General features: G+C 42.6%; 6 protein-coding genes across 11 annotated transcripts in view; all 6 read left to right on the top strand.

Annotated features, from left to right (window-relative positions):
* Positions 1-5,517: 5,517 nt before the first annotated feature.
* Positions 5,518-15,170, top strand: msl1.S (male-specific lethal 1 homolog S homeolog). The gene is made up of 8 exons (XM_018237966.2): positions 5,518-6,270; positions 10,447-10,661; positions 11,002-11,375; positions 12,414-12,478; positions 12,577-12,644; positions 12,726-12,850; positions 13,350-13,422; positions 13,511-15,170. The coding sequence occupies exons 1-8, from the start codon at positions 5,815-5,817 to the stop codon at positions 13,599-13,601; spliced, it is 1,467 nt and encodes a 488-aa protein (XP_018093455.1). The 5' UTR covers positions 5,518-5,814; the 3' UTR covers positions 13,602-15,170.
* Positions 15,171-19,755: 4,585 nt separating this feature from the next.
* casc3.S (CASC3, exon junction complex subunit S homeolog) lies at positions 19,756-37,596 on the top strand. Of its 3 annotated transcripts, NM_001089089.2 has the most exons (14): positions 19,843-20,154; positions 21,102-21,129; positions 22,240-22,277; positions 23,830-23,976; positions 24,667-24,818; positions 24,925-25,104; positions 25,187-25,848; positions 26,067-26,128; positions 26,459-26,567; positions 26,712-26,810; positions 27,364-27,578; positions 27,728-27,862; positions 35,940-35,981; positions 37,042-37,596. In NM_001089089.2, exons 1-13 carry the CDS (start codon positions 19,939-19,941, stop codon positions 35,970-35,972), a joined length of 2,076 nt encoding a protein of 691 aa, NP_001082558.2. In that variant the 5' UTR covers positions 19,843-19,938; the 3' UTR covers positions 35,973-35,981; positions 37,042-37,596. The 3 variants fall into 3 exon arrangements, with proteins under 3 accessions (XP_041433644.1, XP_041433643.1, NP_001082558.2); XM_041577710.1 differs by lacking the exons at positions 35,940-35,981; positions 37,042-37,596 and adding an exon at positions 31,239-31,549 and having other exon boundaries at positions 19,756-20,154; positions 22,243-22,277; XM_041577709.1 differs by lacking the exons at positions 35,940-35,981; positions 37,042-37,596 and adding an exon at positions 31,239-31,549 and having other exon boundaries at positions 19,756-20,154.
* A 9,028-nt stretch (positions 37,597-46,624) lies between these two features.
* On the top strand, positions 46,625-72,843 carry rapgefl1.S (Rap guanine nucleotide exchange factor like 1 S homeolog). Of its 2 annotated transcripts, XM_018237965.2 has the most exons (15): positions 46,633-47,959; positions 57,269-57,347; positions 57,621-57,771; positions 58,226-58,323; positions 58,823-58,938; positions 59,163-59,330; positions 60,966-61,063; positions 62,492-62,614; positions 67,179-67,357; positions 67,458-67,548; positions 68,124-68,174; positions 68,712-68,799; positions 69,134-69,198; positions 69,344-69,398; positions 70,839-72,843. In XM_018237965.2, exons 1-15 carry the CDS (start codon positions 47,560-47,562, stop codon positions 70,961-70,963), a joined length of 1,887 nt encoding a protein of 628 aa, XP_018093454.1. In that variant the 5' UTR covers positions 46,633-47,559; the 3' UTR covers positions 70,964-72,843. The 2 variants fall into 2 exon arrangements, 1 of the variants encoding a protein (XP_018093454.1); XR_005964557.1 differs by lacking the exons at positions 69,344-69,398; positions 70,839-72,843 and adding an exon at positions 67,650-67,686 and having other exon boundaries at positions 46,625-47,959; positions 69,134-69,176.
* A 4,049-nt stretch (positions 72,844-76,892) lies between these two features.
* Positions 76,893-87,474, top strand: wipf2.S (WAS/WASL interacting protein family member 2 S homeolog). 2 transcript variants are annotated; one of them, XM_041578206.1, is made up of 8 exons: positions 76,893-77,127; positions 81,449-81,591; positions 83,193-83,325; positions 83,566-83,706; positions 84,429-85,037; positions 85,132-85,329; positions 85,721-85,822; positions 85,930-87,474. In XM_041578206.1, exons 2-8 carry the CDS (start codon positions 81,529-81,531, stop codon positions 85,968-85,970), a joined length of 1,287 nt encoding a protein of 428 aa, XP_041434140.1. In that variant the 5' UTR covers positions 76,893-77,127; positions 81,449-81,528; the 3' UTR covers positions 85,971-87,474. The 2 variants fall into 2 exon arrangements, with proteins under 2 accessions (XP_041434140.1, XP_018092805.1); XM_018237316.2 differs by having other exon boundaries at positions 76,915-77,127; positions 84,426-85,037.
* Positions 87,475-90,644: 3,170 nt separating this feature from the next.
* cdc6.S (cell division cycle 6 S homeolog) lies at positions 90,645-98,282 on the top strand. Its single transcript, NM_001088375.1, is given in 12 exon segments — positions 90,645-90,766; positions 92,404-92,583; positions 92,674-92,937; positions 93,477-93,676; positions 93,962-94,131; positions 94,223-94,329; positions 94,619-94,758; positions 95,726-95,826; positions 96,122-96,186; positions 96,633-96,844; positions 96,964-97,104; positions 97,666-98,282. Coding segments are annotated over 11 exon segments (1,665 nt in total). The 5' UTR covers positions 90,645-90,766; positions 92,404-92,405; the 3' UTR covers positions 97,753-98,282.
* A 15,272-nt stretch (positions 98,283-113,554) lies between these two features.
* Positions 113,555-124,341, top strand: part of rara.S (retinoic acid receptor alpha S homeolog) — a 49,675-nt gene continuing 38,888 nt past the window's right edge. Inside the window, exons 1-3 of one of the 2 annotated variants that reach the window (XM_018237961.2) lie at positions 113,555-113,710; positions 118,376-118,495; positions 123,702-123,783. The gene's annotated coding sequence lies outside the window, so the exon portion shown is untranslated. The remainder of the gene's footprint in view (positions 113,711-118,375; positions 118,496-123,701; positions 123,784-124,341) is intronic. The other variant, XM_018237962.2, reaches the window with a different exon arrangement.

Genomic DNA, 124,341 nt, shown 5'->3' with positions numbered 1-124,341 from the left:
TTGTGGTCCCACCTATATATTATACACAATACATTTCCCTCATGTTACATTGTTGTTTTGTGGTCCCACCTATATATTATACACAATACATTTCCCTCACGTTACATTGTTGTTTGTGGTCCCACCTATATATTATACACAATACATTTCCCTCATGTTACATTGTTGTTTTGTGGTCCCACCTATATATTATACACAATACATTTCCCTCATGTTACATTGTTGTTTGTGGTCCCACCTATATATTATACACAATACATTTCCCTCATGTTACATTGTTGTTTGTGGTCCCACCTATATATTATACACAATACATTTCCCTCATGTTACATTGTTGTTTTGTGGTCCCACCTATATATTATACACAATACATTTCCCTCATGTTACATTGTTGTTTTGTGGTCCCACCTATCTATTATACACAATACATTTCCCTCATGTTACATTGTTTGTTTGTGGTCCCACCTATATATTATACACAATACATTTCCCTCATGTTACATTGTTGTTTGTGGTCCCACCTATATATTACACACAATACATTTCCCTCATGTTACATTGTTGTTTTGTGGTCCCACCTATATATTATACACAATACATTTCCCTCATGTTACATTGTTGTTTGTGGTCCCACCTATATATTATACACAACACATTTCCCTCATGTTACATTGTTGTTTTGTGGTCCCACCTATATATTACACACAATACATTTCCCTCATGTTACATTGTTGTTTGTGGTCCCACCTATATATTATACACAATACATTTCCCTCATGTTACATTGTTGTTTTGTGGTCCCACCTATATATTATACACAATACATTTCCCTCATGTTACATTGTTGTTTTGTGGTCCCACCTATATATTATACACAATACATTTCCCTCATGTTACATTGTTGTTTTGTGGTCCCACCTATATATTATACACAATACATTTCCCTCATGTTACATTGTTGTTTTGTGGTCCCACCTATATATTATACACAATACATTTCCCTCATGTTACATTGTTGTTTTGTGGTCCCACCTATATATTATACACAATACATTTCCCTCATGTTACATTGTTGTTTTGTGGTCCCACCTATATATTATACACAATACATTTCCCTCACGTTACATTGTTGTTTTGTGGTCCCACCTATATATTATACACAACACATTTCCCTCATGATACATTGTTGTTTTGTGGTCCCACCTATATATTATACACAATACATTTCCCTCATGTTACATTGTTGTTTGTGGTCCCACCTATATATTATACACAACACATTTCCCTCATGATACATTGTTGTTTGTGGTCCCACCTATATATTATACACAATACATTTCCCTCATGTTACATTGTTGTTTGTGGTCCCACCTATATATTATACACAACACATTTCCCTCATGATACATTGTTGTTTTGTGGTCCCACCTATATATTATACACAATACATTTCCCTCATGTTACATTGTTGTTTTGTGGTCCCACCTATATATTATACACAATACATTTCCCAGTAGTTGTCACATGTAGTTGTGCTACACAAGATGTAGGAATAGAAAAGCAGTGAGCGCACAATGAAGTCATTCCCAGGCCAGTAATAAACTCACGTTCCAGCTCAACCCAGTGACACAATTGCACACGAGACACAATAGTAACACAACTGTCTCCCTGTATCTCTGTCTCTCCCACGTGCCACTAAGCTGACACACGATCTGCACAATGAGACTTAATAATGTGGGTGGAAGTCAGACAGCAGCCTCTGGCACAAGCCACGTGACTCAGTAGTCCCAGGATGGGCGGCTTTTAGCCCAGACAAAATGACTGCGTGACACCGGCCTGCTTTTATTTAACCCCCTCCTTGCCATCGTCATTTGGCAGCAATGAAAGTCCAGTCAGACAAAATTGGGGCTGTAGGCAGGGGTAGTGTCCCAGGCCTAGTGGGGCCCTTTAATGGGATAACAGCCTCGCTACAGACGTGTGTTTGGTTGAGATCCCGGAGCAATCCCACCCCTGCATCTTGCCTCTTGCTCTGTGTAACGATGTAGGTCACCAGACTGCGGCTCCATCTACTTACCTGCTATATTTAGCACAAGGGTTTCCATTGGACAAGTCTGTTTTCCCATCTCTGCTTCCACTAGGGGGGGGGGGTTTATTTACTCACTGTCAATGTTAGACTGGGGGTCTGGGGCCCACCAGGGCTGTTATTTCAGGGGCCCCCCAGCTACAGTGACTGTAATCACCCAATACCCTCGGCTGGTTCCCCTGTTCTCTGTTTCTCGGATTGTCTTCAGCTTCTTCATACTCCAGTGACCCTGGGCCAATGCTGAACGGGGAAAAGCCGCCTTTTTGCTTCACATTCAGCCCTTGCCTTTACTAACCCTTGCCTTTACTAACCCTAACCCATGCCTTTACTAACCCTTGTCTTTACTAACCCTAACCCATGTCTTTACTAAACCTTGCCTTTACTAACCCTAACCCATGCCTTTACTAACCCTTGCCTTTACTAACCCTAACCCATGCCTTTACTAACCCTTGCCTTTACTAACCCTAACCCATGTCTTTACTAAACCTTGCCTTTACTAACCCTAACCCATGCCTTTACTAACCCTTGCCTTTACTAACCCTAACCCATGTCTTTACTAACCCTTGCCTTTACTAACCCTAACCCATGCCTTTACTAACCCTAACCCATGCCTTTACTAATCCTAACCCTTGCCTTTCCTAACCCATGCCTTTACCAACCCTAACCTTTACTAACCCTAACCCTTGCCTTTACCAACCGTAACCCTTGCCTTTACCAACCCTAACCCTTGCCTTTACCAACCCTAACCCTTGCCTTTACTAACCCTAACCCTTGCCTTTACTAACCCTAACCCTTGCCTTTACTAACCCTTGCCTTTACTAACCCTAACCCTTGCCTTTACTAACCCTACCCTTGGCTTTACCAACCCTAACCCTTGGCTTTACTGCACAAATAGGGAAAAAGCAGGCGGGGGAGGAAAGCTCGGTGAAGTACCCCAAGCCGGGGCAGTTTTGTGCTGACATAACTGATTATACTGAGTCCCATTTGCTCCTTTCCTTCTCCTCAGAGATAGAAATGCAGAGAATATTGGGGGGTACAGGTGACTGTGCTGCGGGGGTCCATTTCTGTATTGCCTCTGTACAAGGCCGAGGTCATGCAGTTGCCCCACAGCTGAGATGTTCTGGGCCCAGACTGGCAGTGAGTGGCTTGTGGTGCCAGAGGGGCAGTTGTAAGATGCCACAGACATTGTTTATTGGGTGGAATGTCAGGGTCTGTATTGACTCCAGACTTATTGTACACAATACCGGCAAGGGATCGATTATCTGGAAACCTGTTATCCAGAACCAGGGGCTCCACTGCCATGAATGTTGGCGCAGCAGGTGGCAAATAGCCGGTAAGTGGAAGAGCCAAGAGAAAGAGACGGGAATTTCTGCAGATCCCTTTCCTGGCACAGAGGTCAGGGCCGTCCCCGGGAGGAGGAACGAGACTCACAGTGAGGCGAGTGAGACACATGTGAGCCCAGAGGAAAACAATCTCCTCACAGGAGGGAGGCGGCTGAGGAGGAGGAGTCACATGGCCGGGACATGTGACAGCGCCAGACACTTCTCCATCCTCACACAGCTCTGCCTGCTGCACCGACATGTGCCGGGGAGACTCACGAGGAGCGAATGGGCGGGGAAATGAGCTCCCTCCTCCTCCTCCTCATCATCATCATCATCATTGTGACAGGGAGATAAAGAGGCTCCAGTCAGGGAGGGGCAAGTGATTTCGGTGCCACACGCTGGGGGGATCCAACTTCCCTCACACAGAAAAGGGAATTTTTGGCTGCAAGTTTTGTGTTAGAGCCTCAAGTCTGAGTGAAAGAAACACCCAGTGTCACAACTGCCACCTCTGCACCCAGTGCCACCATCAGCCTTTCTGCTGCCGCCCCTCCCCCTCCTCCATATTAGGGATCCAAGTCTGGATTACAGGGCACTAAGCAAAGCCGGTCCTTTATTTATACAATGGCTGCCCTCCCTGTGTTTGACAAGAAAGGAAAATTGGCCCAATTGGCTGAGCCCAACACGGGTCCCGTTCAGCCATTTTGTATTGGCACTTTTGTACACTGGGCTCCAGTAACTGCCGGGGTTGCCGTGACAACTCCCAGAAGCAACCGCTGGATCTGGCACTTTTTCTCGTGTCAATCGTCTCCCCCGGTGCTACGGAGACAGAGGAGGAGGAAGCTGTAGGGAAGGGGTGCCAGGGTGGTTTCTGGGGTGCTGATATAATTGAATACATTGAAGAAGTGAGGGTATAGGGCCCCTGAGCTGGGTGCTGGAAGTGACATCATGTGCAGCCGTGCGTGTGATGTCACTCCTGTAAGGTGGGGGTGGGTGCTGGGTGTCACCAGACCTAAGTGCAGCGCTGGCGGGTCATACACAACGTTGGCAGCAGGTCCGGACTGAGAATTAACATAGGCCCTGGCATTTCAGGGACACAGAGGCCCAATCAGCACAGTAAATAGTGATTTTCTCCGGCACCTTATAGCAGCCCATTTGCCAGAACCCACAGATTGGGCCTGACTGCCAATATCCCACATAGAAAAATCACATTTATTTGGTGCATAAAGAACAAACCAAAACCTCACAACTCACCAAGCAGTTATCCCTCTGATACTCGAGTAGGGTTTCCACCTTTTCCAGAAAAAAATACCGGCCTTCCTATATATTTATCATTTTTCCCTATTAATAACATTGGGATCAACCTTCATTTTTACCAGCCTTTAAAGGAGAAGGAAAGCTACGGAGGCATTTTATTGCCAATAGATTAGCTGCAATGCTATATTTATTCTGTAGAATGCTTTACCATACCCGAGTAAACAGCTCTAGAAGCTCTCTGTTTGTTTAGGATACAAGCTGCCATATTAGCTTGGTGTGACATCACTTCCTGCCTGAGTCTCTCCCTGCTCACTCATAGCTCTGGGCTCAGATTACAGCAGGGAGGGAGAGAGGAGCAAACTGAGCATGCTCAAGCCCTAGCCCTGGAGGTTTAAGCTGAAAACAGTTAGTCTGATACAGAAGCCCATGAGTACACAATAGAAGGAAAGAAATGTGCTGTTTGACAGAGGACTCAGAGCAGCATTACTTTGAGGGGTTACTGGTGTATTTATATAGACCTTTCTGATAAAGCTGACTTACTTTTAGCCTTTCCTTCTCCCAGATGAGAACCTTATACAGGAGACACAGGCACCATATTATACCTATTACTGAAGCCACTGCACCACCAGCTGCCAAACTGCCACCTTATTAACTGTATTCACCTGTATGATGTCACCTGTATGATGTCACTTGTATGATGTCACTTGTATGATGTCACTTGTATGATGATGTCACCTGTATGATGATGTCACCTGATGATTAGAGTAGAGACACTGGGGCAGGTAGTGAGTCTGAGATGGAGTAAATAGAATGAGTAGACAGGGGGGAGAGTGAGGCTTTATTTGATGTGATTGAGATGTCGCTGCTACACTGACACCCGGGGACTGAGCCGCAGAGCTGACACTTATAATTTGCCGTTGGTAGAAGTGAGTCCGGTGTGAGAGAATAAAGTGAATAATAGAAATAATAAAGAACAAGAGCCGCTGCTCCCCCTCCCTCGCGCCTGTGGAACACAATTTGCAGCCTCCCCCCCCGCCATTTTGTAGCGGCGCCTCCTCCCCTCAGTGTCTGATGTAGCGCGGCCTCCTGTTTCCCTCAGTCGAGGCTTGAGGAGAAGGAGGAGGAGAATAATGCCGCCGGGCCCGAGGAGAAGTCATGAGCATGAGATCCAGCGTGTGTCGCCCGCGGCCCGACGAGCCCTCGCTGGGAGAAGAGCCGCAGGAAAGGCCGGGGCTCACGGGCCGGAGTAGGCCGCAGCCGGACGGCCGGGCTGGAGAAGGCGGGAGAGGACAGAGCGGCCCGGGCGAGTCCTGCGGGAGGTTGGGCTGCGAGGCGGGGGCCCTGGCGGACAAAGGAGCCGGAGGAGCGGCCGGGGCGGCGGTGACAGGAGCCGGAGCTGCAACTACAGCGGCCACTGGGCACGGACAGGCCCCGGCTTCTACTTCCACGGCCCCGGGAGCTCGCTGGAGAAGTCCGCTCAGAGGAGGCGCTGGACCCGGCTCGTGCTTGAAGCAAATCGTCCTCCTCCAGTTGGACCTCATTGAGCAGCAGCAGCAGCGCCTCCAGGAGCGAGAGCGGGAGATCGGGGAACTCAGGGCCGACAAGGACACGGTAAGGGGGGGGGAAGCTTCAAATCGAGCCCGGGGATTGGGCCTGACGCACGGGAAGCGCTTCTTGTCCGACGTTCTGTGAGGAAAAACGGACTGAGACACAACCACAGCCCCCCATGCCATTCTCTTTACTCTCTTTATTTTTCTTTTTATCCTTCTCTTTATCCCCCAACAACAACAACTGTAAGTCCTGAGTGGGACCCACTATCCGCAAGTCTCCCTTATACCGGCCCAGTCCCTCCTACTCACCCCTGTTCTACAGTCTCTCCCTCTCTAAACAGCTTTTCCATTGCTCTTTAGCATTTATTTTCTTATGTTTTTTAGTTATTTCCCTTCTTCTTCTTCTGACCGCTTTCAAATGGGGGTCGCTGACCCCTCTAAAAACCAATGCTCCGTAAAGGTGGCCATAGACGTAGAGATACAAACGAGCCGATCTCTCCCCGATATGCTCAGACGGGTGACATGGGGCTGGTGGGGTCGTGGGCCGAGGGATCAGAATGGATCTAATACGGGCGGTCGGGTCGCGGGACCTCATAGACGCACAGATGCCACGGGATTATTTAACCTGCCCCATGTGATGGAACCGGGAAACCCATGGGATGTTCCGACTCAAGTCCGCTCCTCACTGGCTCTGTCACGGCTTTTATTGACCCCTCTATGGGGTCTTTATTGTCAGAAAAAGAAGAAATAGAAGCACTTGTTTTATTATAGCAGGTGGGCTGGCACTCGGGTTGTCTCGCGAGGAAATTTCGGGCGACTTTGGAAAAACAAATCACTCTGAGTGCCATCCCGCCGGTGATTTATAGTTTAGCCAGTGGGGAGAAAGTTGGAGGAGATAAATCCCCCTGAAGAAGAGGAGATTTGTCACCGGGGAACTAATCTCCCTGAATGTGAGTGAGTGTCCGACCCTTACACCTCACATTTATCATCATCTTTTATTTCTATAGCGTTGACGGGTCACTCAGAACTTTAATCTAGTTTATAACAAACAGAGAATAAATGGCGAATAGTTACAGATACAATAGGATTAGAGGGACCTAAATAGATTTATTGTTACTTTTTATTCCTCATCTTTCTATTCAGGCCTCTCCTATTCATAGCCAATGCATGGTTGCTAGGGGAATTTGGGCCCTAGCAACCAGATACCTGCTGAAATCTTTCTATTCAGGCCTCTTCTATTCATATTCCAGTCTCTAATTCAAATCGATGCATGGTTGCTAGGGGATTTTGGGCCCTAGCAACCAGATGGCTGAAATTACAAACTGGAGAGCCGGTGAATAAAAAGCTAAATAACGAAAAATAATAAAAAATGAAGACCAATTGCAAATTGTCTCAGAATATCCCTCTCTACAGCAGTTAATTTAAAGGGGAACAACCCCTTCAAGGTTAGTTGGTGTTAGTTAATTGGTCAAATAAGGCAGAAATGTGAAGCTGATTTTCCTTTTCCTCTGTAATAACTAGAATTGGCAGCTTTTCTGGAAAAAAATACCGGCCTTCTTATATATTTAGAATTTTTTCCTATCAATAACATTGGGATCAACCAATATTTTTACCGGCCAGGTGGCAACCCTAGTAATAACCAGAACTTGATCCCAACTAAGAGACAATTATTGGAGACAAAACCTGCCTGTTGGGTTTATTTCATGTTTCACTGATTCTTTGTATCAGATTTAAGGCCTAGGGATCCAAATGACAGGAAAACCAGGAGACCCCGGGTACTGAGTATTCTGGATAACGGGTCCTATACATTTACATGAGCCTCATCTCTTTAAAGGACCAGTAACATCAAATTTTGTTTTGTTTTTTAAATTCTTCGTATACAACGAAAAAAAAAACACAACGACAAATTAAACGTTGAAATCACTAAGTGTTTATCAAGAAATAACTTACCGGAACTCTCCTCTTCAGAAAATGCGATCGATCATGCGGTGGACAATTTCCCCTCCCTGTCGCCCTTATAGGAGATAGCCAGGGAGGAGAAATCGAGCGCCGCACAATGGATTGTCGCCTTTTCTGAAGAGGAGTTTGGGTAAGTTATTTCTTAATAAAGACTTAGTGATTCAAATGTTTCATTTGTCTTTTTTTTTTTTCTTTTTTTGTTGTATACTAACAAATTTGATGTTACTGGTCCTTTAAGTCTACTAGAAAATCATATAAACATGAAATAAACCCAATAGGCTGGTTTTGCTTCCAATAAGGATTAATTATATCTTAGTTGGGATCAAGTACAAGGTACAGGTATGGGACCTGTTATCCAGAATGCTCAGCACCTGGGGTTTTCTGGATAACAGATCTTTCCATAATTTGGATCTTCATACTTGAATCTACTAGAAAATCATATAAACATGAAATAAAGCCAATAGGCTGGTTTTGCCTCCAATAAGGATTAATTATATCTTAGTTGGGATCAAGTACAAGCTACTGTTTTATTATTACACAGAAAAAGGAAATGGATTATTTGGATAAAATGGAGTCTATGGGAGACGGCCTTTCTGTAGTTCAAATCTTCCTGGATATCGGGTTTCTGGATAACAGATCCCATAGCTGTATATAGAGAATGAGTGGAGCTGTTGTGCATCCGTAGCTGCTGATTAAAGGGTTAATACTGAGACATGAGCAGAATTCTCATTGGATCGGCACCACCAGGACTCACCCGACACTCTCTGCCTTTTGTTCTGGAAGTGACAGTCTGGGGGGTCGTGGAGGGGGGGAGCAAATTGCCACAGTTCTACCCACACGACTACAAAATGCCCCAAACCCCCCCCATGTCTGTCGTTACTGCCCCGTCACCTGCATGAGGGACCCCTTATATCTCAGCACATCAGATTGTCAGCTCTGTGGGGTTAAAAAGAGCTGGAGGGGTTATTAGAGGAATATTGTCACATTGTCTGTAGCCCAAATAGGAGGGGGGAGGAGAGGGATGTGAGTGTCGGTGAGGAGGAGCAGGAGGAAAAATGGAGTTTGGGGGCTCGGGGGCAATCCCTCTGTAGGACTGAGGTAATGCCCCCTCCCTCCCCCTTCTCTCTTGCCCCCCCCACCCCTACATTTATGAGAATCTCGCAGAACTATCATGGGGGGGTGTTAAATGGGTTTCTATGGCAACCTGTAAATGGGGGCTGGTGTGGAGGAATGTGAGCGGCTTTTATTTAACCCTCCCACTGCCTCCCAGAGGGGGGGGTCCCTTTTAACCCCTTGTAGGAAAACGATCAGCTGTTGCCCAACTCTCCCTCCTCTCCTTTATGTTCTATCTGCCTCCTTTTGTGTCTCTCCCACTTTTCATATAGTGACTCCCCCCCACCCGACCCCATTTCCTTCCATGACGGCAGCTTTTCCTGTGTTACACTCACTCACTCGCTCTCATACTCACTCGCTCACTCACTCACACTTCTCCCCACACTGGTTTGGTGCAATGCAGCCCAGCACTTTGTCTCCTTCTCCTCCTCCTCCCTCTCGCTGCTCCTTCTATTTCTTCATTGCTCCTCTGCCCCCTTACAGCCCCCCAGTGGGCACGGCCATAGAACACCTGCCATTCATCCCTTCATTGAGTCACCCCCCCCCATATAATGGAGTGCAGCAAAGGGGAATGGCCCTGTGGCGGTTGCAGCTGATTGGGCCGTTGCTACAAACACTTTCAGTCTCCAAAGTGGAGATCGTTGGTTCGTGGTTTGAATGTTAAAGGACCATTTTTTTTAAAAAACATTAACATTTTTTTAAAAAAAATGAGTTTGTATACTACGAAAAAAACCCACCAACGCAAATTAAACTTTAAAATCGCAAAGTCTTTATTAAGAAATAACTTGCAGAGTCTCCGCTTGCGCTCCTCTTCAGAAAAGGCGATCGGGTGATCCTTTGTGCGGCGCTCAATTTCTTCTCCCTGCCTTCCTTATAGGAGATAGCCAGGGAGGAGAAATCGAGTGCAGCGCGATGGATCGGCGCCTTTTCTGAAGAGGAGCGCGAGCGGAGATTCGGTAAGTTATTTCTAAATACAAACAATTTTTTAAAATGTTTTTGATGTTACTGGTCCTTTAAGATACGTGTCTGTCAGTGCAGCAGCCATGATTACAATGCCCCCCGTGTTTATATTACCCAGAAGCCTCCCTGCGGTTATAAATAAGTTCTGAACAATTCTGCCCCATTCTCACCCACCCATTAACCTCCTGCAATTTCTTGTCTCCAGCTCTTGGCCCGCATTGAGCGCATGGAAAGACGCATGCAGTTGGTCAGAAAGGACAGTGAAAAGGACAGACAGCGCTCGTCTCAGACCAGAGATCAGCCGGCAGAGATGCCAGAGGGGCCCCTACCTGAGAGCGCCCGAGGGGGCAAGTTTCCTCCAGTGACCAGTCTCACTCCCAAACCCTATGGCTACGGGCGCAGTGCAAAAGGACACAAAAGGTCGGTACAACAAACATCTGGGCAAAATGAAATTCAAATGAAATCTAGCGTTGCCCACCCACAAGGAACTGTTCAAATTGCTCCGGGCAGAAATGTGGGGCCCTGAGGTCCGAGAGCAATAGTTTTAATGGTTTGGGTTGACCATCCTGTAATTGGGACACAGAGAAGTTCCATAGCCGTCTGATCAGTTGGGCAGATGTAATTGCGGGGAAACTCTCTTGCTAAATTGCACACAATCTGACCAATCTGCTCTGCTGCCTGATTGATTGGATGTCCTGAGAAAGCTTCTTGTGACCTCTCATTACAAAGAACTTACACTTTGCTTTCCCTCCCAATACAGGAGATCCACTTTCGGCAGGACAGATCACAGGAGCCCAGTGAAGAGACTGACGTCTGATCTGGCCAAGATAAAGGGCAAACTCAGCCAGTCGCTGGCAGAAATGGAGGACACTGAAACAGGGGCGTCTCTTTCTGGGACCCCCTGCCAACGCGCATTGCGCAACAAAGAGACCCCAGAAAAGCTGCACTCTCCATTGGACACTCCCCTGAGATCCACATACAGCTCCTCCATTCCCCTTTCACTAAAGGACAGCACTTCTGCTGAGTCAGACTTTCCCTATCTCACAACCACGGACATGTATCTTAGTCGCTGGCATCAGCCTCCACCCTCTCCATTAAGAGAGCCCTCCCCAAAGAAAGAAGAGAGTGTGGCAAGTAAGAGTCCCTCTATAAGCGTCTCTCCTAATGGGCCCAATAAAGACATTTCTTTCCCCTACATTCCTCCTTAGGTCTTGCACTTACATTATTGTAGTATGTTATAGAAGGGTTCATTCTAAGACACTTTTCAATTGGCCTTCATTTTTTTTTTAATGCATTTCCCTTCTGGCTCTTTTCAGCTTTCAAATGGGGGTCACTGACCCCATCTAAAAAACAAATGTTCTGTAAGGCTGCAAATAAATTATTGCTTCTTTTCATTCCTCATCTTTCTATTCCGTTTAAATCAATTCATGGTTGCTAGGGGAATTTCGAAATTGCAAACCAGAGAGCTGCTGAATAAAATGCCAAATCAATCAAAAGCCACAAATAAAAAATGAAGACTAATTGCAAATTGTCTACATCATCATGAACAGTCAGTTTAAAGGGAAACAACCCCTTTTAAATGTTTTTAAAGAACCATATTCTAAGTATAAATTCTTATTTAGAATAGAATGAAATCAAGTTTTATTTATATCCTATCATTATTCATTAGATACATTTGCTTCATTTTTATAATTTTATTTTCTCTTCTGCTACTGCCGCGTGTGCTGGTTTGATGATGATCCATGAATTGTCTCTATTTATGATTGGTATCTTAGAATTAAGCATATTGTACATAAATAAAAGGTCCCTTTTTAGTGTTTTTTGTCCCCCCTATTTTTTTGGCTTTAGGGTTGTGGCTCTTTTGCCTTTACATTCTCCAGAATAGACCAATTTCAATGTGTTGGGAATCCTAAGCTTTGACTTTATCCCATCACATAGTCAGGGACTTTAGCAAAAAGATTAAATGACAGTTGCTGCTGGTATCTTGGTTGAATGGAGACTTGGGCAAAGCAGAACCTGCAAGCTGAGTTAGTAAGACCTGTGTGGAATCTAGAGACATTGAAAGGTGGACATAAATATACATTACAATTAAGATGAGCATGTTCTTTGATCATATAAATATAAATGTTACACAAATGCAATAAGGCACATTATATTTTACTCTTTTCCCAGTTCCGTCATGGAGAGAACACAGGATTGAGCCGCTGCAGGTGACAGAGCTGTCTGATATCCCAGAGGTAAGAGCTGGAGGTCCCTATCACAGCAGTGCAGTGGAACGATACACATGGCAGACAATTGGGGTGTTTTGATTTAACCCTTTAATGCTTTTTTGCAGAACCTGGAGGATGCAGTGTTTGCGAAGAGACATGCAAAATTAGAGCTGGATGAAAAAAGAAGGAAAAGGTAAACCCCCAAGCCTTGCATAATCTCGTATAGTCGCATCTGATTCACAGTGAGGCCAATGCTCTTGTTTTTATGTTTCAGGTGGGACATACAGAGAATCCGTGAGCAGAGACTCTTGCAGCGATTGCAACTGCGCATGTGCAAAAAGAAGGGGAACCAGGAGAGTGAGCCCGAGGTCTCCTCATTCTTCCCTGATGTGGATGACGGTGAGATTTTACTGCGGCTGCTGCTGCTGGGCACTTTTGTGTAGTTCCCCCCCAGCGCATTCACTGTAACTGTTCAAGTCACATTATTTCTGATAATGGATTTGGGCAGTTTGGAGTTTACATGATATTTGTCTCTAAAGTACAAGCAATTTGTATTCCTTGAATCTTAGATACAAATGACTACACTGGCTCAGGCCTTTTCCAAAGGACAGAGGACTGTAGTGTTAAAACAAATGACTAGATTAATACTATATTTTATATACTGAGTCAGTCCATAAGCTCATTTTTTTCTTTACTTGGGGCACCTGCTGAGGCACAGATCTTCCCTGCTGCCCAAAACACAATATGAAGCATTCCTAGCTTCTTGATTTCTCCTTTAATAGAAATTGATCACACACCTCGTAGTCCTGCAATTGTATATGCTCTCAGTATTTCCCTTCCCCTGTTGCCTATCCTACAAATCCCTTATACTGATGATCTTTCTCATCTGTTGCACCAGTTGAATCTGTGATGATCACCCCGAGTCTTCCTGTCGTGGTGTTTGGTCGTCCACTGCCTAAAATAACCCCACAGTAAGTAGCAATTGATTTGTCCAATCGGCTCTCTCCTCTTTATCCGCACATTTCTCACCTATAATCTTTTTCTCCTCCCACCCTACAGGAATTTTGAGCTGCCTTGGCTTGATGACCGGAGCCGTTGCCGACTGGAAATGCAGAAAAAACAGACCCCACACCGGACCCCTCGCAAATAGGCCGGGCGGCCAGTCATGTAATAAACTTTTAATGTTAATTGAGTGCAAGTTGCCCTTATCAAGCCTCATGGAAAGTGCTGCCTGTCATCTATAAACCCTGTGCTGCTAGGCCTTTCAGAGCAATGTCCTGCAACCCCCACAGACAATCCCAAAGGAGTTTTTGTTCTTCCAGACAGACTTTTATTTGACCAAATAATAAAAGCGCATTCCCACTTGCCTCAAATCTGTAACAGAGTTGGGAGCTTGCGGCTGTAACTCGTGAGTCTCGCAAACTCCATGTTGTTGTGGAGTTTCGGGTTTGTCATACTGTCTAACACCCTTACTCACCCCCCACTCTTTACCCAAATACCCTCTCAGAATATACTATAGTTTCCACCCCCTTATTGGTTCCTCTAATGAATTGGAAATTGTTGTCGAATACACAGGTCCCACAGGAGACTTTATAAAGAAGGTGTAGAGTAGATTTGAAATGAAAAGGGTAAACACATAGTTAATCTGCTGTAACCCTTCCCATTGTCCCTGCTTCACATAGGGGTGAGTAATAAGCAGGTTTATAGCCGAGCCCATCTGTGGGTACATAGTCCAGCAGTGAGAGCTCAATCTCATAGCGACAAACACAAGCGTCTCCTCATCTCCCGATTTAACAACTTGTTTTATTTCTTTTCTATTTGCTTATCTTTTTAACTATTAACTAGTACTACTCAGATTTGTCTATGAACAATGAGCTTCACGTATTGTTTGTCTCATAACAACAGAGAAGCACTTGGCTTCCCAGCAAACCTACTAAAATGTAAACCACTCGATTGTCCTGCCAAAAACTTAATTGGCCTAGTCCCGAATAGAAGATTTCAGGCAAATGGTTACTGACAGGGGTTAATATCTGAGCCTACCTGCAAGTGCTTGGAGGGCTTTAACCTTTTCATTGCTTGGCAAAAGCAATGCTATTAACTAGTAGGCACTAGTCCAGTTTTGTAAGTCTAAGCGCTCTCCGTTCCAAGCTCAAATCACCGAACTCTATTCTTCAGAGCAGACAAATCCATCCCCAAACCTCCCTTAAAACCAGAAACCGCTAAAAACATTTCCATCCTCCCTTTATGCTGAAATGCTGATTTATTTTAAAACTTGATATATGGGTGCTTGGAGAGCAGAGCAGAATGTTTACTTCTCCTTTAATCACCCAACAGCATCTTGCTGGTCCTTGAAACAACAATCTCCTTTAACCCTTTGTGTGTAACCTGCTGTCGAATCCATAGATCTCGTTTCAATGTTTCTTTTTTCATTGCTCCTGTCACAGAGGCCGACATAGAAAGTGTTAAATAGACAGGGACCCCCCAATGTGTGGGAAGGGGCTGCAACACATTGCTCTGCAGAGAACCCGGTGACTGGCACCATTTTTAGGCTCTAAAGCAGAAGTTTACATTTCCCCCCAACTCTTCTCACCCCTGCTTCCGGTTTTGCTTTCTCTTTCTTTTTTTTTTTTTTACTATCAATTGTAATATAACGCTCATGTAAATATTTTAAAAAGTTTGTGTTTTTTCGTTTGTAAATAAATGACTAAATGAATGAGAAGTGCGGGTGGGGATTGAATGGACGTCGCACGGGGGGTTTGGCAGAAGCACTGGAACACGTCCGATGGGAAAATATAATATATATAATAAAGACCAGAAAGGGCGACCATCCTCCTCCCGCCATAGTCATTTAGCTCTTGTATTTGGAACTGTAACCGATTTGATACAAGTATAAAGGTGCCGATTAATTGGGCATCTTATCCATGTATGGGGCCCTCGAATAGGCCACCCCGATTGATAATCTGGCCATAAATCAGGCAGACTTGAGTTTTTTGTTGGATCCAGAAGCTCATAGCCTCATCCTGACTTTTCATATCCCCTTCATTGTAATGTGATAGTTTGGCCCACTGCTGGGGTCAGTGACCCCCATATGAAAGCTGAAAGACCAGTTGAAATGTTGCTAATAAGTAGCCATTCTGCAACATACTAACAGTTAACTTAAAGGAGACATTTTGTGTAAAAAATTAGAATGTATTAGTGCATTATACTCATTTAGATTGAAGAATTGTGCTTATAACAAGTAGTGTTTCAGGCTGATTTATTAAATATTTCTGCAAAACCCCTAATAATCCCTCCCTTCTCTTCCACTTGCTGCTCCCTGAATTCCCAGGCTGTGCCCTCAGCTCACTGCACTGTAGGACAGGAACCAATCAGCAGCTAGCAGGACCTGATAGGGAACTGAAGCCTGTCTGTGCTTGTGTGACTGCAGGGCTGTGATTGGCTGTCCCCTCCTAGACACGCCCACCCCTCATTTGAAACAGGGACCAGAGAACATCTATAGGGAGCTCCAATAAAGGGGCTATTTTTAAAGATAATATTAATGTTTATGTAAAAGCGACACCATATATAAACCAAGGAAAATGGAATCTGCCCAAGACTGGAGGACGGTAACAAGTCACTCGTTCTCTTTAACGATTCAAAAAAAATAGTTGTTTTTGGGTACATTTCCCCTTTAAAAGTGTGCAAGGAAAAGGCATGTAGATTCCATGGAAATAAGTGTGTGCATTTGTGCAGAGCCGTTGCAGTTGGTAAGTGCCCCCCGTGACAAGGTGAGCTGCAGTGTAAGGACTCGAGGCAAAGCATGCTGGGAGTTTGATTTGGCTGCTTGTCCAACTGATCTCTGAATGCGGTGGTGGTTCTGCAAATGAGGACACCCAGTAGCAGCAGCGCCTCTGCAGAGATGACAGTTGGACTGCACAGGCAGTTGAGCCTCAGAGTGTGACATGTTGCTGCAATGGGGCTTTCTTGCTGCTCCCTGGTGCATGCTGGGGGATTATTCCCTAATGCCTTGGACATTGCAGAGGGCTGCCCAGAATATCAATGAGCTGCTCAGTTACTATTGTGGGCATGCGGGTGCTGCGGCTGTGCATTATTATTACTGTGCATGATTCATTGCATGGCTGGAATTTACAGCCTTTCTGATAAATACGTGGACCTGATGCAGCCAGACGTGAAAAGAAAATGTTTGATCCTGGGGGGAGCCATCACTACTGGTCTAGGGGGCAGCTCAGGGCTGAAAGGGACCCCACATGGGGCTCTAGGGCAACTCATGCCAATAAGGGGCAATAAGCTCAAATGTAAAGGAAAAACACTGACCTACCTGATTCCACCCACTGAAACCAAACCTTGTTATTATAACTGTTTCCCAAGCCCCCCTTAGGCTCACAGTGTCGCACAACCCCGCCCCCACCTCCTTCCATTGTCATGAATTGTGCAATTGTGTGTGTGTCACAGTAACGCATATGAACTATAACCCTCAACAAATATCCTTGGCTATTGCACCTCCTGCACCAAATGAGTCAGATGTAACTGCCATAACTGTAACCTCCCCCTCTGGCTGCCACTAGCCTTGTGTTTCTGCTTATTATATATATATATATATTCTAGGAAATAACTTGTGCTTTGCCCTTGTCTTGTACTGACACCTCCTGGTTGGCCGGGATAATGGAAAAGTTTGGCAATACAGCAGGGCTCCGGTATAACCGCTGCATATTAATGGGTTTCTTCCCCTTTAAATTAACTGTTAGTCTGATGTACAGAGGGATATTCTGAGACAGTTTGCAATTGGTTTTTATTATTTGTAGTTTTGACTTATTTAGCTTTTTATTCAGCAGCTCTCCAGTTTGTAATTTCAGCCATCTGGTTGCTAATGTCCACATCCCCCTAGCAACCATGCACTGATGTGAATAAGAGACTGGAATATGAATAGGAGAGGCCTGAATAGAAAGATGAAAGATTTCAGCAGGTATCTGGTTGTTAAGGCCCAAATTCCCCTAGCAACCATGCACTAATTTGAATAAGAGACTGGAATATGAATAGGAGAGGCCTGAATAGAAAGATTTCAGCAGGTAACTGGTTGCTAGGGTCCAAATTCCCCTAGCAACCATGCACTGATGTGAATAAGAGACTGGAATATGAATAGGAGAGGCCTGAATAGAAAGATTCATGATTTCAGCAGGTATGTGGTTGCTAAGGTCCAAATTCCCCTAGCAACCATGCACTGATTTGAATAAGAGACCGGAATATGAATAGGAGAGGCCTGAATAGAAAGATTTCAGCAGGTAGCTGGTTGCTAGGGTCCAAATTCCCCTAGCAACCATGCACTGATGTGAATAAGAGACTGGAATATGAATAGGAGAGGCCTGAATAGAAAGATTTCAGCAGGTAGCTGGTTGCTAGGGTCCAAATTCCCCTAGCAACCATGCACTGATGTGAATAAGAGACTGGAATATGAATAGGAGAGGCCTGAATAGAAAGATTTCAGCAGGTAGCTGGTTGCTAGGGTCCAAATTCCCCTAGCAACCATGCACTGATATGAATAAGAGACCGGAATATGAATAGGAGAGGCCTGAATAGAAAGATTTCAGCAGGTATCTGGTTGCTAGGGTCCAAAATCCCCTAGCAACCATGCACTGATGTGAATAAGAGACTGGAATATGAATAGGAGAGGCCTGAATAGAAAGATGAAAGATTTCAGCAGGTATCTGATTGCTAAGGCCCAAATTCCCCTAGCAACCATGCACTAATTTGAATAAGAGACTGGAATATGAATAGGAGAGGCCTGAATAGAAAGATTTCAGCAGGTAACTGGTTGCTAGGGTCCATATTCCCCTAGCAACCATGCACTGATGTGAATAAGAGACTGGAATATGAATAGGAGAGGCCTGAATAGAAAGATTCATGATTTCAGCAGGTATGTGGTTGCTAAGGTCCAAATTCCCCTAGCAACCATGCACTGATGTGAATAAGAGACTGGAATATGAATAGGAGAGGCCTGAATAGAAAGATTTCAGCAGGTAGCTGGTTGCTAGGGTCCAAATTCCCCTAGCAACCATGCACTGATATGAATAAGAGACTGGAATATGAATAGGAGAGGCCTGAATAGAAAGATTTCAGCAGGTATCTGGTTGCTAGGGTCCAAAATCCCCTAGCAACCATGCACTGATGTGAATAAGAGACTGGAATATGAATGGGAGAGGCCTGAATAGAAAGATTTCAGCAGGTATCTGGTTGCTAAGGTCCAAATTCTCCTAGCAACCATACACTGATGTGAATAAGAGACTGGAATATGAATAGGAGAGGCCTGAATAGAAAGATGAAAGATTTCAGCAGGTATCTGATTGCTAAGGCCCAAATTCCCCTAGCAACCATGCACTAATTTGAATAAGAGACTGGAATATGAATAGGAGAGGCCTGAATAGAAAGATTTCAGCAGGTAACTGGTTGCTAGGGTCCATATTCCCCTAGCAACCATGCACTGATGTGAATAAGAGACTGGAATATGAATAGGAGAGGCCTGAATAGAAAGATTCATGATTTCAGCAGGTATGTGGTTGCTAAGGTCCAAATTCCCCTAGCAACCATGCACTGATTTGAATAAGAGACTGGAATATGAATAGGAGAGGCCTGAATAGAAAGATTTCAGCAGGTAGCTGGTTGCTAGGGTCCAAATTCCCCTAGCAACCATGCACTGATATGAATAAGAGACCGGAATATGAATAGGAGAGGCCTGAATAGAAAGATTTCAGCAGGTATCTGGTTGCTAGGGTCCAAAATCCCCTAGCAACCATGCACTGATGTGAATAAGAGACTGGAATATGAATGGGAGAGGCCTGAATAGAAAGATTTCAGCAGGTATCTGGTTGCTAAGGTCCAAATTCTCCTAGCAACCATGCACTGATGTGAATAAGAGACTGGAATATGAATAGGAGAGGCCTGCCAGGCAAGTAAAATACCGGCCAGGTGGCAACTCTAGTCACGGCCACAACTACTTTATTTCATGTGAATGGTCAGTGGCGATGTACAAGGGTAAAATCTGCATGTCTACAGCTGACTTTATAGAGATGGGGTCGGCGACTCCCATGTGAAAGCTGGAGACCTCCACAGGAGCCTTTACTTACACACGAGGGTGTATGGGACAAGGGAAGAATTCAGAACATTTTACATAAAACCCCAATGAACAAGTTACACTTGACTAATCGCGATGGTTGGGCGTTGACTTGAGGAATCCTCCCCCGCCCCTCAGCCAAGTTGGTACATCCCGCTGTGTGACGTTGCAAGTCCAGTCAAGACAAGTCCTTAGGCCGGGCGCGCTGCATTCTGGGGGTGTAGCATAGCCATTGGCGTACTTTAGCTTCCGGCCCCCACCGAGCGCGTTGCACGACGGGAATCGTAGTTTCTACACATTTCCCTCCTAAGGGAAGGGCGCGGTGCGTTGTGGGAGCTGTAGTTGTCCGGAAGTGTCGCTGAATATTTCCCCGCTAGCTGACATGGCGGATAGGAGACGGCGGAGGAGACGAGCGTCCCAAGACAGCGAGGAGTTGGGAGAAGAGGAGGAGTCGGCCAGTGACAGCGCGGGCTCCGGGGGAGAGTCGGTCGGGCCCATCAGACAAGAGAGAGCCGAGCAAAGCAAAACCGAGCCGGCGAGAGCGGAGCAGGAGACTCGGAGAGCCGAGCCGGCGAGGGAAGGGAAAGAGTCCGAGTGTGTGAGTGACATTTGCCGACACTTCCCGTCACCTCACGCGCCTCTGCGCTCATCACTCCCGACAACTCCCAGCACCCCTGCTGCGCACTCGCCCCGCCCACCGGTCCCGCCCACACCTGCAAACATGTCCCGAGGAATAAACAATGTGTCAGTGTAGGGTCTGTCTGTATCTCTTTATCTGTTCCTCTAACTAGGCTACACCTGTATTGTTACTTTATATTCCTCATATTCTCTCCTGTTCATATTCCAGTCTCTTATTCACCTCACGGCCTGGTTACTAGGGGAATGTGGACCTTAGCAACCAGATACCTGCTGAAATCTTTCATTCAGTCCCTTTCATATTCCAGTCTCTTATTCACATCAGTGCCTGGTTACTAGGGGAATTTGGACCTTAGCAACCACCTACCTGCTGAGTAAAAATCTAAATAAGTCAAAAACCACAACTGATAAAAAATGAAAACCGTTAAATCAAAGGTGAACAACCCGTGTAAAGGGGGAACCACACACCCTCTGAACATTGCAGGGATAAACATGATGAAGAACATGTGTAAAACGCCTCTTCATCTAAATTTTCATAAAAATACTTTTTTTTTTTAAATGTAGTATTTGCCATTAGATAATCTCCAATGAAAAATGTAATTTCAAGTGTTACGGGCTCTCACACATACATGCTACGTGACGTCAGCCAATGAATGGACACAGCTGTCTCTTTCACTCTCACACTTCTTCCTGTTACGGTTCTGAATTACTTCCTGTCAGGTGACCTCTGAGTGAGCCTATAAACCATCACACAATGGCTCATGGGAAAAAGTGCAATGTTTACTTATAAACATAAATGCCAGTATGGTACAATTCAACAGATCTCTTATTGTGATGTCCATTATGTCTTGGTTATTCATTCTGAAGGTATAGTTTGCCTTTAACAAATGTCTTTCTTATTACTTGCAGGAAAGTGAGGATGGAATTGAAGGGGATGGTAAGTGTGTGTGTTTCTCTGGCTTTCCTTGTTTTGCTATTGTTACAGGAGAACTGAAGTCTTCTTTAAAAAAGTACAGGTATGGGACCTGTTATCCAGAATGCTCAGGACCTGGGTTTTTCCGGATAACAGATCTTTCCATAATTTGGATTTTCATACATTAAGTCTACTAGAAAATCATATAAACATGAAATAAAGCCAATAGGCTGGTTTTGCTTCCAATAAGGATTAATTATATCTTAATTGGGATCAAGTACAAGGTAGAGGTATGGGACCTGTTATCCAGAATACTTGGGACCTTGGGGTTTCCAGATAATGGATCATTCTATAATTTGGATCTTCATACCTTAAGTCTACTAGAAAATAAACCCAACAGGCTGGTTTTGCCTCCAATAAGGATTAATTATATCTTAGTTGGGATCAAGTACAAGCGACTGTTTTATTACTACAGAGAAAAAGGAAATCATTTTGAAACATTTGGATTAATTGGATAAAATAGAGTCTATGGGAGACGGCCTTTCTGTAATTTGGAGCTTTCTGGGTAACGGGTTTACAGATAACGGATCCCATACCTGTATATGCATTTGATGATTTATTTTTAAGGATGCGCTGAATCTACTATTTTGGATTCGGCCGAACCCTCGAATCCTTCGCGAAAGATTCTGCCGAATACTGAACCAAATCCGAATCCTAATTTGCATATGGAAATTAGAAGCGCATAGGGGAAAACAATTTTACTTCCTTGTTTTGTGACAAAAAGTCACGCGACTTCCCTCCTTGCCCCTAATTTACATATTCAAATTAGGATTCTGAAAAAGGCTGAAACCTGGATTCAGTGCATCCCTACTTTTACTTTTTAATTCATAAGTCTTTCTATTCTGTTTCTTTCTCAAAATAATTTAAGGGGTCACTGACCTCACCCCAGCCACCAAAACACATTGACAGCGAGGCTTCTATTTTATTTCTGTTCCTTCATTTCTTTTGGTTCCTAGAAACCCCCAGTTGCCCCCCTTTAAACGAAGGACTATTACTACTGTGATTAGTGTTACGGTAAAACATAAACCAGACGCGTTCATTTCACCTGCTCACTGCGACTTCTCCTTTTTTCAGCAGTTTTGTCGGATTACGAAAGCGCCGATGAGTCTGAAGTGAGTGGGATCCTCTTTGTGTCTTTTTGTGTTTAGATTCAGGGATTAAAAGTACAAAAAAAGCGATTTCGAACGGTACTGTTTTATGGCAAAAAACGTTTAGTTATTCACTGGATGTGCACGCGGGACTCCTGGATTAACCTTGTAATCGCCATGATTAAACTCGCATATGGATGAGATATGGAGCCCAGTGTACAGTTTAGGGATAACAATGTCCACCTATAATTTCTTCTATATCTACAACTCTTCTTATAGATATCTTCATCTGAAAACGTTGTAAATCAATGGACTGATTTCTCATTTAAAACCAGTGACACGCGTTGCTTCGGTTTACATATTTATTGTTTTGTCTTGTTTAAAGGCCATGTAAAGGCAAAAAAATAAAATCCCATTTTTACTTTTTTTAATGAAAAAGAATCCTATCTCCAACATACTTTAATTAAAAAACGTGTACCATTTTTATAAGAAACCTGACTGTATGCAGTGAAATTCTCCCTTCATTTACTGTTGTGGATAGGAATTGTCAGACGGTCCCTAACTGCTCTGCAGGGAAACAATCATACTTATGAACAGCAGGGGGAGCCCCCGCCTTACTTCCCAGCCATGCAGAACTCAAGCAGCTTTGTTTGTTTCCCTGTAGAGCAGTCGGCGACTGTGTAGAGATTTGTATTGGATTTTATTTTTGCCTTTACATCCCCTTTACTGTTTCCAACTCCAGCTGCAGGGACAAAGATCATGGAGCCAGATTTAAACAGATAAACTGGGATTCTATTTGGAGGATTATTTTGCAGAGTTGGAGAAAGTTTTTATTAAACAAAACAAAAACTATAAAATCCACATTAGATTACATGACAACACAGGAGCCAGTGCAGTCTGTATATTCTGATTATTAATCAGTCTTGTGTATCGGCTTCTGGCAGATATTATTTGACTTGTGCTGTTTTGATCATTTATGACGATCCCTAAGCAGTTCGAATAGGCTTGTGGTGCAGTAAGTTTGTTTAGTGTACAAAATACAGCATTTCTAGCATTATTCTATTGTAGACTTTAGTTTCCCTTTAAATAAAAAAACTCTTGTGCAAAAAAAAAAAAAAAGGTTTAGTTTATTCACAAAAAGCGTCATTTGGCATGACATTGTCATCACTGTGTATATGCTGCAAATTTGTATTGAAAAGCTACTTGGCTCTGGAAGGAGACTGTAGAAATAGGGGGGCACCTATTTGCCCATGCCAGGGATAGCTGGGTGCTGCAAATGCCAGCTGTATAATACTTGTTGCATTTGAGCTTTAATACAACAAATCTCCTTTTCATCCACTCGAACATTTACACAATGTAGGTTTTTGTAGCAGGGTCTTCAGTTTGCCAGTAGAGCCAACGCTCTGCAGTAACTACTGGATAAAATCGTTGCATAAGAAAGATGCATTTTTTAAAGAAATTCAGAAAATATCTGTGTGAATGCCTCTGCTGTATCTAACATAGGGCTTCCAGCTCAGATAAGCTCGGCCTGCCTTCCAAGCATTTCTTATTATAAAAGATTTTATTTGCTGTTAAGGAAGAGGAGGCTCACAACAGTGAAGAAGATCCATTGAAGACAACCTTGAAACAGGAGAACAATGTGGAGGAGGCACCTGCTACAAGAGAACAGAAGCCTAAATCTAAGGGAGCAGTGACAGGGGAGCGTCAGAGTGGGGACGGGCAGGTATGGAAGGAATAAAATGCTTCTTTCTCTTTCAGCTGCCTGTTGCACACAGGGGAAACTGGACTATAACATCCACCAATATTGCCTAAACTGGGTTTTACCTTATCACAAATCCTTATGTCCTGTCTTGGCTTCTGGTTGGGTTAACAGAGAAAATTAAAACTTGGTCCTGTGCTCTGGTACACTGTATTAATTCTGTTGGCCAGCTAGCCAAATTCTTGCACAAGTGATCAACCACTTATAGTCTCAGCCTCAAATTGCCAGGGAATTACTTCAATTGTCAATCTCTCAGCATTAATCCCTGGCCACCATCAGATATTCTCATTTGCCACCCAAATCCCAAACTGCTTATTTGGTGTCCCTATTCCTTTGTTGCAAGGCATTCTCCCCAGTGGGGATTTGTTCCCTGAAGGAAGCCAGGACTACAGAGAATAGAAATATTACCATTACTGAACAGTACTGAACAGTTTTATACTCCAGTTCCTAAAATTGTTTCTGAATTCACCATTAACCAAGATATCGAGCTGTCAAGCTTCTACCCCAATCCTAGCTCACTCAAGAACGTGACTCCCATCATAGTGCTATTGGTTTTTATTCTCTGCCTTCCATGGCATCATGTGCCAGAATGTACTACTATGATGTTTGGAAGCTAAGAGTGCCGAAATAACTAGTGAGCTATTTGTACCCTAGGAGAGCACGGAACCAGAAGAGAATAATACCTCTAAGAAATCCCAGAAGCAGCTGGATGACGATGAAGACCGGAAGAATCCAGCTTACATCCCTCGGAAAGGGCTTTTCTTTGAGCATGACCTGCGTGGACATGTCAATGATGAGGAAGTCAGGTAAAAAACCCAAAAAATATGACTGTTTCTACTATTTCCCCGACTCTGCCTTTACTAAGCAACTTCCTTACCATATCAGTCATGTAATCATTTCTGGTCTCCCCAGGCCAAAGGGTCGACATCCACGCAAACTCTGGAAGGATGAGGGGAGATGGGTACATGACCGGTTCCGTGAGGATGAACAGGCCCCCAAGTCTCGTGAAGAGCTCGTATCTATATACGGTTATGATATTCGATCTTGCAGAAACCCAGAAGAAATCCACCCCAGGCGGCCGGGAAAACCCAGGTAGGAAAATAGCTAATCAGACTGCTGTTAAGCAAAGGTTTTCCATGTTTTTGTAGCTACATTTTTACTTATGTTTTTGCAGATTCAGCAGCCCCTCTAGGAGAGAGGAAAACGATGAGAAACCTAGTCGGCCTTCAAATCGGTACCAGGACTCTGGTGTTACCCAGCCTCTACGGCCGTACACCAATCGCAATGCACCTCCCTCTAGCAAAGTTGGTCCCTCCAGGACTTACTCCCGGCAGGGTGGATATAAAGAGAACCGTGCCAGTTACCAGTCAGAGGAGGAGGCTGCACCTCACACATATGAGCGCAGACAGGACTATGGTGGGCACAGATCACGCAGCACAGACCAAGGTCCACCCCCTCCAAGAGAGTACTCGCCTGAAGCAGATCCTATCATCAAGGAAGAAGCATTCACTGAGAAGCAAACCGCAGAACCTTCTCCACCACCTCCTGACAGACCAGTCGAGAAGAAATCCTATTCTAGGGCTAGAAGGAGTCGGATCAAAGTTGGCGATACAGGAAAGAGCATGGAGGACACTACAGCTGCTGAACTACCCCCACCACCTCCTGTGCCCCCTGCTGTTGCTGCTGAGTTCACCCCTGCACCACTGAATGTGAAGCAAGGCAACTGGGAGCCTCCTGCAGAAGGTGGAATGTCTGGAATTGACGACGAGTTGTCCAAGATGAACCTTTCAGAGCAGAGCTGGAACCAAGGACAGCCCGCATACATTTCCCCTCGTGGTAAGGACTGAATTCATTTCCATACATATTGGTGAACTGTAAAAAAAAACTTTATTGGAAATCCTCTTGAACTTGTTTTTATGATGTCGTCATAATCTTAATTGCCTAATGAGAGAATTAGATGAGAAGTATATGGTAAAACATCCAGCATTTTGGAAGCCTAATCAGAAGGCAACTTTACTGTTGTGTAGAATGTAATAACTATGTTTCTCTCACAGGTATTCCTAATCCCATGCACATGGGTGCTGGGCCACCGCAGTATAGTCGGATGGAAGGCATGGTAAGTTGCAACCAGTAGGCGCATACATTTAAGTCCCTGATCAAATAAGGTCCCCGCACAAACATTTCATTTTCACTTAACCCCTTTTCCTCACGTTACAAATAGTTGTTATGAAAATTAAAATGAGTACTATACTTACTGTGACATGCAGTCACCACTTGTTATCATGCAGTCGTTCATGTAGGATTATGTAAAATAAGTGTGGAAATCATGCGCACTCTTCTGTAATCTATGATATACTCTTCTATAATAAACTTCAGGCAGTTTTACAGTGTAGAAGGAGGCCTAGAATAAATCAGAGATCTTGTTTTTCGTTTTCTTTTTTTCCAGGCAGTTCAAGCTGGTCGTGTCAAGAGGTATTCTTCCCAGCGTCAGAGGCCTGTCCCAGACCCTGCAGCCATGCACATCAGCCTCATGGAAAGTCATTATTATGATTCACGTAAGTAGTTGGGGGGAAACTCTAGGTAGGTCAGAGTCTGCATACAGGGGGGGGAAGTGGATAAAATAGGTTAGATGAAAATAAATGCAACGTTTCTATCAGAAATATTAACTTTCTGTCTTAAAAATCTTTATCTATTTACAGTCCAGTTCCAGGGACCAATATATGCTCATGGTGACAGCTCACCCTCTATGCCCCCTCAGGGTATGATTGTACAACCTGAAATGCACCTTTCTCACCCAGGTAACAGCCTACATATATTTATCCATTAATATGATGTCAGCCTTGCCCAAAAACAAAATAAAGGCATAAGGACTTTTCTCTGCAATGTGTCCGATATCTGCTATGACTAGGGTTGCCACCTTTTCTGGAAAAAAATACCGGCCTTCCTATATGTTTATATTTTTTCCCTATTGATAACCATGGGTTCAACCATCATTTTTACCGGGAAGGCCAGTTAAATACCAGCCAGGTGGCAACCCTATCTATGACAAACCAAAAACCACCGGATAAAGGTAACAGCCCTTTAGATAATAGACGTCACCAACTTGGAACTTTTTACCCTGAGAAAATAAGCCAGGGAAAATAAAAATCATTTTTAAAATAAGGTTTATGGAGATGCAGACGAAGTGACTCTTGTGTCTAAATGTATTTATAGTGCATTTTAATTTCCTTGTGTTACTGGAACTTTTGACATTCACAGCTAATTACAGAAAAGCTTTCTGCAGAGATTTCAGGATTTATTTTGGTTGCTTAGGAAATATTTTTTGTTTAAACTATAGTGTTTTTATTACAGGCATGCACCCACATCAGTCTCCTGCTACCATATCTACCCCGAATATTTACCCTGCTCCAGTCTCTCTCACACCTGGTCAGCCACCACCCCAGCAGCTCCTGCCTCCTCCATATTTTACTGCTCCATCCAATGTTATGAATTTTGGGAATCCCACCTATCCATACCCTCCAGGAGCTCTGCCTCCACCACCAGCTCATCTTTACCCAAATGCACAGGTAGGTAGCTCTGCATGTTTAGCACAGTGTCTGCCATCTTTGTATTGTAAAGGCAGCTGTGGACATCCACGTTATTAAATCTGTAAAGGGACGTTGACAAACCACTTTATAAGTCACTGTGCATTTATTAATGTCTTTGTACAATTCAGGCCCAGTCCCAGGTGTACGGAGGGGTGACTTATTATAACCCTGTACAGCAGCAAGTACAGCAGCAAGTACTGCCAAAGCCTTCTCCTCCAAGACGGACCTCTCAGCCAGTCACCATCAAACCCCCACCACCAGAGGTAAGTGGCATTTTAGGATTTTTGATTGACCACACACATAATAATTGCATTTCATGTAACCGTCATCCAGCAGTTAGTCAGGGTATGTCACTAGACTATACTTTGTATCAAGACAATATACATTATTATATATAGTTATTAAACTCTATAGTTAGTATAGATATGGGTATATATCATTTATGTGACAGTAGGGAGGGGTGTGTGTATGGATGCTGGGTTTTCATTTGGAGGGGTTGGACTTGATGGACTTTGTCTTTTTTCAACCCAATTTAACTATGAAACATTATTCTCTTTCTGACCAAGTTTTGGTCTGACCAATGGTTTCTATAAACATTTGCTAAGCACAAACCCATTAACTTGCTAAGATTTTTTTTTTTTTTTTCAATATTCATAAAAAGTGGTGCTTTTCTGTGTAGTAGGGGGTGTGACTATTTTGCTTAAAGGGGTGGTTGACCTTTAAGTTAACTTTTAGTATGTTATAGAATGGCTAAAAAAATTAAAGACCAATGGAAACGTTGCTTAGAATTATAGTTTTTGATAGGGATGCACCAAATCCAGGATTCAGTTCGGGATTCGGCTTTTTTCAGCAGGATTCGGCCAAATCCTTCTGCCCGGCCGAACCTAATTCTAATTTGTATATTTAAATTATGGGCGGGGAGGGAAATCACGTGACTTTTTGTCACAAAACAAGGAAGTAAAAAATGTTTTCCCCTTCCCACCCCTAATTTGCATATGCAAATTAGGATTTGGTTCGGTATTCGGCCAACTCTTTCGAGAAGGATTCGGGGCTTCGGCCAAATCGAAAATAGTGGATTCGGTGCATCCCTAGTTTTTGAATTATTTGCCTTCTTCTGATTCTTTCCAGCTTTCAAATGGGGGTCACTGACTCATCTAAAAAAACAAATGCTCTGTAAGGCTATAAATATATTGCTGTTGCCACTTTTTAATTACTCATCTTTCTATTCAGGCCTCTCCTATTCATATTCCAGTCTCTTATTCACATCAATGCATGGTTGCTAGGGGAATTTGGACCTTAGCAACCAGATACCTGCTGAAATCTTTCATCTTTCTATTCAGGCCTCTCCTATTCCTATTCCAGTCTCTTATTCACATCAATGTATGGTTGCTAGGGGAATTTGGACCTTAGCAACCAGATACCTGCTGAAATCTTTCATATTTCTATTCAGGCCTCTCCTATTCATATTCCAGTCTCTTATTCAAATCAGTGCATGGTTGCTAGGGGAATTTGGACCTTAGCAACCAGATACCTGCTGAAATCTTTCATCTTTCTATTCAGGCCTCTCCTATTCATATTCCAGTCTCTTATTCAAATCAGCGCAAGGTTGCTAGGGGAATTTGTTACTTAGCAACCAGATTGCTGAACTTACAAACTGGAGAGCTGCTGAATAAAAAGCTAAATAACTCAAAAGCCACAAATAACAAAAAAGAAAACCAATTGCAAATTGTCTCAAAATATCCCTCTGTACATCATACTAACAGTTAATTTAAAGGTGAACAACCCCTTTTAAGGTTCCCATGGTTTGTGGGTTTTGGGACATGACATAAAACAAAAAAAAAACCACCTGCAAAGCCACTATAGCAATTATATCCCTACTTTAAGTTCAAAATAATTATCTGCTATAATCACAATGTAAAATGTCTACTTGATATTTATTAACACCTTCCATAGTTGGGTTTTTTAAAGTATTCTTATGATCCTTTGAGATGAGCCATAATCAAATGAAAATGAGCTTTTCTTTCAGATAAACGGTTTTGCGCCGTTTGCTTCATCTTTTGAGACTTCTGTTGGGTTGTTTTTTGTTATTTTTAGATCTAGATTTTGCATTTGTAAGTAGTATATATATGGGAAGCACTTTGGATTCTTCTATAAATGCAAATGTTTTATGCCAGATGTAAGTAATGCTTCTCTGCAGGTTCAGCAGCCTAATCAGAAACCGCATGGACAGAAGTACTGAACATACATGTACTCTTTACTTTCAATGCACAATGCTCTCACTTTTTCCAAAATGTCTGGGTCTGCTCAGCTAAACTTGATCCACCACATTAAATGTGTCCAGTGTGGGGAAAACTCTCAATCATTTGTATGTGACAAAGAAATGTGCAAAGCTGTTGTTCATAAATGGATTGGTTGTGTTGTTATGATACCCGCAACTGCACTTGGTATAGGCAAACAATAGGTTTTTCACATTTTTATTCTACGGTTTCCTACGTTGAGTTTCTCCTTCAATGAGACACTTCCAAGATTAGAAGATTAGGATTCATCCAGAAAAATAGGTTGGACGCAAGGAAAGAATTACAGATACAAGTATGGAATGCATTGAAAGGTTAATTGAAGAAACACAGATATTCACATTTGTGGCAATTAACCTTTACTGTGAACTTTTGTGGTAACGAACAAGCGTTAAGGGGTGCACCCCTGAATGAAGAAACGCAGATATTCACATTTGTGGCATTCAGGGTTGCAGCCCTTAACGCTTGTTCGTTACCACAGAAGCTCACCGTAGTGCTTCCCGAGAGTTCATATAATGAGCCGATATAAAAAGGTCTTAATCCTTTTACTTTTGTACGCGGTCAGGCACATCGGGGAAGAACTGATGCTAATGACCAAACGAGAGTGTGCTCAGTGGCTCCAATTATTTCTGCAGGGAATTTGCGCTTGAGATAACGATGGATCTTATTTTAATAGGGACAGTTGTGTGTTTTACGGCCGAATGAACCATTTAAGTCGCTGGTTAAGACTGAAGACTGCTTTAGAGAAAGCAATTATTGGAGTCCTTGCATCATGAAACAGATGAAACTCTTCACTGGAAACTTTTATATCTTATATACTGTACTTTATTGTCATAAGACTAAAGTGCATGTATTTTGTTACATTCCTGAACTATATACTTTTAGTCCTTTAGCTGAGCTCTCTAGCCGGCCCGATGTGGCCCTTTTATGGAACTTTATTCCTTTGCCACTGGCCTTCTTACAGGATCTTGATCCATCTTTATATGACATTATACAGCATGTCATTTACTGGTTAATTAACTGTGCTACGTTGCGTCTTCTGGAGGGTCTTGAGTTCTTTCAAAGCTGGATTCTAATTGCCTTGTATCGTGTTTATATGTGATACAAAGGGCAAAAAACCAAGGAATGGAGAAGGTAGGCAGCAGTATGGGTGGCAGATGTCCTTTGAGAACATTCTTCTATCCTATTCATTCTATCTTCGGGATCTCCTGTTCTCTCCCAGATCAGTAACACATTTGTTTGTGCGTTCCTTATACGCCACCCGATCACATCTCGTCTTCCCCATCCGTGACATTAAACAGGATCTTTTTAACCCCTCTAAGCTGCTAATTTTCTGCCTCTCCAGGAAAACCGTCACACGAAGATGAAAGAGAAAAGCAAATGGTAACCCGGGAGCCTGTCTGCCCTGAATTTAAACCTGAGAAGACTCATTCCTGTATTTTACGCCTCCTGATTCCAAACATGGTGGTGCACAGACCAGTTAAAGAGGACCTCTATATTAGATGCGTCCCAATTAAGGCATTAGTAAGGGGGGCATGAAGTGAAAGCTGCTGATTAAGAGATTTGTTTTTTTGTTCTTCTTCTTTTAATGTCCGTGAGTCTGTAACAAGAAATACAAATGTGACTGATGATTAAATGATTGTCATTAAAACAGGACTAGGGCTCAAAGTAATGAATTTAGCAACAGTTCAGAGTTTTTCCTCCTTGGCCAAAAAGTCTTATTAGTACAAGTGTTAACCCGACTGCCTCGGCTGCCTAAAGGTTACAGTATATTTTATTTGCAGTCTTTTTCTTGACCTTAACAGACCTTAAAAAAAAAACTGCTAAAAGAAACTAGTAAACATTTTGGGAGATTTCCTCTTCGAACCACAAAACATGGTTTTGTGCTATAGTCTTGCTTTTAAGGGGTTACACCAGCACTGTTCCAGGTAGCGTGACTCTGTGTTATCACTGCCAGCAGGGCCTAGTAGAGACTCAAAGGTCTCCATTTGTCCCCATTGGTCAGAGCTTGACATATTTTGGACCTTATCCTATAGCTGCTCAGTCTTCATTTGTATAAGGTCAGTGATTTCCCCCAGTCAGTGGCCCATGAGCAACATGCTTGAAGTGGCCTAAAAGCAAGTGCTTATTTTTTTTTAAATTCCTGGCTTGGAGGCAAGTTTTGGCTGCACCAATTATGCGAATCTACTCAGTCTGCTAGTCCACATATGAGCTACCAAATAGCCAATCACAGTCCTTATACCAACATCCCCTTCCTCTGATATAGAACGTCAATTTGCCCCCACTCACGTTTGAGACAAGGTAAGTGGATTAAATTTGAGACGATGATGCTGTTCCATTCAGTCTTACACAACTACACAACGCCTGAAGCAAGTGTCAATGAAGGACACCTGTACTTTACTAATCATTTTGGATCTGTGTCTTGTCTCCTTCCATCCCGATGAACAGAAGTGACATGACAGCAAGAAGCAGAAATAGAAAAACAGTGTTATTTACGCTACAGAGCTCTTGGATCATTACTATGGAGAGGTGCCTGTTTTGTACTTCTTGCCCCTCTAAAACCAACTACTCTAGCCTTACCAGCCCCTTCAAGTAGAAATTTGGACTTGGTACAGAGGCAAGGCCCAACCGCTTGGGAATTTGCTGGAGTTAATGGAACTGTCCCTTTCCTGCTCACGGATTGGAGTTGAGTTTATCAATTCGTTTATATCCAGCCCTTAACTTCATCCCCTCATCTTGATGCTCCACTCGTCTTCTGGATCTCTTTGTAACGGAAACCAGTTGAGGCAGAATCAAGAACTTTCCTCGCTGTTGCCAGTGGTGCAACTAGACTACATTACTACACCCCACAGCAATATCATTTTTTGGATAAAAAAATAACTGCTAATTGTCGCCTTACTAGACCCCCAAGTCTACTTTCAGCTGCGAAGATTTTCTTCAACTGTTGTGGCAGCTTTGGCAATTGCCATCCCTACTGCCACAGAAACAGAAGATGCATTAAACCTGGCGGACATGGGGCTCATCAGTATTTAAGAGACTAACTGCAGAGATTAGCCCACTGCTGTAGCCTTTGCTTTCTGTGTACACCAGAGGGCGCTAAGATTATCCCATCTGGTGTCTTCCAATGCTTGTGACCAAGCGTAAGGGTTCTGTAATAATGTTTAATGGTTCAAGTCTGTGGACCTCCGTGTTACTTTTTTGAGTTTGTTGTGTGTGCAATTGCATTGCTGTCATTTCTAAACTGAAGGCGCTGTCCAATAATATATGGACTAAACATATATATAATATAAAGCTATAAAAACAACCCTCTTGCTCCCAGAATTGGCGTATGCAAATCCGAAGGGTGGGGCCTTGGAAGAATTTTTGTGTGCGAATCGACCCAAGCGATTTGTCTGCCATGATGGTTTATATATTAGATATCAGATGATTACAGTGATATAGTATTTGTGCCCAAAACTTCATGCAGTAACTCCAGTGCTGTCTGACACATCTTAACTGTCTCTCTATATGTTGCATTCGATTTTGTAATGAATATAGTGGAGGTGAAAGCTGCCATTGGGAAATTAGACTTCAGCTTTCCCTTTATTTACTCACGCTTCATCAGCCAGATACAGTAGAATGGTTCTATCGACAATGGGATGGTGTTATCGACAAGCCTTCAGCCAGGTATGGACAGTTGTCGTCTGACCAGAAGAAACTGCATGTAGAGAGACATGATGTCTGGCTGGGTGTCAGATATTCATTGACAGATCCAATATATCTTATAGGGGGGCTCCTTTTGCCTAGAAGATGTATTAGAGGTCACTCTATTAAACTCACCAGACATCATGTCTCTCTACATGCAGGATTTGTGCAAAAGGCAGTTATTTTGTTACATTTTGTTTGTACTGGAATCGGTTATTTGAGTGAACTCTAATTCATCTGCTAGGAAAGGAACCCCCCTATAAGATATATTGGATGTAACTGTCAGTGAATATCTGACACCCAACTGCTGCATGAAGAGAGAATGAAGAGAAACAGATGCTGAGAGAGGAATAGTGAAGATAAACTTGATTATTTCAGAAACAGTTCAGAATATTTAACTGATTGTATTTAGAAAGTTTCTTATTTCAGTATGATGAAACTTAAATTAAATTTTAATTTTAGAGATAATTCCCCTTTAAAAGGGTTAAAAACTTCAAATATTGTACACCGATTTGTCTGCTTTAAAGGGTTGAAATCGAAGAACTAGAATGCGTTTGCTCTATGCAAGATCTTCAGCTGTCGATCCACTTCAGCACACGGTGTTCTATAGACATAGGTGCAACTATCACACTTGGAAACTGGGGTGAGAATTTTAAGAAATGAGCTGATAATGAACAGCGATAACAATCTCCTCACCATCTCCGCCACATTGTTCCTTAATGCTGACTCGATTATTTCCAATTTCAGAGCTGTTAAATGCTATCTTGTTACCGCTCGCTGTAGAACATCCAAAATGAATGGTTTTCCAAAGAAATACCAAAATGCCAGGGTGGGACTCTGACATTTATTCCAGTAACTTCGCTCGGCACTTTGAGGATAACAAGCAGAGCAAAACGTCTTTTCATCATTTAACACACAAATATGGATCATGTTTTTGCTGCCAATACCCGCAGATAGGGTAGGGATTTGTTGCTTGTGGCTTAGAAGGCCAAACTGTCGCACTTTGTGTGAATGTAGAATTAGTTTAGTGCTACTTTTGTTGCAAATGTTCCCATTAGTACAAGAACATTGTGCAATTAGGATAAAGTTCCTTATATTGAGGAATAGAAAATCCAGGTCCTGGTCATGACCATTCATCTCCAGTGTTGCCCTGATTTATCTATGACCTCTCCCATTTTATGGTAAGATTTATCCCTTTTTTTGGGTTTGAGTCTTGCTTAAATTAGGACTTCTAGGAAGGGGGTGACCAAAGCTCCAATTTTCTGGAAAAATTTACATTGAAAATGTGACGGGTATAATATTAGTTGGAGAGACTTCGTATGAAATGTTCTAATTGGAGGATCAAAATTGTCCCAGATTTATCGTATGACATTTAACCATAACTCCAGGGTATGTCTTCACAGCGACCTCTCCAAAATTCTTATCCATCTGTCCCAAGAAGGTTCTTTTATGACAAACGACTTTATTCGTAGCACCCGATTCTCTTTCATTTCCAAACCCATGCACAGTAGTTTTTACATCTGTCTCTTGAGGTCTTTTTCTTTAGACAAAGCTTCCACCAAACTGTTGTGCGGAGCCTTCAGAAGCTTCAAGTGCGTTGGTTAATATATAGTTCTTCAGGCTGTGCAGCTGTTACCAATTTCATTTGTTTAATTCGGTGCTTCCAAAAGAGTCTGGCTTTCAGATCCTTAAAGATTTGTGGCTCCAATTTTCTGGTACTTGCATGGCTGGTTTTTTTATATCAGAATATGGGAGCCCTGTGCTCCAAGTCTTTCCCTCTCCTGTTGTGTTAAGGTCATTCTACAAGGTGTCTTTGCCAGATGCAATGGTGTATTATATTTCCCCAATTATCCTGGAAATGTTAGTCTTCTCTTTGTGTCCTTGGAGCACTGAACAAGCTCTTACTTCACTTCTTGCTCATTGTGGAGCATCAAGTCAAGGTGTAGAGCAAATGTCCTCATGTGAAGGGTGGCTTCAAGAAATGGCGGCACTAAGTGGGCTCATTTCCTTAAATACATAAATCGATTGCACTACCTGCCTGATTGATCAACATAGCGATTATTTGACACATGATGGACTTGGAAGTCCCTTTGTTTTACCAATTTACACATATAGACGCAGGGTTTTCATTAAATAACCACCAAAAGGCTGGGGTTGAGTTTGGCGTGGCCTCCTATTAAAGTAGGTTTTCTTTTTTAACCAGCTTGTGTTTTATAGATAATGGGGTGCTAGTATTACTGCATTGGGTCATTTATGCTACCCTGGTTATCTGTGCCCCAAAACACAACCTGGAGTAGATATGGGCTGGCACCAAAAAAAACGTTTAATAAGACATATGTCTCATAATTTATTTTCTTTTCAGCCACAGTCGCTCCCAGTCGCCCTCACATTCTGAAACCCCTGGGTAAGTAACAGTAGCAGAAATTCACTATATTTTATACAGATTGACTTCAGTTACGATGGGTTTCTATTGAATATGTTTCCATGAGGCAGGCAGATGAGAAATTCACATGTTTGGTCAAAACCAAATTTAATGGTTTGGTCCCCCACTTAAAGGACCCGTAACAAAAAAAAATTCTAAAAAAAAATTGTTTGTACTTAACTTAAAAAAACACCAATACACTTTTAACTTTAAATTCGTCTTAAGAAATAACTTACAGATTCTTCAGAAACGGAGACAGAGTGACGATCCATCATGCATTGCTCGATTTCTCCTTCCTGCCTTCTATAGAAGATAGCCCGGGAGGTGAAATCGAGCTCCACACGATGGATTGTCGCCCTGTTGCCGTTTCTGAAGAGGAACGCAAGTGGAGAATCAGTACTACTAAATTAACCAACTGGCCCATGTGTATCTTACACCGTTTAGACTTTAATACTAGGGATGCACCGAACCCACTATTTGGGATTCAGCCAAATCCTTGAGTCCTACGTGATCAGTTCGGCCGAATACCAAACAGACTCCGAATCCTACTTTGAATATGCAAATTAGGGTGGGAAAGGAAAAAGTGGAAATTTTTGTGACGAAAGGTCACCCGATTTCCCTCCACACCCAAAATTTGCATATGCAAATTCAGATTTGGGTGGGCCAGGCACAAGGAATCGGCTTATTTTGAATCCTGCTGAAAAAGGCCGAATCCTGAACTGAATCCTGGATTCATTGCATCCCTATTAATACAAATAAATCAAATTAGAATCAATGGAAAAGTAAGAAGGTATTCCCAAGATTGAGTTGGGCTGGTAGATTATTTGCAAGGATGTGACCATACAATGGCGTAATTCTTTTAGAAAGTCCCAAAAGAAGTCCTTGCCTGGGGAAGACACTATGATAATTGCTTCCTCCAGACAAATGAAGGAATTATCAGCACATCTAGCGAGGGGGAAATGCATTTGACATGAAAAATGAAATTAAGTTGGCCCATTTCTTCTTTCTATGTATCTTATATTTCTTCTGTCCTCCTTTGCAGACGACCTTTGGAGATTCTACATGTGCCACAAATGACCGTTATCATTTGAAACCAACTTTTGTGATGCAACCGATTCTACATCCATTTGATGACCTTTTTTTTTCCCTGATGTCTTGTCCTAGGATGTGGTGCTCCTTTCAGAAACAAACCCTTGTATAGGCTTGGGGCTTTAACACCCATAAGTTCATTGTTTTATTTCTTGTCATTCTTGAGCTGATCAGAGACCATCCACATACAAGCCGTGGTGTTGCCTAAAAGCTATTATTGTTACCGTAGGGACGTTTTTGTTTGTGCATTTTCTGAAATTCTGTTGAATATCCAGGAAATCCCTATTAATATCATGCAAAGAGGGCCATGGAAATATTAGCCAGTTTTTCATTGATCCATTATCCAAGTGTTCAGTATTTATCGTCAATCAATAAATTTTTGCATGACATTAAATGTTAAATCTCAGTATGTGACAGATGTGAGTAATATAAACATTGATTTATTTAAAGACATTCCATGCTTACATAATGAGAATGTGTTTCAACATATATCCAAAGACAGATTCTTTTTTTTCCCCCTCTTTTAATTTCTTAATTTTCCCCACACACGAATGCACCCTGTTGTTTTTACTGTCGCAAAAGATTCTTGGATCAGTTTTTCCTTCTAGCTCTGTAAGGACGTAAAGAGTTTGTGAACACAAGTGCATCGTCTTTGGTTTTATCCCAGTAATGGAATAAAATAATTTTGTGCGTTTGCAGCAGGTTTGAGTGCGTCATTCTGTCTTACAGCGACTAACCTTAAAGTTATGCGACTGCAAAGCTAGAATAAGAGGTACCTGCCTGCGGCACAATGCTGGGGGGATCTCTTGGGGAGCAGGCCATCATAAAACGGGGACTCAAGGTAAAATGGAAATATTTAGTGATATACAAGCCTGCTTCCAATAAAAAGTTGGGACACACGAAATTCAAATAAAAACAGAATGCAATGGTGGACAAATCATTTAAACCCTATATTTTATTAAAGGGATACTGTCATGGGAAAAACATTTTTTTTCAAAACGCATCAGTTAATAGTGCTGCTCCAGCAGAATTCTGCACTGAAATCCATTTCTCAAAAGATCAAACAGATTTTTTTTATATTCAATTTTGAAATCTGACATGGGGCTAGACATATTGTCAATTTCCCAGCTGCCCCCAGTCATGTGAATTGTACCTGCACTTTAGGAGAGAAATGCTTTCTGGCAGGCTGCTGTTTTTCCTTTAAATGTAACTGAATGTGTCTCAGTGGGACATGGGGTTTTACTATTGAGTGTTGTTCTTAGATCTACCAGGCAGCTGTTATCTTGTGTTAGGGAGCTGCTATCTGGTTACCTTCCCATTGTTCTGTTGTTTGGCTGCTGGGGGGAAAGGGAGGGGGTGATATCAGTCCAACTTGCAGTAAAGAGTGATTGAAGTTTATCAGAGCACAAGTCACATGACTTGGGGCAGCTGGGAAATTGACAAAATGTCTAGCCCCATGTCAGATTTCAAAATCGAATATAAAAAAATCAGTTTGCTCTTTTGAGAAATGGATTTCAGTGCAGAATTCTGCTGGAGCAGCACTATTAACTGATTCATTTTGGAAAAAAATGTTTTTTCCCATGACAGTATCCCTTTAAAGATACTACAAAGAAAACATGTCATTATTGTTTTCTGAAAACTGTCTGCTTATCTTGAGTTATGCCAGCAACGCTGAATGATTGGTATTCATTACTGGTAGCATTAAGCTCATGATTTAGATTAAGATGCTGACCAAAAGGGTTTGTATGTTCCATACCTAAAAGCTTGACGGTCCTCGATGTGTTCATTCTCTGCCTGGATCAGGAGATTGTTGCGCTAAGGAATTCTACTAACCCCTTTTTATCCCTCGTTGCTAACATTCTACTGTCATACTCAATAACTCTTTCAACCCACTAAGGGAACGTTTTCAAATTTGGCCTGGAAGTCTCATTTCTGCCCAGTGTTTGGTGAGGATGACGTCTACTGTCCAAAAAAAAAGTGCAAACGAGCAAACAGGTAGTATCGCTGGAAAACTATCAATTTGAGGGAATCTTGGTATTGAACATTCACTAGTTCTGATTCCTTGAAGCACTGCCATTTGGACTGTAGGTTCACGTATAATGCATCCCGTAATCACGGGGCTTATGATCTTATCAACGCAAATACCTATCTGAATTAGATTAAAACTAACCTTCTGGCCTGTTTACAGTAGGGCTAAGACCTCTTAGGATACAGGTACATGTTTGGCAAAGGTGCGAGCCCAATCTGAATGGATGGAAGCCCTGCTTTGTGACACTGCTGTTCTGATCCAGTTCCTGATGAAATCAGACCAAACTCCTACGTGCTTGAGGCCTTACAGCAGCCAGAATTTGGAAAATTGCAGACAGAAGCATGTGTGCAGGAGAAGGTAAGCTCCAATGAAGAGAAGGGACGTGGGACAAAGGTGGGGAAATATAGGAAGATAGAAAACTGACATGGGGGCATTTTTTTTTTAGAAAAATAGTATTGTCCCTCTAATTGGCCCTGCTAGCCTCTGTTAGTGGGGGAAACCATTTTCCATGTATCGCTTCTTTTTAACATGATGGAGCTATTGTGGTTTCTGGGGAACATCCATATGTTTTTTGTAAACTGTTTTTATGCTTTAATATAATGTAACCAGTGGCGTAACCAGATGTTACTGGGCCCCACAGCAAATTAATTTTACAAACATATCCAGAGTTTGTCCTGTACCAATAGATGTTGAAATTGCTCCATGTTTGGGCCTCACGGGGCCCCCTATATCTCCTAGGCTCCCCTGCAGCCGCAGGGTCTGCTTCCTCTGTAGTTACGCCCCTGAATGGAACAATGTTTTACCCACCCGTCTGCAGTGCAGGTACTTCTTTATGTGATTGTACCTGTGCCAATGAGAACCAAAACGTTGGACAATTACTTGTGATGCAATAACATTTGCATAAGGAAGTGCTAGTCCAGTCTTTTTTTCTAAAATAATCACTTTGACCTTTGCACGTCATTTTTTTTATTTGAAAGAGGTGTGGATGCGTTGGAGACCGTGTATGTATATATCTATAAATAATATGGCCAGAAGATAAGGAACAGGTTGAAAAGTCTGAGCAATCGGCAGTCTCTTACCACTGCAATTAGTCCTGTGAATGTGGTGTTCCTTAAAGGGATACTGTCATGGGAAAAAAAATTTTTTTTTTCAAAATGAATCCGTTAATAGTGCTGCTCCGGCAGAATTCTGCACTGAAATCCATTTCTCAAAAGAGCAAACAGATTGTTTTATATTCAATTTTGAAATCTGACATGGGGCTAGACATTTTGGCAATTTCCCAGCTGCCCCTGGTCATGTGACTTGTGCTCTGATAAACCAGTTTCTCTTTTCTGCTGTACTGCAAGTTGGAGTGATATCCCCCCTCCCTTTCCCCCCAGCAGCCAAACAAAAGAACAATGGGAAGGTAACCAGATAGCAGCTCCCTAACACAAGATAACAGCTGCCTGGTAGATCTAAGAACAACACTCAATAGTAAAATCCAGGTCCCACTGAGACACATTCAGTTACATTGAGAAGGAAAAACAGCAGCCTGCCAGAAAGCACTTCTCTCCTAAAGTGCAGGCACAAGTCACATGACCAGGGGTAGCTGGGAAATTGACAATATGTCTAGCCCCATGTCAGATTTCAAAATTGAATATAAAAAAATCTGTTTGCTCTTTTGAGAAATGGATTTCAGTGCAGAATTCTGCTGGAGCAGTACTATTAACTGATGTGTTTTTAAACTTCTTTAACTTCTGGATGTTTATTGCTAATGTGGACAGCACCCAGGTTCTGGAGCCTCTTATATGTGCGAGAGCCTTACATACCTGTGTGTATATGAAATTTGACAAAACACAGTGGCTGCAAAGGATTTCCATAAAAAGTGAAAAATGAGACTGAAGATTTATTCATGTACAGATGGCTGTGCTTAATATGCCACGTGCTTCGAGGAGGAGTGGTTACCTTTACCTTTATGACTGTGGCCTTGCTTACATAATGAACAGGTTAACAGACCATATTTTCTCTAGATAATAATAGGAAAAGAAAAATCATCTGTCCATGCACAGCATGAATACTCTTACCCTCTGTGTTCTGACATCTCCTGCATGCATTTTTGGAGGTACATAACATATGGTGTAACCCTGAGGGGTAATAACGGAATGTATTTTTGTTTAAATGGGGGTCTATTATTATTTAGAAGTAACTGTATAAGAAAGAAATATTGACTTCCAAATCCACTTTTAAGTTGGTTATGAAGCAGTTTTAGTGAAATGGGGGCATCTCTAAGAGCAACCTGCGGGATTGAAACGACAGATGGTTCTCTTTTGTAGAGAATTTAGCTCTGTATCACTTAGTCGTGGCGTGCTGAAGTGCCGCCATTACTGTTGCCAAAAGCCTCTTTATTGTCTTTCTTTATACAACATTTTGGGTTATGCCTCAACCTTTTGTTTGATGGCCATGTGTGCAACTGTCAATGAACGGTGTTGACTTCACAGTTGTTTTTCAGTTTGCACCTGCAGTGAAGTAAAAGTCATTCACTTCCATCTTCTTATGGCCAAACTCTTTGAGAAAGTTGGAGGAGACCCAAGGCCTGGTGTGGGGAAACCTTTGGTATCAGTCAGTTTGGTTCCTCCAGATGTTCCACTGAAGAGAATGTCGCTGCAGTTGCCGCTGTTGGACAACTAGACTTGGGACGTTCAATATACTTGTCAGGTACCAAGAAGGTGTAACATTGAAGCCTGTTGGTGGCTCAGTGCCTGTATAAGCACGTGTGCAGACAATTGCACCTTTATTCTTTGTTTCAGATTCCCTTAAATCGGCAGTGGCAACATTGCATGGTGCCAACTGGCATGTACCCAGTGACACACCTGATCTGACACAAGCATTAGAAATGTATTTTCACAAGTATGTGTTTTTGGTTTTTTTCAATGCCCACCACAGGTTTTGCTTCTCAAGACAACCTTCCACCCAGACTCGAGGTTTTCAATTAGTGACATTTCTACTACTAACTTGTCTTTCTATCTGCTCAGTTCCTGCTTTTACTCCATTAAATATTGCATTTGACACAATGGCACATTTGAATAACATTTTGTAAAAGTTAACGGATACATGCTTCTGAGCCCTACATTGAAAGGGAATTGCTTTAAAGCAGAGGAACAAGAGAAGGTATTGCCATGCTATGGTGGACATGGTAAAAAAAGCTTACATGGGCTTAATTTGCTACAGCTTAGCTTTTAGTTGTGGTAACCATTTAAAATGCTGGAATGTACTGGGGTATTGACTTGATTGGTTCTTAAAAGGAACATATACACTGGGCAAGAAAACACCGTTAAGACTGAATATGGAGAAATATTGAGTACAGATTGCGAAGGGGATTATTAGACAAGGCTGTATATTATAACCACAGTCGTGGTGATAAACTTGTAAGCTGAAGGTATGAGAGAAGAAATATTGGAGGAGGTTGTTCAGCAATCTGGAAATACGATAGAGGCCAACACTGGCTAGAATCAGACTGAGAAAACTCTTGAAATAAAGTATCTTGTATAACCAAAGACCAGGATTGTGGTAATTGTGATGACTCCATGATGGTTACAGCTTGGCAGCAAATAAAACAAATGGAACCTAGACCAAATAGTAATTACCTTGGATAATTTTGACCAAATTAAAATGACCACTTGGATAACAAGAGTCCACACTATACATTATAAGAATATCCAGTTAATATAAGACAATTTGGCTTGGAAAGAGTTGAATGGATAAGAACAAGAGGACAACTGGCAACAATAGGGGTGGGGTTCCAAGTCCCAACAGTCATGAACTTGCAGTTTGGAAACTGGAAGAAGATAAAGGACAATTTATGGAGACACACTATTCACATGGTTGTCGGTAGTTCATGTAAAGTAGGAATGGTCAAGTGGTCAGAGACGGTGTCTCAGGAAGGTATTGGGGTTTTGCGTGGTGCTGTTTGGGATGGTTGCTCTGTAGATGTCCAAACTTATACAAATGATTTGCCTTCTCATTTCATTGTCTTTTTGCTCAGAATGATATATTATTTAATTAAACAAGATTTTAGCATGATCTGAAAAAATTATTTTCATCGTTAACGTTGACTGGGTGCAAATGATCGTATTGTTTTGACAAAATTGCCCAACAGTTGATTGGATGGGTTTAAATCTTCCTCATGAAACCAGTCAGTGAACGGGACAATCATATAACCATCATTAAGCAAATGTAAAATTTTTTGCAAAACTAAACAAAGGAACGGACAGCGATTGGTTAATACATGTATATGTTTGATCTTGTAGCCAACACAACAAAAGATTTGACCAAAGTCTCCTCACATATCATTAACCGTGGATGGGCATATCATCTGTTAAATCGAATATGTAGCCGTTAAGATCATTCACAACGGCGCAACACAATCTGCCCGTATGTGGCCATCTTTTATTACAACCCCAGCCGTGTTATCAGGAGTTGCTGGGAGATTACCGAGTTTAACATTTTCATTGTGTGCCATTGGCCAGCAAGTGTCAGAGGGTGGCTGACCTACTAAAGCTGTGCATATGCCTCTCTGTATATTTAGTATAGTCGGTTGGGATGAATGACCGAACAGTATCGTCCTGCTCTATTTGTGTTGGGGAGGAAAGTGTTAGTAAATGTGACAGGTTGAATCCTGCCCTCCCCACCTTTCCCTGACATGTCCTTACGACATACTATGTTTACCTGAAGTTTGAACCTCTCCTCGTGTGGGCGTTGGCACAACGAGAGATTATTATTGTGGCCGTAATGGTGGAGGCACAAGGGGGGGGAAGGTGTGCCTCCAATACTTGTGTAAAGTTGAGGTTTTATGATGAGGGTGCATAGAGCCTTAATCCCTCCTAAAATTAAAGAAATAAGTTCATCTACTTTGTGCTTGTTCATCTACGTTGTGAGCTGGGGGTTAACATCCTTAATTCTTCTCACAGCACAGGAACCAATGTGCTTGTCACAGCTTGTGTGGCGTCTGTTCCAAACATACACGGAAAGGAAAATAAAAGCGGAGGTGGAAACTGTACACTCCGTTTACATTCTGCTAATAAATGACGTGCCTATAGTATGAATTCGTTTTTTTTTTTCAGCAAAAGCTACTCTCAAATCTGTCAAATTCTGTATAGATTAAATACGGCCTGTAAATGTCATGGCTGCTTGTGTTTGCTATTGTATAGGCTATGGTGACATTTTCTCTTCTGAAATTCTAAAGCAAACTGTACTGTTCCTAGGGTTGCCACCTGGCCGGTATTTTACGGGCCTGACGGGCAAAAATGATGGTTGATCCCAATGTTATTTTATAGGGAAAAAAGTTAAATATATAGGAAGGCCAGTATTTTTTTCCAGAAAAGGTGGCAACCCGAACTGTTCCTCGTAATTCTACAGTATATCCTACCCACTCATTCATTTTTAACATCTCCATCTATAGCTCCAAATAAGAGTTGCCTATCAAGCTGCTACAGCACGTGTCCCGTGAATGCACTGCACCGTATATATGCAATGTCGATTGTACCGTCGATATTCCCTGTAACTACTACTATTCTCCAGTGTAACGAGAGAGGGTTCATTAAGTATGAAGTAGGCTGCTCTTTTCTTATGTTTTTTTATATATTTCATTTAGCTTTTTGTGGAGCAGCTCTCCAGTTAGGTAATTTCAGCTATTTGGTTGCTAGGGTCCAATTCAGTGTCGTACTGGCCCACCGGGATACCAGGAAAACTCTCAGTGGGCCCAAGTGTCCGCTTATAACCATTTAGCATATTTTATGGTAATTCCGTATTTCTTTATGGGAAACAAATGCATAATAATGGAAGAATATATTAAGTAGCTAAAAGACTAGGATAATAAAGAGGTTGAGTGAGGAATAATAGTTTAGAAAGTGAGTCCATGGTCTAAGGTGGGCCCCCAGTCTAAGGTTTTCTGGTGTTCCCCTGGCATCCTAGTCCAACACTGGTCCAATTTATCTTAGCAACCAGGCTGTGACTTGAATAAGAGACTGGAATGTGAATAGGAGCGTACCAAAAGAGAAGTATGAGATATAGTCTGCTGGGAGAGTTCGAAAGCTCGAATGACGCATCTTCAAAAAAAACATCAGCTGTTAAAAAAAAAAAAAAAGTCATTGTGCAGTGGCAGTAATGTAAATCACCAGCAGGAGAACATATACTGGCCATGCACGCACTGATAAAGTCCTTCCAAAAAAATTTTGTTCCATTTTCGAACCATGAGTGGGCTGTAATAATTGTTCTGCCAATCGGACATTGACTTGATCAGAGTTTGGAACATTTTATGACAATAATATCGTTGCACGTTTTATCCATGAGTGACTGTTGCTACTGTTCAATGAATGGCCAGATCATCGTCCCATTTATTTTTCTGACTTGAACCATACAATTTAAATCAGTAGTTCTGTTTTAGTGCATTGCATTAAAACGTACGATCGATATCCGTACGTTCATCGTGTGGCAAATAAAATCTGAACCTGTACCGCCATCTTCAGTTGCCAGAAGCTGCCTTGTGAGGCAGGAGATTAAGCTGGCCATAGACGCAAGATCCGATTGTACGAATCCTCGATTCTTTAGATTTTTAGACCATGTGTGGAGAGTCCCGACACTTTCTGTCCCATGGAGATTGGTCATTTGGTTTATCGTCCAGGTTAAAAGATTTATGTCATCAGCTGCTGATAATATCTCTGCGTGTATTGCCGATCGTACGATTTTCATTGGGAGTCTGTCACTAGCATTTGTCGGACATAACTTTCGTACAATTGCTGTAGGGGCAGAACATCGGCTGATCTGTTCTTTTACTACTTTATTTGATCTGAAAGGTTAGTGGCAGGTCTGGAGATGGGGAAGTCCGATTATTCGAGAATTCAAACGATTGGATCTTTGCGTCTATGGCCAGCTTTAGTCGCCCCGGTAGAGATTTTTCTCGGACAGCTATTCTCCCCTTTTATGGCTTCCTGTGCTTCTTCCTCTAATGACCTGTACTAATTGTATCATCAGCTAGTGCTGAAACTCCAGGCTGAGGTGATTCCCACTCCTGTGAGGGAAAGTACAAGAGCCAAGCAGTCGGGGGAATCAGGCCCAGACTGTGGGTTCTGGCAAATGCCAGAATGGCTGCTGTAAGATGCCATTGAAAATAACTAATTGGTGGGCTGTTTGGGCCTTATTGTACTTGGAGTGCCAGGGCCTAGGGGAAAAGAAGGAGAAGGGTAGATGTTTGAGGTAAAGGGGCCCTGTGTCAGGGCCATTTCTATATGTGTGAATATCGCATGTGATGCTGAGGTGATCCCCACTCCTGTGAGGGGAAGAACCAAACAATGGAGGGAATGAAGGAGACTGAGAAGGGTCGATCTGTGAGGTAAACGGGCCCTGGGTAATGGGGTATTTCCATAGGTGTAGATATGTGTGGATAATACTCCAGGAGCAGGACAGACTGAGGTGATTCCCACTCCTGTGAGGGAAAGTACAAGAGCAAAGCAATGGGGGGGGGAAAGAAGGGGATGGGGAGATCTGTGAGGGACACTTACACATATTGTGATTCCCCAGGAGAAGGAGGCAAGAGACAAGCAATGGAGGGAATGGGTTGAGGGGTGAGGGACAGCAGATATTTGGGGGGATCTCTCGGCGCGTGTGGGAGACAAACAGGTAAATGTAGTGGGCGGAGCCAGAGGTGTGAGGAGAGAGAAAGGCGCGCGCTCCTTGTCTCTCACACACTCGCTCTCATTGCGGAGTCAGGGGCTTCCACCAGTAGCTCTACAGCCTATTCCATTCAACTCTAGTGCCGGGGGGATAATACGAGTCTCCTCACACCATTAGTCTGTGCCACCGGCTCAGCATCACCCCCTCCTCCTTCCAACCCACTCCCTCCTCCTCCCTCTCTCTGTTCTGGGAAACGAGAAAACAGGGAAAGAAAAGCGGGAGAGGGGCGGGGCCGAGGCACAGAGAGAGGCTGAATACACTGGGGGCGGGAACAAACGCGTGCTCTGAGGAAAGAGGGAGGAGCCGGAGGGAAAATTGTCTGTCAGGTGAAAATCGCACCGACGCGCGACTCTGGACACCGAGACACGGACACTGTGCGGCTGGAGGGAGAGTCACGGGGGACACGAGTCTGTCCTATAAAACGTCCCCTGACTGAGCCTGTGTCCGGGGAAGCCCCATCTCTCCCCTCTCTGTGGGAATCTTTATCCTTTGCGCCTTGTCTCGGGGGTGAGGAGGAGGGGGAGGAGGAGCCGATAGACTAAACGTTTCTATTGGACAAGGAGCCACGACACCCCCTGAAATATTTGCCCTTGTGCCATTATTTCCATGCTGAGGGGACCCCCATTTTCCTGTGGTCTCCCCACTCCCCCCTGTAGGGCCCCAGCAAGTTGCATCTTTTATTAGGCCTTATCCATCTTGGGGGGGCTCTGCCCCCTCGCCGTCGACCCCGGCAAAATGAAACCTCTGGAAAAATTCTTGAAAAAGCAAAGCTCTCATCTGTCCGGACCCCGACACCTGCACAGGCGGCAGAGCGTCTCCAAAATCCTCCCTTCTTTCCTGAGGGACACTCCCGGGGACTCGTCTGAAGGAGAACGATGTGCAGAAGATCCATCAGGTGGACCACCGCCCCCACCGACATCCCACGACTGTCTCGACCTGCCAGATGGACTTCGTTCCCCTCTTTCTTTTTCTTCAGATGAACTGTCTCCCTCTGAACCCCTCACCCCACCACCAGGGTCTGTAGGCTGGACACTTTCTCCTCCTGGTCCCCTGCTTGCCCCTGATACCCCTGAGGCTCTGCTGGGGAGGGTTCTGGAGCAGCTACTGAGTGCACCTAGGCTAAACGAAGCAGCAGGTAAGAGGAGGCCCTGTTGTCACCAACATCTGGGAACGTGGCGACGTTTAGCACTAGCATCGCTTATGCAAATACTGCTTGAAACCAAAACGTAGATCCTAAGGTAAATCGTTTGGCACCTGCTGCAGGTCCTGTCAGGTGATGGCCATGCAGTGTTCAGCATCTCTAACTAATTCAAGATATGTTGAGCCAGCACTAGGGTTGTTACTAGCACGGCCATCATCTCCAAGGAGCACTTTGCATTTCTGGAGCTGACTAGGCCAGAGATGCTGAACGAGGCATTTTTAAGGATCATTAAGTCAGACACGAGCCTTTCCATGTGTATTTGCATTTTCACTCGTCTCATTGATTTCTTATTTTAATTGAACAGCGACAAGGGTTGTTTTTCTTTTTATAGGTGCAACAGAGGCTTTACCTAAAAACTGTATACTGTGTCTAGTGTATTTGAGGTCTAGCACCTATTTTTCAGCACTAGCGATTGACATATAAATCATCTCTGACTGCACATAAACAGCTGCAGTAATAACAAGTGATGACAACAGGAGCAGTGAAGGAAGCCTTGGGTAATATACTTTGGCTGTACAAGGCAGGGTTATAGGAGGCCACTTTTAGTATGAGGTACCTGGCGAGGGTAAACTGTTCTATGAAAGCCATTTCAAGCCAGTATTTATTTTTAAATGGTTGATGTTCCTCACCTCCCTAGGTATACAATTTGGTTACGTTTTAAATGCTGAACCCTGGGGCCTCTTGGACCTTAAAAGTGAAGGATATATTGCAATAATGTTAAAGCCAAGACCTGTCTGGTGAGATCATCAGAGATTGTGAGGCCACGTGCCTAGGTGTGGTTGAGTAGATAACTGAGCATCACCATTCTTGACTAGGAATTTTACCTTCATAACATTGATATGCATTTGGTCATCTGTGATTGGCACCACACTGTTAAGCTGGCCATACACGTAGAGATCACCAAACAAGGGGATCTCTCCCCGATATGCCCACACTGAGGTGGGCGATATCGGGCTGATCCAATTGTGTGCCCTAGGGCCCAATGATCCGATCATAATGTAGGCAATGCAGGCGATCAGATTGCAGGACTGCATCAACGAACAGATGCGATCCGACAGGATTTTAACCCTGCCCGATCGACATGGCCAGATATCGATCGGGGAAGCCAGTCGGAGGGCCACATACACGGGCCGATAAAATGTCAACTTGGTCTGTCGGAAGCTTTTACCGGCCCCTGTATGGCCAGCTTTAGAGCTGACTAATTCAGAGATGTTGAGACTCACTTCTAGTTCTAGTCTCCTACATATAGCAGTTCTTCTCTTTATAGTTTCAGTCTCCTACATTAGGTGCTGTTATATGAAGGTTGCTGTTTCTGTAGCCTTAGATTAAATATTCGTTTCTCTGATTTAGCCACATTGACCATCATGCTTCTTCTCGAGGAATGGACTCAGACAGGGCATTTATCATTGTTCTTCTAGGCATGGGTTGAGAAAGGGATGCTGAGCAATTCTACATTGGTCTTATATTTTGGGTTCTGAGGCACACAGGATTATGGAGTTCATGTACAGAAGCTTTGATTGATCTGTTTGATCACTTCCCAATATGTATTCTAGGCATGGCAAACCTAATGATTTATAGGACTAATGATGTGAGAATTAATGGGCCTAATAACCTCTAGAATCTTCTATATCATGAAGGCTAATTGGTGGATTTCAGAACAGCTAAGCTTAAAAGTGGCCATACATGGGCCAATAAAAGCTGCTGACTCAGTCCTTCTGGCTGTGTGGGACCATGATTGGCCTGCACAACTGATATCTGGCTGAAATGATGCAGATATAACGGGCAGGTTTGAACTTCCCATTCAATGAGGACTCTGTATGATCCTATTGTTACCCCCCAGGCCATTGGATTGGCCCAATTTGGCCTAGTTTGTGTGGCCATATTAAACCCAGATCCACCTGTTTATCTTTTTTTTAACAAATGAGAGGTGGCAGGGTATGGGCAGCGTATGGCGAGGTCGCCAAAGCAGATCTTTCCCCCAATGGCAGGGCAATATTGAGCTAATTTGATCATTTGGCCTAGGATTACATCGATTGGAATAGGCATTAATGGGACTAGGACCACATCAACTAGCCGATGCGGTCCTTGATTGCAGGGGGAAACAATTCCTGTCCCATCGATATTTCTACAATTTTGGGCCAGATATCAGTTGGGGAGACCATTGGAAGGTCCTATACACAGGCAGATAAGCCTTGGGTCTAAAGGACCCAAACTGACAGCTAAAATCTCCATGCTTATGGCCACCTTAATGGAGGCAAATGTTTGTACAACTTCAGCTGCTGTTTGTTTGCTGGGAGCCAAAGTTTTACAGCAAAGCAATGGATCCGACATATCTGAGGTGTATACTTAAAATTACAAGGTTGCTGCACATTTAGGCCAGGTATGAATGAATAAAGAAATCTGCCCAAAGAGTGACCAGTGGATAGCAGAATTGGCCTCCTTGCCCTCTTTACCCTGATGTAAAGCTAACATGCCATTAAACCCAATAATGCTCCTTGTTGGGGATTAGGGATGACTTCTCTTGTCTGACATGGCATCTTTGTTTTTTTTTTTTTTCTTTAGAATTCACCTTATAGCAACTGTTTTAAACAAATGGTTTAATTATTTCTGGTATTTGGAGCATGTCAGCTCTAGGTTTGATTATTTCAGTGATTCAGAGCGTAAAACCTCTCGGTTTAGTTATTTTTTGGGTTCAGAGCATGACACCTTGAAGAATGGCTATTTATTGAATCAGAGCATGTTATCTCTCTGGTTATTTTTGGAATTCCACGCTTGGCACCTTTAGGTATGGTTAATTCATCAAAGCATGTTATATCTAACTATGGTTTGATTATTGATTATACATTCATTCAAACCCTGTGATTATCACATTATTCTGTCATTGTTTCCAAATGCTTGTAGTGGTTACATGGATGGAGTATCCAATATCTCCTTGGGTCTGAACTTGGAGAGAGCTGGGCAAATGATTATGACTAGGCTTCACTAAAAAACACAATATAATCTCAACAATAATAAGAATTAATACAGTTTAACCACATTTAATATGCAGTCAGCTAAACCCTGCTAATTGGCTTTCTGGTGGTCTGAGAATTATCGTTCCTGACACAAAAATTGCTGCTTAACTTCAGACGGAAACATTGATTCCTTTTGAGCTGCATTTTGCAACCTACTAGATGTTCTCCAGTAGAGAATGTAGATGAATAATAGATAAGAGTTGACTACTCCATATTCATATCTTTTGCTCATCAAAGTTCAGCAGTAATAGCTGTGGCTTCAAATCTTGACCTTGTAAAGGGCTTCACAGCAGGCATGTCAGGATATAATTATACATTTAAACAGCCCCATTCTTTCATCTTTGATTATCCCAATATGTTTTTCTAAATGGAGTTAAGAGCCTTGCATAAGCGGCAATTGTTTCTCAGACTGGTTAGCCCAAACTTTATAGCCAGTCTTGTTCTAAGCAACAAGGTGAAGATGATGTCTGAATGCCTTGGGATGTTGTCTTTAATAACGAGGGGTGTGAACAGGGCCGTATAGAGCCACTGTCATCGAAAGAATGTGGCCAAATTGTAGCGGGTTTTTAATTTTCAGTATAAAATTTAAATTCAGTCGAATTCAAATTAAGATTGAGTTCTCCTCGGAAGATGTCTACCCTTTTATTCAAGGAGCATTGCCTAATGACTGTAGGTAGGGTTGGAAATCTCCACATATGCCATAGTCTGTCCTATTCTGCAAACAGTAAAAAAGAAATGTCCAGAGGATGAGTAAATTGTGTTTTTTAAGTGCTGCTTTCTCTTATGCCACATAATGAGAAGGCACGTTGCTGCTAGGAAAGATTGAGGACCAAAGGGAAATAGTTATTTATACAATACCACTGAGGTCATAATTATGAAGTAGCCGGAGCTCAGAAGGACTGTTGCTGGCAGACAGCCCATTGGATCATGGCACAAGTGTCAGGCACAACTGAACAACAACAAATGCAGCCTTATGGGATTTATTATATTCATGTCCTCTATAGAAGCTTCTGGAGCTGGACACTTTAACGAAGGTGACTGTATGTACGTGAGGAGTAGCGGATCACCTATTCCTACCACTTGACTTCATTAACTATGAGAATAGTTTGTTCTGCTCATTGCAACATGATAAAGCGACTATCCAAAAGACAGATCTGGTTATTATTACCATCCCCACTACACATAAACATATTTACCCCTATCAGTAGAATTTGCCCTTGTGAATATCTCTCCAGCCCACCTGTTGCACTTACGCCTCTTTACTCTCTGACCTTATTAAGTGTTTATTGTTTAGCCAGGGAGAATATTCACTAATTTGTAGATGAAATTCTACCAGTGGTTTTCTACCAGTGTTTAGGCTCCCCACTGAAATAACAAAGCTACAAATTTATCAGAATTACTGTAAAATATAACAATATAAGAAGTCACTGAGGATATAAATGCTCGAGTGCTTATATTGGTATTGGAACTCCGAGAAGACTCTAATATCCTCATATTTTACAATTATTATACATGATTATTTATAAGGCACATGTTTCAGTGAGTTGTGTAACACAGATTAAATCACTTAACCCCAATTATAATGTATGGCATCACTAAGCACTGTTTATATAGTAAATGATGTGCCCCCCTGTTATGGATATATAATATATGGAATATATTGATATATATAATATATGGATTGGATTATAAAATCACCTTGGGGTTCCATGACCATATAAAAGCATGTGGCCTTTTATACGGGTCATGGAACGCCAAGGTGACTTCTGATATCCTCATATTTTACAACAGGGGGCACATTATTATGACACTACACAAGTATCAGCAAGTCATGGGACTTAATGACATCACTAGGCACTTCTTCTAACTGATGACATCAATAAGCACCGTTTATAAGGATATCATTTACAGTTTATTCATACTTCATGTTGTTGATGTTTTTCGTAGTCGAAGAAATATTTCACCAACGCCACCTGCCACTTTGTTACCGCTGCTATTGTTCTACATACATCAGTTTCACCTGGGGTTTGGTGAGCTGAGTCATAGATGGGAATTGCTGCCTTATTTGATAAGGGAAGAGCATATAAATAGCCATAGAAACTGGGCCCTTGCCACACACCTCGTTTTTCTTTTACAGCTGTACACGGCACATAGATAGAAGAGGACAGGTAGTCACTGTTGCTCACATTAGCAACATAGTCTAATTGCCTTTATGTACTAACTTCCCTCCCCTTGCACTATATAACCCGGCCTTCTATTCATTCCCTGCTAAGGACGTGCGTGCGTAGGCAGCAGTTGTGATTATTCTTCCAAATGCACTTGAAAAGAGGGTGGTATTTAACCCCATCACTCCATCGCATTGCATGCACTGATGCACTCGTGTGAACTCTACGGTGATATCCTAACTACTGAGTATCAGGGACAGGCCCAGACAACGATCACATAAAGTCATTTACTGACTGCTGATTATCTGGCTGATAGGTTATTTGTGTAGAAGCTTGGACGACCCCCTTTATTGCTGGGACAGACAGACGGGCATATTTTTGTTTTTATTAATGAATTCTGCAGTGTTAGACAGGCTGTGGCAGCCCCAGGTTTTTCCATAATTAAAGTTTTAACATAGAGAGTATGACATGCAGAGACGCATTACGTAGATCTGTAGAAGATAAAATAGTCAAGGCAGACGGCATTAGTGTGAATGACAGAACCACACTTTACTGGATCGAATGTAGAAACGCTACCCATGGATTTGGCAGGGATAGATTCTAATGAATCCCAATGGCACAGTGAAACACAATGAGCAATCGAGGGAAACTATTAATTATTACATCCATTTATGAAGCCAAACTTAATGTAGCTATAGAGCAAGCCAGATCTATTTGCAAAAGAACAGTGCAAATATAAAATACAATGTTAGAAGATTTTGGAAAGATACACAAAAGCGTTACCTTCCCAACACTAGACTTGACCCGAGACTTAAAAGGAGTATTTACATAATATATTCTGCCTGGTATTATTATAACAACTGAAATTAAGTCGAAGGTAAGGACACAACACTGCAAAGTGAGCCCCAGTTTCTCCCTAAATCACTGACCCCTGTAGTGATAAAATTATGCGGAGAATTGGGTTTAGGATGCCCACCAAAAGCCACAATGCTTGCTAACCATCACCCCACCCACCAATCATGAGAGTCTTTCATCATTACCTAATATATTATGTGAGATGTTTCATTATCTTTGCACATTTTTCCAGCTCAGTAATATTCTTCCCATTAGCTAGAGCCCCAAAACAGCGCTGTATACTTGAGACGAGATCTTAGTAAGTCTTTATAAAGGGTCAAAATGAAGGCCTTCTTCTTAGGCAAAGATCTCAACAGCCACCAGCTAAAGACAAACATAAAACCATATATAGTATATATATTCCCTATGCAAAGCCCTAGAAGCTGTTGAGCCCTCTAAATTAAACCAATATAGCTGACTTGGTAAAGAGGGAGTGCTAGAATTGTTTCTGTTGCAGCTGTGTAACATGGAAGCTCAGTTAATTGTATCATGCCATTAACAGAGAGGTGGGAGGGACTATATTTTTATTTACAACCATGTAGTTGAGTAATCCTGGGTGTGAACAGACGAACGCTGGGCTCAAGTTCCAGGTGCAATATGTAAAAAACAAAAAAAACAGGTGCAAAGAGTCATGTGTTTTGCCGGGAATACACCTTGTGGCCCCAGAAGTCTTTGTGCTAAAATGGGGTACAGCGAATTGCACGGCTCTGTATGTGGAGCTGCATGTGATTGGAAGAGCTACATACAGGTGGGCAGGTTTAAAAACCCCTCTGGACTCGTTGATTCTATCCTTGCCCCGACACCAAGAAACTTTGTCCAACTCTGGACAAACTAAGTGCCACATATGTTTTACCACCAGCTATTCACTTTATCAGTGATGGCAAAGCATTTCTAGAAGATTAGTGGTCCACATACGAGGAAATGTATCACAGGCGGCTAATCTCTGGGTGTGCCATCAGTCTTAAGCTGGCCATAGACGCAAAGATCCGATCGTACGAATCGTGGATTCGTACGATTTTCGGACCATGTGTGGAGAGTCCCAACATTTTTTGTCCGTCGGAGATTGGTCATTTGGTCGATCGGACAGGTTAGAAAAATTCTGTCGCCTACCGATAATATCTCTGCGTGTATTGCCGATCGTACGATTTTCAGAGGGAGACTGTCACCAGTGTTGTGAGACATAAGTATCATACGATTGCTGTCAGGGGCAGAACATTGGCTCATCTGTTCTATTTGATCGGAATGGTAAAGACTTTGATCTGAATGGTTAGTGGAGGGTCGGGAGATGGGAAAGTCCGATCGTACGTTGATTCGTACGATCGGATCTTTGCGTCTATGGCCAGCTTTACTCGCCTTAACTAGCCCAGATTGGCTGCTATGATGTCATTGGAGGGGGCGAGCATGAGTATGTTAGAGTGTTATTAGGTGGGCTGGGATGATTTCCGTTGGTTGTATTTTGACTTTCTGGATCCTTACTGTAAGATGGAATATCAGGCAGTGTCGGTGCAACTGTTGCACGTAGGAAATGAGAGGCAGGCTCAGACAGGCACAGCTTTATATGAGATGTTCTCAGAGATACGGAGTAGAGTTCTACTGCAAAGGATCAATTGTTTTTTGGGTGGGATTTTCCCAAAGTAGTTTTTTTTTTGTATCCTGACAAGTGACGTGGTAGCTACTGGTTTCTATGCAATTCTTTGTGTGTTGCAATTTAGTGCAATATATTCTCACTAGGCTCATTGCATGCATAGCTTCTCTCTGCGGGGCATATTTTGGCTATACCAGCATATACTTTTCATATATGTCAATGACAGAAGGCACAGTGGGCATTGCGCATGTCTCAATACAGATACAATAAGTCAGCAGTGAAATGTTATGTGTGCATTGGCCTATGATTGAGGTGGGCAACGCCACATTTTACTATTGGAGCATAATAAGGACACCTATTGGGCATCATGGCTTTTGTCTAATGGGATTGATTGCTTTACTGGTATAGGCTAGACGTTGCAGATCTTGGCCTGCAGAGGATCCACTTTTCTACACTACTGTGCACCTGAATACATTGCCGTGGCTCAGGTGCAGGCAGACACCGTGAATTTGGAGCAAAATTCAAAATCTCCCGGTGCCGAAATCCGCCGTGTTGGACTGCACCTGAGCCGAGGCATCGTATTCGTGTGCGCAGGAAAAGCAGCAGCGGAGGAACGGATCAGCAACGTTTGGCCCTAGCCAATGGTTTTCCTATGCCTTCCAGACATTGTAGTGATGGACTCAGCATGGAATGTGTAGGAATCCTGTGTTGTTCTGTAGAGATCTGTATTGGGTGCGTCTCTGCTATTGGGACACATCAGGGCACATGGCAGCCCATATGTACACACCTCATGTTTCTTAACTTCAAGATCAAGGAGTGTGCCGCATTCTTTGTAGGGAAAGACTCTGTTTTGTGCCGGAGGAGGCAGGCGTTGGCAGGAACAGCGGAAAGAGAAGACCACACTTTTGCTATAGTCACTTATAGGCGCAACACCAGGGCAGTTACCCTTACTAACCAATCAGATGTTTTCTTTCATTTTGTAGTATCTTCAAAACAAAATTGCTGATGTGTTGCTATTGGTTAACTGCAATGGTGCACTGTTGCACCCATGTTATTAAATCACCCCTACTATGTGTGAACAGGGCTGGATAATATATAGTGAATAAAGTACCCCCTCTTGTAAATTAGAAGGATATTATAAGTTACCGAGGAGTTTCATGACCATATAAAAGTACGAGGCCAAAGGCCGAGTGTTTTTATACAGGACATGGAACTCCGAGGTAACTTCTAATATCCTCATATTTTGCAACTGGGGGTACTTTATTTATTATAATACACACGTTTCAGTGAGTCATGTGACATCAGAACTCACCGTTTATAACTGATGACATCAGAACTCACCATTTATAACTGATGACATCAGAACTCACCGTTTATAAGGATATAATTTACAAGATATTCATGGCTTTTGTGTATTATATATATATATATATATATATATATATATATATATATATATATATATATATATATATATATATATATATATATGTGTGTGAATTATGTTTCTCTCTTAACCCTATTTTTCCCACCTCCCCCCATACTTTACATTCACCTTTCCCTGTCTGTTATTCCATTTTGCCAGAATTGGCCCTGGACGACTTTATCCTCACGCACATGCTGTTTATGCCGACAGACGAGCTCCTCCTCCAATTACAGCAGTAATATCCTTTTGAAAGGCTGACGTTCTTCCTGTAGCGCCCCGCCAGGCACGCATAGGTTTGGCGTGCCTGATATGTCACATGAATGCGTTTATGTGTTTTGTTAGAATGATGCACAATTGAATTCTGTAGCTGATAATGATTACAGGCCACACATATTCCCTTGTGCCAAAACCCTGTATGTCAGTTCCGTGTAAAACACATCCTTGAGTCTTATTTTCCCAAAATCCAAAGCTCTGCTGCTGGCATCATGTCTGCTTTCCTTAACAATGGCACTTTCTGCGGCTGCAGCCGATACACGACTCCGACGTGGGAAGCGAGCGACCCTCTTCAGAAGAAGCAGGCTGTACTCTCATCCCTTTTACACCTGCTGGATATTTACAAGGACGCTCTGCAGGAGGAGGAGAGGACGTTTCAGCTAATCAAGGTTAGTCGTGGCTCTGCGTGGTATCATAAAACTGGGAAGCACATCGCTCTGGATGCAAAACATTGGCATACATCACCAGGCATGGGGGGGGCATTGTAAACTTGTTTGCATAAGGATACATGGAGAGATATATGTATAATAGAAGATTTTCACATTAGTCCTATCCATTTATTATTATTTGTCATCAGTAAATAGTAGTAAATATGGCAGTTGTGGCCTAAGCAGAAAGAACAAAAACACAACTAGCAGCGTTCCCTTAACTTGTCATTGTTTCAGGACTGGTAACCAGGTGACGATCACAATAGCAATGAAACAATGACACTAATAAACTATTTATTGTATGACATATGGCTGCCACTAGTAGCCCTTATACAAAGGGTATTGCTTGGCAGAATGTAGATGATGAAATTCCCTGACTGTGTCTCATAACATTTTTTTTTGAATTGCCTTTTAGGATTTCTATGTGTTGGTGATGAGGGATGCCCCGAATTTCCCACAACTGGAGGGGAGCGTCATCCGCTTGCACAGGCTTGTGGAAAGTGCCGAGCTCAGGTGACATATCCTATTCTCAGGTGGCATATTACATGCATATTATATAGTGAATAAAGTAGCCCCTCTTGTAAAATATAAGGATATTATAAGTTACCGAGGAGTTTCAGGACCATATAAAAACACAAGGCCGAGTGTTTTTATACAGGTCATGGAACTCCGAGGGATATTTTGCAACTGGGGGTACTTTATTTATTATAATACACAAATTTTAGTGAGTCATGTGACAGAAATGACATCAGAACTCACCGTTTATAACTGATGACATCAGAACTCACCGTTTATAAGGATATAATTTATATATATATACAAGCATTCACTGGAATTCCTGTTGCAAATGTTTACTAACTCATGGCAAGTAGCTGGACATTTGCTTTCAACTACTAGACTAAAAATACCAATGGCTGCTTGGCTGATACAGCTTACTGGCTTGGGAAAACAAAAAAAGCGATCCGTACTCACTCATACTGCTATATACTTATCACCACCTTCCCTTCTACAGGCTTACAGATGACAGTGCCACTCAGTGCTCAAAGCAAGTCAAACCTCTCTTCCGCCATTTCCGCAGGATTGACTCCTGCCTGCAGCCACGGGTAGCATTCAGGGGTTCAGACGAGAGTAAGTACGGTCCACTACTCCATGTATTTTCTACATCTGTTTTCCAAGTTAACCGTCTATGAGGGTAATGTAATAAATGGTTTACTTTTGATTTAGTAACCATTTGGCAGCTGATCATAAACATCTGCTTATGCTATGGGTTATAGAGCTGGGCACACTTTTTGTATTCCCTGACATTATCTAATAACATTCTCCTGATTCCCTTTGCCCCTTCTTTGTGCCAGTTTTTTGCAGGGTCTACATGCCCGATCACTCGTACGTTACAATTAGGAGCCGACTTTCTGCTACGGTCTCTGATATCCTGAGTTCTGTTTCTGAGAAACTGCAGTATTCTGAAGAACAGGGACAGAGAGAGGAGCCCCTCATCTTGGTGGCTGTGACTAGTGCTGGAGGCAAGTGAAAGTGGCAATAAAAGGGGACGTGGCTCTTCCTTGTTAGTATGAGGAACAGGGGATTGACTGTCCAAAATGTTTAATCAGATACACTTTCCATGTTGGGATAATTACACAACTGGCAAAACTGTGTATGTAAAGCTTCCCAGATATGCTTAGATTTGGTTGTGCAGTTTGGCTGATTTCAGCCGTAGTGCCTGGGCATGTTTGGCAAGTCTACACCATAATCTAGTGATCCTGGATTGATGATTATTTAAGTGGAAAGGAACCACAGCTCCAATTCACTTCTTGCTGTTCTGCTGACAGGTCTTGTAAACAGAACAACAGGGCTGTAGTCGTACACATGTACATTATCCCACTGCTAGACCCCCAGATCCTGTGAATCAGCCCACCTTTAGAGTATACCCTTAAAGGAACAGTAACGTCAAAAAATAAAAGTGTCTTAAAGGGGAAGGAAACCTAGTCAGCGCAAAACCCCCCCCCCCACCCGTTTGTTGCCCACCCTCCCTCCTCCCCCCTGGCCTACCCGTCCCGCTGGGGAAATGTCCCTAACTTGTTACTTACCCTTCTGCGCAGGTCCAGTCCAGGGAGTTCACAGACGTAATCTTCTTCCACGCGATCTTGGGGTGGGGGGTTGGGAGGTTTGCGCCGACTAGGTTTCCTTCCCCTTTAAAAGTAATGAAAACATAATGCAGAGTTGCCCTGCACTGGTAAAACGGCTGTGTTTGCTTAAGAAACACTACTATTGTTTATATAAATAAGCTGCTGTGTAGCAATGGGGGCAGCCATTCAAAGGAGAAAAGGCGCAGGTTACACATCAGATAGCAGATTACCTCTGTCTGTCTAATGTGTTATCTTTTATCCATTAGTTAACCTGTGCCATATAGCCGTTTTTCAATTTCCGCCATTGCTCCACAGCAGCTTGTTTATATGAACTATAATAGTGTTTCTGAAGCAAACACATCAGTTTTACCAGTGCAGGGCAACACTACATGATATTTTTGGTGTTACTGTTCCTTTAATAACTATGTTCCAGGCCCACTGCAAAGTTGTTTCCTAGTTCTTAACTAGAACAATAAATAACATTTTGATATACAAAAATATCAAACCTAAAGCATCCAGTATGAAGAAACGACAATCATTATAAGGACCACTGAAACACTTGCAGTTTCTGTTCTGTTGGCAAAGGCAAGTGGTGTTCAGTGTATATTTGTACACGTACATACATTGATATATTTCTACAACTACAAGCAAGAATGCATAAGTTATCAAGGGACTTTCAGTACAATGAACATGAGAGGGAATCTGGGTCAGAGTGTTAGTATAAGTCCAAGTCTGACAGTATGCTGAACGGAAAGAGGAAAGCTGTTTGTCAGTGTGAAGGAGAAAATAAAAGAAATTCATTTTACACAAATGCTTCCTATGTCTGTGTATGTGACAATAATCTGATAATAAGAGGAGACGCTAAACCTGTTCATTTGAAGAAATTATTTTTTTTCTTGCTTATTTCCACTACTAGCTCAAGGGAGTCTGTGACTGATGTCTGTCAGTGTCTAGTGGCACAGTTTGGGTTTCTTTCATGTTAATCTGTCACTATTTATATGGGTGCTCTATTTAAGTGTCCTTTCTTCTCAGACAAAGTCCTGCTGAAGCCAGATGATGGTTGTATCTTCACCACTCTGGGGATTAACAGTCACTTGTTTGCCTGCAATCGGGAGGAGCTGCGCTCTTTGGTGAGTATTTTCACCTTCACCTGGAAGCTGTCATACTAGTAACTAGGGATTTTGACTGAATACAAACTTTTTGCAGTAGGATCAGGCTAAATCCTATGGCACAGATTTATTCTAATGTGAGTTTTTGAGTTTTAAAGGGGTTGTTCACCATCAAACACTTTTTTCAGTTCAATTGATTTCAGAAAGATCCAACCACTTTCTATTTGTGACCGTTTTTCTAATATTGAAGTGTAAAGTTTAATTTTTCACCTTCTAAAGCTGCTCGGGGGGGGGGTCGCCGACTCTTTAACTGTTCTAAATTGATACATTTAGTTGATACATTTCTTGTGTTTGTCCCTGCTGAGCAGTATCCCTGAGTTTCATTAAAGGCTGTCGTTAGAATTGAAACAATAGTTGATAATCCACAGATACTGTTGAGAAATGTATGAACTTATTGTATCAACTAATTGTATCAACTATATTTAGCAACTTGTAACAGAATTCTGAATCACTGAGCTGCCAGACTGAAACACTAGAGACAAGAACATTAAACTTTAATTTTGGGAAAACGCCCAAAAAAAAAAAAAGATGGAAAATTTAAAAAAAGTCGTTGTTTAAGGTGAACAATTTGAAAACAACTGAACTTGAAAAAAGTGTTTGGAAGGTGTACAACCCCTTTACACTTAACCCTGGGGTACCCAAACATGCACAAGTTTTATAAGTTTTACTAGGTTACGTTACACGCAGCACTTTTTTTTTTGTTTTTAGCTGCACCACTTCTAATGCTCCAGGAGTCTGGCTAAGTCTTTATATACTTGGGATTTCAAGGGTGCAGATTACCCATTAGGGCTTTGGTAGAATCAGGGTGGTCTCTGAAGATTCCCGAGCACTGCAGAGCCTTTTTTGACTGTGGGATTTGGGAGTGTTTGGGAACATTTTCTTTTTAGGGGATGGATCATTTTGAAGTAGCACTCTTTACATGAACTTGTGTTTTTAAACACTGGTTGACAAGAAAGCCAGAGGTTTGCCTTAAGGTGGCCATAGATGTAAAAATTATGATCTTTCTTGGAAAAGATGTTTCCAAAAAAGATTGTTTGTTTCAATACACATGTGCAGAGCTGAATCGTCGGATATACAGGTAGAAACAATAGAATTCTACCTGTATCTGACGATTCAGCACTAAAACTATGGCCGATGTTTGGCCGACGAGCTGACCGATATCCAAGTCTTCTGCCGATATCGGTCGGCTCTTTTCCCACCATACACGCACCGAATATCGTACGAAAATGAGTTTCATACAATATTATCTGTGCGTCTATGGCCACCTTTATTCTCCTTGGATTGTGTATAAGATGGATATATTGCCAGACAGCCTAAAATCTATTCTCTTTGGCATCAGTGATAATGCTGTAGTTTGCTACATAGATATAAATGGCATGATTCTCCCAGGTTCCACTGCCAGAGGAGGTGCAGCTGCCTCCAGAAGACTCCCATATTCACAGGATTGAGGCAGAAGATTTGGCCAATCAACTGAGCTCTTTCCACTGGGAACTTTTCAGCTGTGTGCATGAGGTGAGTGTATAAAGAACAAACCTAACTGTGTTTGTAACCATAAAAAATAGTCATGTATTCACTTGTTTTTGTTCAGATGAAAATGGTAGATCAACATTACCCCAGATATATTCCACCTATGAATTCCACCTATTCTAAAGGTTGTTCATAGACATGAATAACAAAGCAATTATAACAATATAGATCTTTATTAGCAGTTGCCATTAAAGTGCACATTTCTAGGAGTATTCCAGTCTAAGGAAATTGTTAAATTGCTCCACCCTGCTAACAACATGGTAATTGCATGGCCAAACGTATCACTTATCTAAAAAAATCTCCTGTTAATGAGCCTTTGGCTTCCTCAAATCTTGTAAATCTATCAACTGAAAACAAGCAACAATTACTTCTTTCAGCAGACTTTCTTTTTTATTTTTCTTTCAACAACTAATGACAAACCTGTGAGCTGGTAGATTCTTGGTTCTGTTCGGAAAACTAATTTCTATAGTCATCTGCAGTTGCCCACCTTCTCCATTAGCAGTTCTCTTGGTATCTGGAAATAAATGCCTAGTAACCAATAGCAACCAATCAGGTGCTTGCTTTGAAATAGTTGTCAGTAAATGGTAACAGCTGATTGGTTGCTATGAGTTACAAGGCTTTAATAACTTTATATTACTGACAAAGCAGTAGGACTTCTACCATATGACATGAATAATAAATATGGCCATCCATGTTGTAATATATACTCAGGAATGGCCCAATTCATGGTGGATTTTAACGGTAACATTCTATGACCAGTGTTTATACAGTTGTGGTCGCACAACTTATATTTGTCACACCTACATGTATTTATTTATTTATGTCTGTGTTTTAGGTTTCACGACAGGGTGCACCCATAACTAATTCATCATTTGCTTGTACAGGTATGGGACCTATTATCCAGAATACCTAGAATACCTAGAAAATCATATAAACATGAAATAAAGCCAATAGGCTGGTTTTGCTTCCAATAAGGATTAATTATATCTTAGTTGGGATCAAGTACAAGCGACTGTTTTATTATTACACAGAAAAAGGAAATCATTTTTACAAATCTGTATTATTTTGATAAAATGAGGCTTATTGGAGATGACATTTCCATAATTCAGAGCTTTCTGGATAACGGGTTTCCAGTTAACAGATTCCATACCTGTACTGCAACCTGCTAGTAATATCTTTGCATGGTCTAATGTACTTTTATTTATAGGAGAGTATAGATGAAATGATACTGCGGTCACTTGCACTTTATATTTTTTCTTAGAAATAGTTACAAAGATATCTGAGAATTCCTCAATGTTACATTTTTGCAGTTTTCATGTTCTCCAGGTTTCCCAGATTACCGCATCATATTCCTCCCCAGCAGGAAATACTTGATACTGTTGTCACATTTGCATTAAAATTATGGCTGCACCAAATCCACTATTTTGGATTCGGCCGACCCCCCGAATCCTTCGCGATAGATTCGTCCAAATACAGATTCTGAATCCTAATTTGCATATTCACATCAGAGGTGGGAAGGGGAAAACAAAAAGTCACACGATTTTTCTCCCTGCCTCTAATTTGCATATGCAAATTAGGATCCAGATTCAGTTCTACCGGGATGAAATTTGTATTGATTCCTTATGGCATGTGCTTACCTGTACATTGTACAGTCATATAAACATAGTTACATATTCCATCTCTTACCAGAGCTTTGATTTTTTTTTTTTTTCTTGTCCTGGGAACCTATAAAAGGCTGCTGCATGCTCCAGTTTCTATGGTTACCCAAATGTTGTCTTCTTTTTTTATGTACTACAGCTGCTTTCATGTCAATCTTATTATAAATAGCTGCTCTCTGCAACTCTGTGCAATATGGCAGAGAAACCAACCTGGTTAGGATAAAAAAGGGCTAAAATGAGCCAAATGCAATATGCAGCTTAAATAGGTTACATAGGTTTGTCCAAGCATTATTCCATTTGAATGGGAACATGAGCTGTAATGGCATTTTACCCTTTCTTGTCCTTTAAAAAGCCCTCTGTATGTGTAACCTTGTCATGAGCTAATGGAGGTCCGACCAAATCTCCCAGGTAGGTTTCAACTGAAAACACCCACTAGACACATGGGGAGGAGCAAAATATAACCACCCCCCAACCTGCACCCTTGTGCACAACATAGGGTTTGCTTTTTTCCTTTCCAAATTTAGGGATCAGTTTTCCAGTGCAATTTGTCACACCAAAAATCTTAAAGGGGAACTATCGCCAAAATGAAAATGTAATATAAGCTTTAGCATACTGAAATAAGACACTTTCTAAATATAATCAATTTAATATTCTCCATTGTTTTTGAAATAATCAAGTTTATCTTCACTATTCCTCTCTCAGCATCTGTTTCTCTTCATTCTCTCTTCATGCAGCAGTTGGGTGTCAGATATTCACTGACAGTTACATCCAATATATCTTATAGGGGGGCTCCTTTTGCCTAGAAGATGAATTAACGCTCACTCACCAGACATCATGTCTCTCTACATGCAGGATTTGTGCAAAAGGCGTTATTTTGTTAAATTTTTTTGTACTGGAATCAGTTATTTGAGTGAGCTCTAATTCATCTGCTATAATATATAATATAATATATATCTAACTGTCAATGAACATCTGACACCCAACTGCTGTATTAAGAGAGGATGAAGAGAAACAGATGCTGAGGGAGGAATAGTGAACATAAACTTGATTATTTCAGAAATGATGCAGAATATTTAATTGATTGTATTTAAAAAGTTTCTTATTTCAGAATGCTGATGCTTATATTACATTTTCCGTTTTCTCGATAGTTCCCCTTTAAAGAGAGAGATAAAGGAGGGAATGCTTGATTTGACAATGCACAGATTAAAAACAAAAAGGTGATGGGGGGGGGTAAATCTTAAAGGGATTATATGAAATGAAATGTAACCTTCATGCTAAGAGCTAATGTAGCAGAGAGTATAAAATCCGTCCTATTGTGAGACTTTATACCTCCACCTGGGAGAGAAAAATCAGTCCTTACTCCTTGTTAGGGCTCAGATTCAGGGAGATAAGCGTCCGGCGATAAATCTCCTCTTCTTTGAGGCGAGTAATCTCCCCAAACTGCCTCCTGCCGGCTAGAATCTAAACCGCCGGCGGGATGGCACTCGGAGCACTTTGTTTTCCGAAGTCGCTCGAAATTTCCATCCCGGCGGGAGGCAGTTGGGGGAGATTAGTCGCCCCGAAGAAGAGGAGATTTGTCGATGGGCGACTAATGTCCCCGAATGTGAGCGTCTCTCTGTCCTTAGGGCAGTGTCACACGTCATTGCTCCCCTTTCCAAAGTAAAATGAGTTAGGATTGGTAAAGCTCATATTTAGAACATCACTGACTCTTCCATTGTCAACAGGCTGCTCAATTCCTTATATAAGTTATTCTTCTTCTTCTAAAGCAGAACATGATGCAGTGGTGTTTAAACCAATATACGTATGTGTCGGTGGTTTCACTCATTTTCCAAATCTCCTTCATTTTCATAGAAACACTTGTTAAACCCCATGGCATCTGCTGTCTGCTTCCTGCACAAGCTGCTCCCCTGCTGTATTGTGATCCGTGCCGAGAAATGGCCGTGGTTTGTCCCGTGCCTGCTGCCTGTACCCTGGCACTGGTCCTGGTACAACAGAGTAGAAGCAGCTTGTGGAGGAAAGTACAGCAGCTGCCCATGTACAAGAACTGCCTGTGCTTTTCAATAGACATTAAACAGACCATTAAAGGAGAACTAAAGCCTAACTAAAGAAGTAGGTAGAAATGTTGTACATGATGTCTTGTGCTTCTGTACCAGCCCAAGGCAACCACAGCCCTTTAGCAGTAAAGATCTGTGTCTCCAAAGATGCCCCAGTAGCTCCCCATCTTCTTTTCTGCTGATTCACTGATTCACATGCTCTGTGCTGCTGTCACTTACTGAGCTTAGGGAGCCACTCACAATATACAGTACACATAGAATAGAAATGTCACAATATAAGGCTGATTAGTAATTAATACACATAATTACTACATGGCAGCACAGAAACCAGTGCAATTAGCATCAGAATTGAATAATCAGCAAACCTGTAGCATCAGCTTATATTACAGCCAGGGAAGCTCATTTTCTGCTGCTGGATAATTAGTGACGAGCCCTAAGCTTAGCTTCTCAACAGCCAATCAGAGCCCACTGAGCATGTGAGTGTCACAGACACTTTCCAAGATGGTGACCCCCTGTGACAAGTTTGAAGTCCTGGATCATTGCTGCTATTGACAAGCTCAAACTTTAGCCTCGTGCAATAAGTTCTCTATTTAAAATAGGACATTTTTTAGCCACATTCATTTTTAGGGTTTAGTTCTCCTTTAAGAATTTCTTTCAAAAGTGTCGATATCTCTGCAACAGTGTGTCCGAGCATTCTGTTTCAACTTCTGTTCGTGGTATCACACTTTCCATTATATATTCAACCAGCTTTGTTACACCCATGTCTGTCTACGAGCATCACACATATATTTTATTCATTGTTCACTATTTGTAACTGTGCAACTTTTGTCTCCACAGCTGGAGTTTATAGACTACGTGTTTCACCCAGAACGTGGGCGCAGGGAGACGGCCAATCTGGAGCTTCTGTTGCAGCGATGCAGTGAGGTGCAGCACTGGGTCAGTACACAGACTCTGCTCTGCGAGGGGCCAGCGCGGCGCACACAACTGCTCAAGAAATTCATCAAGACGGCCGCCATGTGAGTATATAGAGTGCTGGACACATCTCATTTAGTGTCTACCTTTTATTGCTCTTTGGTTAAACTCACAGGGCTTCAATGTTTACTTTACCAATTGTAGCTGCAAACAGAACCAGGACCTGCTGTCCTTCTTTGCAATTGTGATGGGCTTGGATAATGGAGCTGTGAGCCGCCTGCGGGTGACGTGGGAAGTAAGTGCACATGTGAGACTGCAACACTGACTTGCCTGTTTAATGTTTGTGTGATTAGCAGCTTGTATTGCAACATATGTGTGTGCTTTGTTGCCTTCTAGGGTACTATAGGCAGGGCAAGAAAATACTCGCTGTCAGGTAATAAGCAAAAGGCACATATCAATGCAGTTTGTGTGTAATTCACTCTGCAGCATGCAGTTTATAGGGACTCCCCAATAGTTTATATGAGCCAATTGCACCCACAATCCCTGCTGCACTCGGATCGCCCTGTTGATTCTCCTGGTATGCACTGAGCTTGGAATTATTCTTGACCCCAAAATCTCTGATTCTAATCCATGCACCCAGTGTGATGCTGTTATGTCCCCCGCACATCTGCTCACAGACTTATTTCACTGTATAGATTGCCTCTTGCTTCTTTCAATATATTGTCCATCTTTTAGAGTCACTGCTTTTCTTCACTGGTTTTTCGTGCAATGCATTTTGTGGTGTATGTTCATTTTCTAGATGTTGGTAGTAAAGTGCTTTGACTTGATCCAATGCAAAACATCTAATTGTGGTTTCCTCCTCTTTCTTAGAAATTGCCAGGAAAATTTAAGAACTTGTTTCGAAAGTTTGAGAATTTAACGGTAAGAAGTGGGAATGGATTGTGTGTTGGAGGATCAGGGAATTGTCTATATGAGGGAGGTTATATTATAAGAGGGTGAAGTCATAATGATGTCTGGGGCATGTAAAAAAAAAACTCATCTGCACCTCCACACAATTCTAATTTCCTGCAGTGGTGGTTCAGACTCCCCAGACACATCACACTGTATACACCAAACATTAAAAGGAACCACACACACAATATTCTGCAGGTGGGAACTTACCTTATTCATAATGACTAACCGTTTATTCACCCTCTGATTGGATTCTCTGATGGTGATGATAATAAAAGGGCTAAAATAGTGTCTTTGGTGTAAGATATGCAGGTGTAGCAGAATGTTTTGATGTAACAATATAATACTGGCCTGAAGAGGGTTTAAGGGAAAGTTGTTGAGTGCAAGTGGGGTGCAAGAGATTGGGTAAAAGGGAGCTATAAGGTTGTTCTGAGGGTCTCCATAGGCAGGAAGTGTGAGAGGACATCTGGGAAGTGTTGTCTCATATTTGTTTTTCTTTAACCCTAGGATCCATGCAGGAATCACAAATCCTACCGTGAGATGGTGTCTCGCATGCGGCCTCCTGTAATTCCATTTATACCCCTTATTCTGAAAGGTGAGACATTACTGAACCCAGTGTTGCTTCCTTAGATTTCCCATATATTTCACTCTCCAGCTCCCATTCCTCTGACTCCACAATCATGTCTCAGCATAAAATGCCAATTCCACAAGGGTTGGGTAACTATTGAGCTTCGTTGCAGTGGAACAGAACTTTTACACTGACACTAAATAGAAATCGGTGCCATGAGATCAGTAAACACAGTTATACACGGAGATAGGAATGGAATTGTACACTGGGGTAATCCAAGAGCTGTACACTGAGCAATTATACATTGACACCGCTAAAATCTTACATATTCTTTCATTTCTTCTATTTTTTCCCCCACCAGATCTCACTTTTTTACACGAGGGCAGCAAAACCTTCATCGACGGCCTAGTGAATGTAGAGAAAATGGTAAGTCACGGCACAAGGTACCTTTGGTTTTTCTCTGACTGTAGGAAATTCTTCGTTACTCAGCACACAACTGTGCAGCATGAGAATAATTTCACTCCTCATAGGGGCGGGTACTGATAACCTTAATTATTTGGTCTCGTTGCAGCACGCCATTGCTGAAAAAGTCAGGACGGTGCGAAAATACCGGAGTAACCAGCTACGTAAGTTCTATAGAATTGATAGATAGGAAACAGCAATGCTGAACACACAGTCTCACAGAACAGCTGGATCTATGGGCAGTTTTACAAAGTTATATTGAGTGACTGTACATGATATAGTTGGTTGTGCTGAAGAACCAGCCACTCAGTGCAGAAAGAATTCAGTATGCAACTGCCTGGGGGTACAGGTCAGTGAAAGGGGTTTTTATTTACAGTGAGAGCTGTGAAGCTGTGGAATTCACTCCCTGAGGTACAGCTACAGTAGGGGGCAGATTTATTAAGGGCGTCGAATTTAAAATTCCAATTTTTTTATGGTCAAAACTCTCAAATTGAAAATGAATTATCCAAACACGATTCGAGTTTTTATTCAATTTGAATACTCTGGCCCTTTAAGAACTCGAATTTCACTAATCGCCTCCTAAAACCTGCCGAGTTCATGTATAAGTCAATGGAGAGGTCCAGGGAACAATTGGGTTAGTTAGTAGCCTTCCTGACATTCGAGATTTTTCTCGAGTTTAGTCGAATTCGATTCAAGTTTTTGAGTCGGTAAAATTCATCCGAATTTTAAATATATTTTTTAGAATAGTTTCAGAATTTTGAGTATATTTGAATTTAAGAGAGCTTTAAAAAAATATGAACTCGAAATTCAACCTTTAATAAATGTAAACCTTTACAAAAAAACAACGCCACCACTATTAAGGCTCTTAGTACAATATTGATTTAACCAATGGTCCCCTTTGGAGTTGGGAAGGAATTTTTCCTGGCAGCTTCAGATGAGATTTTTTATTTTTTTTTGATAACGATTCTGATTTGGCAAAATGGTCAGCATTTTTGTTGCTGCTTTTCCAGAGAAATTTACCTGTGACATTAGCTTTCCGGCAAATTTTACAGCACATCCTTCAATGAGGGGATATTATGGGAGAATTGTATCCCTTTCACACCTGACAGCTGTGCAGCCCTTGTTCTCAGGTCTAAGATGATCCTTGGAATTGATTGAGAAAACTGATCCTCTCTCTCTCTCTCTCTCTCTAGTCACTGATACCTGATACTGATCCTGTTAAATGGCACAATTCTCTATCAGCTTTATCTACATCTACATTAAGTGCTTGGATTAAAGTGTGCCTTGCAGGACAGAGAAACGGTTTTACATGTGACCCGCTGGGCCACTAAAATTCATTGATTGACTTTAACTATTTGAGTGGCTCATTGGATCTATGCTGCTTGCTGCCATGTCAACAAAATCTGTGGCATAGATCCAAAGCGATGATATTTGAATTTAGGAGCTGGATGATTGTGGTTGTTGCTGAATCTCTGAGATCTCTGAGAGGAGTGTTATTTAATACTAGTATTATTATACTATATACCTGCACTAGGAGGATAACCGTAGTGTTCTGATTTATATACTAACATACCTGCCTACTCTTCTGTCCTCTCCCTCTGCAGGGCTGGATACAGATGTCTCCCCGACTCATCTGCAAAACAAAGCCTATGTGCGCCAGTTCCAAGTCATCGACAACCAGAACCTGCTCTTTGAGTTGTCCTACAAACTTGAGCCCAATACCCAGTGACAGAAATAAAAGGCAGTGGGCAAACAGTATTCTGCATGCAGAACCCACCAGAGACGGACCTGTGCTATTATGTTGATGCTGTGTGTGCAATGTTGTACAGTAACATACCAGCATCCTCTGTGTGCCCTGGATTGTTTTTACTAAGGATGGGAGAGCCCCCCCCTTCCCATCTTCTGACTGCGTGACCAATGTGTCTACCTCTTAAAGGGAGATCATCTGAAAAACTAATGCTGCCACCTTAAAGGAGAAGTAAAGGCAACAAAAGTTTTTCCCCCCCAGTTTGGACTTCCCTGACCTGTTTGGCTCTTCTTTGGGTGCCTTGATGTTTGCAACTATCATATTGGAAGTCTAAGTAGTTCTTCCTCTTCATTGGACAGCTGGTGAACTTAGCAGCAAAGCAATTGGTCAGTTTGGTGTAACTGTCTATGCTTCAAGCTGAGAGCAAAAGCCTTCATCACCCTTGTCTCAAAGGAAACGGTACACTAATAATATGTTCTACATTTTCCAGCATCATTTGAAGAGGTGCAGATTAGGTATTTATATAGCTTTGAAGGTGGGCAGTATTACTTGTACATTAAGGTTACTTCTTCTGCTGGTCTTCAGTTCTCAATGATATGTCGGACATACATCTCCCAGGATCCTCTGCCCATCCCCAGCTGGTTGGGTGCTACATTACACTGGAAGCTGGCGCTGCCTATGTTTGCTTGAGTTTTGCCATTAAGTGAGTGCTGGAGATTTACAGGTAGACTATTCTTGCACTATAGAAACGTTATAGGATGATACATGATATGATATATATATATATAGCAAATATAGCATATATATATATAGCAGCAGGAGAAGCAGATTGAGAAGTCTGTATTTTGGACAAAAATAACAGCTTGGAGTTAAGGGTTAAAAGAGAAGGTAAAGTTGAATGAATTAAGTGCATTGGGGTATTTTATTGTAAGTATATGAGACATACAGCCTGGTCTGTAATATTTTCTTAATCAGGGAACTAAGGGAGGGCAATGAGGAGATATATCCCCTACGGGTCATAGACTACAGAACACATACATTACACTTTATAAATCTATATATAGAAGTATATACAGAGAGAAAGAGAGAAACGACTGAGCTATAAAGCAGAAGACACATTATTCACACTATGGTACACATACGTGTGACAATTCTTTATAGCCAGAGGCTTGTGTTTGTGTCTATAGATCTGTGGATAGAAAGCAACATTATTTTTACTCATATCTTGTTATTTATAAAGTGCCAACATACACAGCGGGGAGCAAGGAAGATGCGCTACTACACAAGCAGATTATCTTGCGTTTGCGTTTATACTGCACGGAGCCTTACGCAGCCCTGCGACTGATCTTATGAATTTGTGCCCATAGTTCTGCATTAGTGCAGCTTCACAATGGGACATGTTATTATGAGAGAATTCTACATTGCCAAAATGCAACTAAAGAAGCACCATAGGGACGCTCTAGGCTAAAGGGGCCCATTGAGCTGTTTCTTGTTCAGCCATGGGGGGAAAGCCACAGTCGCTATAACTGTACTAATACACACATAGAAACAGGGTCCACAGGTGTGTGTGTGTGTATATACAGTATACAAACACACATATGTACATAGAGATATAAGATGTAAGTGTACAGACATAGTGACAGAGAGAGTCCACTGGGGAAAAACGGAACAAATGTAAATAAGCAGCGGTTCTGTCGGTTTTGTATTGAAAGGGACCTTTAAATGTTTTTATATCTGTATATTATTTTGTTTTTTGTTTGTTTTGTAATGGCAGAAGGTGGAACTTCAGCACTTAACAGGCAGACAGGCCTGGGGACAAACACTGGAGAGGCAATAAAAGAAAGCACTCAGCATTTAAATGACATTGGTCTCCTTGTTGTAAAACTCGCTTATTGCTGCCATGTTCATATCATGGTTTGTGTGTCAGATCAGCAGCACCTACAACTGCAAGGTAAGTTCTATTTACTGCCCTAGGAGTGGGCCATGGCTGCTGCTGGGTGTCTCTCCCCCTGTAATGACAGTGTTGTAGCATTGCAACCCTTACTTAAAGGAGTTATTCACCTTTACATTAACTGTTAGTATGATGTAGAGAGGAATATTGAGTCAATTTGCAATTGGTTTTTATTATTTGTGGTCTTTGAGTCATTTAGCTTTTCATTCAGCAGCTCTCCAGTTTGTAATTTAAGCAGTCTGGTTGCTAGGGTCCAAATTCCCCTAGCAACCATGCAATGATTTGAATAAGAGACTGGAAAATGAATAGGAGAGGCCTGAATAGAAAGAGGAGGAATAAAAAGTAGCAATGATAATAAATGTTTTACCTTACAGTGACCCCCATTTGAAATCTGGAAAGGGTCAAAAGAAAAAGGCACATAATTAAAACCCTATAAATAATGAAGACCAATTGAAAAGTTGCTTAGAATTAGCCACTCTATAACATATTAAAGGTGAACCACCCCTTTAATGAGCCCCACTATAAAGGGCAACTGAAAGGGGTTGCAAAAGAGAGAGAACCTCACAAAGCTTGGTAACCCTCAAACTATCCAACCTCCTGCTCTGCCCCACAACTATAGGATCCATTATCTGGAAACTAAGGATGCACCGAATCCACTATTTTGGAATCGTCCGAACTCCCGAATCCTTTGCGAAAGATTCGGATGAATACTGAATCCAAATCCTAATTTGCATATGCAAATTAGGGGTGGGAAGGGGAAAACATTTTTTACTTCCTTGCTTTGTGACAAAAACTCATGTGATTTCTTTTCCCGCCCCTAATTTGCATATGCAAATTTGGATTCGGTTCGGCCTAGCTGAAGGATTTAGCCGAGTCCTGCTGAAATAGGCTGAATCCCGAACTGAATCCTGGATTAGGTGCATCCCTACCGGAAACCTGAAATCCAGAAAGCTCTGAATCATGGGAAGGCCGTCTCCAATAGACTCCATTTTAATCAAATCATTTAAACTTTTCAAAATGATTCCCTTATTAGAGGCAGAAGGATCCTTTGAGAGTTGGTGCAGTGACCTGGCTGAATTCATTCTGTAGCCGGACCAAAACCTTCATGTTCCATAGAAAATGGTGATAATCTCATTTATAGCAAGTTTGATGGACACGAGAATTAGACACATTTGGGTAGATGGTGTATCTGTGCAGCTGTCAGTTTATCTGAGCAGAACTATCTGCCATCTGTCAGTCTGAAAGGCTCCTCTTATTCATGTGCCAGATGCTTCATATTCTCCCTTTCATACAGACACATTACTGGAGCGCCAGCTCTGCAGGGTACAGCACCATCCAGATCTGATTTTATTAACAATTTCATCAGAAGAACATCGATGAGCCCATTTTTTAATCAGATGTTGGTCGGGTAGAGCCATAGGAGTGCCACATACTTGGACTCAAGGGGTCATAGTGCCAACTGAATTGTACCTACAGTTGCCACCTGCCATATAAGGGGGTCAGTGATATGATCCCAATGTTATTAATAGGGAATAAAGATAAATATATAGGAAGGTCAGTGATCCCAATGTTATTAATAGGGAATAAAGATAAATATATAGGAAGGTCAGTGATCCCAATGTTATTAATAGGGAATAAAGATAAATATATAGGAAGGTCAGTGATCCCAATGTTATTAATAGGGAATAAAGATAAATATATAGGAAGGTCAGTGATCCCAATGTTATTAATAGGGAATAAAGATAAATATATAGGAAGGCCAGTGATCCCAGTGTTATTAATAGGGAATAAAGATAAATATATAGGAAGGTCAGTGATCCCAATGTTATTAATAGGGAATAAAGATATATATATAGGAAGGTCAGTGATCCCAATGTTATTAATAGGGAATAAAGATAAATATATAGGAAGGTCAGTGATCCCAATGTTATTAATAGGGAATAAAGATAAATATATAGGAAGGTCAGTGATCCCAATGTTATTAATAGGGAATAAAGATAAATATATAGGAAGGCCTGTATTTTTTTCCAGAAAAGGTGGCAACCCTAATTGTGCCCATTTACAGGTTTATTTGTCGATAGCTCAAGACAAGGATGATTGTGACCTCTTGTGGTCACTCTGTGTTACTACATGGGAGGGGGGCTCCACACTTGTCAATGAAGAGGATAAAACACAGGGGGTCCTTCAGAAATATAAGTGCTCTATATAAAGGGACTTCATTAGACACAAGTTGCACTCTCCAGCATTCAAATGGGGGTCACTGACCCCATCTAAAAAACGACTGCTCTGTAAGGCTACAAATGTATTGTTATTCCTTATTTTTATTCCTCATCTTTCTATTCAGGCCTCTCCTATTCATATTCCAGTCTCTTATTCAAATTAGTGTATGGTTGCTAGAGGAATTTGGACCTTAGCAACCAGATACCTGCTGAAATCTTTCCTCTTTCTATTCAGGCCTCTCCTATTTCAGTCTGTTATTGACATGAGTGCAGGGAAATGTGTCAATAGCAAGTAACAATGTATAAATCTCATTTTACGTCAGGAAGAAGAGAAATAGAAGAGAAGTTATGTGAATAATCATATTCACATTACAGTTTCTGAAACTCTTAAGAGGATGAATTAGAGGAATTGTTAAAGGGACACTGACACTGTTACCCCAGGAGTCTCCTTTGTAGAGAAACTATTTGCCTAATGCTTGGGGTGTCCTTGCATGGGGGGTACAGGGAAAAGAAGGTGCCAATTTCCCTCCTCACACAGTGGGGCTCATTTATAAAAACTGGGGAGTAACGTATGGCAACCAATCAGATGATGTCTTTTAATGTTCAACCTGCGACTGGCTAAAAAAAGCTGATCACTGATTGGTTGCTACGGGTTACTGCCCAGGTGCAAATTTGCCCAGTATTTATAAATGAGTCACACTATGTTGGGCTTTCATTACAGGTTTATCACCGTTATTTGTGAGGGGGGGGGGGTTATGTGATTATTAGGGTATTTCTTTCTCAAGGAGCCAGTGGTTCTTATTCAGCAGCTCTCCCCTTTGCAAATTCTGCAGCTATCTGGTTGCTAGGGTCCACATTCCCCTAGTAACCATGCATTGCTTTGTATTAGCGACTGGAATAGAACTAGGTGAGTGCTTGGGGGGGGTTTACAAATAGTGAGGAAATATAGTAGAGAATGTGCCCCACTAGGTCCATAGAGTCGAGTGAGAAGTGGAGACCCCTGGCGGTCCCCGTAGGATGGGGATGTTACTCAGAACATTGGGACAAACCATTAGAGACCAAAGAGCTCAATGCAAATTGTCCTGCAGTCACTATAGAAAGCAATGGATGGGGATGAGCATGAGATGATACTGCTGCTACAGGAACCCTTATGGCTCAGCTGTGGGAGGGGCTGTGGCAGGTGGTGGGAGGGGCTGTGGCAGGTGGTGGGAGGGGCTGTACAGGTAAGAGTGAGAAGGGAGGGTGTGACTGTAGAGCAGGAGGAGAAGTAGAGAATTGCTGGGGGTATAAGGCAGTGACTGATGCAGAATATTCTGGAGACAAGTTGCAGGTAACAAATGACTCAGGAACACAAGAACAAGACCACACCCTCATTTTACAAGCCACACCCACATTTTACAAGCCACACCCACATTCCTTACCTGCTGAGCAACCTTTGCCTTTACTTGGCCCAGGTGTCTGTGCTCTCATTAATATTCAAGCCAATCAAATGACTGCATGGTTGCTGGGGTAATGTGGGCCATAGCAACCCACACAGCAGCTGAATAAAAAGCTAAATAACAAAAACCACAAATAACAAAAAGAAAAATCCCTCTCTCCGCCATAGTCAAAGTTTATTTAAAGGCGAATCAACTAAAAACGATGGGAAGGGATTTATAACCCTGGCACAAGTCATCACGCCAATCCATAACGTTTCAATTTTGACCTTCACAAAAATGGCGGCTGTCCGTTTCCTCTTACGCAGCCACGACGTTTTTGCTTCCTGTTTTGACCTTCCCAATATGGCGCCGGTCCGATTTTTTTTCCCCCACCGCGCAGCGGTGTACGGATGACGTAGACAGGCGATGAACTGGAGCCGCCCACCGCCCCCTTGCGGTGACTCCATTTTGTGCGAGTGGTTGAAATTGCTGCTTCTATTTCCGGGTTGTGAGAAAGCGGCGGAGAACGGAAATCGGAGGCGACAGCGGAGTGAGAGGGTGAGAGAGACACTCAGTCACTAGGGGTTGCGCCGGGAGTGCAGGAGGCCTGACAGGGTCTGTAGGAGACAACTCAGGGCACAATACAGTGTTTGTTCCATATACTGCTCCTCCATACACTGCTCCTCCATCTACTGCTCCTCCTCACAGTGTTACTGGCGCCTCTACACCCGACTCTCAGGAGATTGTTGTCAATTCTCTGCTAAATTCTTCTCCTACTTGTCTGTCTGCCCCTCACTGGCTCTTATCTACTTTCCCTGTATAATATCACTGGGCTGAGCAGACGAGCCACAGGAGACCCTCCTCACTCAGTCACTTTCTTCTTCTCCTTTAACTGCCACTGTCATGTGCACAGGGACAACTTGCTCTTTATTTGTTTTTTATTTGGGGGTTTTCAGTTATCTACAGTTTCTCATTTCAGCTGTCTGGTTGTTAGGGTACAAATCCCCCTAGCAACCATGCATTCATTTGAATAAGAGACTGGAATAGAAGAAGCCTGAATAGAAAGATTAAAGATTTCAGCAGGTAGCTGGTTGCTAGGGTCCAAATTCCCCTAGCAACCATGCACTGATTTGAATAAGAGACTGGAATATGAATAGGAGACGCCTGAATAGAAAGATTTCAGCAGGTAGCTGGTTGCTAGGGTCCAAATTCCCCTAGCAACCATGCACTGATTTGTATAAGAGTCTAGAATATGAATAGGAGAGGCCTGAATAGAAAAGAAATAAAAAAACAACAATAAATGTATAGCCAGTGAGCTCCATTTGAAAGCTGGCAAGAGTCAGAATAAGTAATTTAAAGGGATTCTGTCATGATTTTTATTTCTAAATGACACTGTTTACACTGCAAATAATTGACTGTACAATATAAAATGTCATTCCTGAAGCAATTGGTGTGTAGGTGCATCTCAGCTCATTTTGCCTGGTCATGTGATTTCAGAAAGAGCCAGCACTTTAGGATGGAACTGCTTTCTGGCAGCCTGTTGTTTCTCCTACTCAATGTAACTGAATGTGTCTCAGTGGAACCTGGATTTTACTATTGAGTGTTGTTCTTAGATGTACCAGGCAGCTGTTATCTTGTGTTAGGGAGCTGCTATCTGGTTACCTTCCCATTGTTCTTTTGTTTGGCTGCTGGGGGGGGGGGTGATATCAGTCCAACTTGCAGTACAGCAGTAAAGAGTGATTGAAGTTTATCAGAGCACAAGTCACATGACTGGGGGCAGCTGGGAAATTGACAATATGTCTAGCCCCATGTCAGATTTCAAAATTGAATATAAAAAAATCTGTTTGCTCTTTTGAGAAATGGATTTCAGCGCAGAATTCTGCTGGAGCAGCACTATTAACTGATGTGTTTTGGAAAAATATTTTTTTTTTTCCATGACAGTGTCCCTTTAATAAAAACTATAAAAATGAAAAAGTCGCTTTGCTATTCTATAAGATAATAAACGGTAAACTGCCCCATTATAAAAGATGGAGGGGGGGGATGTTCTTGCAGAGGTGCTGGGAGTTGCTATATTGATGGCTTTATAAGCGCTGGATGCTGAGACATTGTACTTATTTGCCAGTAAATTGCTCAGTAAATCCAGGCCCCCGGGGGTGTGAGCACATACCTCTCCTACATACTTTACTCTCAGCAATTCACAAAACATCCAGAAATGAAGATTATCTGGAAAAGTGAATTGCTGTGTGTGTGTCAGTTTATAGTGTAAATATAATCGACACCATATAAAAGTCACAATACAGGGCTGATTAGAAATCAATTCCTATTCTCATGACGTGACCGCTCAGAAACCAGTGCAGTCGGCATCAGAATCTACTAATCAGCCCTGTAGCACCCGCTTCCACGACACATGAACCTCATTTACTGCTCGATCATTTGTGATGACCCCTAAGCTTCTCAGACCACACTGAGCATGTGCAGTGCCACTGACACTCCAAAAACAAAACCCAAGATCATCATAAAGCCCCTCTGCACAACTTTGGATCATTCCTGTTCTGAAGCTGCTGAAACGTTCGGGTGAAGAAACGTGTGGCCGTTCGTTGCTGCAACTTCTGAAACCGGTGACCAATCGCAATAGCGCAAACGACCAGTGATTTCTCCTACATACACTTACATTTGCCCAGGCCACTAAGTCTCGGTAATTAATCAGTCACCGGGATTTTAAAAAAAATCATGGTGACAATTTGCCATGGGTTTTCACCCTTGAACATGCACCTCCCAGTATACATTAAACTATATATGTTGCAGGATTTGTAGTTCAACAACATTTTTTTCTCTTTCTGCCTCTGTCCAATTAAAAGCCAAGTAGGGACTTAAAATGCCCCCAGATTGCTGGGGGTGGTAATTACTGTCCATAAATGAGGCCTTTGTTTTTTCTTCTTCTTTTCTAAGAAGTATATGGTTTATTTGTGCACTTTCTCCACCCAAGTCCCAGACAACCACCATCTTGAATTTAGCCAGGAGAGTCAGTGGCACTGCACATGCTCAGTGTGCTCAGCACATGTAGGTAGGGAAATTCTGCGTGTCAAATTCTCCTTGGGTATCTTTTTATGCTCATAATTTCCAGAAGCAACGATACCAATCATATATATATATATATATATATATATATACACACACACACAGATATATGACCTGTTATGCAGAATGTTTGGCACCTGGGTTTTTTTTAAGGGATCTTTCTGTAATTTGGATCTTCCTACCTTAAAGGGGTTGTAAAGGCAAAAAAAATAAAATCCAACTGTTACTTTCTTTAATGAAAAAGAAACCTATCTCCAAAAAAATGTCTACCATTTTTTATGCTAAACCTGACTGTATGAACTGAAATTCCTTCTTTGTTTACGCTGACAGCTGTGGATAGGAAACTTCAGACAGTCCCTAACTGCTCTGCAGGGAAACAATCATATTTTCAAACAGCAGGGGGAGCCCCCACCTACCCAGAACTTGAGCAGCTTTGTTTGTTTCCCTGTAGAGCAGCCGGAGACTGTGTAGAGATTTGTATCCACAGACCCAGTGCAGTCTGTATATTCTGATTATTAATCAGTCTTCCTGTATCGGCTTCTATGGCAGATATTATTTGACTTGTGCTGTTTTGATCATTTATAATGATCCCTGAGCTTAACCTCCCAACTGAAGCCCAGACCACACTGAGCATGTGCATTGTCTTGGTCTTGCAAAGATGTTTAAAGGGATACTGTCATGGGAGAAAACAAATTTTTTCAAAATGAATCAGTTAATAGTGCTGCTCCAGCAGAATTCTGCACTGAAATCCATTTCTCAAAAGAGCAAACAGGTTTTTTTATATTCAATTTTGAAATCTGACATGGGGCTAGACATTTTGTCAGTTTCCCAGCTGCCCCCAGTCATGTGACTTGTGCACTGATAAACTTCAGTCTCTCTTTACTGCTGTACTGCAAGTTGGACTGATATCACCCCCCAGCAGTCTAACAAAAGAACAATGGGAAGGTAACCAGATAGCAGCTCCCTAACACAAGATAACAGCTTCCTGGTAGATCTAAGAACAACACTCAATAGTAAAATCCAGGTCCCACTGAGACACATTCAGTTACACTGAGTAGGAGAAACAACAGGCTGCCAGAAAGCAGTTCCATCCTAAAGTGCTGGCTCTTTCTGAAATCACATGACCAGGCAAAATGACCTGAGATGCACCTACACACCAATATTACAACTAAATACACTTGCTGCTTCAGGAATGACATTTTATATTGTACAGTGAATTATTTGCTGTGTAAACAGTGTCATTTAGAAATAACATCATAAAAATCAGGACAGAATCCCTTTAACAAAGTTACAAGATGGTGACCCCCTCCGGCCAACTTTGAAAACATAAATAATTAGTTTAATTAGGCTTCTGGTTCATGTTTAGTAGATAAAATACAGCATTTCTAGCATTATTGTAGACTTTAGACTTTAGTTCCCCTTTAAGTCTACTAGAAAATCATGTAAATATGAAATAAAGCCAATAGGCTGGTTTTGCCTCCAATAAGGATTAATTATATCTTAGTTGGGATCAAGTACAAGCGACTGTTTTATTATTACACAGAAAAAGGAAATAATTTTTTAAAATTTGGATTATTTGGATAAAGTGTTGTCTATGGGAGACGGGCTTTCTGGATAGTGGGTTTCTGGATAACAGATCCCATACCTGTATACAATATCTATACATATACAGCTTTATTAACTGTGTATTCACACACCTGTTCTGGTATTGTTTTGCTTCTCTGTTTTGTTGTTATCAGTGGTTTGTTTGCACATGAGGTTGGTCAGTAAAGTTACGGCGCATGTTTCTCTATTGCAACAGGTTTTGTGCAGCAGCAGCAGCTCCTCCCCTTCTCAGGGGCTGGTCAGAGGAATTCGGAAGAGCTCGAGTGTATCCTCAGGATGCCAATCCCTCCACCCCCACCCCCACCTCCGGGCCCACCACCACCACCAACCTTTGCTCAGGTAGGTTTCATTTGGGAACAGCTGCAATATGACTTTATATCCCACACTCTTTAGGAATAAAGGGATACTCTGTACTCTTTTATTACTGCGCCTTACACAACTGTATCTAACACGCTGCTTCATACATGCGTTTGCCTGTTTAAATATTATTATTGTTCATCCACAGTCCGTAAAGAAGTGGAACGTCTCTTTTGAAACGTTAGCAAAGTAGTCATTGAGGCTAGTGGGAAATAAAGATGGGACCCCACAGCGTGCACTCACACTCACACTCACACTCACATCAGCCACTATAATGGATGTGTCTCTTGGCAGATTCACTGAAGTCTGTTACTGAATTATTATCCGTCTTATCTCACCGTGTGACTCAAGCACATTGGCTGCCACAAAGTCCTTGTCCCAATAAGTGACATAAAGTGGCACCAATACATTCGATTCTGTGATATTTATATAAGGAGTGTCCTGTCTGTCTGTTCTATGTGTGGCTTTCTCTATAAAACTCAAGGCGAGCACGAGGAATAAAAGTGCAGCAAGGTACCGACCACCTCCTGCGTCTCCCATGTACTTGCATGAGAAACGACAAAAGCTTGTGAGTGGGTTAAACAGCACCTGCACCAGAGGTCTCAACCTGTCCTGTTCAGGTCAATAGGTGTTGCAGGAGTTGATTTCTGGAGCTGCAGGAGGTGCTTTCTGGCGCTGCAGGAGGTGCTTTCTGGAGCTGCAGGAGGTGCTTTCTGGCGCTGCAGGAGGTACTTTCTGGCGCTGTGGTCTCAACCTGTCCTGTTCAGGTCAATAGGTGTTGCAGGAGGGGCTTTCTGGCGCTGCAGGAGGTGCTTTCTGGCGCTGCAGGAGGGGCTTTCTGGCGCTGCAGGAGGGGCTTTCTGGCGCTGCAGGAGGGGCTTTCTGGCGCTGCAGGAGGTGCTTTCTGGCGCTGCAGGAGGTGCTTTCTGGCGCTGCAGGAGGGGCTTTCTGGCGCTGCAGGAGGGGCTTTCTGGCGCTGCAGGAGGGGCTTTCTGGCGCTGCAGGAGGGGCTTTCTGGCGCTGCAGGAGGGGCTTTCTGGCGCTGCAGGAGGGGCTTTCTGGCGCTGCAGGAGGGGCTTTCTGGCGCTGCAGGAGGGGCTTTCTGGCGCTGCAGGAGGTGCTTTCTGGCGCTGCAGGAGGTGCTTTCTGGCGCTGCAGGAGGTGCCTGACCTACCTTCACCTTTAACCAACGTGACGAGTAGTGAACTCACCATTCCCTGGAAGGGATGTCGCTCAGGTGAAGGGGAAAAATACTGTAAGCTCCCTGTTGCATAGAGATCCCTTTTACACAGGGCCTTGTACTTTGCTCCCAAGGACACGCATTGGCTTTAAATACACGACATTGCTGCACAAAATGCCATCACTGTGTCTCTGCTGAGATTTTGTGTTTTCCCCGGAACAATTCATAAGGTAAAATCAATTCAGAGGCAGAAAGAAAGGTTCAAGTGTTTGCTCTAATAAAGTTCCTTTTTATGCTCAATCTCAATTCATTTTCTATGTTTCTCGATCCCACGTGTTCATTGTGGGTTTAAATGTAAACAAAGAATTGACGCACTTCCATCTGCTGCTGTTTCTTCCCACAGGCCAACACTGAGCCCCCCAAACTGAGACGAGATGAGCAGAAGGGCAGGAATGCTTTGCTCGGAGATATCTGCAAGGGGGCCAAACTGAAGAAAACAACGGGGGTAAATGACAGGAGCGCCCCTGTGCTGGAGGGTAGGTGACTATTTCATTGGCTACTTGAATACAATTTTTTTTGCTCTCCTCATTGATATTTATAAATAATAAAACCGACTGCAAATAATCTCAGAATTTCACTTTCTAAAAGTGAACAACTCCTTTAATATACATGATTTTAATTAATGTCTACACTTTAATATCTGCTGGTGTCATCTGTCTTGCTTCATTGCCTGTGACATATTCTTCAAAACATTATTATTATTATTTTTTTATCAGCACCTAAAGGTGGTGGTGGAGGAGGAGGGGGCGGTGGTCCTGGTTTTGGACCCAGCGCAGGAATGGCTTTGCAACCCAAAGGAGGCCTTTTTGCTGGCGGAGTCCCCAAGTTGCGAGCTGTGGGAACGAAGGATAGTCCAGGTAAAATCCCGAACAGACGCTGCATCTGTTACTGTGGGTATAGAGCCCCATGTTAAACACAAAAGCCGTCACCCATGCAGTTTGCACGTAGCACTTCTGGGAAATTAAAATACTCAAACTGATCCTGATGTCTTTATCTATGGAGCCTTTAAGAGCTTAAAGGGGAACACCGGCTTCCAAACCAAAAATTAGATAAAGAGGCCACATAACGAAGAAACCCCTAATATTCCCATCACAATTACCTGTTTCTTCAAAAAGTCTGAAATCCAGCTGTGTAACAGTTCTTCTCTTTCTGCATCATTTGAAATCCTGGCAGGGAAAGAGGGACTAAACACTGATGTTACACATTGTACTTACAGACAGCATGCAGGAACTACATTACCCACAATGCATTGCACTGGGATGCTCCTTATTGAAATCACATGTGCAGGGAATTGTGGGGTTTGGAGGATGCAGGCTGAGGACAGATGGCTGTTGATACAAAGTAACAGTAGTCAGACAGCTTAACAAAGTAGTCGAACAGATCAGCAGGAGAGCAGGAGGCTGGGCTTAGGGAACTGTCAGAAACCATTAAAATCATGAAAAGTCTGTATATTTTTTTAATTGATGTATTTTGCAAAGTTGCTTGAAATTGTTTACTTTTCGAAAAGCTTAAGTTATGTTTGTGTGGAGTCCCCCTTTAACAACTGCCTTTTTTTTTCTTATTATTTTTAAACCAGAAGGCCGCTCTCCTGCTCAGGCTCCTGTTGGTCGTTCAGCAGCACCCCCACGGCCCCCAGTGTCAGGAGGACGGCCCCACGATGACAGTGACAGCGGCAGTAACCGGTCTTCACCACCAGAAGTGGGACGTGCCCATCGTCCATCCCTGCCAGACCTTTCTCGTCCTCCCAGTTCCACCAGCTCTGGCATGAAGCACAGTTCCTCTGCCCCTCCCCCACCTCCTCCTGGACGCAGACAAGCTGGTGCCCCACCTTCCCAAAATGCCAAACCTTACAACAGAGAGAAACCTCTACCACCAACTCCAGGGCACCGGGCACCTGCTGCACCTCCAGTGAAGCCTCCGCCTTCTCCAATTAACTCACGTTCTCCCAGCGCACACAGCCAACCCCCGCCACCTCCTCCGTACAGGCAACCTCCCACTTCCCTTAATGGACCACCTAGTCCCATAAATGAGCCTGCACCAGAGTTACCCCAGAGGCACAACTCGCTTCATAGGAAAACCGCTGGACCTGTGAGAGGACTAGCACCGCCACCTCCGCAATCAGTCCATTTATCTCCCGGAGGCAACAGACCACCTCCACCGGCGAGAGATCCCCCAGGAAGAGGAGCAGGTATGAACACTCACTGTTTACACTAACCTCACTAAGTTATACATTCACAAAGTATGAAAAGAAGCATTTTCTTAGTGACATGTTTTCATTGCAGCTCCTCCACCACCCCCACCTATAGTGCGTAATGGAGGCCGGGATGCTCCACCACCTCCACCGCCCCCTTACAGAATGCACTGCATCCCTGAGTCCACCCCCAACAGGGCCAAGCCTCCTCCACCTCCATCTCGGACCCCCTCAGGACCACCCCCACCGCCTCCTCCGGTCAGGAATGGAATGTTAAATTCCTGGAAAGGTAAAATCGATATCTTTAAATATAATATTTAAAAATCATATTTATTCTATGGGATGTTCTAGGACTGTCTTTTTGCATGACATTGCAGTCTTGGAAGCAGTGAGTGTTCCTTTGGCACCTTCATTCTTATCTAATACTAGCTATTCATATAATACTAGCAATTCACACAGCACTGGCAGCACATTCATAGTGTCTGTAGTTCGGAGGCTGTAATAATTGAGAATAGCACAAAACCTACAAAAACAGAGACACCTCAATGGATCCGCACCTTTAAAGCTGACCTTCTAAACAAGCTGCCAAGCAGAAGGAATCATTCTGTATTCTTGTTTCTACCCATGTATCTGGTTGCCCCTGTCTAGCTGAATTCACAGAGTTCTTTTCTCTCTTTTAGATGATTTTGAATCGAAATATTCCTTTCATTCTATGGATGATTTTCCAGCCCCTGAAGACTATAAACCCTTTCAGAAAATCTATCCAAGCAAAAGCATCAGAGGTGAGAGGAACAGATGCGATGGTTTTATGGCATTTATGTAGTGACACCTTTCTAGCTTTTAAGTAACTCAAAGCTTGTTGATGTGTCTTATCATCTGTGTTTCACAGCCACGCGTGGAGCCCCTCCTCTTCCTCCAATTCTAAGGTGAAAATTGTCACGTTGCCTGTACCCCCATCCCTTGCCTTGTCCCTCCTCTTTCCTGCTCGTTCCTTCGGGGCTGTTTCAGCATGAAGACTCTTTGGTTGAGGAACAAGAGGATCCAGGATAGACATTCCTGCCTGTCTATGCATTCCACATGCCCATCAACTCCTCTAGCTCCTCACCACTCCTTGCACTCTAGGGGAACTCATGCAGCTCCTACTCAAGGCTCTAACTGGCAAATGGGACACGTAAATCCAACATCTGGACATGTTGCATTAGACGTTTTCCTTCTAATATTAATCTACATTAGACTTAACTTAAATCACTCATTTCAGTAATCCCAGGAGAATATGGGTGATATAACACTAGCAATGGGACGTGATACCCCCCAGCAATAGCCCGCTGTGCAGACATTACTGGAAAGAGTTGGGTTATACTTTATAGGAAAACAATATGGAGATTATGGTGGAGGTGCCAACTGTAATATGCTGCTACCCTCTTCCCATGATGCACTTTCAGACTGTTACCTATAGAACAGGTGCAAATAAAAATGCGTCACTAGAATGGAACAAGCATCCCTGCCCCATGTTGGACAGTTTTTTGGGAGCAGTTTCATGCAGGTCTTGTTGAGCCTCACAGGCTTCTGTACTTTGTCTTTTGGAGAATGAGGAAACGAAAGGGGAATAATGGACTTGTCCTCCAGACATGGAGATGATTCATAGCAGTTAAGTAGTAAGGTGAGAATATTTCCATACAGGCCGCTCGGGTTTGTGTATTAATTAAGGTGATGGTGATAATGGGTTTGGGACTGTCCTTAGTTGAATTACTATGCAGAACATATAGGTGTGAGTTGAGGGCTGCTCCATTAGTAGTAAAGGAGGCTTCCTGGATTCTTCTTGCTATTTTTTGTCAATCCTCTTATTCCTCATCTTATTTCTCCAGTTTCAAATGGTTTCTGTTTCCTGCATCATTCCTATTGCAGAATGTCTATTCAAGAAGAGCACTGCGCAAAAGGGAAACTAAAATGCACCAATGGACACTAATATTAAAATATATATTTTTGTGTTTTTGAAAGACAATGTTGCAGTGTTCACACGTGTATGTCTTTCATTTCCATCCCCTTCACTACAATAATAAAACGGTAGGACTTCCCTCGGCCTGCCCGAATTACCTATGGAAATGTGTCTACATACGTCTGTGAATACTTCAGTATTATCGTATATTTTTGTGCCCCTTTAATAAAGGTATATAAGGTCTGTCTAATTTTAGGCATGTACAGTACGTTTTCTTTTTAAAGGTCACGCTTAGCTGTTTTGTACATAAACGATATCATTTGTCTATAACTCTAGATGTCATCAGATTCTTTGTAGATGGAGCCACTGCCCTCGGCTGGTGATAAGTGTCCGGTAACACTAACGTCTAGTTTTGGCTCCAATGAGCTTTCACTATTTCCTTTGGTCTCATTTACATGTAAAGGGTAATGTAATAAAAGGTAAAAACGTTTGCACCTACTTTGCTTTTCATCCTGCTGTTTGGTTGCTAAGGGTTACTAAACCTGCAGAGGTTTGTGGCCCAGAACAGGGTTGACAATAACACTTGGGCCTTTCCTATACTGTGAATGAGAATCCAAGGAGATCACTCTGCATCAACCTTACCTGTGAGACGCAATTAAATGTAACATTGGGGAGCAACACAAGCATGAAAAGTTCCTGGGGTTGCCACATATAAGGGCTGTGATTGGCTATGCTATTGACTTGCCTGGAATTGTAAAATAGACCCCCTTTATTGAGACCACTCAGAACATCCATGGGGTGGTAGAGCAACATGCTGCTCATGAGACACTCGATCACAATCACTGATTTACACCATCTACTTTGACTAAGTTCAATGTAAAAACGCTTAATATTTTCAAACATTTATTTTATATTTTGGAGTTCAGATAACCGCAGGGGGTACACACGATGAACTCTCCATAATGAACTCTCCATACTGACGTTTCTGGAGCAAAGAATGTGGCTTTAATATACCCTATTGCCCCCCCAAATTCAGTTTTGTGTTTGTTGTATTTATCGCAAACAAGGGAAAGTTGTGCTCACCACTATTTTTTAAAACCATTAGGCGGGGGTGCAATGAGGGTGTGACCACAAAATACATATAGTCAACTACTACTTGTAGTTGACTGTTGTATTTATCGACCTCCCTAAACTTTGCAGAATGTGCCTTTGGAAGGTGAGCAGTGGCTAGAGTTGCCTCCCGGCCGGTATTTCACTGGCCTAGCTGGTAAAACACCTGCCAAGGCCGGGCCTGGTATTACAAATTTACTGGCAATGCAGTTGCCGGTAATTTGTAATACTCTTTAAAAAAAAAAAAAGCCCCTGGCCTGCTCCCAATTCGCACAGAACTTACCTTTTTTCCAGCGCTGTGGACATCTCTGCGATGTCGCTCTGCCCCTTTTGCGGCACACCATGTAGCTCCACCCCCTTTTGCATCATGGACCGCCCCCTTTTGGTGCCCGGCCCCCTACTTGCAGGTAATATTTTTCAGTAAAGGTGGCAACCCTAGTGGTGGCACTTGTGATATAGCCACAGATAGACATATAGAAACAATACAATTCTACCTGTATTTGATGATTCAGCACTAACAATGGTCGATGTTTGGGTCCCTTCAAAGGCTCCCGATCAAATTTTTCCGTCCAGCCTGACGAGCCGACTGATATCCAAGTCTTCTGCCGTGTGTTTACCCACCGTACACCTACTGAATAATATTGTACAATATCATCTGTGAGTCTGTGTCCATGTAATTGTGGGGTACAATGGAGTGGAAAGGAGAGACAATATTCACTCACAGTCTCACCAGCTGAACTCAGTGTCAGAAGGGAAGGAGGGCCCCGTGTCAGTTCTGGAGAAGAGAAATCTCAGGGGTTGTGGGGATTTTATCTTTTCTCCACTTTTGCCTCATGCAGGTGCTACAATTACTGGAAAAACCTCAATTTGGCTGATCCTGGAAGCAAAGCCTGGTCAGCAGCCGGTACTAGAAGAAGTTCTACAGGCTGAAGTCACTTTGTTACGTTACCGGCTGCTGACCCCCCCCCCCCAGGGTCGGCAAGACACCGGGGGAAAAAACAGTGGACCCAGAGCTGCAAAATATCATCAAAACAGCTGTACACTCACATGCGCAATTGTGGGGTAAAAACCCGTGTGTGTCTGTGAGAGAGAGAAAGGGGCAGGGGGAGCCAGACCACAGCCCCAGTGAGACTCAGGCCCCCCAGTCCGTCCCAGACCCTGGTGCAACTACACTGACACCTGCTACTTGTGCGTCATCACCAGTATAGTGAGCACAGGAGACACAAGCAGCTCAATCTAAATGCTGCTGCTGCAAATACAAGGAATCACTTCATATGAACAACATGGAGTCCAACTCAGACGCCCATTTCAGCAGGTAACTGGGGGTCTTACTCTGATGTTCCCCCCTGAGCGGACTCATAATATTACCAGATTCTCCTCATAGGGACCCACTAAAGCTACTTGCCAGTGATCAGGGTATGGGATCCCTTATCTGGAAACCCGTCATACAGAATTATAGAAATGCTGCCTCCCACACTCTCCCATTTGCCTTCCTCCATTTTATCTGTAATAATAAAACAGTCGCTTGTACTTGATCCCAACTAAGATATAATTAATCCTTATTGGAAGCAAAACCAGACTATTGGCTTTATTTCATGTTTATGTGATTTTCTAGTAGACTTAAGATGTGAAGATCCAAATTACAGAAAGATCCCTTATCCAGCTCCAGAGCATTCTGAATAACAGGTCCCATACCTGTATTATAATAAAGTCGTGGGGAGCTTAGATTGTAACCTGTACGGCTCTCCTTCTTCCTAAATCTGAAACGTTATTACAGGCATGGGATCTGTTATCCGGAAACCCACTATCCAGAAAAATCTGAATTACAGAAAGGCTGTCTGCTATAGACACTATTTTATCCAAATAATCCATTTTTTTAAGAATCATTTCCTTTTTCTTTGTAATAATAAAACAGAACCTTGTACAGATATGGGAAACCCGTTACACAGAAAGCTCCAAATTACAGAAAGGCCATAGACTCCATTATAATGAAATTATCCAAATGTTTCAATATGATTTCCCTTTTCTGTGTAATAATAAAACAGTCGCTTGTACTTGATCCCAACTAAGATATAATTAATCCTTATTGGAAGCAAAACCAGCCTATTGGGTTTATTTCATGTTTATATGATTTTCTAGTAGACTTAAGGCATGAAGATCCAAATAATGGAAAGATCCATTATCCGCAAAACCCCAGGTCCCAAGCATTCTGGATAACAGGTCCTATACCTGTAAAACAGTCGCTTGTACTTGATCCCAACTAAGATCTAATGAATCCTTATTGGAGGCAGAACCAAATGATTTCATGTTTATATGAGTTTGAGTTGGTACAAGAGGCGAGTAGAGCTTTATACTTAGTCACAACTGACTGTCATTTCCTCACACAGGAGCCCTCACCTCCCCCACCTCCCCCACCTCATGAAACTGCAACGTAAGTGTCCGGCAGCGGCTTGTGATTGGCTTATGCGGAGACCACCTGCTCCTGTCGCCTCGGAGCGGCAGCCAATGAGAGAGCTTGGCGCGAGATTCTGAGCGCGCGCTGCTTATTCTGAGAGAGGTTTTGCCGCGCTGGGGGTCAGTGTGCGGCGAAGTTTAGAGCAGAAGAAGCAGCGGCGGCATTAGTGAGGGCAGCGCGTTTTTATTTCTGACTGGAATCCGCCACAGCCTCGCTGACAAGCAGGTGAGTCCTCGTTTAGTCACAGGCAGTCGCTTTGTGTGAGTCAGTGATACGTGTGAGGCTCCTTCATTTATTCACGAACATTGGGCGAGTGAAAGTCCTGGGCTTGTGCGGCTGCTGCTGGGAGAGGCGCGCAATGCACTGTGGGACTTGTAGTCTTGGCACATGAAGGGCCAACTGTCAGCCGTGTAGCCTTCCCTTGTGACTGCCAGCAGCTCCCTAATGTCTTCAGTCCAGCCTGTAGCTCTATAGTCACATGGCTACCAGCCTTCTGCTCCAGCTGCAGACTCAGCTGCTTTCTATACAGCCCTGCACCTAAATGCCCTTTAATAAGTGCTGGTGCTGGGAGGAGACTTGTGCAGCCTCAAAATGAAAGGGGAAGCAATGCCTTGATTATTGTGCAGCTAATTAACCATTCCTTCTAAATAACAGCAAGTGGGGCTTTCCTTCATTTTCATTGGCCTGAGTTTATCCATGAGATTGAGCTGATGTCGGGTCTGTACTACTCACCCCCGCAGCTAATGCCATAGACTTTGCCTTCACTCATTTATTAGAGAAAAACTCTAAAGTGCAGGGGCCCAGGCTGCTATAGGGTTAATCCTGCTCTGATGAATCTGTCGCCTCTCTTGTTCATTAATAGAACTGCTCCCTGTTCATCACTTCATCTGCAGCTTCCCTGTAGCTCGTTAGCACTGATGGGAACGGCGTTAGTGCAATTTATATACAGATATTGCCTATTGAGGCTCTAACAAGTGATGCATTTCCTTGTATGCTCCCAGAATAGAAAGATATTGGGATATTAGCAGAGCAGCCCCTTAGATTGTTGTGCAGCCAAAAAGCTCTTCATTCTAAATGACCGTATTCCCATGTTTCTATATATACACTCCTGTATCATACACCCTACATAATACTCCCAGGTACAATATGCATTTAAACTACCCACGAGCCCACAAAATAGGTCTTACATTGAAAATGTGTGTTCATTAAAAATCCATAATATTTATTATAGACGGTACACCTTTAATTCTCTTATATCCGTACTTCCCAGCGGCCGCACTCAGGCTTCTGTCAGGGCATTTCTGTTGCCAAAGTGCAGGCTAGTGGGGTACCGCTGTATTACTGTCATTTTATCCATTATCACCTTGTTTATTTAAACCTTTAAAGGAGACATTCTGTGTATAAAATAAGGGTTTATCATTGTATTATACTCATTTAGATAAAGAAGAATTGTGCTTAAAAAAGTAGTGTTTCTGCTGATTTATTGAATATTTCTGCAAAACCCCTAATAATCCCTCCCTTCTCTTCCACTTGCTGCTCCCTGAATTCCCAGGCTGTGCACTCAGCTCACTGCACTGTAGGACAGGAACCAATCAGCAGCTAGCAGGACCTGATAGGGAACTGAAGCCTGTCTGTGCTTGTGTGACTGCAGGGCTGTGATTGGCTGTCCCCTCCTAGACACGCCCACCCCTCATGAAACGGGGACCAGAGAACATCTATAGGGAGCTCCAATAAAGGGGCTATTTAGAAAGATATTGATTTTTAGCACCATGTAAAAGCAACAGCATATATTACTTATAATTGCCTACAAAATTAGGCTTTTTTTTTTAATCTATCCTATGTGTCTCCTTTAATTCTTGTAGCCATGCCAAGCACCAGGTCTCGGTCTCAAAGCTCCATTCAGTTTCCCAAGAAAAAGACTTCTCAGACGCTCGCCAAAGAGGTCTCACGTGCAAAGAGCAAGTCTGAGATCTGCTCCTCTGTCTCCCTCCCGCTCTCTCCACTTCCCAAAGAGCTTCCCCTCAGTCCACGCAAACGGCTCGGTAAGGAAACATGCCCTTTGGATTTTCCTAAATTGATTTGCAAAAGTAACACGTGACAACAGTATTTAATGATGTTTTCCCTCTACCCAGGTGATGACAATCGTTGCAACATTCCTCCGACATTAAGCTGCTCCCCACCCAAGCAGTCTCGCAAAGAGACTGGCCAGCCAACCACCCCTAAGGGGCGCCGTTTACTTTTTGATGAGAACCAGGCTGCAGCAGCGACACCACTATCCCCCCTCAAGAAGCTACAGGATCCTTATCTGCTGTCCCCTGTGAGAAAGGGGCAAGAGACCCCACCCAGCTCTCGTAAGCAAAGGAACAGTGTGGGGGTCCAGCTATTTAAACAGGAGGGTAAGTGGACATTATAGGTCTTCCTGCTTTTAAAGGTGCAGTAACAAGAGTATTTTTTTTAAGTAATTATGTTGCTTTAGATCTATCACTATAGCTTATTTCAACAAGCTGCTGTGTAGTCATGGAAGCACTTGAAATTGGCTTAAATGACACAGGGTACATAGCAGATAATTCAGCAGAACATCATTATATTCTGCAGAGCTGCTATGTAACCTGTACCATAGAGCTGGTAATTAATGGACCTATATGTGTAAAACCTGAATACGTTTTGACTGGATGCACGTAAGCAAATACAAAACAATTGGAGAATAAGCAAGGCCACTGCTAAGAATTTGCATCTTGGTCACTTCAGATGATTTGCATATGTGGCATATGGTCTCTTGTAAAATCAGATTATGCCTTTATTGCCTGTGGGGTTTCATATAGTACTGCTAATTCAGGAAAAAGAACACAACTGCTACCAATCTCCAGTACTAATGTACATAAACTGTCAAAGCACCGCTTTTCAAAACAATCTTTGTTGCCTTATGCTGCTCTAGGCTCCTGCTATCAGAAGGCTAAGCACGCTTTGAATACGGCTATACCCGAGCGCCTGTTGGCTCGTGAGAGTGAGACTGCATTTATCAAGACCTTCCTGACCAGTCATGTTTCTGCTGGGAAAGCCGGGAGCCTTTACATATCTGGTGCTCCTGGAACTGGCAAAACTGCGTGCTTGAATAAGCTGCTGCAGGAGAGCAAGGTTGGTTTCACTCTACATATTTCCATATTTTATATTCATTGCTGAAGTGATGTACACTGTTTATAGGAATCCATCACCATTGTTGGCTACAGCAGTGACGTCTGGCTTGGGTGCAGGGCAAAGACTCGGCAAGCTGGGGGCACTGCTCACTCTCTCATCCAAACCTGACATCACTCCTGCTGCAACTGTGGCTGTATTAGTGTTACCCTGTCAACGTTAAACGTAACCCTCCCACTAGCATCTCTTTAACATAATTAACTTGGTGGTTATTTTTTTTGTGCACAGGATGATCTCAAGCAGTGCAAGACTGTTTACATCAACTGCATGTCATTACGCAGCTCCCAGGCAGTGTTTCCGGCAATAGCTGAAGAAATCTCTGGGGGGAAATCTTCCCTTGCTGCAAAAGACATGGTCAGGAATTTGGAAAAGCTGGTGACTTCAAAGGGTCCAATCATGTACGTACTGACCATGTTTTGGTTTCTTTTAACTGTACTGTAGTTTAGTTATTTTACTGATCTGTATAATTTGTGCTTTCTCTCTGGGCAGCTTGTTGGTGTTGGATGAGATGGATCAGCTGGACAGTAGAGGACAGGATGTCTTGTACACAGTGTTTGAGTGGCCTTGGCTCCCAAATTCCAGGATGGTTCTAATTGGTGAGCACCATAAAGTCAATACAAGTGTTAAATGCTTGCCAGGCGTACGTTCTCCCTATATAATTCTAGAAAGAAATACAACTCTCAAGACTTGCATACCCTTCACTCAAACGTCTAAAATGAAGTAGAAGCACAGAACTGTGAAAAATATGGCATCACCCGTTCTTGTATAAATGTAATACATGGGCTGTTCTGTTCATATAAGCTGTGCCTCCATGATTGACTTTGGAACCTTTAAGAGCCCTTAATTCACACTTCTGTTTTTTTTTTTTTGTTGTTTTTTTTACAGGCATTGCTAATGCGTTGGATTTGACAGACCGTATTTTGCCAAGGCTACAAGCTCGTCCCCAGTGCAAGCCACAGCTGCTTAATTTTTCTCCATATACAAAGGATCAGATTGCTACCATTCTGCAAGACAGACTAAATCAGGTAATTAAACCTTGAGATGTGCAGATGTTCTTGTATATGGCATTCTGAATTATGTCAGGATGTATTGTATAAGCTAGGAGGTAATGTTCATCCCTTGCCCACTTTGACATCTACCCTTAAAGGGATACTGTCATGGGAATTTTTCCAAAATGAATCAGTTAATAGTGCTGCTCCAGCAGAATTCTGCACTTAAATCCATTTCTCAAAAGAGCAAACAGATTTTTTTATATTCAATTTTGAAATCTGACATGGGGCTAGACATATTGTCAATTTCCCAGCTGCCCCCAGTCATGTGACTTGTGCTCTGATAAACTTCAATCACTCTTTACTGCTCTACTGCAAGTTGGAGTGATATCACCCCCCTCCCTTCCCCCCCAGCAGCCAAACAAAAGAACAATGGGAAGGTAACCAGATAGCAGCTCCCTAACACAAGATAACAGCTGCCTGGTAGATCTAAGAACAACACTCAATAGTAAAAACCCATGTCCCACTGAGACACATTCAGTTACATTGAGTAGGAAAAACAGCAGCCTGCCAGAAAGCATTTCTCTCCTAAAGTGCAGGCACAAGTCACATGACTGGGGGCAGCTGGGAAATTGACAATATGTCTAGCCCCATGTCAGATTTCAAAATTGAATATAAAAAAATCTGTTTGCTCTTTTGAGAAATGGATTTCAGTGCAGAATTCTGCTGGAGCAGCACTATTAACTGGTTCATTTTTTAAAAAAAAAAAATCTTTACATAAACAATGTGATCAAGATGGCTGCATCACTATTTAGTTGTTCTCAATATAATTAAAATGTCTGACAAATTCAACATTAAAGACTTCGTGGTTATGGTTTTAAGTGAGGATCCTCTGTTACTTAAATTCACAATGATTGTGAAGTGGCTGTGAAAGTGATTGTGAAGTGGTTTAATGTCACTTTTGTCATGGTATGTATTAAGGTGTTACTGTTTCCTTGTACAGGTGTCAGGTGATCAAGTTCTGGATAATGCTGCTATTCAGTTCTGTGCCAGGAAAATCTCAGCGGTCTCTGGAGATGCACGGAAGGCACTAGATATCTGCAGGTACTTATTCACAAGGAATAGGAGCAGCTGGGAAATCTCATTGACACATTTGTGTATAATATGTGCAAGAAAAGTTTGTATTTATAAACGCAAATTGCACAAGTGCTGCACAGTAGCGACTGCATCTTCAGACTTTGCTCTGTTGGAAACTGCAAGAAGTGGGAGGTGTGGAGCTCATATAATCTATTTGTAACATGCTCTAGGGAGATGCTTGTGGAAAGCTACACTGCTTTGCTTTTTATAAATGTCTTTCCAGGCCATAATGCTTTTTTTCTAAAATATTTTCCACTTGCAGGAGAGCCGTGGAAATTGTGGAAGCGGATGTACGGGGCCAGACTGTCCTTAAGCCGCTAACTGAATGTAAGTCGCTGCTTGTCTCCGCTTTGTTTCCTTTGTACTTGTATGCGTTTTGTTTCCTCCAAATGCCAAAAAGGAGCTTTCTGGGGAGGATGTTTTAAGTTTCTGCTTTCCTGCCTGTGTTGCGTTGCCTTTGCTGCCAGGGAAGCGCTATAATAATGTTACTTTTTAGCATCAGCCTGATAACCTGTCCCTCGGGATTCTTAACTGCTGAATATTGTATAAATTGTTCTGTGAAGGATCATAGTGGTGGTGGGAATGAAGTTCATGTTAACTTGACAATAGGCCAGGGCGTTCCCTAATTGTGTATAGTTTTCTAAAGTGTTAAATTGTACAGTTTATCCTTGTAGCTTAGAATATGACCTGTTTCTTAATGCAAAAAAAAATATCTTTGAATAGCCATTTTAAATAAGCGTTAATCCACTTGTGATTTTCCTTTCATCATCCAGGTCTATCTCCTAGTAAAGAAGCCCCATCAAACCCTGTTCCAAAAAAGGTCAGCCTTCCACACATCTCCCGTGTTCTGTCAGACGTGTACGGAGACAAGATGGCAATCAATGGGGGGTCCAGCGACAGCTTTCCTTTACAGCAGAAACTGCTGGTCTGTGCCCTGCTGCTAATAACTCGCCAAAGCAAGATCAAGGAGGTCACGCTTGGCAAGGTATGTCTGCTGGTTTCACAGTTGTAGACATCTTATTTTTTTCATATTAATTAAAATATCACTTTGAAAGTGTTTGGTCCTTGGCTGACTCTTTTTTCTTTTTTTTCTCTCCTTCACAGGTGCATGAGGCATACAGTAAAGTCTGCCGAAAGCAACAGGTTCCTGGAGTTGGCCAATCAGAGTGCCTGTCGCTTTGTCAGCTCCTGGAGACGAGGGGTATTCTGGGCCTAAAGAAAGCCAAGGAGGCCCGGCTTACAAAGGTAACGTTTTATTTAAAAAGAAATCCACCAATTACTTTAATTATTCTACTTTAGGCTAAAGTGTGTGGCATAGAATTCGACTTTTAATTCGTAAATTTAGCAAGTTGTAGTATATTGTCTCCTATCAAAAAAGGGATTACCGTTTATACTCGAGTATAAGCCGAGGTACCTTATTTTACCTCCAAAAACTGGGAAAGCTTATTGACTCGTGTATAAGCAGAGGGTGAGAAATGCAGCAGCTTCTGGTAAGTTTCAATCAAAAAATTGAGGGTTTCTGCGACCATTGGAGATGCCGGCGACCATTCTTGGACGCCGGCGAATATTCTTGGAGACTATTCTTAGGCGCCGGCGACCGTTTTTGCGCTTGACCCAAATATAAGCCGAGGTAGAGTTTTTCAGCATATTTTGGGGGCTGAAAAACTCGGCTTATACTCGAGTATATACGGTACATGCTTTATTTAAAATGTTACTGCTGGATACTATCCCTGGTTTATTCTAATAAACTGGCTTTAAGCTGTGGCAGCAGCGATGCTAATACATGTATGTGATCCTTTCTTGCAGGTCTCTCTCAAGATAGAGGAGCGGGATATTGAGCATGCATTCAAGGATAAACTTCTAATCGGGAATGTTCTCAATTCAGGGATTTAATGTTAGTTTTAGTCTACTTTTTATCTCTAGCCTAACTTCTGTAAAATTATGTACAATTTTATGCCTACTGTATATTTAGAATTTTTATATTTTGGACACATGACTGTATATAGCCTTTTTTTATTTATAAAGGAGGGTGAAAAATCACAGGCCTTTTAAACACAGGCAAACAATTACTTTTCAATATTTGGTTGTTTTCTACTGTTCAGTACAGTCATAAAGATTGACCTGTTTTGTAAAGTATCTGCACGTGACATAACTAGTTTCTGCTGTAAATAAATATAGTCTGGTTTTAATTTGCTGTCGTGTGCAGCAGATGTTAATCTTTAAGTATCTGTAAGGTACGGCCCTGTTTGTTTTTTTTATAGACAAGGTGTTTTTATGCCCTGGATTAGACTTGCGTTTTATTCAAGAATCCACTTCTGTTTTAATAAACATTAAACCATTTTTTGCTTTTTTTTTTTTGCTTTCTATTGTGAAGGGATATGGCCAACTCTGATGAATAAAACACATCAGTTTGTTTGAGGTGGGATGATTTTGTATTTGTGAATATAATGGAACACAATCTATATGGGTTGTGTTCAGCCTTACACATGAAGTGAAGAGACAAGAGGAAGGATGTTTCAGCCCTCCGGAGCTTACAATCTAAGTGGGCAAGTACAAGAGGTTGATAAGCAATTGTACGGTGCCAAGACTGAATCATGTGCTCCAAGACGGAGATAGAGATGTAATGAGGATTCTGTAGGAAGAAAGTTAGGGATACAATGGAAGAACGGGAAGTTTATGGTGGGGTCCCTGCTATTTATGCCTCTGGATTTAGCAGTGGTCAGTGCAACTAGAGAATAAGCCAAGGTCTTGGTCAGGAATGTATGGAGACAAAGATATAGAAGTCATGAGAGAGTTTGCAGGTTATTTGCCTAATGGAAAGCAATGATAAGGATGTGTTTATTGTAGGAAGGCTATTCCAAGAGCTGCATTTAAGACTGAGAGTAGGTGGTTAGGGTGGTCGTTTACAAGCAACTTGTAGTAATTTTGCTAGTTATCGCTTGAGGGCACTGATCCGGTTAAAGCTTGTCACACTGAGTTGCTGTTAGATGGCCCATCACTGTATGCACAGGCTCATTGGCATGCAAGAGGCAGATTTTGGCTAACGTTTGCTTCTCGTTGCATCCCGAACACTGCGCAGGTGACAACGGACGCCAAGTCTTATATTTCTGCCTTTTCACCTGCATTTCTATGCAATCTTCAGTTGTTGCTTGAGAAGCATTATGACAATATTGCATAGGCCAAGCTGTGACTGGATTGGCTTGCTAATGCTCAACTGAAAACCAAACCTAAGGCCGCTTGCAAGTCCCGTGTCGCAACCTTGGATCTGAGCAGAAGCTGAGCCAGAACGTGGGTTTTACGGCATCGCACATCTGACTTGTTCCCACACTTAATAAAAAGCCGTTAATCTCGAAATATGTAGTTGTTGAATAAAAGGCACCTTGCGGCAGAATACCTGCGCCCTTTGGTATCATTTCCCACTCACTGGATTTAATGATTGCATTTGCTTTGGGTGGAAGCAACGGCTTCTTCATTCCAGAATATTAAAAGAAAAGGGTAACTATACCAGTTTATATTGAACTTGTTCCCACAGACTGAAACTGAAATTTTCCCTCACTTTGAATCATGTGCACAATATGGCTGGAAACTGATGCAAGGCAGCCAGGCTAACATACTATGTAACGGGAGATGTTTTGCTTCAGAAAATATAAAAGCTGATGTTGGGCACTGCTTATTGCTGCCTAATTAAGGCCCACCAACTCTGTGGTGGTACAAATACAGCAGGTGTGTTATGCCTCTTTTCCCAGTCCTCTGGTGTAAATCATTTTACATGGATTTAAATAATGGGAATGAAGTGATTTGTGTTGCTTGGTGCACAGCATGTGTCAGGACCATCTCTCAGCAGCAGGTGGCAGTATTACATTAAATTATCTATTGCAGCTGCACATACACTTGTAAGGGCAGCAATATCTTTATTAATGAGTCCGGATCTCTCTTCGACATGCCCACCTTGAGGTGGGCAATATCGGGCTGATCCGATCTAGGGCCCAACGATCGGATCCTATCAAACGGGCGGTCGATTGGGACCACATCAACGAACAAATGTGGCCGCAATCCGACGGGATTTTTAGTCCCATCCAATCGAGATCTGGCCGACTTTCGGTCGGCGAAGCCTGTTGGGGGGGCCCCATACACGGGCCAATAAGCTTTTGTTGGCCCGTGTATGGCCACCTTAAGGCTAAAGTCTTATACTGTTGCCCCCTTTATGTCTCTGGGAGAGGAAATGAGCAACCCACGTATTGCAGAAAACTCTTCTCAATAATGTTGCAACAACTGGATACCGTGAAGCTGCCCTTGTTGCTGTTGCAATATGTTGCACAGAATGAGCAACACAAATAAGCAACTTTTTATTTATTTTCTGTAGCAGATAAGTGCTAATTGGCTGTTTTTGCTAAGATGCCCGTTCATGGGCTGATCGGAGCCTTCGGTCTGTGCATGGGGCCTCCCTGATCAGTATCAGGCTAGATTCAATCTAGATCTAGTGAGGAGCTGTGATTGGATGAGCCCAAAGTGTGGGAAGCAAATGAAAGGACCTCAGAACATATGACCGCTTTTAATGCACCATATTTGATCAGATTGTCGAAAGCTAATGGTGCAGGGAGGAGAACAACGACACTCACAACACCCTTGTTTTGCTGCCGCCACTTTGGATGAAAAGTGCCACGTTGGAGACACACAGACTGGAGACAGACACACCTTGCAGTCAAAGTGCTCTTTTCCCCCCACGACTCCAGCAGTAAATGTATTTGCCCATAAATGTATTCCCACATAGGATCCCAATGTCTGTCATACCCACTGTGCTGCTGGGCACAAATATGGCAAACATGAAAGTCAGTTAAAAATAACGTTTTATCGGTTCATTCATCAGCTACAAATAAACTATATATTGGCATTAAAGGGGAACTCCAAACCAAAATGTGATAAAGAGGCCACATAACACACAAACTCCTAATATTCCCATCACAGTTACCTGTTTCTTCAAAAAGTCTGAATAAATGGCATTTTCTGTGCTGAAATCCAGCTGTGTAACATTTCTTCTCTTTCTGCGTCATTTGAAATCCTGGCAGGGAAGGACTAAACACTGATGTTACACATTGTACTTACAGACAGCATGCAGGAACTACATTACCCACAATGCATTGCACTGGGATGTTACTTATTGAAATCACATGTGCAGGGAATTGTGGGGTTTGGAGGATGCAGGCTGAGGACAGATGGCTGTTGATACAAAGTAACAGTAGTCAGACAGCTCAGCAAAGTAGTCAGACAGATCAGCAGGGGGCTGGGCTTAAGCTGGCCATAGACGCAAAGATTCCATTGCACGAATCTCCGTTTCCTATGATTTTTGGGCCGTGTGTGGAGTGTCCCGACATTTTTTCGTGAGATGCCGATTGGTCGTTCAGTTGATTGGCTGCCGATAATATCTCTGCCTGTGTTGCCGATCTGACGATATCAGCGGGAGACTGTCACCTGCTTATGTCGGCCATAACTTTCATACGATTGCTGTCAGCTGATCTGTTCTTTTATTACTTTATTTCATCTGAATGGTCGGGAGATGGCAGCGAATGATTGTTTGTCCGATATGAAGGTAAATCTGCACTTTGTCTATGGGCAGCTTTAGGGAACTCTCAGAAACCATTAAATACCATGAAAAGTCTGTATATTTTTGTATATTGCAAAGCTGTTCTAGTCTCCTGCTGTGCTGATGTCCAGGGTGTATAACTTTATTCCAGACATTTACAGGCCTTTCATTTTGTCCCTGTTACTGGTTGTTCAAATTGAAACTGGACTTGTCCGGCAAATGCATTTTAAAACAGTGTCATCTAAAAAGACCTGCGGCCATTGTTTTCCCAGTGACCCTCCCTAACGTCACTGGATTCCCTCTGTCCTTCCTGTCTGTCTCTGCCTTTTTCATCGGAGACTGTCTCTGTCTCTCAGCGAAAATAGGTCAGAGTTTCTCAGACACGTGGATAACGGATCCTTCTCTCCCACTGGGGGCAGTGCTGGAATTCACAGGAGCAATGGGGTGTAGAGCAAGTGCTTTGTTGCCCTTTACTGGAAGTCAGTAGAGCTCTAATAGCAGCACTACATTTATATATACTGTAAAACCCGGATTTTAAATGTTCCCACATTTTTTATTTGTGGTCCCACCAATTTATAATGCATTTCCCTGATTGTAAGTCATCTTTATCTGGATTTTACATCCAACTGTTCCCAAAAACTGCTTTTTTCCCCTCTATGACTGTTATTATTTGTGAAATAAAAAGGATTAAAACACTAAGCAGATGTATATGTTGCCCTGGTTCTGCCTGTAAATGGTCAATTGCAATGAGTCCCTTATACAGTCCTGCACCAATCACGTATTGCTTTCGGTTTTAACACTGCAATGGTTAACCCTTTATTATCACACTAAATATTGTATCTCAAAGTAAAACGTGTGCTTATATCCTTTCAGTACTTGAAGAAAAAGTGACTTTAACACATTTCCCTGATTTTACATTTTCCCGGATTTTACATAATTTTTTCCTGGACCCCTGAATTAACATAAAATGTGGGTTCCAGGGGGGAACTACCGGGGGAGCTGGGGGTGCGAGCGGGGCAGGGCCCGCACCCCCTCAGGGCCCCCCGGCAGTCCGCCCGCCGCATGTTCGGCCAGTTCCGGGTTTACGGAGGGGGGCGGGGGCTGCGCGTCCTGCGCCAGGGCCCGCCCACCTCTAGTTCAGTTTTTGGTGGGTTCTATTGTATGTATATGTATTGATGTGATCTTTATATTTATAAACTCTGTATAAATGGTATATATATAAGATAGTAAAGTTCTAAGAGTTTCTCTGTATATAACAATTTCAACCTATTTGCAGCCTGTGGGCGCACAGCTAAAATGCAACTCCCAGCAGCCTAATGCAAAGAAATACGGAGCAGCAGCAGCAGCTTATGGCTGACAATTGGACGCTACTCGCTACCGACTGAGGTAGGAACAAACTTTCTATTGTGTCTCAGCCAAGGAAACATTTCATTTAATCCCACACCCTTTGCTCAACGGGAAACAGACTAATTAATAAAACTGTACCTGCTTTTTTTATTTTTCTCTTCTCCCCCCACCACCGCTTTCCCTTTCCAGCCCACACATACCCAGTCTCCAATAGGAAACCAGCCGAAAATAATTTGGCCTGACAGCTCGGGGATAACACATGGCTTGGAGGGAGGAAGGGAGAGCAATATTATCTGCACAAAGGCCAGAGACTGAGGCAAAATAAGGTGACAGAGAGGGGGAAGCAGTGGATATATATATAATAGAAATGAATACTATAATTATATATATATATATATATATAGTTGGGCCCTACATACCATAACACGTGACTGTTGTACAGAGGGAAAGCTGCAGAAGATGTGAAGGTTACATTATATCAAATACTGGGTTAAACAGTTATTTTCTAATGAACCCAACAAGAGCAGATGTAAGCCCAGTGGCACAGGAGCTTCGCACTTATAATGGAGGGAGGTGAAGGCCAAGTCACACTTGTTACCCAACTGTCGCTTTTCAAAGGGCAAGTTTGCCTTGACTCACCCCATAGACCCCAAGCTCTACAATGTTACCAGAGAACAAGATGCCTGTATTATTTGCAGTGGTTCAATCCTTTCATTTTCAGGGGCTGTCGGGGAAACTACCAGCGTCCTCCCTCCCTTCTATCTGGCCTCCCATCCGCGGGTGCTGGGGAAGTCCCCCCTCCCATCATATGTAAGTGTGGTGCCTCCCCACCCAGTGAAGGTATTGTGCTAGAGAGAGAGAGAGAGAGAGAGCATGTGAGGACACTGATAGGAGGGGGGTCAGGGTTGGCTTCATGTCCTGCTCACTTGTGTATGTTTGTTCCAGAGCTACTTCTAATCTCACCTCTGATTTGTTTTTTATTTGTGCCTCTCCACATCTACACATTCCAACACATTCCAACTCTACCATCTCCTTCTTCTTCTCTAAAACTTTCTCCCCTTCCTTCCTTCTTGCTGCAAATCAATGGATCAGTAATGGACTGAAGTGTTTCACACTCACCTTTCCTTTTCTTCTTCTGCTTGGAGTTGTTGCCAGCAGGGTGGGCTCTGGGAGGTGGGTGGGATGCCAGGGCACTGACACTTGCAACACCAACTGACACAGACTACACTTACCTTTCTCTCCATTTCAAAACGCCTCAGTTAATAGTGCTGCTCCAGCAGAATTCTGCACTGAAATCCATTTCTCAAAAGAGCAAACAGATTTTTTTATATTTCATTTTGAAATCTGACATGGGGCTAGACATATTGTCAATTTCCCAGCTGCCCCCAGTCATGTGACTTGTGCTCTGATAAACTTCAATCACTCTTTACTGCTGTACCGCAAGTTGGACTGATATCATCCCCGTACAATGGGTAGGTTACGAGATAACAGCTCCCTAACACAAGATAACAGCTGCCTGGTAGATCTAAGAACAACACTCAATAGTAAAATCCAGGTCCCACTGAGACACATTCAGTTACATTGAGTAGGAGAAACAACAGGCTGCCAGAAAGCAGTTCCATCCTAAAGTGCTGGCTCTTTCTGAAATCACATGACCAGGCAAAATGAGCTGAGATGCACCTACACACCAATATTACAACTAAATACACTTGCTGCTTCAGGAATGAAACTGTAATGGAAATGGAAGGTTTCCAAGATGGCGACGGCGTCCAAGATGGCGACGGCGTCCAAAATGGCGACTCCCGACCTCACCATGTGGATCCTGTTGGTCGCGGCTCTATGACGCCTTCTTCCTCCCGTCTGCCGATTGGTCGCCGGCGTCAGAACGTGCGCCGGCGTCAATGCGTCAGGACGTCGGAACCAACGCCTTGACGCCATTGCGTCCAAATTGGCGCCAAAACCTGGCCTATATTAAGCCTCTGGACATTGCTATCATTGCCCAAATATAGGTCTTACCTTGTGTATTCCTGGGTGTGATTATTGCTATTGATTTCTCGCGTACCGACTCCTGCTTGTCTTTTGGATTGATTCTTCGCTGCCTGAACTGAACTTTTGCCTGTAGTTCGACCATTCTCTCGTCTCATCCCTTTGTACTTCGATATCGGCTTTGCTACCTGCCTCCTCCTTGGTCCTCACTCCAACTGCGCCTTCGGGCCCTTACAGAAACTTTATATTGTAGAATTGTAGATTATTTGCAGTGTAAACAGTGTCACTTAGTACATGACAGAATCCCTTTAAATGGTTTTATGCAAAGAAAAGGGGGAAGTGACAGAATTTTATGTAAAAACTGCTGCACTTGTGAAACAGCCCAAGGGAGAAGAGAGAGAATATGAGGGGGGGGGGGAGCACTCCATAGAAATCATTAGGGACTAAGCTCTGTGTAACTTGTCAGCGCTGTATAAATAAATGATGATGATTAGGGACAACAAATTCTCTCAGCGGCTCCGGGAAAACAGATTTCTCTCTTTCTGACGCAGTCTTACTGGTAATTGTCATTCTACTGAGCACAGGCCATAAATATCGATTATTTTGCTACAGAGGGTACTTGCATTTGCCATTAAAACTGTCTTTGGCCCGAAAATTTCCTTAAAAAGTAACACAGGTGTAATATTATAATTAACTTTACGTATTTTGTACACCCCACGTTGACCCTCCAGCTGTTCATATAAACTTCCCCCGCCATTGAACAGACACAGCTTGTGCCAGTGCATATTGACTCCTGTGTATCTCTAGACCAGTGATCCCCAACCAGTATCTCATCAGTAACATGTTGCTCCCCAACCCCTTGGATGTTGCTCCCAGTGACCTCAAAGCAGGGGCTTATTTTTGAATTCCAGGCTTGGAGGCAAGTTTTAGTTGTATAAAACCAGATGTACTGCCAAACAGAGTCTCAATGTAGGTTGACAATCCACATAGGGGATACTAAATGGCCAATCACAGCCCTTATTTGGCACCCCAAGAACATTTTTCATGCTTGTGTTGCTCCCCAACTCCTTTTACTTCTGAATGTTGCTCACGGGTTCTAAAGGTTGGGGATCCCTGGTCTAGAGTTTAGCCAGTAGCCAGGGTGAGTAATAAAGGCTGATAGAAGCTGTTTTTGGGCAATGATGTCAGAGACACACACTCAGATTCAGGGAGATCAGTTGCACTTGGAGAGCTTCGTTTGGAAACTTCGGGCGACTTTGGAAAACAAAGCTCTCCATCCAGCCGGCGGGAAGGCAGTTAGGGGAGATTAGTTGCCCCGAAGAAGAAGAGATTAGTCGCCTGGCCTGAATCTGACCATGTGTCTGCACTGAACAAGCACAGGCTTCCAATCCTGGCTATTTTATAGATCAAGTGGATCACTAGTGAATCAGTCAGAGACATTGGATCCAGTCTCAGAGTGAATGTGTTGTGACGTTGGACAAGTGTCTTTATGTGCTGCTGTATCAGTGTGTGTTATAGTCATGTAAATAACTGCGACACCCCCTGGTACGTTTCAATAACCCAGGAGTGGCCAAAAAAGCTTCAAGGAGCAAAAAGAGCATCTCTGAAGAGGGGAAAGTTAAGAATGAATGAGAGGTGAGTGTGTCAATGACATATACACATTTGTGGACCCACTGGCAATGCAGAGGTTAAGTTACCTGCAGCTACACACCTGACCCCCCTCCTGTGCTCCAGCGCAATCCATGCCAATGCATCACCCACATGTTACATGCTGCAGCCTCACACCCTGTTAGGGGGGGGGTTACTTTCTGTAGGATCTGCAGAATAAGCCAAAAACTCCCAGAAATCAAAATAATATAAAAAAAAAAACCATCAGCTTTATTGCAGCTGTGAAAACATTACTGTTTGATCCAACGACGGGATCCAATGGGAAACTGCCAGACTTTCTGCCCCTTTTAGTGTGACAGTTGCTGTAAGAGAATTTCCTTTGTCTTCCAGCCAATGGGAGCTGATTGGATTGTATGTGTGTATTTGTCAGTTGTGCAGTTTATATATACACACAAAGCTATGGCTCTCTTACCTATGCCTTCTGCTGAGGGGGGGGCAACGAATGTGTGTCTGTAGCAGAGACTAGTCTGGGAGTAAAGGGGAGGAAGGGGGTCTCGCCCCATTAATCAAAGAGCCAGGCTGTCTGCTTTAGGTTAGTAGATATAAATACATATGTGTGTGTATAAGGGGACTGAGGAGTATGAGGCTGCTGGGAAGAGGCAGGAGATATAAGAGTCAAGTCAAGAGAGTTTATTGTCATTTCATCCATATACGTTTGTACAATACACAGTGAAAGGAAACAACGTTCCTCTAGGACCCTGGTGCTACACACAACATACATGTACAACAGACAACAAGTGCAAGTGCAAAAATATGCAACTTGTACAGGACAGGACAAGACACACTCAGCAGATGGAATATGTACAGTAAATAATGCGAAACGTCAGACATGATGGTGTATCATTGGGATATGAACATGATAAAGAACATGATAAAGTGCAGATGTGCTCATAGAGAACAACTGTATCCAATGGCTATTTATCTATACAATGGAGTACAGTGGTGTGTAACGTTGTGGTATATAGTAAGGTCACATGGAGTGTGAGTGTGAGAGAGATCTGTCCGGTCCCTGAGTATTCAGGAGCCTTATGGGTTGGGGGAAGAAACTGTTACACAGTCTGGTAGTGAGGGCCCTAATGCTTCCGTACCTTTTTCCAGATGGCAGGAGTGTGAACAGTGAGTGTGAGTGTGTGTTGGATCAGTTCATAGCAAAGGACTCACCGCAAGTTTGTAGATTCAGCCACAATGTGTTGGATCAGCCACAATGTTGGGGGCTTTACGGGTGCAGTGAGTGGTGTAAATGTCTGTGATGGAAGGAAGGGAGACACCTATGATCTTCTCTGCTGTCTTCACTATCCTCTGTAGGGTCTTGTGCTCCATGACAGTGCAGTTCCAGGCCAGACAGTGATAGAGCTGCTCAGGATGCTCTCGATAGTCCCTCTGTAGAAGGTTGTGAGTTTGGATGGTGGGAGATGGGGTTTCCTCTGGAAGTAGAGGCGCTGTTGGGCTTTCTTGGCTAAGTAGCTGGTGTTGTGGGACCAGGTGAGGTTCTCGGCCAGGTGGAAACCAAGGAATTTGGTGCTTCTGACGATCTCCACATTAGAGCCGTCCATGTACAGTGGCAGGTGGTCACTCCTAGTCTTCCTAAAGTCAACAACCATCTCCTTTGTTTTGTCTACATTGAGAGACAGCTTGTTGTCTGTACATAAATACACATGTCAGTGTAATGAATGTATGTGTCTGTATATTGGGAGGTGTAAGGGGCTAAGTGAGCTGCTGGCTAAAAGGTGGGAGGTATATAAATATATCATTATTGTATTATTTTCCTTTCTCCACCTCCTATTCCTGAATGCTTTGCATCAGTCACCTTTATTAGTAACTCTCAGTCTTATTTCCTTATCCCTCTCACACAAATTAGGGTCAGTCGATGAGGAGCCGCTTCACCTCTCTGTATGTTTTTAATAGTGGAAGAAAAGGGACGCAGACACGGGGAGAACATACATGTTGGATCCAATCACACGGATGTTTCCTATTGTTTGTTGGCCAGTGTCGGGCTTATTAGCAGAGGCTGGAGGTGAGTGTCCTGAAGTCCCTCGATCACAGTTTGTCTCCTCATGTCAATCAATTAGGCTGAAGAGGACGTGCCCTGGTACCTGATTATTTTTCGGCCGAGTATATTGTGTATCTGTCTCTTTTATTTCTGGGAGAGGGAAGTTGCCTCCATGTCTGGGCTCACATAATGACTCCCTTTGTCCTTATATCAGTCTGTTTGTGTTGGGGAGAGAGAGCTGAGCTGTGATGGGGTTAATGTCCTGAAGTTCTGTGAGGTCCCCTGGGGGGGGTTAAATGACTTTCCCAGACATATCCCCCCCTCTTGGCTCCTCCCAGTAAGAAATCCTCCTGTGAGAGCAGCCCACCCCCCCTCTCTGTGGCTCTTTATCTGGTCAAGGTGAATGTTTGGGAGGGAAGATTTAGTGGGCCGGGGCCACAGGTCACTCTTTGGGTCCCATTCATCAGGGGGGCACAGAGAGGGGCCGCCAGCTCCCTGTCCAGACTCTGTGATATATATATATATGTACCCGCCCCTCCATTATTATAGGCCAGAGACTCACATCCCCAGACACACACATATATATATATAATATAATATACAGTATATAGAGAGAGAGAGAGTGCAGAGCAAGGCATGCATATATAAATACCACAATACTGTGACAGTGTGATGAAATAATAAGCACGTGGGGTACATTGGAGGCAGGTGAAGGGCTAAGTGCTTTATACTCATCCTCTGATGCTTTTAACATTCCCTCTATTTACGTCACACCCCATTCCCTCGCTCCATTTATCTCCAGGGCTTTCCACATTACTATTCTTCTTCCTACAGCAAGTTTTTGGGGTTGGGTGGGGATTTTGGGAAATGTAGTCGGCTACTACAAATTTTACAGTCTGCACTAAGACTAATGGGCAGATTTATTAAGGGCTCAAACTGAAAATTCGTATTTCAAAACTGTCAAATTCGACTAGGGACTTATCCAAACTTGATTTGAGTTTTTTTAAAAAACTTACATTTTTGAGATTTATCATGCTCTGGCCCTTTAAGAATTTGAATTTCAACTATTCACCACCTGAAACCTGCTGAATTGCTGTTTCAGTCAATGGGAGACGTCCAGGGATCAATTTGGCGATGTTTGCAGCCTTCCTGACATTCCAGTTTTTATCGGATCGAATTTGATTTGAGTTTTCGCATCATTTACATTCACCCGAGTTGGAAAAATTTGATTTTAATAATACATTTAGACTTGGAAGTTTAAAAAAACTCACATGAATTTTGAAATTTGACCCTTGATAAATGTGCCTTAAAAAAGTGGGGACAAGAGCAAAGAACCCCTCTTTTATAGCCCCGCAGAGCCCGCGGGATTCAAGAGACTTGTTAGTGTTGTCCTTAGTCAGTAGAAGAAGGGGTTCGGCTTGCATTGAGGGGGTCTGTAGGCTCAGGAGTCAGTATCAGCAGTACAGATAAGAGGGATGCTGCTCGGGGGTCAGTGAGGTCCAGAACTCTTCCCCAGTGATCCCTATAAGTGTGCGCATCTCCTGGAACACTACAACAGCGGTTTATTAGCTGCTCTTATTGACCTGTATTCTCAATTCTAGTCTCCAAAACAACAGAAAAGCACCCCGAGATGTCATTGGACGGGTTCATGGGTTTTTTATTTTATTATTGAAAATAAATCCGCAGGAGAAGGTTCTGTAGGTACCGGACGTCTCACAAATTTCTCTTCTCTGTCTCCCTCTTCATATGGGTGTCACTTCTGCTGCTCTTCTCTTACTTCTCTTATGGATTAACCACTTTAAATAACTTATTCAGTCATAATAATCATAATAATCATAATAATAACAGCTCTGTGTAACCTCTGACTATCAGCCGCCATTCTATTGCCCCATATAACTTTTCCTATAATGTCTCTTATTGCTCCATATTACCCCATCTATAGCCCCACATGTTGTGCCATATAACCCTCCCTATAACTCCTATCACTCCATTAACATTAAGACTTGTTCATCTTCACAACAGTTGCATTATGGGTACCTGTGTTTTGAGTAGAGTTTGGGCAGACACTATTGGTGGCCACTCCCATGTGAAAGAACAGAGTCACTTCTACACTGAGCCATTTCACTAGGCACAGGGTGCCCCCCCCCCATATCTGCTCTGGGACTTTGTGTTTTATCTGGTCTCAATAGAGTTGGGGGCAAGGAGAATGGTTTCCCTGTGTATAATACACTAATCACATGACATATAAATTCAGCCTCTAGACTGTACATTTAGTTGTGATGCCAAGTGAAGGCAGGTCTCTGTGTATTGCACCATCCAACTATTAATCCTCATCATAGTCCCTATCCAAACTCACTGTCACACTCTGACATCATCATAGTCTCTATCCAAACTCACCGTCCCACTCTGACATCATCATAGTCCCTCCAAACTCACCGTCACACTCTGACATCATCATAGTCCCTCCAAACTCACTGTCACACTCTGACATCATCATAGTCCCTATCCAAACTCACTGTCACACTCTGACATCATCATAGTCCCTATACAAACTCACTGGGAGAAAGGGGGAGGCATATTGCTGCCATTTGCCAAAAAAAAATTTATTTCTCAAAACAAAATTTAAGCTTTTACCCTTTCAGAATATTCTTGTTAATTTCCCCTGATTTGGTGAATCCCTAGTAGAAAGCTGCTTGTGCCTCTTTTTTTATACATTTAGATTGTAAGCTCTTGCCATCAGTTTTCCTCTTTCCCAGAAATACTGCTCCTGCTTCTTCTTCTCTATAATACAAAGGTGCAGCATCACTCCCAGTACACAATAGGGAATTCAAAATCTATAAAAACTGAAGAGTAAGTGAAAAGTTTCAAGGCCTTTAGGTGGGACTTCCCTTTCACATGTACAGGAAATAGTGAGGAATATAATAATATATATAGTGTCCTGCTGATGTATTAGGCACCATTACTGTGTAAATTAGTCACCATTAGTGTGTAAAGCACTTGTACATCACTACACAATTACAACAAGGACACATGGGGCTCATTTATCAACACTGGGCAAATTTGCCCATGGGCAGTTACCTACAGCAACCAATCAGTGATTAGCTTTTTAAAGCCAGCTGCAAGTAGAACAATGAATGCAGCAATTAGATTGGTTGCCATGGGTTACTGCCCATGGGCAAATTTGCCCAGTGTTGATAAATGACCCCCACAGTGTAAGTATAAAGCACAATTGGAGAACAATAAACTGCATTTCACTCATTGATGAACTTGCCGATCAAATACAGTGTGACATAAACACTGGCTCAGCCTGTATATACTGTATATATATGTATGTATGGATATTATGTATGGATATATGTACAGTATGTATGTATACACTGTTAGGGTATTGCATAGTGTGAATAGGAGCTGACACTCAGAAACCTACACTTAGAAGTCCCATAGAGATAAAATGAAGGCGTTACCCCGTGTTGCACATTCTCCTTCTTCCGTTACCCCAAAGACATGAAGTGCATCTATATTTTATTGCTGGGCCATGAGAGATGAAATAAATGCACGACTGCTGCTCCCGCGGGAGGCTCATTACGCTCTGATCTAAAGGCAAATGAATTATTTATTTCACCAACACACAAATCTGCGCCATTTTTTTTGGGGAGGGGGGGGGTTCCATATGGCACCAGTGAGTGACGGCTCAGAAGCACTTGCCCATGTGAATAATCACTTTCTTCTTCTTTACCTTTCTTTTCTCAGCCAGGGGGACATTTAGTGCAGGACAATTCCATGTGTACCCCAATGTTGTAGTTGAGTCTGAACTAGAGCCATGTACATGTGTGTGTGTGTCTGTGTGTGTGTCTGTATGTGTGTGTGTGTCTGTGTGTAGAAATATACAACATTTGCCATTTATTCACAATATGTTTGAAAATGAGATGAACCAGTGATACAATGATTTTATAGACAGCAATGCCTTCTTGGGGGATTACCTTTAGGTATTGAGTATGAGTGATGTGTTGAGTATGAGTGATGTGTTGAGTACGAGTGATGTGTTATGTATGAGTGATGTGTTGAGTATGAGTGATGTGTTGAGTACGAGTGATGTGTTATGTATGAGTGATGTGTTGAGTATGAGTGATGTGTTGAGTATGAGTGATGTGTTGAGTATGAGTGATGTGTTGAGTATGAGTGATGTGTTGAGTACGAGTGATGTGTTATGTATGAGTGATGTGTTATGTATGAGTGATGTGTTGAGTATGAGTGATGTGTTGCCATGGATCCTTTCATCTAGCAACGACACCCTCATGACAACGACACACTCATGACAACGACACACTCATGACAACGACACCCTCATGGAACGTTGGGCTGTGGATGAAAAGGATTTTGGCTATATTTAGCAAGCTTTGCTTAAAACTATAGTTTATAAAATGTAAAGTTCCGAGTAAAACAAGTAAAACCCCAATCACACATGGTCACAGTATTGGGCCCTGCCAACTAGACTGGGGAGCCAATGGGAATACAAATGCCCTGTGTATGTATCATCATACCCGCCCATTAAACAACCTAGCCCCGCCCACTCCCCACCCACCTTGGCCCCTACAAACCACACCTTCCCTTGTCACCCCCATAAACACCTCCAATGGCTGCTCCAAAACAGCTGATGTCCAAAACCCTTTGGGGAAGGGCTGAATGTTTATTTACATTGGGCTCCAAAAATGAGTGCGGTCAGTTTTGTCTCCTTTAACTGGAGCCCTGGTCCTGCTGCTGCTGCTGGGAGTTGTTATACAAGTAAGAGACCTGTTATCCAGAATGCTCTGGACTTGGATAATGGATCTTTCTGTAATATGGATCTTCATACCTTAAGTCTACTAGAAAATCATATAAACATGAAATAAAGCCAATAGGCTGGTTTTGCTTCCAATAAGGATTAATTATATCTTAGTTGGGATCAAGTACAAGCGACTGTTTTATTATTACACAGAAAAAGTGTAATTTGATTATAACTGTGTCTGTGGGAGATGTCCATTCCATAATTGAGCTTTCTGGATAACAGGTTTCCAGATAACAGGTCCTATACCTGTATACGAACAGCACAAAAAAAAAACAACTGGCCACGCCTTAAATGCACAGCCTGTACAGCTAATTAGCAATAACTAAACACGAGGCATTGCGCAGACTACACTGCTGCCTGGAGAGTCCTGCAGTTTTTATTGTGAGAATTTCACGTGTGCCCAGTTGTCGTGGGGTGAAGTGCCGCCTGCAGGACCCTCACTACAGACTCCACAGTGAGTATTGATCCTGTAGCTTTGGATTTGTTTTATGTCTGACACTGATTCAATTGACTTCATAACTCTGCCCTCCGACCTCCCACGTGTACCCCCTGCACAATAACTATTTCTGTACCCCCTGCACAATACTCACCCCATGTCGTCATTAGGGACATCAAATCCTAAATAATAAATGGAATTCCTCATCCCACTCAATAGGAACAATAAGGGCTCAGTGTCTGATCATTGGTTTTATTTAACTTCCCACTGTTACACACACACTTACACTGGCTCCCTCATCCCTTTAAAGGAAAACTATTGTCAAAATGTAATATAAGCTGCAGCATACGGAGAACAAGAAACTTTCTACATACAATCAAATAAATATTCTGTATTGTTTCTGAAATAATCAAGTTTATCTTCACTTTTCCTCTCTCAGCATCTGTTTCTCTTCATTCTCCTTTCAGGAGTTGGATGTCAGATATTTATTGACAGTTAGATCCAATATATCTTATAGGGGGGCTCCTTTTGCCTAGAAGATGTATTAGAGGTCACTCTATTAAACTCACCAGACATCATGTCTCTCTACATGCAGGATTTGTGCAAAAGGCAGTTATTTTGTTTGTACTGGAATCAGTTATTTGAGTGAGCTCTAATTCATGCTAGGAAAAGGTTATATTCATTTGTGTGATATTTCCCCTTTAAATGTAGTTGTTGAGTAAATGCATATGCAGCTGAGATCATTAGCAATGACTTGAGGCACATGCTGCAGACTGCTCTGGTTTCTGACGACCAGTAACATCATTTAAAAAAAAAAAAAAAAAGACTTTGTTAGTAGGACAAATTAAACTTTTAAATTGCCTAAGCCTTTATTAAGAAATAACTTACTGAAACTCAGCTTGTGATCCATTGTGCAGCACTCGATTTCTCCTCCCTGCCTTCCTTATAGGAGATAGACAGGGAAGAGAAATTGAGCACCGCACGATGGATCCTCACTGTTTCTGAAGAGGAGAGTTTCAGTAAGTTATTTCTTAATAAAGACTTAGCGATTTAAACGTTTCATTTGTCTTTGTGGTTTTTATTTTTAGTTCTATACTAACGAATTTTTATTTGCATCCACTGGCTTAGTTAGTTTTTAGTAAGTTTTTTGTTATTTTTCATGAATGATATAGTTTTGATAATATCATGCCATTGTCTCCTATGCAACATATTTTGTTCGTCTGCATAACATTTGTTGTCATTTTGAATTCATTTGTTTAATATGAAAATCAAATAAAATTATTTTAAACCGAAATTCATAATAGAGATGCACCGAATCCACTATTTTGGATTCGGCCGAATCCTTTGTGAAGGATTTGGCCGAATACCAAACCAAATCCTAATTTGCATATGCAAATTATGGGTGAGAAGGGGAAAACATGTTTTACGTCTTTGTTTTGTGACAAAAAGTCACGCAATTGCCCTCTCCACCCCTAATTTGCGTATGCAAATTAGGATTTGGATTCAATTCGGCCGGACAGAAGGATTCGTCCGAATCCTGCTGAAAAAGGCCAAATCCCGAACCGAACCCTGGATTCAGTGCATCCCTAATTAATAACAAAAGTGGAAGCGTTAGTCACTACTAAAAATGTTTTATTAAGTTGGGGGGGGTAATGAGGGAAGAAGCTCATTAATAAACAAAGCAACTAATGATGTGCCCCCTGCAGCCAAAATGGTACAACTTGTGCAAATTCCTTTCTGCGCTGCTTATGGCAAAGACATGTAGTCTCATTTGGGCTGATTAGTGGCCCGGTGACAAATCTCCTCTTCTTCAGGCGACTGATCTTCCCATTGGCTACAATGGAATTCGCCGGTGGGATGGCATGTGGAGTGCTTTGTTTTCCAAAGTCGCCCAACGTTTCCTCGTGCCATCCTGTCCGTCATTTACATTGTAGCCAGTGGGAAGGTGGTTTGGGGAGATCAGTCGCCCGAAGAAGAGGAGATTTGTCACCGGGCCACTAATGAGCCCAAATGAGAGCACGAGTCTCTGCCATTAGTGGATAAGGCAAAAGCCACTCACATCTGCTCCTATTAACCACTAATAACATAAGGAGCCTGGGACCTGTCAGTGGAGAATTTTCGGGAGCCCCCAGTGCAGTCTCATTAGCCACATTGTTGGAGACAGTCCAGACCCCTGTCTGTAGGCACTTACTGACACTAGTATGGCATCTGTTATCTCAAACCCATTATCCAGAAAGCTCCAAATAATGAGAAGGCCTCCTCCCATAGACTCTGAATCAGTCTCATTTTCTAAATGGATTTTCTGAGTAACAATAATAAAACAGTCGCTTGTACTTGATCCCAACTAAGATATAATTAATCCTTATTGGAAGCAAAACCAGACTATTGGGTTTATTTCATGTTTTATATGATTTTCTAGTAGACTTAAGGTATGAAGACCCAAATTATGGAAAGATCCTGATCATTGTGGATAACAGGACCTGTATAAAATATATATATTTATATCTATTGATATAAATGAACGTGCCCCCTATAGTCCATGCTACAGAGAGCCTGTGGATATGGGAGTTGAGCTTGGCTTTTACCCAGGGGGTCTCCCACATCCGGCAGATTCTTCTGTTGTTAGAAGTGGACGACTTCCTGCTTTCCATTCACTTACACTGTGTGCGATTGTTAGAAAGAGGTTGAGTGAACAGAGACAGTAATAACAAAGCCACCAGATGGGAAAACCCCAGATAATAGAGAAAACTATAGCATGACCCTGTGCTCCACCTCAAGCTGCAATACTTCAATTAAAGGCAAAATCTCACTGCTTAATAATAATAATAATAATAATAATAATGGATGTTTCATAAATCTTTTTTTTATGTAGAACAAACATGTTGTGCTGGGAACAAGTCTGTCCTGCCGGGTATTTGATATTGCTGACTTGGCTGGAAACACCCTGCATCTGCCTTTTATTGCTCAGCATTTAGTGTGACATATTGTATTGTTGCCTAATCCCACTAAAGCTTCTAGGCCATATACTATATTTGTCTCTCTCTCTCTCTCTCTCTCTCTCTCTCTCTCTCTCTCTCTCTCTCTCTCTCTCTCTCTCTCTCTCTCTCTCTCTCTCTCTCTCTCTCTCTCTCTCTCTCTCTCTCTCTCTCTCTCTCTCTCTCTCTCTCTCTCTCTCTCTCAGCTTTTAAATGGGGTCACTGACCCCCTCTAAAAATCAAATATTCTGTAAACCAAGAAATGTATTGTTATTGCTACTTTTTATTCCTCATCTTTCTATTCAGACCTCTCCTATTCATATTCCAGTCTTATTCACATCAATATACAGTTGCTAGGGGAATTTGGACCCTAGCAACCAGATGTCAGACATTACAAACTGAAGAGCTGCTGAATAAAAAGCTAAATAAGTCAAAAACCATAAATAATAAAACATGAAAACCAATTGCAGATTGTCTCATAATATCCCTCTCTACATCCTACTAACAGTTAATTTAAAGGGAACAACCCCTTTAAAATGTGGGCAAATCCAATTAGCAATGTCATTTTTTAAAGTCACGAGGCGCTGGTATTCATCCAAATCCTGGAATCCATGCCCCCCATAATTCTCTGTGTCAGTGTAGAGTGGGGTGTTTGTACAAGTATGGGACCTGTTATCCAGAATGCCCGGGACCCGGGGTTTTCCGTATAATGGATCTTTCCATAATTTGGATCTTCATATCTTAAAGGATCAGTAACATCAAATTTTTTTTAAAAAAATATTCATTAGTATAAAACAAAAAGGCAAATGAAACTTTGAAATTGCTAAGTCTTTATTAAGAAATAACTTACCCAAACTCCTCTTCAAAAAAGGCGATCTGACAATCCGTTGTGCGGTGCTCGATTTCTCCTCCTTGCCTTCCTTATAGGAGATAGCCAGGGAGGAGAAATCGAGCGGCGCCCAATGGATCGTCGCCTTTTCTGAAGAGGAGCGCAAGTGGAGTTCGGGTAAGTTATTTCTTAATAAAGACTTAGTGATTTCAATGTTTCATTTGTCTTTTTTTGTTTTTTTTTGTTTTATACTAACATATTTGATATTACTGGTCCTTTAAGTCTACTAGAAAATCATATAAACATGAAATAAAGCCAATAGGCTGGTTTTGCCTCCAATAAGGATTAATTATATCTCAGTTGGGATCAAATACAAACTACTGGTTTATTATTACACAGAAAAAGGAAATTGTTTTAAAAAATTTGGATAAAATGGAGTCTATGGGAGACAGCCTTTCTGGATAACGGACCCCATACCTGTATTTTGCTCTGGTTGTTCCTATTAGAGACAGTACCGTTGATATATTTAGAGGATTGTTGTACTGAGCTGCTGTGAGCTTGGCTGGAGGCAGTGAATATCCATCAGTCTCCTATAACTACGCTTGATGATGATTGTGCCTCTAGCTCTGACATTTGCAGTTTGTTGCCGCTGCTGACCCATCCGACAGCATAGAGAGGGGAGACATAGAGAGAGAGAGAGTAGCAAGACTTGAGCTGTATACACAAGGTGGTGTCTGTGTTCTAGTCACTTTTCACACGTTACCTACACCCTAAACCACACGCCGTGTCTCAATGTGACGCTGAATTCTTTGCTTTACACCTGCCAACGGCTCATCATCCTCTGTCATTTCTCCCAACTGCCTGTTTTTGTTTATACAGGAACAGAACCCTCTCCCGTTAGATTGGCCCCTGGCCCCGAGCGACTCAGGAGAGGGAGAAGGAACACGTTTAAACTTCTATGTTGCAGGACTCGCAAAGATAGAGCGTAAGCTCTACTGGGTAGGTACTACTTTCCTACTTTATCTTGGTAACCCTATATATTGCTCTCTTCCCCTTGTCTGTGCTGTTTAAAGGGGTTCTTTGCCTTTAAATTGACTTTTAGTATAGAGAAGCAACATTTCAATTGGTCTTCGTTTTTAAAGGAGAACAAAAAGCTAAATCACTGGAAAACCACAAATAATAAAAAATGAAAACCAACTGCAATTTTATGTCAGAATGTCCCTCTGTACATCAGAGAGTAAATGTAAAGGTGAACCAGGTATTGTAGGCTGTACAGCACTGTTTATGCATAAATAACTTCCCCTTTAATGCAGAATGTTGGTGAGACTGAGAGCAGCTCTGCAGTTAGTCGTGTTTATGGATTATTTTCATTAGTAAACGTGCCATAAAGTGGAAGTCTGGTCACTTTATACCAGCCCAATACTCCCACGCTGGCCCACCCAGATCCCCACCACCTCTCTGTCTGGGCTGGAGAATATTAGGGGTTAACCCGGAAACTGCTGCGCCACATCTGGGGGGACGTGTTCTATGTCTGAACGAGAGGAGGGGAGACCCCTGACGTGTGCCAAAAGCTTTGTTACACCTCCCAAACACAATGTTTATAGGCCCAGCAGGAAATGTCGGATCCCCAGCAGACATCGGCTCCATAAAGTGCAACCTCTGCTGCCCACAACTCACATAAACTGTGCTACAACTGGGACACGTGTGTAATGTTCTAAGTAGGGATGTGCCGCATCTAGAATGAAATATTCGGCCGAATACACTACACAGAACCTAATGTTCACATTCAGATCTGAGTTGGATCCAAGCTTATCTTGTGCTGTGAGCAGAGAGATAAATAATAGTCACGTGACTGGGCCGGCCAGGCAGTTGGGCTTAGGCCAAATCTATATTATTCAAAGTGTCATGGGATTTGGCCGAAACTTGTATCTGCTGATTCCTTAAAAACGAATAAATAAAATAATATAGTGGCACCAGATACAGAGGCCAGGGTGGAGCTTACAATCTAAGGTCCTGATCAAATACACTTACTGCCAGTTAGTAGCCGGAGGCAAGCTGCACAGGCACAACATAGTATAGGTGGCCACACACAGGCAAATTAAAGCTGGGTCCTTTAGACCAATTCAGCAGCTTATCTGCCCGCGTGTGGGGGCTGCCGACGGCTCCTCCCAATTAATTTGGGCCAGAATTGGGCCGATATCAATAGGGCAGGTTTGATTTTTTTCTGTGATCCAGGACTGCATCAGCGAGTTGATTTGGTCCTGCGACCCGTCTGCACCTATTCAGCCGCAGGGGAGCAGACACTTAATTATTTTGAAGGGGGCTGTACTCACACAGACGCATGTATGTGCCAAATGCAGGTTGGGATGCAGCGTGTTGCATTTCACCTGCGTTCGGTGCATACAATGCGGCTGTGTGAGTACAGCCCCCTTCAAAATAATTAAGTGTCTACTCCTGCGCTCCCTTGCGGCTGAACGGAATAAAGTGCAACACAGGGGAGCGCAGGCAAAAACAGTCGCATGTACGAGCCCTTATAGTGAGGCCATAGTGTAACTGCATCTGAACCTGCAGCCGGGGCTAATTTTAGGTAAGGGGCGCTGGAACCAGACAGATTCTCTACAAGGAGTAAAGTTGGCCATTCACTATAAGATCCACTCGTTTGGGGTGTGTAAGAGCTGCGCGGCTGATCCTCTCGTGTATAAATACACATTACATTGTGGGTTCTGCAAAGCTCTTCAGTCTTTTTGCTACGTGGCCCTCAGTTAATTTATGTGGCTGGGGGTGATGGGAGTTGTAGCCCTGAATGACATTGCACCAGTGTAGTTAGTTAGTCAAGTTCTGTTGCTAATGTGCTTATGTCCATATGGGGCCCTGCAGTTCCGGGGATGAGCTTTTATTATGCAGCTGGGGGGATGAGGGGAGCACATGTGCAGTGAGTTGAGGTTCCTCAGCAGTTACAGTGTGGGGAGATAGTGGGGGAGACAATGAGATGGGGGGGGGAGACAGGGGCACATGTAACTATAGACACTGCATTATGGACAGAGAATACGGTTACAACTCCCAGCACCTCCCCTGCTGCCAACATCTGGACCCCCACCGCTGTCTCTAATACTGTGATCTAATGGGGGGGGTCTGTATAGAGTAGTTAAGGCTTGGGACACGGGGGCGCGTATAGGAATTTATACAGTATAATAATATATTCATACAAACAGCTGCTCTATATGACTGTCCCCTACTGGCAGGGCTAATGGGTTGGTGGCACGGGCTCTATCAGATACTCACCCCCCCCATATATATATATATATATATATATATATATATATATATATATATATATATATATATATATATATATATATATATATATATATATATATATATATATATATATATACCCCCTGCAACTGCACTGCACCCCCAATATGTCATTATACCTGTTACATACAGGAGCTCAATCAATCACTGCACCCAGTCAGCTTACAATCTAAACTCCCTACCCTACTGGCATCAGTCTCTGTCCTAGTGAGCTTACAATCTAAGCTGTCACATTGACACAGGTCTAGATATAGAGAATGCACTGGAATTTCATTGTGCCTCCCCACACACTCACTCACAGTCACTCACTCACAGCCACACACACACTCACAGTCACTCACACGGCATTTGTGTGTGATATTGCAGACACTGTCCCCTTATCTGGCCTCTGCTCTAATCCCTGTGTATATATCTGGGGATATTTGATTCTTGGGGCAGGGCTTATCCACTGCTTCCCCCCCCTTATATAAACCCCCTCTTGATATAGTACAGGGGGATTATCAGATTGATGTCTCAGCTGTCCTGCAGGAGACCCAGTAATATCCCACAGCTGCTCCTCGGGAGGCCAAATCTCACAGTGTGATGTCACAGTATGCGCTTTTATACCACCAACTTGTGCCACTCACCAGCCCTTTATTTCCTTCCTCTCCTGCTGCTGCTGCTGCTCATACACATTTATATCTGCTCATCCCATAACATTGTGTGTGTGATATATATATAATGGGATCAGGAGGATGCTGTGACTTCCTGTCTGTGAGGCTCCTTTATGTGACATTAGAATCAGCCCCATGGATTGATTGATTGCTCATTCCTCAACAAACTGCCCTGGGAGTTGGAAGCGGCTGCAAACATATATAAAGAAATATCCTCTAAAATAATCCTCTAGTTGCCGATTCTAAGCAACTTTTTCAATTGGTCTTCATTATTTATTTTTTATCATTATTGAATCAATTACCTTCTTCTGACGCTCTCCAGCTTTCAAATGGGGGTCACTGACCCCATTTAAATAACAAATACTCTGTAAGGCTACACATATATTGCTACTGCTACTTTTGCTGCATGGTTGCTAGGATTATTTGGATCCTAGCAACCAAATAGCTACAATTACAAACTGGAGAGCTGCTGAATAAAAAACTAAATAAGTCAAAAACCACAAATAATAAAAAATGAAAACCAATTGCAAATTGTCTCAGAATATCCCTCTGTACATCCTACTAACAGTTAATTTAAAGGGAACAACCTTTCAGGCTGGGGTGAGTATTGTTTTGGGAACCGAGACCAAACTTTATTCTAATAAATGGATCTGTATCCACGTTTGTGCCACCCCAGAGCCGGGGTTCTTCACGTATAGGTCCAGGACTGGATCTCCTTGTAGTCTTTCTAATGAGATGCATAATTAATTCTAGAATGATTGTGCACCCCCTGAGAACAGACAAGGGCTGGGGGGGGCTCTGGATTGTGAAGGCTATTTCTGGCCGTGGCCCAGTTGCCGGCTCAGTATTATCCGTGTGAATGAGCAGCAGCAGCGGCTCTGAAAGTGCATCACTTGGCCCACATTTGCCTTTCGCTCAGCACTTTGGGGATTAGCGGTGCTGATCATGTGTGAAACCCTCACAGTAGCACTTACCAATGTGCTTTATATAACATTCATAGCCACAGCTTGCACTCCTACAGACTCACAACTGCTGCATTTACATCCCATTACTGACAATCAGGCTGTTCACACTACTGTTGCAAATGATTCAGTTGGAAATGCTGTGGGCAGATGAGCCTCCTCTCCAATAGCAGATGCCCAAAAACTTACTACAATAAAAAAAAAAAAAACACTACATTGTGGGTATAAACAATTTGCATCCAAAATTGCTTTGGCAAGTAATGTTGGGGTACAGTTTGGCTCCACCAGGAGGTGCATTAGAAATAACTTGCAGTCTGTGTATTGTTAATACTGAGACAACAGGGCACCCCCATGTGTTGTCAATGGAAAAACTACATTTCCCAAGATGCACTGGCAACTCCAGGCTCCTCCCCCAGCACGTGTGCGGGGAATCCCACGAAGCCTGGGGGGATCACTGAATGAGGACTATTACCTCTAAGTAATTATCGGGTGCATAGGAATAATACTCAATTGGCCCTAATTGCCTAAAATTGATGCTTTGCTGCGGCGCACGGTGATAATTAGGGCATTTAGCTGCAATTACTGCGTCTGACTCATCACAACTCAACCTTAACCACTTCTCTGCCCCCACGTTTGATGACTGTAATGGAATTATGGGAGATCTTGTGATGAAATGCTGGGGGGGGGCAGTTTCATTATTTGGGGAGTCATTGCTGGAATCCTGGGTAATTCTCTCATTGATACAGACTCATATCAACTGAATATCCAAAATAGCAGATTATTCTCAATGGGGTTGGCATCTTTACCCCCTGAAATGTTGCTCATTACATATTGCTATGTAGCCAATCACAGCCCTGTGCCCTGGGAGGCAGATTAGGGAGGTGCCTATATAGAAATAATTGTGCTTTATTGGTACCCATGTCCCACCCAATCATTCCATGGGGCACAGACTCTATTGCCCGGGTGCCAGTCAGGCAGCAGTTTGGCTGCTGGGGGAAAAGTGAGGGGGTGATATCAGTCCAACTTGCAGTACAGCAGTAAAGAGTGACTGAAGTTTATCAGAGCACAAGTCACATGACTGGGGGCAGCTCGGAAACTGACAATATGTCTAGCCCCATGTCAGATTTCAAAATTGAATATAACAAAATCTGTTTGCTCTTTTGAGAAATGGATTTCAGTGCAGAATTCTGCTGGAGCAGCTCTATTAACTGATATTTTTTCCCATGACTGTACCCCTTTAAAAAAATAAACCTATGTGTGTTTTTTAATTCCCAGCTTCTTGTGTGAAGTTGATTCCGGCTTATTGGCACAATGCTGATTATATTGAGATAGAAACACTGGGATATGGGCTGCACAGGTAAGTTCTCATTTGCCGGCTAATTCTAAGCAAATTTCTCATCTGGCTTTTTTTTTTTTATGTTTTTGAATGATTTGCCGCCTTCTTCTGACTCTTTCCAGCTTTCAAATGGGGGTCACTGACCCCATCTAAAAACAAATAGTACAAATGAATACTTATTTCTAATTGTTATTCCTCATCTTTCTATTCAGGCCTCTCCTATTCATATTCCAGTCTCTTATTCAAATCAGTGCATGGTTGCTAGGGGAATTTGGATCCTAGCAACCAGATACCTGCTGAAATCTTTCATCTTTCTATTCAGACCTCTCCTATTCATATTCCAGTCTCTCCAGTCTCTTATTCAAATCAATGCATGATTGCTAGGGGAATTTGGGCCTTAGCAACCAGTTACCTGCTGAAATCTTTCATCTTTCTATTCAGGCCTCTCCTATTCATATTCCAGTCTCTTATTCATATCAGTGCATGGTTGCTAGGGGGATTTGGACCTAAGCAACTAGGTGTTTGAGATTACAAACTGGAGAGCCGCTGAATAAAAAGCTAAATAAGTCAAAAAGCACA

Source organism: Xenopus laevis, chromosome 9_10S, assembly GCF_017654675.1.
Source record: "Xenopus laevis strain J_2021 chromosome 9_10S, Xenopus_laevis_v10.1, whole genome shotgun sequence".
In the NCBI taxonomy this organism is placed as follows: domain Eukaryota; kingdom Metazoa; phylum Chordata; class Amphibia; order Anura; family Pipidae; genus Xenopus; species Xenopus laevis.
Note: the sequence above shows the minus strand (reverse complement) of the source record. Positions and strands in the feature narration are given on the sequence as shown.

Excerpts from the sequence above, each read along its gene's own strand:
- msl1.S (XM_018237966.2), top strand. The coding sequence starts at position 5,815 with ATGAGCATGAGATCCAGCGTGTGTCGCCCGCGGCCCGACGAGCCCTCG. Across the intron at positions 12,479-12,576 it reads AGCTGTCTGATATCCCAGAG|AACCTGGAGGATGCAGTGTT; the intron begins GTAAGAGCTGGA and ends GCTTTTTTGCAG. Across the intron at positions 13,423-13,510 it reads CTGCCTAAAATAACCCCACA|GAATTTTGAGCTGCCTTGGC; the intron begins GTAAGTAGCAAT and ends CCCACCCTACAG.
- wipf2.S (XM_018237316.2), top strand. The coding sequence starts at position 81,529 with ATGCCAATCCCTCCACCCCCACCCCCACCTCCGGGCCCACCACCACCA. Across the intron at positions 83,326-83,565 it reads GAGCGCCCCTGTGCTGGAGG|CACCTAAAGGTGGTGGTGGA; the intron begins GTAGGTGACTAT and ends TTTTTTTATCAG. Across the intron at positions 85,330-85,720 it reads AATGTTAAATTCCTGGAAAG|ATGATTTTGAATCGAAATAT; the intron begins GTAAAATCGATA and ends TCTCTCTTTTAG.
- rapgefl1.S (XM_018237965.2), top strand. The coding sequence starts at position 47,560 with ATGAAACCTCTGGAAAAATTCTTGAAAAAGCAAAGCTCTCATCTGTCC. Across the intron at positions 58,324-58,822 it reads GTGGAAAGTGCCGAGCTCAG|GCTTACAGATGACAGTGCCA; the intron begins GTGACATATCCT and ends TCCCTTCTACAG. Across the intron at positions 62,615-67,178 it reads TTTTCAGCTGTGTGCATGAG|CTGGAGTTTATAGACTACGT; the intron begins GTGAGTGTATAA and ends TTGTCTCCACAG.
- casc3.S (XM_041577709.1), top strand. The coding sequence starts at position 19,939 with ATGGCGGATAGGAGACGGCGGAGGAGACGAGCGTCCCAAGACAGCGAG. Across the intron at positions 20,155-21,101 it reads AAGGGAAAGAGTCCGAGTGT|GAAAGTGAGGATGGAATTGA; the intron begins GTGAGTGACATT and ends TATTACTTGCAG. Across the intron at positions 23,977-24,666 it reads GTCAGAGTGGGGACGGGCAG|GAGAGCACGGAACCAGAAGA; the intron begins GTATGGAAGGAA and ends TTTGTACCCTAG.